General features: G+C 42.3%; 3 protein-coding genes across 13 annotated transcripts; 1 reads left to right on the top strand and 2 right to left on the bottom strand.

Annotated features, from left to right (window-relative positions):
- Positions 1-19230: 19230 nt before the first annotated feature.
- Dpp8 (dipeptidyl peptidase 8) lies at positions 19231-69869 on the bottom strand. Of its 5 annotated transcripts, none has more exons than XM_035443772.1 (21): positions 69734-69869; positions 66806-66939; positions 64519-64791; positions 61706-61818; positions 60565-60738; positions 58467-58635; positions 53063-53173; positions 50725-50853; positions 50033-50094; positions 47313-47413; positions 46341-46518; positions 45395-45554; positions 43247-43326; positions 39343-39495; positions 38967-39102; positions 37042-37187; positions 31297-31443; positions 29979-30131; positions 27660-27802; positions 26915-27026; positions 19231-23502 (listed from the first exon to the last, which is right to left on the bottom strand). In XM_035443772.1, exons 2-21 carry the CDS (start codon positions 66819-66821, stop codon positions 23380-23382), a joined length of 2679 nt encoding a protein of 892 aa, XP_035299663.1. In that variant the 5' UTR covers positions 66822-66939; positions 69734-69869; the 3' UTR covers positions 19231-23379. The 5 variants fall into 5 exon arrangements, with proteins under 5 accessions (XP_035299663.1, XP_027267147.1, XP_035299662.1 ...); XM_027411346.2 differs by lacking the exon at positions 69734-69869 and adding an exon at positions 69366-69507; XM_035443771.1 differs by lacking the exon at positions 69734-69869 and adding an exon at positions 69168-69306.
- Positions 69870-78159: 8290 nt separating this feature from the next.
- Positions 78160-110912, top strand: Hacd3 (3-hydroxyacyl-CoA dehydratase 3). 2 transcript variants are annotated; one of them, XM_027411355.2, is made up of 12 exons: positions 78256-78389; positions 84461-84549; positions 88353-88395; positions 91001-91074; positions 91903-92067; positions 93694-93745; positions 95798-95908; positions 100322-100449; positions 104581-104693; positions 105947-106053; positions 106679-106810; positions 109599-110912. In XM_027411355.2, exons 2-12 carry the CDS (start codon positions 84508-84510, stop codon positions 109673-109675), a joined length of 1044 nt encoding a protein of 347 aa, XP_027267156.1. In that variant the 5' UTR covers positions 78256-78389; positions 84461-84507; the 3' UTR covers positions 109676-110912. The 2 variants fall into 2 exon arrangements, with proteins under 2 accessions (XP_027267155.1, XP_027267156.1); XM_027411354.2 differs by lacking the exon at positions 84461-84549 and having other exon boundaries at positions 78160-78389.
- Positions 110913-111475: 563 nt separating this feature from the next.
- On the bottom strand, positions 111476-135941 carry Ints14 (integrator complex subunit 14). 6 transcript variants are annotated; one of them, XM_027411347.2, is made up of 13 exons: positions 135843-135941; positions 134802-135078; positions 132204-132460; positions 130214-130321; positions 127618-127773; positions 126487-126605; positions 125931-126073; positions 123174-123266; positions 121596-121740; positions 119723-119856; positions 116893-117011; positions 114145-114210; positions 111476-112351 (listed from the first exon to the last, which is right to left on the bottom strand). In XM_027411347.2, the coding sequence occupies exons 3-13, from the start codon at positions 132423-132425 to the stop codon at positions 112100-112102; spliced, it is 1557 nt and encodes a 518-aa protein (XP_027267148.1). In that variant the 5' UTR covers positions 132426-132460; positions 134802-135078; positions 135843-135941; the 3' UTR covers positions 111476-112099. The 6 variants fall into 6 exon arrangements, with proteins under 6 accessions (XP_027267148.1, XP_027267153.1, XP_027267151.1 ...); XM_027411352.2 differs by having other exon boundaries at positions 132204-132443; XM_027411350.2 differs by having other exon boundaries at positions 134802-135019.
- Between the last annotated feature and the right edge of the window lie 640 nt (positions 135942-136581).

Genomic DNA, 136581 nt, shown 5'->3' with positions numbered 1-136581 from the left:
TCACCTCAGGCTCCTTTCTGTTCATCTTTTACCTGAGCCTCTGAATCTTGTCCTTGTCATGACCCTAGCTCTGTTCCAGGCTCGGTGGAGGCCAATTCATTGAGCCCTGTCTTTTTCCACCTCACGTCTTGACCTGAATCCTGCTTAGCTTCTCCACAGGCTGTAACAAACAGCAGACCCACTGAGGACACCACAGTCCCTTGTCCCTCTACCTCTGACATTCCAAGCTGAGGGATTCTCTTGGCTTCCTTCCTTACTCCTCAGTTGCCAATCCAGTCTACTGTGTTTGTCTCTGTGAGAGACAATGAAGACTTGCTTGCTCTCATTTTACACACCTTCATATGAGGAGTACTGGGACTTGGAGGGGGGCTTTCTAAGGACAGGAGGCTTAGGGCAGGCAGCAGGTGCAGGGTTTGCCTGTGGTGTTGGGTCCTCCCCACCTTTTCACTGATTGTGTGGTTCTCATTTTCAGGACCGCCTCTTCTCCATGTTTCTCTAACTGACCTAGCAAGGTCAGGTGCCTCAGTGTCTAAAGCTGGGAAATCAATGGTCAGGCTGGGCTGGGGAGAAGAATCAACACAAAATGGCTACTTAAAATGCCACATTTGAGACTGCAGAGATGGCTCACTGGCTAGAGTGTTTATTGCCTTTGCAGAGGACCTATGTTTGGGTTCCGGCACCCACTCAGGCAGCTCACATCAGCCTGTAACTCTAGCTCCCGGAGGTCTGAGACCTCTGGCCTCTGTGGTATGTGCACCTACTAGCAGATACATAATTACATACAACTTAAAATAATAAAAATGAATCTTAAAAAACAAAACAAACAAACAAACAAAAAACCTATGGGTGGTGGCAGCTCACTCCTTTAATCCCAGCACCTCACAGACAGGGGCAGGTGAATCTCTTTGTAGGCCAGCCTGGTCTACAAAGTGAGTTCTAGGACAGCCAGGACTCTTATACAGAGAAGCATCCTGAAAAAAAAAAAACACAAAGAAAGACAGACAAACAAACAAAACCTCCACCACATTTGAGGCTGGAGCCATGGCTCAGTGGTTAAAGTGCTTACTGCTCTTACAGAGGACCTGGGCTCTGGTCCCAGTACCCACATGGCAGCTCACAACCTTCTGTAACTCCACTTCCAATGGATCTGATGCCCTCTTCTGATCTCTGAGGAAGATGCCACACACATGGTACATATAAATTCATGAAAATACACACATACACATAAAAATGAATTACATTTTTTTTAAAAAGGAAAATGCTATATTCTTCCATTTCTTGTATTTATTGGTGTTCCAATGACTTAGAACCATTTAGTTTCTGGCTCATATGCATGCTGGTTAGCTAGCCCTTACTATGACTGTACTTTCTGGGAGTACTTTTAGGGAGAGATTAAGACTATACTGTCAAACCAATTATGTAGTCAAGATGACCTTGAACCTATGGTCTTCTTGCCTCCACCTCTATAACGTTGGGATAGTAGGAGTGTTCCCCCCATGCCCCATTGATGAGTGCTGGGGAATGAATCCGGGGCTTCACAAATGTTACACAAGTGCTCAGCTAACTGAAGCACAGGCCCACTGTGTCTAATGGAAACTGGCATTGCATTGTCCCATTTCCTGCTCAGCCTCATTTTATTCTAGAATCATCATTAGCATTTCACCTGGCAGATGCTCCTTCCTTCAAAGGTAGTGATCTCTTGGTCCTCAAGGCTTTAATAGGCTCTCATCTTTCTCCTGGTGATGCTGAATGCTGGTCTCCAGCCTGAACCATCTTCCTAGATTTGCACTACCTTCCCAGCAGTTTCCCCATCCTGATCCTCTCTCCAGGCTTCGCTGTCTCAGTTCCTAGCACCAGCATCCTTCCTGTAGCTCAGATCTAATCTTTTGAATTTAAGTACAAATGACGTGTGTGTGTTGTGTGTGTGTGTGTGTGTGTGTGTGTGTGTGTGTGTGTGTGTGTGTTTTGTGTGTGGGGGGTCAGGCCTCATTGTTACAGCACAATGTGAAGGTCAGAGGACAGCTTTGCGGAATGTCCCTTCACCTTTTACATGGGTTCTAGGGATTGACTCCAGGTTGTCAGGCTTGAACACCAGGCACCTTCACTGCTGAGCTTCCTCCATGGTCTTGCAGTCAAGTCTACTCATCTTTGATCCTTCTCCACCTGGTTTCCATTCTGCCTTGCTCACCATCCGCACCTCTCCCCTGGATTGTTGATGTAAACTCACTACCTCATTGCTGCCTTTTTCCCTTTCAGCTCATTGGTCCATACAGCAGCCAATGAGTTCCTGTCAAGATAAGATCATGTCACAGCTCTGCTCAAATCTCACCAGTGGCTTCCATCACAGAGAAAAACCAAAGTCCTGTCTCTGACTCCCCTTTGAAGCTATCTTGTTTGCTTACCCGCTCCCCAACAACACCGAATCCTTCCCCTCCAGCCTCAAGACCTTTGCCCAGGACTGGGGATGTTACACATACACAAGGTCCTAAGAGGAGGAGAAGGAGGAAGAGGAGGAAGAAGAGGAGAAAGAGAAGGAGGAGGAGGAGGGTGAAGATGATGATAAACTTTGCTTAGCCAACACAAGTTGGGGTCTACTTCTCCATACTACATATTGTCAAGAAGCCTTCCAGGAGCTGGTGTTGAGAGATATTCCATCACACTGCAAACCTCGAGTTTGCATTTGCATTGATTAAATAAAATTAACCTTCATTCAGGAGGCTGAGTTAGCAACTTGTTGAAAGTAATCATAGAGCATCTATCAGGAGAAATAGACACAGGAAGTAGTAGGGAGAGATTTGGAGTGGCACAACCTTTTCTGGTTTAGCAAATCGGAAGCAGGGATCTTTTCAGAGATGCCAGCAAGGAGAGAAGGTTAGCTAGTTGTGACCCAACCTCTCTGAGCTAGCAGGTTTTCACCCCAGCCTTTGAATCTTGAGTCTTATTCATAAATAGAATGATAGAGATTTAGTTAAAGCTACCTTTAGCAGCAGTGACAGAGCCAGTGCCTGTGGGAACAGAATTCCCACCAGACTGTACCTGAGTGGCCAGGTTGCTGCTAGAGAAGGAGGCTGGTAACTGTGGAGTTGCAATTGCTGGCTGAAATAGCAGTAGATTAAGGTACAGCCACTGTGTTGAAGTTAAAACAACAAGCTGGGGTTGTAGCTCAGTTATTGGAGAGCTTGTCTAGTCTGCATGAAAACCTGGGTTCAGTCCCTGTACGGAATATTCAAACATACCTGTAATCCCAGCACTTGAGAAGCAGAGGCAAGAAGATCAAAAGTTCATTGTCATCCTCAGCTATATAAGGAGTTCAAGCCCAGGCTGCCATAAACGACACCTTGTCTCAGAAATAAAATAAAATATGTCTTACAATTTTCCCTCCTCTTCCTGTTCTCCTTTGCTTTTGGTTTCTTTTGTTTTAATTTTAAAAATTACATTTATTTATATTAGCGTGTGTGTGTGTGTGTGTGTGTGTGTGTGTGTGTGTGTGTGTGTGTAAGCATGCCACAGAGCACATGTGACAGAGGACAAGTTTCAGAAGTCAGTTTTTTCCTTCTACCTTGTAAGTCCCAAAGTCCACAGCTTGGTGGTAATCACCTTTATCCACTGACCGACCTCATCGGCCCCCTGCTTTGTGCTTGTCCTCATATTAATGCGCTAACATGCTCTCCATTTTACTTAGTCTGAACTCTCACACCCTGCTGTCCATCTGAGCGTCAGAAGGACAGGACTTTTTACTTGCTAGGTTCACTGCTGACCTCTCAGAATGCAGACAAGTTCCAGAGCGTTGAAGACTATTGGGTAAAAGGGGGACAAGATGGTCCTGAGAGGTGTGGGGTGGCAGAGAGGATGGAGGCAGGGCGAAGGATGAAGTGCTCGTGGTAGGGAACTTTGAGCCATGGAGGAAAACTTCAGAGCTGTTGGTTGCTGTGAATGTCTGTCCTGTGTTGGGTCTAGACAGCAAAAGGAGGGTGGATCTAACAGGAGTAGCAAAGTACAAACCTCTGGGGATCCTGGTGCTGCAAGAGCACAGGACGCGTTCTAGCAGGGGCAGTTTGGGCTACTGAGAGATTAAAGAGTACTTTTGGGGAGTACTCATCATTTGGGAGTCAGAAGCAATGGGAGCTCAGTGAGTTCTAGGCCAGCATGATCTACAAAGCAGGCTCCAGGTCAGTCAGGACTGTTACACAGAGAAACCCTGTCTCAAAAAAACAATCAAGAAAAAGAGTATTTGCTGCTGTTCCAAGGACCTGAGTTTGCTTCCCAGCACACAAGTTAGTCAAGCAACTCATAACCGCTTTCAGCTTTAGGGGATTCATCATCCTCTTCTGTCCTCCAAAGGGTACTCTCTCTCACACACACACACACACACAGGATCTTAAGGAGTGTGGGTATCAGAACCACTGTTGTCTGCACATGTACCACAGCTCTAGTTGGGAGCATGGAGCTGAAAAGGGTTCCCTGCCTTCCCCATGTAATGCTTGGGCTAGTGAGTGCAGTTAGGATGCTCTGTGGTGCCAGTGTAGATTAGGAAGCTGGAGTTAGTATACCCAGGGAGGGTTTACAAAAAAAAAAAAAATCTAGGTAAGTAGAACCCAGGAAGTGTGAACTGGCAGTTGGAGCAGGCAATATAGCCAACAGAGAGGCTGGGGCTGGGCGGCCCTGCATCTTCCCAAAGCAGTTGAAGAGTTAGCTGTGGAATGACAGTGTAAACAAACCATCACTGTGTAAAGAGGTAAATTCCACAAGCCACCAAAAAGGTCGGTTAATTTTTCTCTATTCCAATCTCAGCATTGGGGTGCAGCTCAGGAGTGGAGTGTGTGCTTAGCACATGCAGACCCTAGGTTCAACTGCAGCACCCAAAAGTAAAAAAGGGGAAATTAAATGCATTTTGCGTTTAATCCCAGCACGGGAGGCACGGGAGGCACAGGCAGTCGGAGTTTTGTGAGTTCAAGGCCAGACTGGTCTACAGAGCGAGTTCCAGGACAGGCTCCAAAACAATACAGAAACCCTGTCCAAAACCAAAAAACAAACAAACAAACAAACAAAAAAGCAAAACAAAAAACCAAATGCATTAGTTCTCAGACTCAACCTTCCTAACACTGTGACACTTTACACAGTTCCTCCAACCGAAAGATTATTTTCATTGCTACTTCATAACTGCAATTTTGCTACTGTTATGAATTGTAATGTAAATATCTGTTTTCTGATGGTCTTAGGCCACCCTTGTGGAAGGGTCACTACTCTAGGTGGAGAGTAGGTAGGGGAGGAGAGGAGGCTAGGCAAGAGTGACAGGCCTGGGGCAGCCAAACCCAGTGAACTAGGATGTGGTTCTTGTCAGGCCTCTGTAGTCTTGGGGGACTTCTATCCTCTCTCTGGGTTTTGGCTTCATCATTGATGAAGCCACCATAATGGGCTCCATTTTATCTATTTATTCTTTTAAATACTGAAAAAAAATCTCTGATTACTATAATTCATTTTCTTTAACAGTCTAGGAATTTGCAGCCATTGGCTATTCCTGTAGAATTTCTCATGCAATTGGAAATTCAGGAGCCCTGGGGGAGCGGTTTGTGTGGTGACCTTGTAGGTAAAGTACATGTGTATTTTAGATAGCTCCTGTGGCTGGATCACTTTAAAATTAACCTCATTGCTTTTGTTTCAGCAAACTGACTCAGGCCTCTCAGCAAGGCATTATGGCTCCTGATTTTAGTGACTGTTTTCTTTTACAGCAAAGTTATGACCATCAGTAGATGTTAGTTAGTTGACATAGCCTTCACAGCTACTATGGGTTTCCTCCTCTCCATTGTATTCTTAGAACTTCTACTTTGGATCCCACATGAACTTTAATGGCTTTCTAGGGTGACAGGTGCTGGCATAGCCTGTATTATCTACCTGCATCTATAGGAAGCAGGTAGTGTTTTTTCCCCCAATTTTATTTCTTAATCAATAAGACAAAACATTCTATTGTTTTCAAATGGCCTCACAGAAAGCATCCAAGTATGTGAGCAATGTTCTAAAGGCCAGTGAAACTCAATACTATGGAAAGGGGGAATACAAGCACAGAGAAGTTAACTCATTTGCTTAAGGTCACACAGAAGGTACTGGATCCGAGAGACAGAAGGGCAATTCTCAAGGTCAAAGCTCACACTCCTCGTTGCTTACTCCTGCTCTACCTTTTAGGGATTCACCCAGCACTCAGCTTATCTCTCTTTGTAATGGCACTTTTTGTTTACACATCTGCTAGATTGAGAGTTCTTTGAGAAGAAAAAACATCAGATTCTTTAGACAATGCCCAGATCCCTGGATCCATCAGCATGAGCCAATGGATCAGGATTAGCATTCCAGTTTTGCATTGTGACCTTGGAAAAGGCCTATAGCTTCTCTGGGCTTCAATTTTTTTCTATGGAAAAAAATAAAATAAAACCTGTGACTCTGTGCCTAACCAGTATCTTTATTACGCAGAGAAGATCCAATTAAACATGTTGGGGCTGGGACAAGGGCTTAGTGGAAAGAGCACTTGTCACGGGAGCATGAGGAGCAGAACCAGAGCAACAAGCTGGGTTCAGCATGGAGCTAACTGGGTATGTGCTTTGGTGAACATGAGAGACCCTGTAAGGGAACCTGTAGCCACGCCTGCTTAGGGGCTGGCTACAGATCTGCCTAACCACGCCCCCAGAGGCTGGCTACAGGTCTGCCTTACAAGACCCTGTCTCAAACCAGTTGGAAAGACTGACTCCAGTGTTTGTCCTCTGACCTTCACACGTCCACCACGGCACCTACTGGGAACTGACCTTCACACGTCCACCACGGCACCTACTGGGAACTGAGCATACACAGGTCAACAGTTTGTATCCGAGGATGATGTGTCGTCACCTGCTCATTTGGTAAAACGTGTCATTCCTACCAATGGCCTTACAGTTAGAGACACTTGATTCAAAGCAATGAACCATACTAGAAGACCGGCATGTGGGGCAGGAGGGTGGGGACAGCTGGGGTCAAGAAAAATTCTGTCATAATGATGGAAGAAGCCTCTGGAACTCTTGTCTTGCTCATGGCCCAGAACCTGCCACCCTCTCAAGATCCCAGAGGTTGAGTCACAGACCTCCCTGCATCCAGCATCTGTCATTTCCCGGTGGTTGAGCCTTACTTCCAGGTCCTGGATCCAGAGGGCTCCCACTGGCAGCTGTGAAGGGGTGGGGTCAGACCAATGGCAGACAGCCACCTTCAGCTTCACAAATCACCGCCAAGCACCACCTCCTGCTCTCCAGTTTGGCCTCACAGGGGTTCACAGAGTAAGCCTGGAAAACCCATGTTAAATCCGGAACGCCCCAGCTAGGGGAGAAGAGGGGTCCCTCCGAATCACAGCTGCTTGGCACCAGATTCCAAGTGGCCTTCTGTTTCCCATGCTCCCCATCTCCCTCAGGCAAGAAGAAACATCTCCATCCGAGACCTATCCAAAGCCTGCTTTTTGTTCGAAGCAGGAGGAACTCAAGCTCTGAGGAAACTCTAATTTCTTTCTTTCTTTCTTTCTTTCTTTCTTTCTTTCTTTCTTTCTTTCTTTTTTTTTTTTTTTTTTTTTTTTTTTTTTTTTTTTTTTTTGGTTTTTCAACCCTGTGTAGCTTTGGAGCCTATCCTGGCACTCGCTCTGGAGATCATGTTGGCCTCGAACTCACAGAGATCCTCCTGCCTCTGCCTCCTGAGTGCTGGAATTAAAGGCGTGAGCCACCAACGCCCGGTGAAACTCTAATTTCAAGCCAATATTATACCTCCTTGATTTTAAGTTATACCTCTTTCACAAGGTCCTTTCGGTGCTGGGGATGACTCTTGGGCTTTGTACGCCAGGCAAGCTTTCTGTCATTGAGGCACATCCACAAACTATGTTGTAGGTTAAAAAGGCAATTAAAGGCCTGTGATATATGTTGGGTAAAGGGACTTCATCCCAAGACAGAGGACCTGAGTTTGATCCCAGGTTGCTTGTGGGGGGGAAGGATCGAACTTATTCCTGCAAGTTGTCCTCTGAGCACCCCCCCCCATGTGCTCCATGGCATGTGTGTGTAGACACGCACACTCAAAATAAAAGTAGATAGATAAATAGACAAATAAATAAATAAATGTAAAAAGAATAGTTAAGATAAATTGGGTGTGGTGGTGCATGCCTATAATTCCATCAGGGAGGTGGAGGCAGGAGAATCAGAATTTCAAGGTCATCCGTAACAATGCAATAAGTTTACAGGCCACTTTGGAATACATGAGTCTGTGTCGGAAGGAAGGAAGGAAGAAAAAAAATGTCCATGCTATCTAAAGTGATTTACAGTCTCTGTCAAAATACAAATGTTAAGACTGGAGAAGCGGTTTAGCAGTTCAGACACCTGTTGCTCTTCCAGAGAACCTGGGTTCAATTTCCAGCACCCACATGGTAGTTCCCAACCGTCAGTAACTCAGGTCCCAGCAGATCCAGTGCCTTCTTCTGACCTCCAAAGGCACAATGCATGCATATGATGCTGTTGTAAAATATTAGCTAAAGATGTGTTACATTCTTTTATGCTGTGGAATATTTGTTTTATGATGCAAAGATGTGTTGCATTCTTTTATGTTGCATTTGTTTAACTCTGCAAAGCTGTGTTACTTTGCCTGTCTAAAACACCTGATTGGTCCAGTAGCTAGGTGGGGGAGAGAAATAGGCGGGGCTGTCAGTCAGAGAGAATAAATAGGAAAAGAAGAGAGGAGGATTGAGAAAAGGAAGAGAGGATTCTAGGGGCCAGCCACCCAGGCACCCAGGCACCCAGGCACCCAGGCACCCAGGCACCCAGCCAGCACCCAGCCACCCAGCCACAGCCAGCCACACAGCCACACAGCCACACAGCCACACAGCCACACAGCCATACAGCCAGCTAAGGAGTAAGAAGGAAAGAAAGGTGTGTAGAATAGAGAAAATTAAAATCTCAGAGGCAAAAGGTTGACAGGATAATTTAAGAAACGCTGGTTAGAAACAAGCCAAGCTTATGTTGGGCATTTAAAAGAAAGAATAAATCTCTGTGTATTTATTTGGGAACTGGATGGCAGGTCCTCAAAGAGAAAAAAACAAAAAAACAAAACAAAACAAAAAAACCCAACTACATGATGCACAGATACCCATGCAGGCAAATCACTCATACACATAAAATAATAAAATAAACACATCTAAAGAAAAGTTATTCTGGAACAAAACTAAAATTCATATGGAAACACAAAGGACCCTGAAGAGCCAAAGCAGTCCTGAACAAAAGGACACATCTGTAGGCAAGGAATCAGCTGATTCTAAAGCAGCACAGAACCTTGGTCCTTATCTTCTTAATAACATTTTAATTTATTCTTTGAGAATTTGATGCATGTATGCAACGCATTTTAAAATTGTATTTATTTAAGTTATATTTTGTGTGTATGTATGTCTGTACACCATGAGCATGCCTGGTATCCTTGGAGTCTAGAAGAGGACATTGGATCTCCTGGAACTGGATTATAGACAGCTGTAAGCTGCCATGTGGGTACTTGGAATTGAACCTGGGTCCTCTGGAAGACCAATTTGGTGCTCTCAACCCCTGAGCCATCACTCTAGTCCTATACAATGGATTTTGATCATACCCACCCACTAGTCTCCTCAACAGCTCTCAACACATCCCCCTCCTAACTTCATGTTATTTTTTTTTAACCCACTGTCCAATTATTGTTGACCATATGAGGATGGGTATGGAGTCATCCATCAGAGAATGGGCAACTACTATTGGCCACATCCCCAAAGAAAACTGACTCTCCTTTACCCAGCAGCCATCAACTGCCAATTTCTCTTCAGCTAGTGGCTGGGTCTCCCCGGTCCATGCCGGATTTAAGGTGTTTTGTTTGTTTATTTTTAAATGTGTATGGGTGTTTTGCTTGTCTGTAAGTCTGTGTACCTTTAGCATGCTTGGTGCCTGTGAGGGTCAGAAAAAGGTGTCAGATTCCAAGGAACTGGATTTATAGTTATTAGCTATCACGTGGGTGCGGGGAATCAAACCTGTGTTTTCTGGAAGAACAGCAGTGCCCTTAACCCCCATGCTATCTCTCCAGCCTCCAAGCTGGAATTTTCTCCATCCTACCCCCTTTGTTTTTGATACAGGGTTTCTCTGTGTAGCCTTGGCTGTCCTAAAACTAACTATATCTGTAGACCAGGATGGCCTTGAGCTCACAGAGATCTGCCTGCTTCTGTCTTCTGAGAACTGGGATTAAAGTTGTGCATCACCACCTCTTCTCTCTTCTGAGAGCTGGAATTTTAGCTGGCTTGATCTTGGGCGTAGGAGGAGAACTGTGTGAGTTCATGAGTGTGTCCGTATGCCATGTCCAGAAGACCGTGTTTCTCACAGCACTCTGCCATCCTCCAGCTCTTACATTCTTCTGCCCTCTTCCTCAATGTTCCCTGAGACTTAAAGAAAGGGGTTTGATGTGGATGTTTCATTTAGGGATGAGTATCCCGTCTGCACTCTGACCAGTTAGGAGTCTCTGCTCTAACTACTACCCACTGTAAAAAGAAGTCTTTCTGGCCAATGCAGAGAGCAGCACTGTGTGTGTGTGTGTGTGTGTGTGTGTGTGTGTGTGTGTGTGTGTGTGTGTGTGTGTGTGTAAAAGATACTTAGAAGGCAGCTTGAAAACATGACACTTTAGTAAAATAACAACAGTAGATTTCTTCCTAGGGTTTAGGAACATAGGTTTTAGAACATGGTTTTGCTGTGTAGTTTGGACTGATCTTGCACTTTCCTGCTTGTACAGCATGCAGCTTCATCAGCTGAGCCATCCTGAACGCCTGCCACCTTATACTTTGAGGCAGGGTCTTTTATTGAACTGCCTGGCTTCTTATGTGGGCGGTAGGGATTTTAACTCAGGTCTTCATGGTCACACAGCAAGTACTTTACTCATTGAGCCATCTTTCCAGCTCAGTTTTTGGCTTTTTCATTTACCAGGTTTCCCCAGTCACTGAAGAGTGAAAGCCCAGCTGCTCAGGATGGAGGAGGGCTGGAGACCCAGAGCCCTCATTCTCTCTGGTCCACCCAGATGCCTTCACTTTGGCATTGGATCTGCCGAGACATGACTTGGTAGAACATTGGGAGGCAGAGGCAGGTGGAGTTTGAGGAGAGTGTGGTCTATGAAGCAAGTTCCTGGACAGCCAGGGCTACACAGAGAAACCCTGTCTTGAAAAAAGAAAAAAGAAAAAGAGAAAAAAAAGGTTTATTTACTTTTATGTTTTATGTGTATGAGTGGTTTTTGCCTGCATGTATTTCTGTGCAGAATGTGCATGCCTGTGGGGGCTAGAAGAGGGACCCCCCGGAACTAGAGTTAGAGACAGTTGTGAGCTGGGTGCTGGGAATTAAACCCAGATCCTCTGGAAGAGCAGCCAGTACTCTTCACCACAGATCCATATCACCAGCCCCCCCCCCTCTTTCTCTCTCCCCTTCCCCCACAGGCATGGTTGAGGGGCAATCACTTCCCAGTGCAGTCTCAGCTCCTCTGTGAAGCAGTAGATTGGCCACTTTTGAAGAATCAGTGTAAGCCCCTATTCTGCGAACATCTTCAACAGGTTCACCTCAGAGGCTCTTTACTCTTGACTGTACTTTAAGATCACTTGGGGAGTTTATAGAAATTAAACGATGGCAGGACCCTCTTCTTTGTTTTGATGTAATCGATCCCAGGAAGAACTCAGACATCCACGATTTTAAAAGCTCCCCAGGCAACTGTAACAGCAAGCAGGCCAAGGAAAGCACTCCTCTTGGCTTAAAGCCTCAGTAGGACATAATGAGAAAGGATCCCAATGCTCTGTTCTGTTCTGTTGATCTCAGTGTCTGTTCTGCTAACCCTGTGCTATTCTGGTTACTATGGCTATGCTGTGTTGAGATCAGCTTTGTTCTTTTCGTTCAACTGCTTTGTATGTGTGTGTTGCATGCACATATGGGATGTGGGTGTGTGTACCTGTGTGCATTCACACAGAGGCCAGAGTAAAACTATCTCTATCATTCTTTGCCTCATTGATTCCAGATAAGGTTTCTCACTGAACCAGATCTCATCATTTTGGCTAGGCTGGCCAGCCAGAGAGCTCTCAGAATCTGCCTGTTTCTATCTCTAATTCTGGGGTTACAAGTGTGCATTGCCATGCCCAGCTTTTTATGTGGGTTCTAGGGATTTGAACTCAGGTCGTCATGCTCTACAAGTGCTCTTAGCTACTAAATCATCTCAGTGTTTTTAGAGACAAGATCTTTTGTTGGCCTGGAGCTCACCAAGTAGGCTATGCTGGCTTCCACTGAGCCCCAGAAACTAACCTGGTTGAGGCTCCCTGGTGTTGGGGTTACAAATGTACCACTTTGCTGGATTTTTTTACATGGGTTCTGGGGAGCAAAAGTAGGTCCTCATGCTTGCACAGCAAGGCCTATACCTAATGTGTTTAGGATTTTTACCATGAAGGCATAGGTATATTGGATTGTATCAAATACTTTCCAGAGGCTTTTTGCTCGTTTGCTTCTTGTTTTTGAGTCAGGATTTCTCTGCATAGCCCTGGTTGTCTTGGAAATCACTCTGTAGACCAGGCTGGCCTCAAACTCACCAAGATCTGCCTGCCTCTGCCTCCTGAGTGCTGGGATTAAAGATGTGTGATATCACCACCCAGCTCAGCAGCTTTTGAGATGACTGTCTATATTTTTTTCCTAGTGCTGGAGATGGAACTTCTTACCACTGAGCTGTATTTTATAAGGAACTGATTTTCATTCTTCATCCTATTAGATGATTTGTATATATTGAGCCATCCTTGCAACCCTTGGATAAATTCATCTTGATTGTAGTAAAGGATCTTTCTGTGTGCTGTAGGGCTCAAGTTGCTAGAGTTTTATTGCTTTTGCACATACTTTGCATCTGTGTTCTTTAGGATTTTGGTCTAGAGTTCTCTTTTTCTGTTGTCAATAGAGATCCCAGAAATAAATGCATATATCTGCAGCCAACTGGTGACAAAGGCATAAAGGAGTACATCAGAGAAAGGACAGCATTTCCAACAAATCAAAAAAGATCAGCTGGTGAAGCCTTTCTAATACTCTGTACAAAAACCAACTCAAAATAGATCAAAGTTCTTTGTTTGCTTGTTTGTTTTTCAAGACAGGGTTTTGTGTTGTGTGTGTGTGTGTGTTTTTTTTTTTTTTTTTGCAGCTTTGGAGCCTGTGTGGAACTCTCTCTGTAGACCAGGCTGGGCTCAAACTTACAGAGATCCACCTGCCTCTGTCTTCTGAGTGCTGGGATTAAAGGCATGTGCCACCACCACCTGGCCTAGATCAAAAACTGTGAAACAACTAGAATAAATCATGAGGAACCATTGTTCAAGGCTTTGGTATAGAGCTGGGTATGGTGGCACAAGCCTGCAATCTCAGCACTTGGGAGGCTGAGGCAGGAGGACCGTGGGCTGAAAGCCAGTCTGGGTTACACAGTGAGATCCTGTCTCAAAATAAAGCAAAGCAAAACAAGCAACAACAACAACAACAACAACAAAACCCACAACCTCCTTCCTAAAATATAAAAAACCAGGGCTGGAGAGATGGGTCAGCCGTTAACAACACTTGTTGCTCTTGCAGAGGACCAGAATTTGGTTCCCAGTGCCCATATATGACTAACCACCACTGGGACTCCAATCTGATATTCTTCTAAACTCCTTGGGCACTACACACACACACACACACACACACACACACACACACACACACAGAGGCAAAACACGCATTGTATTAGTTACTTTTTCATTGCTATGATACTATCCCATGACCAAAGCAACTTATAGTTGAGTTTATTTTGGGCTTACAGTTTCAGGGTCCATCACCATCACAGGGGGGAGCATGGCAGCAGCCATTCAGACATGGTGGCTAGAGCAGCAGCTGAGAGCTCATATTTCCATCCACAGGCAGGAAGCAGGCAGAGTGAACTCAAATAGCACATGGTTTTTGAAACCTCAAAGCTTGTCCCCAGTGATGTATTTCTTCCACAAGGCCATATGTCCTAAACCTACCCAAACAGTATCACCAACTGAGGACAAAGCACTCAGATGCCTGAGAATATGAAGGCATCTCATTCAAACTACATGTTCATATGCATTCAAGCAAATAAACAAAAATAAATGGCTAATAAATTCATGAAAAGAACTCAGTTTAATTAGCTACCAGGGAAAGGCAAAACTATATACCATCACCCCAATCAAATGGATATCATCAAAACAAACAAACAAAAAAAGGAAAATGCTGATGGCTATGTGGCGAAGAAATGCCAGAATGTAGCCTGGGGTTAAACTCTACTAACTGAACTGCAGTCCACAGTCCTCCAGGACTTATTTTTTATTACTTTCATTTTGCACATGCATGTGCACCTTCGTGTGTGTGTGTGTGTGTGTGTGTGTGTGTGTGTGTGTGTGTGTGTGTGTATGTGCGTATGTGCGCACGTGCTCACACACATGCTTGTGTGAGTGCAAATGCCACAGTTTGTGTATGGAGGCCAGAGGACAACCTTTGGGAGTTGGTTCTGTCCTTCTACCATGTTAGTCCCCAGTTGGAACTCAGGCCACCTGGCTTGGGGGCAAGCACCTTTACCTGCTGAGCCATCTCAGGGGCCCATGTATTTACTATCTGGAAAATTTTGGTAGTAAATATCTAGCAGGTGATTCCTACTTGTCTAACTCCACAGAAGCCCAAGGAGAAGCCAGTTGGCTTAGGAGTGCTACCTTCAGAGTGTGTAATCCAACTAGAGAAAGAAAACCAGTAGGAATAGTATGGCATAAATGAAGCACTAACTCGGAGTTAGCCGTCACTGATCCCACAGTGCTACAGCATGTGCTTTCTGAGCAAGGTCTGCTGAGGAAGGTTTTAGCATTGCCATCTCACACCTAGGAACACAGAGGAAGGATCAGGATATTGTAGAACCATGTCCAAATGCCTAAAACTAGCCAGGAGCAAAGGTGCAGCCAGGCTTGAAAGCTAATGCAGGTGCCATTCTGTGTCTGCCACCTCTCTTGGACAGCAATCCCAAACCCCATATAGGCAAAAGTTCTGATGGAGACCCATGCTATACTGACTGAAAATGGAAAGCCTCAAGAGCCCCCACCTGTGCTGAGGAAGGGAAAATAAAGCTAGGTCAGGTGACACAATTCTTCCCAAGCTCCTCCCACTGCCTCGCACAAGGTCTTGCTATATTGCCCAAGCTTCTTCAAAGTCTTGTTCTCTGGCAGCCTTGGCCTCCTGAGTCGGACCATGGTGCTTATCATACCCATTGGCCTCTTCGTAAATGTGTGTTGTTGCTGCTGCTGCTGTGGAGACAGGTCTTGCTGTGTAGCTAGGCTGTTTTCCAAGTTGCAACCTAACTGCCTCCATCTCCCCAGTGTTGGGAATAAAGGTATGTAACATCATGCCCTGTTCAGATGTTTGATTTTTTTTCTCTCCCCCTTTTCAGGATTTATTTATTTGGGGTTCAAGCTTCAAGCTGAAGATCAGAAAAACAAAGCAGCCAGACACCAGCTCTTATCTCTGCCTTAGACTGAAAGGGCTGATCCACAAGCTCTCCACCAAGCCTCAGACTGCTGCCTCTCGTCAATGTGGCTGGAAAGAATCCTGAGACTGAGATTAAAGGTATGTGCCTGGCTTCTATGGCTTGTGGTTGACTTTGCTTTCTGAAGGATTTATTTATTTTAAAGACAGGATTTTTCTGTGTAGCCCTGGCTGTCCTGGAAAACCCTTTATAGACCAAGGCCTTGAACTCAGAGAACTGCTTCTGCCTACCAAGTGCTGGGATTAAAGGTGTGTGCTACCACCAGGCCCATCTGGATTTACTTATTATTTACTTTTGGTTTTTTGAGACTGGGTTTCTCTGTGTAACCACCCTGACCATCTCTGCAGACTAGGTTGGCCTCAAACTCACAGAGATCTGCTTGCCTCTGCCTTCTTTGATGCTGGGATCAAAGGCATGTGCTACTATACCTGCCTGGATTTATTTTTTGATTCTGTGTTTGTGTGTGGTGCTGTCCATGTGAATGCAGGAAGCTGAGGAGTAAAGAAGAGGGTGTTGCACCCCTGGAGTTGAAGTTACAGCTGAAGTCAGCTGCCTGATGTGGGGTCTCTGTCGTAGCAGTATATACTCTTAACCACTGAGTCAGTTCTCCAGCCCCACCCCCTCCTTTCTTTTGAGGTATAAGATTGGGCTTCGGGTATAGTAGACAAGCACTTTATCACTGAGTCACATTCCCAACCCTCAGCGAGAGTCTTGTCCTTTGCTTTGTTTTCTTTAGAAGGGGTTTTACCATATAGCCTGTCTGGCCTTGTGATAACCCTTCTGCTTCAGCCTACCGAGTGCTGTGATTATGGTTTACCACACTCCCCACCCTCATCAGCCTGATGGTAGTCCTGAACATGAAGTGCAATACAGATTGGCTTGGGAAGTAGGGCAATGCTGGGGTTAAGCCAGAGAGCAAATTAGTTTACTGCTAAGGGATGGTGGATCCTACAGGCACGTTTGTTGGTGGGAGGTGTCGCTGGTCCTGGGAGCACACTCCTTCAGATTTTTCATGGCCTAACATAGGCCTGCCATGTGACTGCAGCTAAATATTTGCCGAATGAATGCCACGCCTCCTTAAAGTTGCCCGGAGTCCTTTTCTTCACCCCCATCAGGCTAGTGGGAGAGCTGATACAAGTACCTAACAAGAGACAAGACCTACCCCAGGGCAGGAGTGGTGAAGGGGATGAGGAGGGATGGACTCAAGTGCAGAGATAATTCAAAGCAGTTAACTGGCAAGGCCAACACCACAGAGCATTAGACTGAATTGCACATGGTAACAGCCCTATGCAAGTGTGTGTATTTATGACCATGTGCTCCTTAGTTAAGCCTACACAGACAACACACTTCACAGAAGGGTTGTGTGGTTTCAAGAACCATCTGGGCAGAGGAACTTCCCTGCAAAGGACCACACCTGCACCTGAGTAGATTGTCAAACACGACTCCCTAACCAGGCTGCTTCTCTAAGGAGGTATATGTGTTTCTGGCACTTGCTTGGCTCCACTATGTCGCTTGTTTGCCTAAACTTCTCTCTCAAGAACTCAAGTCTGGAAGACAGTTTAGAGATGGCATGTTTCAGGAAGAAGCAAACAGCAACCTTGACAATCCCGGTGCCCATATCATTGCTGAAACCTGTATTGGTCAGGGCAACTTGTTTTCTGAATGGCAAAGCCAGGGCAATAGATCTGTGGACAGCCAGGCTGATGAGCACTTAAATCCCAACAATTCCTGAAACCATACCAGTCCCTGAATGAAGCCCTCCTGATTAGAGGATTTTCACACTGCTGCTGCTTTAACTGTCCCTGCTGTGTTCAGTGAGTGTATGGGGTCAGGGCAGACAACAGCAGAAAGGGTTTCTAGGCCAGGTATTTGCTCCAGTAACTGTAGAAGCTGTGGCCACCAGATGACTGTAATACCTCCACCCCATGCAGGCTAGTCAGAAGTCAGTCCAGGTTGAATTAACGATGAGGCAGTTTCTGTTGCGGTACCACAAATAGACTACCCACACATTCAGAAACAAATCTTGGTGGTGGGCCATTGAAGTGGCTCAGTTAAAAGCACATCTGGAGTCTGATCTCCAGAACCCATTTCCAGACCTTCTCTGCCTCCACATGCACACCCACACAATAAACAAATAAATGTAATACCAGTAAGTTTTCTTTAGGGATGGACTGGGCCTAGCCAGTGACTTCTGGCTACAATCTCAACAGATTATTTTGGTGTGTCTCAGTTTACCCTAGTGTCAAATCTTTTATTTTTTCAAGACGGTACTTTTCCAGGACTGTATAGTCCTAACCGGCCTGGAATTCACTATGTAGATCAGGCTGGCCTCAATCTCACAGAACTATGCATGCCTCTTGTCTTCTGAGTGCTTTGATTAGAGGCATTGGTCACCACACTTAGCCTGTAATTGTTTGTGTATGTGTGTGACATGGTGAGAAGTTTAGGAAATGCTAATTATACAATTACTTAACTTTAAAATTTTATTTTATGTGCATTATGTGTATGAATGTTTTGCCTGAATTTATGTGCACCAGGTATGTACTTTTTGCCAGAGAGTGTGACAACAGGACTCTAAAACCTCTGGAACTTAAGTTACAAAATGGTTATTAACTGCTATGTAAATGCTGGGAATTGAACGCAGGTCCTCTGGAAGAGCAGCCAGTGCTCTTAACTTCTGAACTATCCCTCCAACCCCAAGCTACCTTATGTTAAGGTCATTTGTATCTCTTTTATATACAAAAGGCCCTAATACAATTCACCCTATTTGTTCATGATTTGCTTTTTTCATAACTACAGAGAGCCATAGAATACAGACAAACTCTGTTCTAGGACATCAATAAACTCAACTTGCTGTGAAAAATCAGCAAATTGTTGGCTTGGGGATATAGCTCAGAGGCTGAGGACTTGCCTAATGTTCCAGAGGCCCTGGGTTTGCACCACCACTGGGAAAATAAGGATGGCAAAACATTCAAAACTGTCAAAGAAAAAACTACACAGGGCTGGGACTCATATGATGGAAGGAGAGAACTGACTTCTATAAGTTTGTCTTCTGATATCCACACTTGTGCCATGGCACAAATAAGTATAATTTAAAAATTAAAAGCGCCGGGCATTGGTGGCACACGCCTTTAATCCCAGGACTCGGGAGGCAGAAGCAGGTGGATCTCTGTGAGTTCGAGGCCAGCCTGGTCTCCAGAGCGAGTGCCAGGATAGGCTCCAAAGCTACACAGAGAAACCCTGTCTCGAAAAAAAACAATAAATAAATAAATAAATAAATAAATAAAAGCATATACTAAACTCTTAATGTTCAGAACCTGCAGGAACCCCCATCAATTACCAGTGGTATATTACAGAAATGCCCACTTGTTCAGGGGGTATCTGTTACTTCCTGGCTCCAAGCATCCTCTGTCCTGGCATCTGGGCTGAGGGCTCCTGAAAACCTCGGGCAGATACTAAGCAGTGCTCTGCATGCCTCCCACTCAGTGCAGATGGCCAGTATTTGTACTGGAACTCCCACATAATCCTGCACCTCAACCCTAATATCTCCCTTCATTGTGAGCACCTGACCTTGTGTATCAGTCACTTCACAGTCGTGAGTCATCAAAGCAGAGGCTATACAGATGGAGGAGGAGGAAAAGGGGGAAGGAACACTGAAGTCAGTTCATTTCAGCAGCATCTTTATTGCAACCAAGAACCTGTAATAAAATGCAGCAAAACTAAAATGCTTCACATCACACGATTAAAAGCCATGGGGCTGAAAATGAGGAGACCCATATGCTTACTGGAGACATGCAGATCATGTACAGGTCAGCGCTGAAACAGCAGGCACTTTATGTGCTAAAATTAAAGACCCCCCCCCATTCCAATTTTCCTGAAAACAACATCAATTTGTATTAGGGTTACTTAAAACCAAACAGTGTCTACAAGGGACTTCTGGAACAACCATCCAAACTGAGCACCTTCCTTGCACTAGCGGTGGGGAGGGCAGACGAGAGAAGGGGTGGGGCTGGAAGGGCACAGTTGGGGTCGTTTCCAATTCCCTTCCATCTGCCGGGAGAGGACGATCTCACATTACGTGGTTTAGACCAGGCCAAGGCTCTTGTCTCACATCAAGTAGCTGTAAGATGGGCTCCTTGGCCTGTGCAAGCACTCTGTGTCCCTATCTCCCATGACACCAAGGAAGACATTTAGTGTAATGATTTTAGTTAACTTCAGAATGTCACAGACTCATCAGAAGTACTGCTTTGTTAATAAGCATGCTTAGCGTTGTCTTAGGTAAAATGAACCATTTTTATGTGATTTCCTTTAAAATGTTTTATAGGAATATATTAATAAATACTTCTTTAAAAACCCTGCCTTTGTTGGGCAGTGGTGGCCCAAGCCTTTAATCCCGGCAGAGGCAGAGGCAGGCGGATCTCTGTGAGTTTGAGGCCAGCCTGGCCTACAGAGTGAGTGCCGGGATAGGCTCCAAAGCAATACAGAGAAACCCTGTCTTGAAAAACCAAAAAAACTAAAACAAACATAAAAAAAACCCTGCCTTTCTTAATTACATAACTACATCGTGGCAGGGCAAGGGTGGAGCCTGGTTCTGAGTACTAACCGACTGTGGGGTCTTGGGTGTGTTTTTCTCTCTAGAACACAGTCTTTTCCCCTAGTGAAAGAGAACACTGGGTTACGTTAAGGATTTGATCCAGCTGGAAAATTTATGGTTCTGTAACAATGCGGGCTCTGACTGGAATCATCCCACCTGCAGAGAGAACCCTGTGGCAAAGGCAGGAAACACCTGAATGAAAGCACACCCCCCCTTGTGGTTCACAGCTGTAAGGGCCAGACGTGCATCGTGACTGCATCTTCCTGTGTGAGGCTTTGGGAGAGGCAGGAGTAGGAAAACCCATTATCCCCCAGATAAAGAGTTACTTGCTCCTGCTTCTGCAAGAAGAGGTCAACAGTTACCACAGATGAGCAGTTTTCTTGACTACTGTTTTGGGTTCTTAACAATCATCCAACGTAAAAGTCACCCACTCTCTGACTCCAACTCCAATCTTTACCGGACAGTTTCTTAAAGCAGTCTACAGTGACCTGACTAGAAGCACCCAGGACCTGACTAGAAGCAACTGTGTCACAATACATGCTCCTGGTCTCAACCCACACTGATGTAGCTCATGCCTGTGTGAGCAGGTTCAAGACTTTCATTTCTTGAGCTCAGGGTCCTGGATGAACCTCAGAATCCTGCCGCTCTGAATGCTGATAGCTCTACCAGCTGCTGAGTGCACCTGTCACTAAGCCTGTGAAAACCCCACTTAGATGTGTAAGGAGTGCTTTCTGGCTCTCATCAAACTTTGAGTTTCATGGACTCTTGCCTTTCTCATTTACACCCACAGTTAGAGGACAGACAGTTCTAGAGTGGCTTCTGATTGCTCCAACTAGCCTATGTCTTCCACACCACTGTAGCCAAGCAAACCCAGTCAAGCCACCTGTGTGCAAGTGAGCAAAGCACTTTCTCCCTTAGAGAAGTAGGATGACATTTAAATGACATAATTATAAATGCATTCCTGTGACAGCAGGAATGAAGGCAAGAAGAATCTACGATAAGTGAAGTTTTCTAAGGTTTGTTTGCATAAAATAAGAAATGTCTTATTACTAAGCAAAATTAAAGGTGAGAGACTTCAAAAGAGTGGCTGAGAGCTACTTAATGTCACTCCTACTTAGAATGTAAGAAGCAGCCTTTGGAGGCTAGCTGGTGCAGCAATACCACCCTCAACAGTCAAGACAGATACTTAAGTCATGAGGGAAATACTTTGTTGGGGAAGAAAAGTTACCCAAATCAGTTTAATTTAACTTTGAAAAATATAAACAAATTTTGGCACGAGAAAATGTCATAAGCATGAAAGTCAAAATAGACAATAAGAAAAAATGCGGACTCTATCATACAGCATAAATACACAGCCAGCAGATACCAGCCCTCCCTCCCCAAGGACAGAAGCCCATGGTCACCTGTCATTCCCTGGCTTCCTGAGCTGCCCACCTCTGATCCGACTGCTATCATCCTCACTAACACAGACTGCTCTTGGGAAGGGACCGGCTGTGGCAGGGAGAAAGAAACAGAGTAAGTTTTCTTGGAGTGATTTTAAAATTACTATAACTTCCTAAATACTGAAGTTTGTGATTAAAAAGGGTCAAACCCACAGGTGCCTGGCTCCAGTGGGACCCATCTAATACTGGAAGGCCCTAAAGGGCACACACCAACCAGCACTTGAAAGCTCATGTATTCCCTTCATAGTTAAGCAGGAAGGCTAAACCAGGAGAATGCCGATTAAAAAACTGTTGATAGGCCTTCAACACTGAGTGTGCCATGGTTTGTCAGGGATTAGTTTACGGCAAAGAAGTGGTCTGGAAACTTTTCATTTTAAGCTAGCAATATCTAAGTTACATTCAAATAAAAAGTTAGCTGGGTCATGGTAGCACACGCCACCTTTAATCTCAGTACTCAGAGGCAGAGGCAGGAGGATCTCGGTGAGTTCAAGGCCAGCCTGGTCTACAGAGCAAGTTCCAGGACAGGCTCCAAAGCTACACAGAGAAACCCTGTCATGAGAAACCAACCAACCAAACAAACAAAAAATTTGAAGTTTAGATTTGCAAGGTTTCTAAAGTTGAAAAGAAAAATAACATAAAGCTAGAATTATAAAAGTACTCCTCCGAATGCTGACCATGTAGCTGTGCTGGCAAAGCCTGACTTCCTAGTTCTGGTTCCCAGGCACTCAGGGAGTTTACATTTACCTGGGTTTTCTCATGAGTGCTTCTGCAGAACTATTTCTGCTCAGTTCTTAAGCAGAGCCTTGCTGCCTCCTCTCCCCGTCACTCCTTGCACCAGGGTCTCCCCACTCCCACTGTAACCCTTCTACATCCTGGAAACTATGGACCATTTTAGTAATGAAAGGCCAAATGAAAATGGACACCATTACATTTTCAGAATACAAATGAATGTGTACATTTTCTGTTCCTAAAAGGAGAGAAAAAAAAAAAAAAAAAACAAACCTTGCCTGCTAATTTTCAAACTCTTAAATAATTTGATAAATTTTTTTTTTTTGCCTGTAATTGTCAACATCTTGAGACTTGTGATTAAACTCATGCTACATAGTTACTTGCCTTTATGTGAAAGGAAACCCCAGTCCATCAGATCATCAAAGAAAAAGAAGTACTTATACTAGATGCTGTTTAAATTGGTTAAAAACTTGTCAGAGCCCAAGTAAGTATCTTTAGGAGGCCACTAAGTTATCCTTGAAAAATCATTAATGACTGGAAAAGTCATAAGCTTAATAGTAATTAGTTCATGACATGCTGGATACACCCCAAGTGACGAAGCATAAGCTATTCAGTTAGACGTAAGTGCTATCAAATCCATAACTAGTCAGAGATCCTGGAATTGAACCAAACCAATCACTACTATCATCATATTTTAACAAACTCAGAAATATACTGTAAAATCCACTAATTAAGTCCAAGAGGCTTATACTGCTAGTATATGTGAAAATAGGCTAGTGTGAATATGTGGTGCTGATGCCTTGCTTCTTTCAGTATCCTCGTGGTATTGTTGAATCTCTTGAAAATATGTCACTCAGTTCTGTGTACATGGTTAAGGTATTAGATTACTATCCATTAACTGCAGATTTCTGCATGGCACCAAATTTACTTTCAGAAGTAGATCTTACATGGCGGGTACCAAAGTACAATCATCAACTCTGGTTTCTCTATTGACTAACCCTCCTCATTTGGTTAGACAGTGTACACCCGAGTTCTCACAAATCAGAGTTATATCACTTTGAGAGCAGCAATGCGTGATCCAAGGTTCTCCTGAAGGTAGTGCAACAGATGCAGTTCATAATGTTCTCCAGACTCAGGGACTCTGATGCTGTGCCTCTCCTGAGGGTAGATCTTCACAACAAAGAGCAGAGGCAAGAAGACAGAGTTTAGTGATGCTCCTCTTCACAAAACTTTCTGGACACAGTAATGTATTTACACATTGCTTTTTGAGACTGGATCTCATGTAGCCCAGCTCAACTAAAATTCACCCAGTAGCCAAGGATAACTTCAAACTCCAGATCCTCCTGTCTCTAGGGCCCATGTGATAGGATGCTTTCCAGAGATTTCTAACTGGATTATCACTATGGAACACAGTCTCTCTGTGGTACTACATTAATTCATATTATCCCATGGCTCTTCTTATGAGTCTTTATACACCTCACTATAAGGCTTCAGGAGGATTCTTCAGTGGTTCATTGCCTGAGTGTGGTCTGTGGGCTTCAAAGAGTCCTTGGAAACCATTTCAAATGCCATACAAGGTCTAAATTACCTTTAACCCAGCATATGGAAGGTGGGAGGTGGAGGCAGGAGGATCATGAAATTAAGGCCAGCATGACCCTACATAGTGAAATCTTGTTTCAAAAAAACCAAAACAAACAACACATAAAAACTATGTTTAAAAAAATCTGTAGACACAACTGGCCTTGAGTGTGCTTATTCACTGATTTTGTGTGCTGCTCTGACAATGCAGAATTAATGACCTCAAGTGGTGTCCTTGTGAGGCATGTGGTGAGGCATTGTATTTATCCTGGGAGCTATAGTGGTCTGTATCACATAGATGTAGTAAAAAAGAAACATGCCACTATCATTTAAGTGGTAGTAAACGTCAGAATTTTATAAACTAGAACCTTGGGGTAGACATCTTTTTAACCCTTATGCTACATGATGTTTTAACCAGCAGCTCACTCCTCCTCAGCTGCATACTATTAGAGTGTGGGACTACAAAAATATGGGCACGAGGGGCTGTTGAGATGGCTCAGTGGTTAAAGAACACTGGCTGCTTGTTCTTTCGGAGGCCCTGAGCACCCACATGGCAGCTCATAACTGTCTGTAACTACAGTTCCAGAGGATCTGACACCTTCATACAGACATACATGCAAGCAAAACACCAAAGCACATAAAATATGAATAAATAAGCTGGGCATTGGTGGCGCATGCCTTTAATCCCAGCACTCGGGAGGCAGAGGCAGGGGGCATCTGTGAATTTGAGGCCAGCCTAGTCTTGAGTTCCATGACAGGCTCCAAAGCAATACAGAGAAACCCTGTCTCAAAAAATCAAGAAAGAAAGAAAGAAAGAAAGAAAGAAAGAAAGAAAGAAAGAAAGAAAGAAAGAAAGAAAGAAAGAAAGGGGCATGGGGCTTATGACTCTAACCCTAGCACCTGGAAGGCAGAAGCAGTTCAAGGCCAACTGAGACTATATAATGAGTTCCAGGTCAGCCAGGGATACAGTGCGAGACTGTATCACAAAAAAACCCAACCAACCAAACAAAAAAAACCAAACCAACCAAATAACCACCTCACCACAAAAACAAAATAAAACTGTGATACAATAAAGAGTCAACACTGGGAGATGCTAACGTGGTATTTTTCAGGTATCAATTCAAGAGTAAAAATATTTAATGTACAATGGATTAAAGATTTATTTTATGTGTATGAATATTTTGTCTGGGTGTATGTATGTACACCATGCATATGCCTAGTGCTTGAGTCCAGAGGGCAGCATAAGACCCCCTAGAGCAGTGGTTCTCAACCTTCCTAATGCTACGACCCTTTGATACAGTTCCTCATGTTGTGGTGACCCCTCAACCATAAAATAATAATAATAATAATAATAATTATTATTATTATTTCCAGACAGGGTTTCTCTCTGTAACAGTCCTGGCTGTCCTGGTAGACCAGGCTGGCCCCAAATTCACTGAGATCCTCCTGCCTCTGCCTCACAAGCACTGGGATTAAAGGTGTGTCCACCACTGCCTGGCCATAAAATAATTTTTGTTGCTGCTCATAACAGTAATTTTGCTACTGTTACAAATGTAATGTAAATATCTGATATTCAGATATTTACCTCTGTGAAAGGGTCATTTGACCCCCAGATGGGTCATGACCCACAAGTTGAGAACTGCTGCCCTATACCTAGAATTACAGATGGTTCTAAACCATCATGTGGCTGCTGAGAATGGAACCCAGATCCTCTGAAGAGCAACAGGTGCTCTAAACCCTGAACCATGTCTTCATCCCAAGCAAGGTACAATAGATTTTAATGTGACAGAGCATGAAATTTGTATAAACATGGCGTTAGCTTTCTACAAAAGCTTGAAGACTAACTCATTCCTCCCACTTCTTAACATGCACTTAGACCACATTTTCTTCATGTACTTAGATAGATGTCTCTCTATTTCTCCCTGGCTCTGTCTCTGTGTGTGTGCGCGCGCGCGTGTATGGAGACCAGAAGAGGGTGCCAGATCCTCTGTAGCTTGAGTTACAGGCACTTGTAAGCTGTCTCACATGGATTCTGGGAAGTGAACTAAGGTCCTTCCTTTGCAAGAGCAGCAAGAGCTCTTAACCACTGAGCTATCTGTCTAGTCTGTTTTCATATACTTTAGTCAAGACAACATCAGACTGAATGCAGAAACGAGACTTCTTCAAGGGAGTATTAATAAAAATAAAATAATAGCATTTTTCTCAGTAAGTTCTTTTAGAATTATTTTTCCCCAAGATAAATATGATTTGTGTTAACATAATTTATTATTATTCTTTTATGTATTAATTTTTTAAAGATTTATTTATTATATATATAGTGTTCTGCTTGCATGTCTGCCTGCAGGCCAGAAGAGGACACCAGATCTCATTACAGAGGGTCGTGAGTCACCATGTGGTTTCTGGGAATTTAACTCAGGAAGAGCAGCCTGTGCTCTTAACCTCTAAGCCCCAGAATCATATTTTTTTAGAAAGAGGGTAGCTCAGGTTTCCTCTCTATGTGGCCAAAGCTAATCCTGGAATTCTGGTCCTCATGCCTTGACCTCCTGAGTGCTGCGGGGATTACAGGTATTCACCACCACACCCATTTCATCAAAGCTACACAGAGAAACCCTGTCTTGGAAAACACAAAACAAAACAATATAAAACAACCCCCCCCCAAAAAAAACCAAAACAAGATCATGTAATATTTCCTCACCCATTAAATGGGAGAATGGAAGCAAAGGAAGACAGTGAGTGGGTTCAGCAGCCACTTCCAGGTCTACAGGCTAAACAAACACAGACACATATGCCATGTAATTGGATAAGCCCATGTTTTGGTCAGCCTTAAGCAGAATCTTAGTTTTTTATCAACTAAAGACTAGTAACTATGCCTATTACTTTAGTGTTGTTTGGGGAGAGTGCAGACACAGCTGGAAACTTAGCATTACTCCTCATTTTGTAAGATTTCAAAGTAATCTTTCACTATTTACCACCACATTGAATTTGAAAATGTGGAACAACCCACCTGTAAGTCATAGGGCTTTCCAGCCCTCACTAAAAAACTCAGCAATATACTGGTGTGTGCAAAATGAACATTCTCATCCAAGAACCCGTGTAAGAGGAGTAAGCGATTTGGTCTGGAGGAATAAAAATATTAGAAGATTAGGCAAGATAGAAGAAGGGCATTAGGGCTGACCACTTAGCTCCTTTAAACTAACAACAGGTAATGTTTTTGTACTGTTAGAACGAGGACTCATTATTTCCAGTATTAAATCTATAATATAGTAATCAGACACCACATGCAATGAAGAATGAAAAGAAAAGCATGTTCAGCTTCTTAGTATTTACTGCATGTTCCTAGAACATGTTTGTGAAAATAGTGGCTGACACAGACTTCCTTCCACTTTGACACAATTACGGACTTAAATTTCTTTCAGTGTAAGCAACTGCTTCATATATTATTTGTAAAGATAAATAAATAACCATAAATACATTAAAAAAACTTCCAATACAATATCTGAACTAGCTTTTAATTTGGCTCTGAGCAACATCCATTCCACTCTAGCAGTTTAGCAGCTAGTGGCAGAACACTTGTCTATGCAATGGTTTGGGCTCAATCCCCAGTACTGAGGGGGCAGAAAAAAGGATCTTTTTAGTATTTACAAAAGATTAATCTTAGTTTTAGTTTTTAGTATTTAGTTTTTATCATTTGTAAAGTTTTTAAAATACCATTTAAAGTTGAAAGCCTTCATTTTAAAGCATGAACTTACTCTGAGGGGAACTTCTCCGCTTGCATGGCCACAGACCCTAAGTAATAGCCCTGTTCATTCTGATCTGGGTGGCCCATATAACGTTCCGTGTATCCTGTATCATAGAAGATCCACAGAGTGACTGGGGCCCCAGCAATAGCAACCTGCGTATGACAACATGGACAGTCAGCTGTATCCCAGAAAAGAGTGCTAGTAGACAGAACTTACAACAGCAAATGTATAAGCTAAAATTATCCTTGCAAGGCTTTAGTCCCTATTACTGGGCACATATCTCAGACATGCAGAAACCTGAAATCAGGTGCCAAGGTCACAAATCTGATACTCTGTGAGTCGGTAAGCTTCATGTCCCAAAGCCATAACCCGCACTAACTCCTAAACCAGGGACAGTTGAAATACGAACTGTAAGTCTCTGTATCCAAAGCAGGTACTGAATGAAAGTGTGAAAACCAACTCCCACTGGGAAACAGGTGTGACAACTGCCAACTTCATATAAAAAAAAAGCTCCTACTGTTTCACATTTTCCTCTTCCTTTTTTTTTCTCTCTCAAAACGGTTTCTCTGTGTAACAGTCCTGGCTGTACTGGAACTCACTTTGTAGAGCAGGCTGGCTTCAAAGTCATTGAGATCCGCCTGCCTCTGCCTCCCAGGCATGCCCCACCAATGCCCAGCCAGCTTTTTTTTTTTTCTTTTCAACACAGAATTTAAACAATTGGACTATACTTAAGTAAAACTGGCCTCATTTAAGGCTCCTATGTAGTTTCATATGTAGATATTCTAACTAACTTTATTTTAAAGACAGTGTTTCATTATGTAGGCCAGGCTGGCCTCAAGCTGGCAACCCTTCTGTTTCTCTGACCCAGGTCCTAGGCCTACAGGTGTGTGCTGCCAAGCCTGGCTACTTTGTTTCTAAAGATTACTTCTCATAAACAGGGCATGCTAATATACACCTGTAATCCCAGCACTTAGAAGGTAGAGGCAGGAGGAGCCAAAGTTCAGGATCATTTTCAGCCACACCAGAAGAGCCAGCAGAACACATGAAACCTTGTCTCAAAACAATCCCCCTCAACAAAAGATTAAAGAATTTCTCATTTTAAAATAAAATCATATTACTGACATAAAAATTACTGTTCTTAAGTTTGGCCTGGTGTACCCCTTTAGTCCAGCACTTGGGAGGTAGAGGCAGAAGCAGGCGGATCTCTGAGTTTGAGACCAGTCTGGTTTACAAAGTGAGTTCCAGGACAGCCAGGGCTGTTACATAGAGATACCTTGTCTTGAAAAAGCAGAGAAAAAAAAAATTTTACTGCTCTCAATTCACTTTTTTGCTAATTTTTCTCTTATTTACACTTAGCTATTTAGCTATCCGTCTGTGCATGTGTGGTCACACATATAAGGTCAGAGTTTGTTCTTCCACTGTGTTGGGGCACTGAATTTAGTTCATTAGGCTTGCTGGCAGATACTTTACCTGCTGAGCTACCTCACTAGACCCTTTTTTTTAAACATTAAATAAATTATATTTTTATTTATCTTGTGCGTGCACAAGTATGTGTGACTTTGTGAGGGTGTACATGTGCCATGGCATGGCTGTAGAGGTAGGAGGACAACTTTAGGGAGGCTCTTTCATTCCACCACTTGAGTCCTAGGAATCAAACTCAGGCTGTCAGGCTTGGCAGCAGGCTTACCTGAAGACACATCTCATCTATCCATTCACCCCTGCTTTCTGAGTAACTGTCATCTTTATATTTTTCTTTAGTCTAAGAAAATGGTCTAAGAATTTGAAGAATTATAAGCATGTAAATACTCAGTTCACTCAGTGAGCTGGGTTTGTAGCTTGCTAGTAGAGCATATGCCTCAGTATACAAGAGGTCCTGGGTTCAAACCCCACTATTATCAAAAAATTAAATTAAAGAAAAATTCAGTTCATTCAACATGATTTTTTTGAAGTGCTGGAGATCCAGATCAGGGCCATGAACTGGGTGCAGAAATATTGAGGATTCACTTGTGGTACACACTGCTCACTGTTATTATGCCAGGGCATAGGGCAAAGTTGTAGTTTAGTAATCCAGGAAGTATATATATGTTTCACTAATCATAACTACCAATCTTTGGCATATATAAGTAGTTATAAACTGGTGCCCAAGCTGACAGCTGTTTTAAAAGCTATTTAACACTGCAGATACGTTTCCCATGCTGTGAAACACATAAACCCAACATTCTACAATATTGACAACACCTGGCCCTTCAGAAAAATCATTTCCATGTGTCTTCAATTAACAGAGAATTCTGCCCAATTACAAAAACAAATACAATAGTAGCCACATACCCTGAAGATATCCGATCTCTGCATTAATGCCATCAGGGAAAGATAGCCTCCATAAGACCAGCCATGGATGCCCACACGATCCAAGTCAATGAAGTCATACTGAGACGCTAGGTACTGGAGTCCTTCCACTTGATCATCAATTTCTATTTGACCCTGTCAAAAATGGGGGATAGTCACTGGTTTTCACACATACTAGTCTTAGAGAATTCTTTCAAAGCTGCTTCGTGTTTTACTAAAAATTCCTGAAGGATTTTATTTTTTTTTTAGATTAGAATTTATTAACAACTGATATTCTATTTTCCCTCAAGAAATTTTTAAAAAATTCATTTATAGGTAAGGGCCTGCGGCTTCTGTTGCTACCCTGTTGGGAGTTTAGTTTCCACATAGTCATCAAGTTCTTTCCTGTCACTGTCCATACTGTCCCTAGCTGCAGGGTGTCTCCCACTCCATTTGTTCTGTTGTCTGCTAAGAGGCCAGCAACTTCCTTGTAACAAGCCTTCCTCTATCCAAAGACAAAAATTCAGCCCCTTTAAGATTTTACTTCTCCTTTTAGCACTTAGTGCAGCAAAGCAAAGGCCTGAACTTCCTTTCTTCCAGCACGATACTTCTAGCAAAGCTCTGGATGTCCTAATTCTTACCAGTACCACCCAAGGTATCACTTGGCCTGCCAGTGCACACAGTTTCACTTCACTGAGCCAAAACCAAAAAATAAAACAACAACAAAAAAACTTACATGAGAATACAACATAAGGCCAAAGAACTGGCTGTGGGAGACCATCCCATGTCTTACTCAGCATGTCCAACACACTGGCAGCCACAGGGACTGCCTTACTGTGCAAAAGGAACATCGGACTGTCATCATTTCCCAAAGCAGCAGAAAGGACCTGGGGCATCTCTAAAAGGTAGCATTTAAAGCTTCCTGCAGAGAGAAAGAGGCTTGTCACAAGGAAGGAACTACCCAGTCGGTTTCCCTCTTCACAGAGGACAGAACAAATCTCAGTTATTCCGCAGTAGTATATGGGACTCTGCAAACCAAACAGGGCTGCCTTATGGCTAAGATCAAAACAGAAACTGCCTTTGTTTGTGTCAAAACAAAAATGCCTTTCGGGCATTTTTATGCAAAAGTAGCGGTACCTCAGCTCCTGGGAGATATACAGGTAAGACAGGAGTGAGCCTAATGTAAACCAAACTGTACCTTTTATCCCACTGCTCAGTTCTAGCACATTCTCCTTCACTGTCACTCAGGACCTCCCCCAACTCAAATAAAGTGTAAGAAAATGAAAACATATGAAAAAGAAAGTGTTCTATGCTCACACACCATTTTATATTTAAAGGCGCCTTCAAATTTAAGACCTCGGTGACAGGATCCCCTGTTGTCTATCACCACAACCACATAACCGAGGGAGGCCAGGGTGTTCAGGCGGAAATACTTGACTCCTTTAAATCGATTGTTCACCAGCTGTACCTGGAAAAGAAACATATCTTCAGTGAATTATGTGGCAGCACACAAAACATGAGATGGAAAGACACTGCAAACGTTAGAAAGCTGAATGTACTTACTATTATCTTGTCTTTAAAATGTTAAGTATGAAGCGATACATTTTTAAATTTACTCAAGTGTGTATGCTGCTCCATGCTTAGTTTCACTCTCAAACCCTCACAGCAAATACATCACAACTGCAGAGTTCATTCTAGCTCAGATAATTAAGATTTAAGTAAGGTAAGAGAGTAAGCTGTTCAATTATATACTCCGAAGAAGAGTTATGCCACTCAAGTAACAGTGAAAATGGCAAATTAAGAATATCTTCAAGTCCCCATCTGGAGTTGTTGCTGAGTGACAGTGGGAAGATGTGGTTGTTTTTGTTTGTTTGTTTGTTTTTCAAGACAAGTTTTCTTTGTATAACAGCTCTGGCTGTCCTGGAACTTGCTCTGTAGACCAGGCTGGCCTCAAACTAACAGCCTCTGCCTCCTGAGTGCTGGGATGAAAGGCATACAACACCACAGCCTGGCAAGATGGATCATTTTAATGAACACTGTGATCAGCCTAGTTATCTTTTGCCTGTTAGACATATTAGTGTGAAAGTATCATAATTTTAAAATTATTTTATCGCCCTCAAGACTACATACACTTCAGAGTGACCAAGAACATAAATGCATCTTGGTGCTTAATTAGAAATGGAATTGTTTCTAGTGAAAAGATGATTCAGTCACATCCAGCATGTTCATGTTTCATTTAGCTCAGGGCACTCATGAAATGGTGGTCCCATGGGATCACGATGGAGTTGAGAACCTCCTGTCATCTAATGACAGCACAGCTGGCATGACACGCACATTACTCCTGTGCTTGGGAGAATGACATGTAACCCAGCTACTGCACTGCCAGGGTTATGAAAGAGAGCACATGTAATTATGCACTTGAACAATGGCTGGTAAAAGATTACTAGGTTACTGGTGTATGTGTGTGTTTTGTTTTGGTTCTGGTTTTTTGAGACAGGGTTTCTCTGTGTAGCTTTTAGAGCCTGTCTTGGAACTAGCTTTTGTATATCAGGCTGGTCTTGAACTCACAGAGGTCCAACTGCCTGTGCCTCCCCAGTGCTGGGATTAAAGGTGTGAGCCACCACCTCCCAGCTGGTATATGTGTTTGTATATGTGTGTATCTGGCAAAATGTGGGGATTGAACCTAGGGCCCCACACATGCTAGGCAATCACCACTTTGCTACATCCTCAGCTTCCCCTTTACTTCTATTTTTACAGACAGAGTTGCTAAGTTGCCATGGCTGGACTTGAATTCACTGAGTAGATGAGTCAGGTTTTGAACTTTGAATCCTCCTGTCTCTATCTCCATCTCCCCCTAAGCTGGGATTGCAGGTGTGTACCACTGGGTCCCATTTATGATATTTTAATCATTGTTTGAAGTGTCTTCCTGCTAATGATAATGGAAAGAGTTTAGGGCCAGGTGGTGGTGGCGGTACACACTTTTTAACCCCAGCACTCGGGAAACGGGGGCAGAGAAATCGCTGAGCTCAAGGCCTGTGGTGGAATATTATTTTAAGATGCGTTACATTTGTCGGGTGGTGGTGGTGGCGCACACCTTTAATCCCAGCACTGGGGAGGCAGAGGCAGGTCTATGAGTTCAAAATCATCCTGGTCTATAAGAGCTAGTTCCAGGATAGCCTTCAAAGCCTGTCTCAACCCCCCCCCCCTTCCACACACACAAAAGAAGTGTTACATTTGTTTATGCTGTGGAACATTTGTTTTAATGATGCAAAGATGCCTGCCTAAAACACCTGATTGGTCTAATAAAGAACTGAATGGTCAAGAGCAAGGCAGGAGAAATGATAGGTGGGGCTGCCAGGCAGAGAGAATATAGGAAGAGAAATCTGGGAGGGGCAAGATCTAGGAGTGAGAAGAGGAATGGATGACATTAGGCGCCTGCCACCCAGCTACACAGCAAGCCACAGAATAAGAAGTAAAGAAAGGTATATAGGATAAAAATAAAAGTCCAAAGGCAAAAGGCAGATAGGATAATTTAAGTTAAGAAAAGCTGGCTAGAAACAAGGCAAGCTAAGGCCAGAAATTTATAAGAACGAATAAGCCTCCATCTATATGTATCTGGGAGCTGAGTAGTGGGCCCCCAAAAAGTAAAAAACTATAGAGGCCAGCCTGGTCTACAAACATGTTCTAGGATTAGCTAGGTGACACAAAGAAACCCTGTCTTGAAAACCAAAACAAAACAAAAAGATTTTTAGGGTTATTTGTGTAGCTCAGTCATGGCCTGGATAATTAGTATGCAGAAAGTCCTGGGCTCAGTGCCCAGGATCATACACACAAGATTCACATATAAAAACAATATGGTTCCACTGCAGCAGCCTTACCCATCTCCATGTGTGTTGCACATCAGCACTGTGTGAAGAAGTCCCATCAAGTGTGCCAGCTAGGTCTGTATAAGCATCTACTCTATGCTCATACAATGATAAAGTAGCCTACTGACATTTCCCAGAAAGTTTCTGAGCTGTAAAGCAACAAGTGATTGTAATCGGCAGTGCTGGACACTAAGATAGATATTGAAAAGAGGCTCTGATAAAAATGGGAGGGAGCCAAGCATAGTGGCACACACCTTTAATCCCAGCATTTGGGAGGCAGAGGCAGGAGGATCTCTGTGAGTTTGAGGCCATCCTGGTCTATAAATCAAGTTCCAGGCCAGCCAGAGCTACACATTGAGGCCTTATCTCAAAATAAACAAACAAACAAACAAACAAACAAATAAAGGAGTGAGGGATGGAGAAATGGCTCAGTGGGTAAAAGGCCTGCTGTGCAAGACTGGTGACCTGAGTTTGATTTTTTGGAACCCATTAAAGGTAAAGAGAAAACTGCATAAAGCTGTTCTCTGACCTCCACATGCACTGTGGTGCCCACTCCCTGTGTATCATGCACACACACATATTCATACAAAATAACGAGAGGGGGTGGGAAGGTTGGGTGCACTGAGGCCTGTAGTCTCAGCCACTGAGGAGGCTAAGGCAAGAAGACCACTTGAACCTAGGAGTTCTGACTAGCCTGGGTAATAAAGTGAGACCTCTTCTCACAAATTAAAAACAAAGCAGGGAAACTTTTTATTAAAGCAGCCAGGCCATTTCCTTGCCCACCATACCATGTGAGGCTCTGCTTTAACCAAGGCACGGAACTGGAGCTCCCTGGTAACTGAGGAGTCTGTGTCTTCTCTCCTACACACAGCTGCTACCATGTATCTGTATTCTGTGAAATGTCCATTCAAATCTCTGGTTATTTATTTATTTATTTATTTGTTTGTTTATTTATTTATTTTGGTTTTTCGAGACAGGGTTTCTCTGTGTAGCTTTGGAGCCTATCCTGGCACTCGCTCTGGAGACCAGGCTGGCCTCGAACTCACAGAGATCCACCTGTCTCTGCCTCCTGAGTGCTGGGGTTAAAGGCATGCGCCACCAATGCCTGGCTTGATTTTTTAAAAACTCAGTTATTAGCACATGATGGGAGATGTCCTTCTATATATGTTTCTCTTATTGGTTGATGAATAAAACACTGTTTGGCCAATAGAGGCAGGAATATATGTGGGGCTAGAAGATGAGAAGAATTCTGGGAAAGGTAGGCAAAGTGAGACGGAGAGGGACACCATGTAGAGACCAGGAAGACAGGATGTGACAGGCATTCTCTGGTAAGATAAGGCCATGTAGAAATACATAGATTAGTAGTTATGGATTAATAATTAGGAGAGAGCTAGCCAATAAGAAGCCCTAGTCATCAACCAACAGTTTAATAATTATTTTAAGTCTTTGTGTGTTCATTTGGGGCTAAAGTGGTGGGACCTGGCAGAAGAGAAAAACTCTATCAAGAAGCACATATAAGCAGCATTAATTGGACTTGGAGTTATCAATAACAAAGAAGAGGATAGGAGGTTGTGAAAGAGATAGGGTGGGAGCACTAGGACAGACAGACAGAATCAGCAGTGGATGGATATGCCCAAAATGCATTGTATAAATGTGTCAGGTTTTAAAGAAAAAAAAAATTACTAAACAATGCAGTTGTCAAGTAAAAGTTTTTCTTTTCTTTTTGCTTTTTCGAGACAGGGTTTCTCTGTATAACTTTGGAGACTGTCCTGGAACTTGCTCTGTAGACCAGGCTGGCCTTGAATTCACAGAAGATCCATCTGCTTTTGCCTCCCAAATGCTGGGATTAAAGGCGTGCACCACCACTGCCTGGCTTAGATTCAGTTTTTAATTCTTTAAAAAAAATCTATTATTACAACTGTGGGGTATGCATGTATATACTGCTTATCTATGAATGCATCTGTGGGGGAGGGGACAGTTTTAGGGCTTGTTCTTATTACACTGTGGCTCAGGTAATCTAACTTGGACTGTCAGGTTTGCATGTGTGGCAAACTCATTTACCTGTTGAGTCTCCTTGCTGATTTCTAAAAGTCTCTCTCTCTCTCTCTCTCTCTCTCTCTCTCTCTCTCTCTCTCTCTCATCTCACTATGTAGACCAGTAGACCAGACTGGAGATCTACCAGCCAATACCTCCAGAGTGGTGCTGGGATCAAAGGTATGTGCCACCATACCCGGCCTAGTTTTTCTATTAAAATGCTGGAAAGAGGGCTGCAGAGATGGCTCAGAGGTTAAGAGCACTGACTGCTCTTCCAGAGGTCCTGAGTTCAATTCCCAGCAACCACCTGGTGGCTCACAACCACCCATAATGAGATCTGGTGCCCTCTTCTGGTGTGCAGATATACATGGAAGCAGAATGTTGTATACATAACAAATAAATAAAATTAAAAAAAAAAAAAAAAAAGCTGGAAAGAGCCAAGCATGTTAAGTGGTGAGAGAGAGAAAGGGAAGGAGCAGACCCCACCCTGCCTGTCTGTGCTCTCTGTGTCTAACATCATTGCAACAGTTGCCAAACTGGCCTTCCTGCTTCTAGTCTTACCCTCTATATATCTTCAGGCATAAACAATAGTATTTTCAAAATGTAAATGAGGTTATGACTGTTGCCTGGATCCTTCCTACTTCTATCATTAGCCTTCACCAAAAACATTTAAAAGCCAACCCCCACTTTGGCACTGGGGGTTGAATCTAACATCCCAAATGCCAGGCCAGTGTTCTCCAGTAAGCTGAGGGCTAGCCCAAGGTGGCCTCTGTGGCCTTTATGATCTTAGATTATGTGGGCCTTGGGTGATCTGAGTCTACTGCTCCCCTCCCACTGTGAGCTAAGTCCCATCCTGCACCAACAGTATCAAGGGTTCTTACTCCAGGACCTTGTTTATTGTTCCTTCTGCCCTGGAAGAAGGCTGAACAGCACCAATTTCTTCTCAGTGTGTATAACATAGGACCTCTGTTACTATTTTGGGAATGAATGAATACAAATGTAAGTTACTAGAGATTTGATATTCTCTTCTGAACTCGGCAGGCATTAGGCAGGCACATAGTGCAGACATACATGCAGACAAAAATACTCATACACATAAAATAAAAATCACCTAAAATATATATATACATGTATGTATACATATTTACATGCGTTTATATACTCACCTGGGGACCACCATATATGAAGAGCACAGTGGGATATTTCTTTCCAGGTTGTAGGTCATGAGGCTTATATAACATCCCATACAGTGTAAATCCAGTAGTACTTTCAAAAGAAAATATTTCTGGAGGGGTATAGTCAGGAAGAGGACCTGTGGGTAGCAACAGAGCTTGTAAAGAAGTTCTCAGAGGCACTCTGCAATCTGAAGTTAAAGAAGAAAGTATTGAAACGCAGCTCTTCTCCCCAACAACCACCATCCTTCTTTCAGGTTAATCAGTTTATTGTTTATCTAAGCAATAAACAGGCATTTTTAAACAAAATGAATGAATACCAAATTGTTTTTTTTTTTTTCAAATTCAGACACATTGAATCTTGAATAACCTTTGGAGTCTAGGAAGTGTTTATATGCAGAACTAACCAAATATGTTGTGCTAAGTTCAGTCGTCACTTTTTGGTAGTTAAACCATACACCTGATCAGAAACAGGCAGGCATGCATTTCAAAAAAGTTGTGGGTAGGGAACAAGAACCTTATATTTAACGTAGTTATTTTAGCCTGTTTATAGCAGGTGCTCATCAAAATACACTTGTTTCTGATCAATTTAGCCACCACCACCCGGCTACATTTTCTTTTAAAATTTATTTTTTTAATTATTTATTTACTATTATTAATAATAAATATTCTCTCCTGGCCTCTATGGCACACATGTGGTACCCACACTCACGTGGCACCCACACTCACATGGCACCCCCACACACACACACACTCATTCACATAAATAAAAATTTAAAGAAAGATGGTGATAGGTAATCTTATCAGTTGTGAAAATGAACCTCTGGGCATGTATGTGAGGGATTTTATAGATTAGGTTAATTGAGGAAGACCCACTCTAACTGTGGATGGTATGTTTCAGGCTGGGGTCCCTAACAGAATAAAAAGGAGAAGGGGAATTGAGCAACAGAATCCATCTCTCTCTGCTTTCTGACTGGATGCAATGTGACTTCCTTCATTTTAGACTGTACAGTATACTGTGAGTCAAAACAAACCTTTTCATAAGTTGCATTTGTCAGTTCAACTTATAAGTTAACTAATACAGAAAACAAGCATTAAAAAATAGATCTCGACGGGCGTTGGTGGTGCACGCCTTTACTCCCAGCACTTGGGAGGCAGAGGCAGGTGGATCTCTGTGAGTTCGAGACCAGCCTGGTCTACAAGAGCTAGTTCCAGGACAGCCTCCAAAGCCACAGAGAAACCCTGTCTCAAAAAACAAAACAAAACAAAACAAAACAAATAGATCTCATGCCTGAAGTACTAGCACTTTTGAGGCCAAGGCAGGCTAGCTTGTGTTCCATAGTCAAGCCTGGACTACAGAATGAGAGCCTGTCTTTCTACAGTGCTCTTTGCTCTCACAGTGAGCAAGTGTGCTGGCCACTATTAAGATGGCTATGCAAAGACTTTGAAACTTAAAGCAGTCAACGGGTTATTCCCTAAAGGGTCATTCTCTATGCTCAAGGGGTCTTACTAAGTTTAGAATACATTATCCTTTTTGTTTTGCTTTGTTTCTATGAGACAGAGTTTCTCTGTGTAACTCTGTCTTGGAACTCACTCTGTAGATCAGGTTGGCCTTGAACTCACAGAGATCCACCTGCCTATGCCTCCCATGTGTTGGGATTAAAGGCATGCACCACCACCTCCAGGCTCTTAATCTGCTTTTTAAAAAGGCTTTCTAGACATGCTCCTGCTTAGATGAGAGGAAACCCAACTCATTCAGCAGTTTATAGAACAGGAAGTGAGGTCCACCTGAAGCTCAGCAGCTCAGGGACAGGCAAGGCTGAGCAATGAGAAGACAGCCTAAGAGACAGACACAGGACACCAGCACAGTGCATTCTGGTACAAATCTTAGGTAAACCTGGGTTCAGGGAAAGGAGTACCTGCTGAATCCAAAATGGTGGCCCAAAATTCCTTTGTTTTATGAACTGGGTCATCTTCAGGACTTGAGAGTTTGTAGAGGGACACACAGTGTGGATTCTTCTGGTTGCTATACTTACTTATGAAGAAGTCACAATGCTAGAGAAAAGAGAGACAATAACAGCTTTCCATAAGAGAGGCAAGGAAGGCTACCCATGGTTACACACACCAATGCTAGGGCAAGAGGACAATGGGAGTTTGACAGCTGATGCAAACACATAGTGCTTTTCCTAGACAAGGCTTCTGTGGGCCAATGTCACTGTGGGCCAATGTCACTGCTTTTCACAGTACTCAAAGGGAATTTCTATGACAGGATCCCTCCCAACCGGGACAAAGTACCTGGCTGAGGCAGCAGGAGTGTGAGTAGCCTCGGTCAGTCAGCCTAACCACTTCGCCAGGGTTTGCATAACTGGTCACATACAGGTGATGCTCCAAGGGAGAGTCCTTGGTGCCTTCAAAGTATACCAGCTTTCTGACTTCATCAATCCAGATCTGCAAAAATCACAGCACAAATCAGTATCAGCCAAGTGCTGACAAGGCCAGCAACACACAGACAGTCCCATGTTGTTCACAATCACCGGATTCCTCTGACCTGGGCTTCTTTTGTCTTTACTTTGCTACAGATGACAATGTAATTGGTTTTGTTGATGGCTAAAACCAGATCTTGCCCAGAAGGTAAAAGGCTGAATCACACATGATTGGGATAATGTCCTGATCAGATTGCATTGTGTACTTCCCTTAAAATATGGGGATTATTTCCTTACAACAATAATAATAATTCCTCAGGGGGAAATATCCTACATCGTACCTCATTTTGCTCCTTGGAAGAGATTAACTATCTCTCTCTTGCAGCCAGTGCAGTGTTAGCTTAGTACTTTTTTAGATCTTTTATACAAATTTGCAAAAGCGTTTTATCTATCAGGTTGAAAAATAACTGAAATCAACTAGCTTCAGTGACAGTGTAGTTTATAAATAAGCAAGGGTAAGATTTATTTTAAGCATTGATACTGGATATGATACAGTGTCCCCAGCCCTGGATAAGTTCTTTTAAGTTACTATCTAGAACTGAATTCACTTAATATTCTTGCCAAATTATAGTAATATAAATGTTTTTCTTTCATTGCTACTTTAAAAATATTCTACTAGCCTATTGAAAATTTTCTATAATTCCAAATGTCTTATAGAGAGAAAAGATAAATTCTAAAGTATTATAAATCTCTCTTTCTCTCTCTCTCTCTCTCTCTCTCTCTCTCTCTCTCTCACACACACACACACACACATACACACACACCTTTCATTATTAACTCTCTAAAGTAGATTCATCCATTCCTAAATGAATACAGTTGCTCTGGGAAACAAACATTCAAGAATCCCCATAGGCATGTATTATCTCTCCAGAAGGTCAGGCTGATTTTACAGCAGAAGCAGCAGGGACTCAGGCCTTTCTACACTGACTTGACAGCTGATGCAAAGACACAGTGCTTTTCACCCCCATCTGCAAGGTTCTTTACTTTGTTTCATGTAAGCACTTATTTTCAATAGGATTAGAGTCTCCAGGAATGCTTGCTGAACAGATTGCTGGGTCCTACCACCAGTTTCTGAGGAGGACTGGGTTGAGCTGAATCTGCATTTCTAGCATGATCCTACACGATTTGCATGTTCCACCCATGGTCTGGGACCACACTGAATATCCCCCTCAACAGTAAGAGTTACATGAGCTTAAGCCTGAGAGCTTTATGCAGTTGTTGCTGTGAGAAGTCTGAGTAGAACAGAATGACTCGTAAAAGTCGAGGTAAAAAGGCAACATAAATACAAACAAACAAACAAACAAAGCAAAGATACAGGAAAGAAGAGGAATAATTTGAGAGGAACAAACATCACAAAATTTAACGTGGCTCAAAAAACTCATGCCCACATGGGTGAACAGAAGTCATTAAGGTTGCCCAAATAAGGGCCTTTCTGCTTATGTGATTTTGGGATTTATGTCAGTATCATATAGTAAGTAGCTCTTAACTCCAACCACTACAATTCATGGAATTACAAAAACATTGTTTTGTTTTGTATATATGTCTGCCTGCATGTGTGCCACAGCATGCATCTGGCACACAGAGGACCATATGAGGGAGCCACATCTCTCCTTGTACTATGTAGGTTCTAGGAATGTAGCTCTGGCTGTGAGACTCGGCAGCAAGCAACGGTACCTGCTGAGACATTTTGACGGCTTAGGAAAATCACATGAATGTGATTTTTATTATTAGAACCTAGAATTCCACAATGAGATTTCTTCCCTCAGGCATTAGCCAGAGGTAAAACAAACAAACACACAAACAGTATTTGGATATGTAACCTGACAACTATGTGAGACCCTAGTGAACTCAGACTTAAAAGGCTGCCCACAGTAAGACTTTATTTTCATGTGCAGTTTTAGACTCCAGGAGGCAGGCACTGAGGCCTGTGCTGAGTAGCACATCTCCATGGGGGTGTCTTACCCACACTAGTCTAAGGATTTTACAAACAAAAAAAATAGGGGACCAGAATTTGTGTGTGTTTGTGTGTATGTACATGTTCATGTGTGTGTGCTCATACATGTTGAGGTGTGTGTTCACAAGTGTAAGAATGTATGCTCACTGTGTGTGTATGTTCAGTTAGAGGTGGGTGTTAGGCAGGCCTGTATCATGCAGGCCCTGGAGAGCAGATCGCAGGTACTGTGCTTGTACCGTAGCTGCGTCCCCAAACTGAGCCATCTCCTCTTTATTCCACTTCTTCAATCACCTCAGAGGCCATCAGTATTTCTAAAGATGTCAGAACATGTAATATTTCCAAAAATTTGATAAAATCATACTCAGGCCACTACTAGATCCTGGTGGCACACATCCATTGAACTGTATGAGCCAGAAGGAAGGAATTTCTAGAGATCGGATGAAACCAACTGAAAGTAAAGGCAAAGGGCCTTTCAGTCAAGGCCTGCCCGCCTGCTCTACAAAGTGAAGCTCAAGGCCAACCTGGGCAACTTTGCAAGACAGACCCAGTCACAAGATAAACAGACAAAAGTAGCTGGGATGTGGCTTAACACTAGAGCACTCGCCCAGCATTGCAGGCTGAATTTGATCCCAGTTTTGGCCAAAAACTTCACAATCAAAGGTTCTCAATGAATTGTTACAGAAAGCCACATGCTCAGAGCAAAGCTCTTCCCTGTTAATCTTAGTTCAAAAAACTTAAATCTGTGACATAAGACAAAAACAAGTGAATGAAAGAAAATTTCTACCCTCAAGAATGCTAAATATAATTCCCTATGTCCCTATGTAAAAACATGAACAGTTTATTAAACCTAAAAATTTTCAGGTTATACACTAACTCAAAACTTTTTAAATCCCTAAACATACAAATTGTTTCTTTACTAAATGGCAATAATATATTTGAAAATGGAGATCTTGGGCTGGAGTGACGGCTCAGTGGTTAAGGGCACTGGCTGCTCTTCCATGGTTCAATTCTCAGCAGTCATACGGACTCACAACTGTCTACACTGTCAGTTCTAGGGGATCTGACACCCTCTTCCAGCCTCCATGGACACTAGGCAGGCATGTGGTGCACAGACATGCATGCAGGCAGAACAATCCTACACAAAAAAATAAAAAAATAACGGAAAATGGTAGTCTTTAGTAACTGGATTCATCTTATCTTATACCTATAAAATAAGTGAGCTTGGGCTGGAGAGATGGCTCAGTGGTTAAGAGCACTGGCTATTCTTCCAGAGGACTCAATTCCCAGCACCCACATGGCAGCTTACAACTGTCTGTAACTCCAGTTCCAGGAGATCTAACACCTTCACACCAATGCACATAAAATAAATTTAAATAAACTAGTTTAAAAAAATAAGTGAGCTTTATAATTTTTTAATTTTTTAAAAAATTTATTTTAATTTTTTTTAAAGACAGCGCCTTACAATATAGCCCTGAGTGGCCTAAAACTTGGTAGGTAGACCAAGCTGGCCTCAATCTTACAGAGATCCACCTGCTTCTGCTTCCCAAGTGCTAGAAGTAAAGCTGTGTATCACCATACTCTGATTAAACTGAGATTCTTCTTTTCTAACAACTTGTATATTCTTCTAGGCCCTAACTTAATATTGTAAAACACTGGGGTCCTACATACTTATATACATACATATATTGTATTATTCATTTTTTTCTGCACTCTATACAGAGCAGAGGCTGACCAAACACATCAGTGGAATAAAGAGTCATACATTAGATCCATGCCGGCCAAGAACTTCCCATTCACCACTGGTAATTGCTATTTCTTCTTTGATAGGACACTTGAAATCACCTGAAGATGAATACAATCAACATTTAGTACTTTATTCCAGATCATAAACAAATGAAACAATATAGAAAAGTTTTCTAAACTGTCTATTCCAAAAAGCTACAATGAAACAAAAACAAAAACATCAAGGTTAGGTTTGCCATAATGAAAATGTCTTGGAACTAGATAAAGACAACAGTTGATAATATTGTACTAAATGGTATTGAGTGACAAAAACTTACGTTCAATTCTAATACAGCATGTATGTGTTTGAGAAACAAAGAACACAAATGGAAGATACCACTTTACATCTATAAGGGTGGCTATTAAAAAAAAAAAAAACCAACACCTGGGTATAGTGACACACCTTTAACCCCAGCACCTGGAAGGCAGAGACAGGTAGATCTTGGTGAGTGCAAGGCCAGCCTGGTCTACAGAGTGATTTCTAGGACAGCCAGAGCTATACAGTGAGACTCTGTCTTCAGAAAAACCAAGGAAAAATAAACAAACAAATTCACAAGTCAGAGAAATAAAACATAAACATATAAAAGCAAGAAAACAGAAAATAACAAGTATTGTCAAGGATATAAAGAACTAAAACTTGGGGCTGGAGAGATGGCTCAGGGGTTAAGAGCACTGACTGTTCTTCCAGATGTCCTGAGTTCAATTCCCAGCAACCACCTGGTGGCTCACAACCATCTATAGTGGCATCTGATGCCCTCTTCTGGCATAAAGTCGATAGAGCACAAATATACATAAAATAAATAAATCTTTCTTTCTTTCTTGTTTTTTTTTTTTTTTTTTGAGACAGGGTTTCTCTGTCACTTTGGAGGCTGTCCTGGAACTAGCTTTTGTAGACCAGGCTGGTCTCGAACTCACAGAGATCCTCCTGCCTCCCAAGTGCTGGGATTAAAGGCATACGCCACCACTGCCTGGCCATAAAATAAATAAATCTTAATGGAAAAAAAACACTGTACAAACAAATGTGACATATACTACAATAGAATATAGTCTTAAAATATTTATTTTTATTGTATGTGTATGTGTGAATGCCTGCATGTATGTATTCACATGCATGTCTGAAGACAGAAGGCAGCATTGGATCCTCTGGAAATGGAGTTATGGGTGGTTGGAAGCTGCCATGTGGGTGCTGGGAAGAGAATCTGGGCTCTCTGCAAGAGCAGCAAATCCTCTTAACCATTGAGCTATCTCTCTAGTATCCCTATATAAATTTTATTTTGCAAAGTTTTTAAAACCTAGTGGGGTGGTGTAAGCTTCCCATTCTAGCACTTGAAAGGCAGAGGCAGATAGATCTCTGCCAATCTGAGGACAGTTAGGTTTGCATAATTAGTTCTAGGCTAGCTGGAGCTACATAGTGAGACCATGTCTACAAAAACAGTTATTTAAATAAAAAAAAAAAATAACGTGGGTTCATTTTTTTTGTACATGTGCTGATGAACCAAGTGCATGTAGGTTCATTTTAAACAAATTAAAAATTGTAATCAAGGGCTGGAGAGATGGCTCAGAGGTTAAGCGCACCGATTGCTCTTCCAGAGGTCCTGAGTTCAATTCCCAGCAACCACATGGTGGCTCACAACCATCCGTTATGAGATCTGGTGCCCTCTTCTGATGTGCAGATATACATGGAAGCAGAATGTTGTATACATAATAAATAAATGAAATCTTTAAAAAAATTGTAATCAAGGCAAAAGTGTCATAAAAATTGGTATTCTAATCACTTAAAAATTACCCACTATTAATAGCTTAATATGTATTCATTGAGGATTTGCTCAGCTTTTCACATGAATAAATTTGTATTTCAGTTAATATAATGGCATAAATCTTATACACCAAAAAAAAAGTTCTGGTGCTTATAAAGACTATAATGAAAACATTATGGCTGTGGGAGTGGGAGAAGATCCCTGTCATCAGGCCTGATACCCTGAGTTTGATCCTTGGAACTTACACAGTGGAAGGACAGAAAAGAGTCCCACAAGCTGTCCCCTAACTGCACATGATTGCTCTGTGATCAATTATACAAAACAAATAAAATACAAAAACATTAAGTACACAAATAAGAAAGGCTTCTTACTTGGGGCAGGTAGTCCACCGCTGGATCGTTTATATTTGCTCTCCTTTAAAATGGATATGATTTTATACAAATGACGGAAACCTGTTTTGCATTCAGAGGCAAAAATAAACTCTATTTCATCTTCATGAGTTTGAGGGAAAACATGAAAGATATCGTGGATCTGTAAAATGAACAGCTTAATTTTACTATATGCATTAATAAATATACCACACAGGTCACCAAATGAGAGAAGAAAGAATTACTTGAAATACAGACAGTAATAGGTTTTGTCTGGGCCTTTTACATTTATTTTACTCTTGACAAAGATTTCACACACTCAGAGTAAGTGTTTCCAAATGGAAGAAAGCAAAAGAACAACATGGCCAAGGCTGCTGCTTCCCAGCTCTGGGATATCTGGAGCACATGAAGCTTGTGCAACGGCATAAATCTTATACACAAGCAAGGAGGAACAACATGCTTTACTTTTGTTTTCCAAAGAGAAGTATTCTAACAGTTGAAGGAAAACAGATGTTCATCTGTTTTGGGTGAATCACAGGAAGCCTACTTTCAACTACAGAGAGACAGAAAAATGTTTTTCTTTTATATCTAATTTTTATGTTAAAATGGAAAATGCAAAACTCAATTAAAAACTAGTATATTTGATATAGTTTGCTAACTTAAAAGGATGTTTCTAAACACAACTCTTGGAAGCACAGAGGCTGGAGCTGAGGCTATGGGCTCTCTACCGGGTGTGTGCAGGGCCATAGCTGCAGTTATTAGTGAGCTGCCACTTCAGTGGTATCTACTTTCTGCTGTATACTCTCCATTCTGGGACCATCATTCCAGCTTGAAGTGTTCACTGTTCCTTTGAATTTAAGGATGCATTTCATTAGCTTGTTAAAGACCTTCACCTGCCTGAGTATCCTGAGAAAATACACAGCCATGTCCAAGAAAAAGAAATGCATACATTTATCCAGATGTCTGTTGTTTCTTCATAGATGATCAGTGGTGTCACAGAGTCAGGCACTGACTCTATGAGTCTCTGTCTGTCCATGGCATCATCTTCCACTGGGATGAATAACTCAGGGGAGATCAGAACTATCTGTAGGTGAGTCTGGGAACGATCTAGTAGGATGGACCAGGCACTGTTCAAAGGAACAAGAAGAAATCAAGAATGAAGCAAGATCTTGGAAATGAATAACCTTCTGTTCTCTCCCTTGTTACCTATCAATTTTATTTTATATATATTTTTTTAGTTTTTCAAGACAGGGTTTCTCTGTGTAGCCTTGGCTGTCCTGGAACTCTTCTGTAGAACAGTCTGGCCTTGAACTCAGACAGCCACCTGCTTCTACCTCCCAAGTGCTAGGATTAAAGGCATGCACCACCACTACCTGACTTATTTTTCTTTTTTCTTTCCTAAAGACTTATTTATTATGTATACATTGTTCTGCCTGCATGTATGCTTGCAGGCCAGAAGAGGGCACCAGATCTCATTACAGGTGTTTGTGAGCCACCATGTGGTTGCTGGGAATTGAACTCAGGACCTCTTGAAGAGCAGCCAGTGTTCTCTTAACCTCTAAGCCATCTCTCTAGCCCTTATTTTTCTTTTTAAAGACAGGGTTTCACTATGTGACCCTTGGCTTCCCTGGAACTCACCATGGAGATCAGGCTGGCCTTGAACTCACAGAGATCTATCTGCCTCTGCTTGCTGAAAGCTAGGATTAAAGGCAAGAGACACCACACCCAACAATTATTCCTATAATCACAATATAATGTGCTTATAGGACTGCAAATCTGTACATTCATGGAGTTCAGGGAAAAGGCCTGTGAGGAAATAATAGAATGCCAATTTACTTGGGAAGGCAAAGCCTACAGCAAAGACATTTAGAGTTCTGTATCCTAAATTAGTGGTAAGAAAGTGACAATTTAACATACGCACTATTTTCCCTCTGGAGTCCATCCAGCTCTGGCAATATATTCGACTCCTTCAAACAGAATCTCAAAAGGTTGAACCAGTTCTTTATCTATGACATCTATAATCTAATAAGAAGAAAAGGGAATGGTTACTACAGAAGACAAGAGAAAATAACACACTAATCTACTTAAATTATCTTTTCAGACAAGGGTACTTAAAAGGGCACAAAGTTGACAGTGAAGCCAGCAGTCAGTCAGGGGTTTCCTGTGTTGGTACTTTCTATACCCAGGACAATTCTAGAACAAGCACAGACATGATTTCAAAGTCTTCCTTTATACTAACAAAACCCTTGATAATGAATGACAGGCTCAAATTTTGCTCACTTCAGGTCTAGAATCTAGGAAAAGTAACACCCCTTAAGTCCCTCTACTTCAGTCTAAAATATATTTGTGTAATATCTGAAAAAAAAAAAGACTTGATAGGCATTTTTTTTCCTTTAAACGTTTAGTAAACACAACTCAAAAAAAAAAGTAATTAAAAAAAGTGGAGTAGGGCAGTAATGGTGCACGCCTTTAGTCTCAGGGCTCAGGAAGCAGAGGCAGGCAGATAACGGTTAGTTCAAAGCCAGCATGGTCTACAGAGCAAGTTTTAGGACAGCCAGAGCTGTTACACAGAGAAATCCTGTCTCAAAAAACAAACAAAAAATTGGTCCATAGTAGGGCAGTGGTGGTGCACACCTTTTGTCCTAGGACTTGGGAGGCAGAAGCAGGCAGCTCTCAATGAGTTTGAGGCCAGTCTGGTCTACAGAGCAAGTTCCAGGACAGCCAGGACTACACAAAGAAACCCTGTCTTGAAGCCAGCCCCCACCCCCGAAAAGAGATTTGAATAGGTAGCCCTTCAAAGATAAACACAGGAAACATTAGCCATGGTGAAATGCAAATCAAACGGCAATGCACTACTGCTTATAAAAGGATGACTGTGACAAACAACAGGGGCAGTAACAAGTGTTAGAATGATGTAGAAAAACTAGAAACCTCATATACTGCTTGTGGGAATATAATTTTCAAAGCAGCCTGGCAGCTCCATAAAAGATTAAACAGAGCATTATCACATGACCCAGCCATTTTCCCAGGTATACCTCAGAGAAACAAAAGCATAAACCCTTACAAACACTTGCATATACATGTTCCTAGCAGTCTCTCTCCAACTCCTTCTTTTGACTCTCTCTCAAATGATACAGTCCCACTATAAGTGAAAGCTGATCTTAAACTTGTGATGCTCCTGCCTCAGCCTCCCGTGTACAGACATTGTTGCGGTAACAGGAATATGTCACTGTCTAGCTTCATGACAGCTTTCCTGTTTTGTTTTTGTTTTTTGTTTTTTTCAATACAGGGTTTCTCCCTGTAACCACTCTGGCTGTATTGGAACTCACTTTGTAGATCAGAATGGCCTCGGACTCACAGAGATCCACTTGCCTCTGTATCTCAACTGCTGGGATTAAAGGTGTGAGCCAGCACTGCCTAGCAACAGCTTTCCTTTTATGAGGAAAAAAAAAATGGTAGCAACCCATTTGATGAACAGGTATAAAATGTGGTATATCGCACAAAGAAATAATATTCAGCAATAAAAAGAAATAAAGGGGGCTGGAGAGATGGCTCAATCAGTAAAGTACTTGCCTGACAAGCATGAAGATTTGAGTTTGGATTTCCAGTACCCTGGTAAATGGCAGGCATAGTAGTACTGTGCTGTTTCAACACTGGGGAGGCAGAAATAGGAGGAACCCTGTAGCTTTCTGGCTAGCCAGCCAGTCTAGCCAATCAGCGAGTTCCAGGTGCAGTGAGACTATCTCAAAAAATAAAATGAAGACTGGAGAGATGGCAGTGGTGGTGCACACCTTTAATCCCAGCACTTGGAAAGGGAGAGGCAGGCAGATCTCTGTGAGTTCGAGGCCAGCCTGATCTACAGAGTGAGTTCCAGGACAGCCAGGGCTACATAAAGAAATCCTGCCCCCCAAAACTAAACACTCAATCCCCCTGGGGTGGGGGGAAGAATACTTATTTTTAGGTATGTGTACGCATGCATTTATATGTGGGTATGTTCACATGAATGTAGATACCTATGGAAATCAGAAGAGGACATCAGATCCTCTGGAGATAGAGTTATAGATGGTAGCAAGCCTCCTGACAGGTATGGAATTTGGGTCTTCCACAAGAACAGTATATGCTCTTAACAGTTGAGCCATCTCTCCAGCTGCCCTCAAATCTGCATTTTAACTAATTTTGTGAGCATGTCCAAATGGAAAGCAGGAGTACAAGAGAAATAGGGGTTATTCAATCCACCACAGATGTGATATACACCCAACACAGAAGGTAAACCACTGTTTTACATTTTGCAAAGAGCACAAAGTATTTGCATATGTGCAGAGGCCAGATGACTTGTTTACTCCTCAGAATTTTTTTGGAGACACAGTCTCTCATTGGTCTAGAGTTCAATAAGTAGGCTAGGCTGGCAGGCCAGAGTATTAGCACAGCTTTTCATGTAGGTTCTGGGGATTTAACACAGGTTCTTATATATCCCTCCCTGAAGGCCTCATATGAGTGCTTTCAAGGAAGAAAACTAGGTCAACCTGTAAATTATGAACCACAAATATCTCATCAACTTCAACAAGTAGACAAATAAAATGCATCAAAGTGCCTCCTAAACCAGCTAGCCAAAGCACAGAGTGTTCAGTGCCTCACACTTACCCCTCCTTCAGCATCAACAAGTATCTCTGACATCTTGAAAGTGACCTTTGGGTTTGCTGTGCCTTTAGAAAAAAACATGAATGAATAATAATGTTCATAATTACTCCAACCAACTTCTTCTGATAGGTGTCCTTCAGATTTTAGTTAAGTTAGGAATACTGTATATAATTGGGGCTTTATTGTGCAAAAGTCTTAGAACCTATCTCAAATTCATGAGTAGCAAACAGGAAAGAGGCTAAAACTAGAAAGAGTCAGTATAAAAAAAAAAGGAAGTTATCTACTATTTTTGTATCGAAATGTTGCAAACAGCAAAGTGGGCAAAAACAAACAAAGAAAAACCCAGAACAAAAGTCTGTTAAAAGTCTTTGACAGGGAGGGATACTTTCTTGCTGATTTCCCAGTTTTGTAGGCACACCCACCTCCAAAAACAATTAAAGATTCAAAAGCTATACTTAATGAACAAATAATCTTTATGAAGGCTGTTAATGATCAAGCTGACTATACATTTGAATGACTGCAGATTTCATTTTTTGTTTTTGAGACAAGATCTCATCTAGTATCTCAGGCTGGCCTGGAACTCCTAACAACCCTCCTACTGCCACAGGCTTCCAAGCACTGGGACTACAAGCATGAGCCACCCCACCACACCTAGAGGGAAAAAATGAATAAATAAGAACAGTGGAATACAGTACCTGTTTTAGGATAGCGGAATGAATCTGCCCTTCTTGTTTCCAACATGGGGGATGTAACATGAATAATTTCGACCTCAGATTCATCATTTTCTTCATAGAGAATTCTAAGAATTTTACCACCACTAGGAGCTTAAAAGGAATTTAGGTATTGAAAATTTAGAATAATTATTACAGAATACTCATCATTCACTAGTCCCTTTAAAACTAGGTGTTTTACTGAAGGAATAATTTAGGCATACGACAGACCACTATTATGAATTAGTGGTACTAGAGACTGAATTCAGATCTTTGAACATGATAGATAGGCTAGTATCTGCCAGGCTGTGCTACCTTCAAAACAGAAAATTTTAACTACATTTATTTATTCACTCTGTGTGTGTATGTATGTAGGCCTTATTAGTGGCTTACAGCTAAAAGTCTGAATAGTTCTTTAATGGAACATGAAAAATATTTATTTAGAAGTCATATTTGAGATTTGGACATTTTAAAATGTAAATGTTTTGCCACAATTATACAGAACAAGACTGTGACATAAATCATTCAACACAACTAAAGTCTTTAGCATCTTCTAGAAAATGTTGTAACGTTAATTAAATAATCTCTTCTTAAGGTGGGATGCATGTGGAAGTCAGAGGACAAGTTTTTTGTTGTTGTTGTTTTTTCGAGACAGGGTTTCTCTGTGTAGCTTTGGAGCCTATCCTGGAACTCGCTCTGTAGACCAGGCTGGCCTCAAACTCACAGAGATCCACCTGCCTGCCTCTGCCTCCCGAGTACTGGGATTAATGGTGTGCACCACCAATGCCTAACCCAGAGGACAAGTTTTGAGAGTCAGTTCCCTCCTTACACCATGTGAGTCCCAGGGAACTGAAGTCAGGTCATTGGGCAGCAGCAAGTGCCTTTACCTGCTGAGCCAGCCTGCGGGACCCTGTGCTACCTATGCATGAAAACTTCCGCATCTTTACAACTGCAGGGCGACTTCAAAGTCCCTTCTACTAGGACTTAAAGTTTATCCTTTTAGCAGGGAAATAATATGTGCATGTGTTTAAATATATATATAGTACACACACACACACACACACACACACACACACACACACACACACACGGGAAATATTTTGAAGGATTTTGACATAATCAAACATAGTATTTCCTATAAAGTGCTAAGAGTTTGAATGGTTGTATTGAATGGTTTCTGACAAAATCTTATTCTGTATAATTATGGGAAAATGTCTACATTTTAAAATAAAAGTCCAACTCTATGACATGGATTAAAATAGATATTTTTCATTGTCCTCTAAAGAAATGTTCAGATCCTGGTGGCACATGCCTTTAATCCCAACTCTTGGGAGGCAGAGGCAGGTGGATCTCTGTAAGTTGGAGGCCAGTCTGGTCTACAGAGCGAGTACCAGGATAGGCTCCAAAGCTACACAGAGAAACCCTGTCTCCAAACACCAAAAAAAAAACCAAAAACCAAAAAACAAAAACCAACTGCTGCTCTTCCAGAGGACCCAGCTGGGTCTCCAGCACCCGTGTAGCATCTCACGACCAACTGTGACTCCACTTCCTAGGATCTATAACTTCTTCTGACCATTGCAGGCCCACACCCACACCACACATGGTACACTTACATACATGCAGGCAAGCACACACACACAAAATTAAGAGTAAATAAATCTTAAAAAATAAAAAGGAGCTGGGCAGTGGTGGCACATGCCTTTAATCCCAGAACTTGGGAGGCAGAGGCAGGTGGATCTCTGTGAGTTCAATGCTAGCCTGGTCTACAGAGTGACTTCTGGGACTGGCTCCATAGCTACTGAGAAACTCTGTCAAAAAAAATAAATAAATAAAAATAAAAAGTAAAAAAAGAATTAAAGTACATAACACCTAAGAAATACTGCTTCATAAATTGTGTTTCCAATTTTGTCTATTAAATACATGAACACTTCACATGATTGTGAGTTTCTCACTGGACTGTGGTTAGACAGGGTGGGCTGATCCTTTAAGCTTCTCAGTTACTGGTTCACACATACTCATCTGTTCATGTCATTAGTGGGGACCTTATCATAATGCTGCTTGACCTTACATAGGCCAGCTTTCTAGATGAAAACTGGCAAGCAGAACCTGAGGTGCTGAGACAGAAGGTAACCGTTTCTACCAGAATTCATGTGTGTGTGTTGGGGGGAGGGGGGGATAAAGACTATCTTTTCTGAATAGCTACTAGTACAGTCTAATTTTCATCACTTTTTCATTTACTATCCCAGCTTTACAGTCGGTACAGTCAGCCAAATGACAGTCAAAACCTTTAATACTTCAAGTGACCTGTGACACACTTGCTTACTTCTTTCAGCTTGTGGACACCACCAGTAGCCTGAGTATCTATCAAATTCTTCTTGAAGAACAAAGGTAGCAACTCCAGCTGATCTGGGATCCTCTTCCATGTTGGCTAGCTCTGTACAAACAAAACAGGCAAAAATTATCCCTCAAACTTTTTTTTTCTTAACAATAGGACAAAACAAAATGATTCCATCACTTCTAAAGAAAGGTAGCTTGATGGGGGATGTCCTTCTGTATGCTGTGAATATATGTTTCTCTTATTAATTGATGAATAAAACTGTTTCAGCCAAAGGACAGGCAGGATGTAACCAGGCAGGAAGTACAGGCAGGGAGACCAGACTAGGAGAATTCTGGGAAGAGGATCGCAGAGAGCGAGTCTCCAGGGAGAAGCCATGTAGCTACTGGGAAGGTAGGATGCTTAGGCATTACCAGTAAGCCATGACCACGTGGAGATACACAGATTAATAGAAATGAGTTAATAATTGAGAGAGAGCTAGCCAATAAGAAGCCTGAGCAACCAACCTAACAGTTTATAATTAATATAAGCCTCTGTATGTATATTTGGGACTGAAAGGCCTCGGGACCTGGCAGGACAAAAACTCCCATCTACAATAGCTGATTGTAGTAGTCAACCATGGAGCCAAAGAGATTGAATTCAAATCTGGGCCTCACCATCTATCTACCTATTGTATGACCTTGTGCAAATTGTCTCATTCCATGGTTGCATGTCAGTGGTAGAACTCAGCATATGCTTGGCTCTAGTACCCTTAGCACCAATAACTACCTAAACAAATAAATCACAGAGACACTATTATGTAAGATTTTATATCATGTTTACAATATAATTTGAATGTGGCTTGTTTTTTGAAAATCATCTATGTTTTGACATTTGTCAGTACTTAAGTTCTTGTTTGTTAAGTAATAGTCCATCAATTCTATGGGTTCTTTTCTTAAGACAGTGGGTAGTTTGAATAATAATGGACCCCAGTCAGTGGAACTATTTGGAAAGATTAGGAGGTGTGGTCTTATTAGAGGTGTGTCACTGGGGGTGGGCTTTAAGGCTTCAAAAAGCCCATTCCAGGCCCAGTCCCTCTCTGCCTGCAACTTGTAGATCCGATGTGAGCTCTCAGCTACTGCTCCAGCACCATACCTGACTGCCTTGCCTGCCCCCACACTTCCAGCCATGTTAACCATGCACTCATCCCCTGTAACCGTAAACAAGTTCCCAATTAAATGTTTCCTTTTCTAAGTTGCCTTAGTCATAGTATTTCATCACAGCTATAGAAGAGTAACTAAGACAGGCAGGGTCTTGCTATATGACAGGCCATGGCTGGCCTAGAACTCACTATGTAGACCAAGCTAGCCTTCATCTCAGAGACTGGCCTGCCTCTGCCTCCTGAGTGCTGGGATTAAAGGTGTAGGCCACATGTTGGGTCACGCTGTGGATCTTTCATCCATTCTTCTGCTGACATATGGGCTGTTTTTGGTTACTGTGAATAAAGATAATGTGAACATTTATTTTTTTTTAAAAAATAATTTATTCTTACTTTATGTGCATTGGTGTCTTGCCTGCATGTATGTCTATATGAGGGTGTCAGATCTTGGAGTTACAGTTGTGAAATACCATGTGGGTGCTGGGAATTGAACTCAGGACCTCTGGAAGAACAGCCAGTGCTCTTAACCTCTGAGCCATCTCTCCAGCCCCCCCCCAACATTTATTCTTACACATGTGCATTCATTTCTTTTGAGCAAATATCTTGGAGTCAAGTGGCTGGTTAGTGGAGTGAGTTTACCTTTGTGGGGATGCATTTCTATTATTTTACACTCTTACCAACAGTTGATATTCTCAATCTTTCTCACTTTTGCTTGTTTACTTGGTGAGCAGTAATATATCAGTATGGTTTTATTTTCTTTTTAACGACAGGGTTTTGCTATACTGCCCAGGCTAGTCTTAAACTCCAAGTAATCCTCCTATTTCATTCTCCTAAATGCTTGGATTATAGGCATATATTACTGTGCCTTGCACAGGTAAGATTTAATTTTCTTTTCTCTTTGTTTTTGTTTTGCAAGATTGGGTTTCTCTGTGTAGCCCTGGTCGTCCTTGAACTCACTCTGTAGACCAGGCTGGCTTTGATCTGCCTGCCTCTGCCTCCCCAGTGATGGGATTAAAGACATGTGCCATTACACCCAGCTTTAATTTACCATTTTTGATCATTGTGTGAAATGAAAGTGCAATAAGAACCAATACTCCTGAGTCAAGTATTTGGAATTCAGAAGCTTCATATAGTGCACATCTACGATGTATTATGTAACATCACCAGCAGCACAACTGGATAAACTGTAATCTAATAACCCAACGTTCCAGCAGCAAACTGAAGGGAAGGCACTCTGAGCAGGGCAAACGTTATAAATACTCTCAAGCCTGTTCAGGTCAGGTTTTGCTACCAGCGAGTTTTTGCTACCAGTACCAAGTTAATGATGACAGCGTGTTTAGAACTTTCTGAAACATGGAATTAGTAAAAGAGCTAAGAGTGCTGCTGGGTTTCTTGGATCCTTTAACTACAGCAAACTACACTGCCAACTTTCTATCTATTCTGTTGCCCTTTAGATGTGAGGACAGGTACCATTGCTTTGTGTCTCTGCCATTTATTACAAGTTACTAACTGGATAACTGGTATCACCTTGTCTTCTCAACAGAGGGTAACTGGGGGCCATAAGCAGTTCTTTTAAATTCCTCCATCATATTGAGCAGAGAATAAACACACATGCACCCTGACAGATCAAACTCACTTTCTAAGGTGGGCTTTCATCACAACCTACTATGACTAACATATTGGCTGACCATGTTCCCTTCCTCCATCCCTTTCTATCTAAAAGGACAGTTCACAGCCTTCACTATGTTTCAACCACAATTCTGAACACTGCACAAAAAATAATTAACTCATTAAGGCTTCCTGAAAATCCTGTGATTATACTCAGTTTATTCACATTTTTACATATATAGAACCAAGAGATACATTAATTAATTTGATGAGGTCAGAATTAATGAATGGTAAATCAAACTCAGATAACCTGGTTCTGTATTATTTCATATTCTCTGCCTACGCTCTTAACCACTACACTAATACGAGAAATAATAAATACACCACACATCTACATGAATAGTAAAGAAAAGAGTAAAAAAAACTATAACATCCTCCAGAACTTTCTACTTTAAATTTTGCCAATCTTCACAAATTCCCTGTAGAAAACAATTTTATGAAAGAAAGAAAGCCAGGCATAGAGGTGCACACCTTTAATACCAGAACACTTGGGAAGTAGAAGTAGGCAGATTTTTAGAGTTCAAGGCCAGCCTGGTCTACATAGTGAGTTCTGGGACAACTAGGGCTACAAAGATAAAAAGAAAGTCTGTCTCAAAAAGAAAAAAAAAAAAAGATTTTAAAATGCTTTATTTCTGACAGTTTTTGAGAGAACTTTGTAGTCCCAGTTTCAAATATAGTAAGTAGTATATAGTGTTTAGTGTTTGTTGACAGGATGAAAAAGGGCTTAAATTTTCAACAGACTTGTGACTCCAGTGATGGCAGTTGCCAAGTTTTGGTGTCATGGCCTGTAGTTTCTAAAACCCTTTATGTCTTGTACAACCACAACCACCCGGCTTGACTGCTGAAGTCTCCCCATTGAACCCCACCAGTACTGGACAACTGAGTGCTTCAACTCCTCACAAAGGCCATAGCACCTTTCAGAATAAGACCTTTCTTGCACAGCTCCCTTTCTGGAACACTTTGCTAAAATGCAGACATTACTTAAGGTCAGTCACATTGAGCTAGGGGAAGTCTCCCCAACCACTGCTTCTCTCTCTTTTTGTAAAAATGATTTAATTGTTTTCTTTTTTTTGAAAGATTTATTTATTTATTATGTATACAGTGTTCTGCCTACATGTATGCCCGCTGGCCAGAAGAGCGCACCAGGTCTCATTACAGATGGTTATGAGCCACCATGTGGTTGCTGGGAATTGAACTCAGGACCTCTGGAAGAACAGTCAGTGCTCTTATCCTCTGAGCCATCTCTCCAGCCCCACTGCTTCTCTTGATCCTCAATAGTACTCCACATTTGGCCTACTCTGTATTGCTAATTTCCATTTAGCTGCTTGATGGCCAGCATCACCTTATTCAATATGTACCCTTGCCACAGTTCTTCTTTTATTTTTTTAAATATACTTTTAAAAAATTTATTTATTTTTATTTTATGTGCACTGGTGTTTTGCCATGGGTGCTGGGTCTCCTGGAACTGGAATTACAGACAGTTGTGAGCCACCTTGTGGGTGCTGGGAATTGAACCCAGGTCCTCTGGAAGAGCAGTTAGTGCTCTTAACCACTGAGCCATCTCTCCAGCCTGACATAGTTCTTCTTAAAGGTCGGTTCCCTTAAGATCCTGTTCAAATATCACAAGCTGCAAATGCTTAAGTCTCTTTACATAAAACACCATAGTGTTTCTGCAGAACCCAAGTGCATCCTTAAGCAGACTTTAATGAGATTACTTAATTACACTGTAGACAATGTAAACAGTTATTACACTACATTGCTTGGAGAATGACCAATAATAATGTCACAAAACGTCTGCATGTGTCCATTACAGATACAGCTATCACAGGCCTAACTGCACATAATATACGATAATGAGATGTATAGTGAATGACCCAACAATGCCAGAGACGGTGAGGATGGAGAAAATGGTGGGAAGCTGCAGGAAGGCCTTATTTACATGTGAACTCAGTCCAACAATCAATCTGTGAAACTTTTTCTTGAGACAAAGTTTCTCTGTGTAACCCTGGCTGTTCTGGAACTCACTCTGTAGACCAACCTGGCCTCCCTCACTAAGATCCTCCCGCCTCTGCCTCCCAGGTGCTGGAATTAAAGGCACCACTATGCCTGGCTTTATGTTTTTTGAGACAGCATTGAACTTGTATTCCTATTGCTTCAGACTCTGTTTGTCATCAACAAAGCCTACTTAAAAATTTCCACAATGCACATGGCTCTTCCACATTCTCTTGTTTCCTATTATAACAGTAGCTAAACAGGCTTTTCAAAATGGGGAGATTGTTTTTCAGGCAGTTTCTGATGATGTATAACTGGTTTTCCTGTTTATCCATCAAACAAGTCTCATTTTCTGGGCTAAAAGAACAAGCATAGCAGAGATGCACTGTGATGATTGAAAATGGCTGAGAAGAGAGTGGCATTATCTAAGGGGTGTGGACCATGTATTCTCTGTCCTCCATACCTTTCCATTTTTAAACACCTGAACTTAAAAATAAAGACCACCCAGATTGCTTTAATTTCAAAATGGATGTAAAATGAAAACCACTTCCCACACACGTACCAGCAAAGCCAGGCTGCAGAGCTCTGCCTTACCATTGTGCACATAGGTGATCCTCCGTTCTTCCCTGGTTACCAGGTTCGATATCCAGATATCGTTGCTGTGGATGAAAGCTATCCAGTCTGGATCAGCAGGGCATAATTTTGGATCCATCCGTATATTGGGACAACTAGTTTCCACTAAATTGGGTCGTAAAGGTTGTTGCTAGAAAAATAAACAACATTTTAAGGTAAGCTATCAGGTTGACAAATACAAATTTCTTTTCTAGCTTTTTTTTCCTGGAAGATGGATGGAATTTCTAACAAAATGTCCATAACAGCTGCATCCCAGAAAAAAATATACTTTCAATTGGTTTAACTTATTAAGGACTCTTTTTTAAAATAATGAATGGAAAAGTTAGGGGTAATAGATAATAAACACTATATTACACACCAAGACAATGTAACAGTATTTCGTGAAGTTTGCTGCTCAGACTATTTAATGAAGTAATTATTTATCTGTTGTACAGGGTTTCTTTGTGTAGCCTTGGCTGTCCTGAAACTCACTCTGTAGACCATGCTGGCCTCAAACTCATCTGCCTGCCTCTGCCTTCCAAGTGTTGGGATTAAAGGTGTGTTCCACCACCACCATCACCACCTCCTTGCTTGAACTTTTTTTTTCTTTTTTGAGAGCAGTTAAGAGCACTGGCTGTTCTTCCAGAGGTCCTGAGTTCAATTCCGAGCAACCACATGGTGGCTCACAACCATCTGTAATGAGATATTGCTCCCTCTTCTGGCCTGCAGGCATACATGCAGGCAGAACACTGTATACATAATAATAAATCTTTTTTTAAAATGTAACAAGGCATAGTAAAATGACTCAGCAGGTAAAGGCTCTTGCTGCTAAGACCAACAACCTGAATTCAATCCCTTGGTCCTACATGGTGGAGTAAGATAACGGTACTGCAAGTTGTCCTGTGATCTACATATACCCTGTGGCATACATACACTCAGGAGGCAGAGGCTCTATGGATTTGAGGTCAGCCTGGTCTACAGTCAATGCTACACAGAGAAACCCTGTCTCAAAAAACAAAACAAAACAAAACAAAAACACAAAACAAAACAAAAAAATTAGCTTTTCAGGGAAACCAAAAAATAAAAGATCTTGTGAGAATATCTTCCAAAATCTCCCTTAGCACATAGAGAAAATGGAAATTAATGCCATTTTCTCTATTGCCCAACACAGAAAAGATTTTGAGCATTTTAAAAATTGTATCTTGGGGCTGAAGAACCTATACTGCTCTTGCTCGTTCAATTCCCAGCATGTGTGTCAGACAGCTCACAACTACCTGCAACTCCAGCTTCAGGAAATGTACCCTCCAGCCCCTAAGAACACCTGCACTCCCATTCTCCCTCCCCCAGATATATGTACTGAAAATCTATTAACATTTCTAAAATTTTATTTTTATCATTTTTAATTATATGTGTGTCTGCCTATGTGCATGTGAGTGCAGGTACCTGCAGAAGCCAGGGGATTCCCTGTGGCTGGAGTTACAGGCAGCTCTGAGCTGCCTGAGTGGGTCCTGGCAACTAAACTGCCATTTCTACAGTGCCCATCTGTTTTCCTTTGTTTGTTTAAGATTTTATTTATTTATTTATTTATTGCTTTGTTTTTCAAGACAGGATTTATCTGTAGCTTTCAGAGGCTGCCTGGAACTCACTCTATAGATCAGGTTAGCCTCAAACTCACAGAGATCCGCCTGCCTCTGCCCTCCGAGTGTTGAAATTAAAGGCGTGAGCCACCACCACCCAGCAAAATTATCAACTCTTTTTTTTTTTTAATTTTATATATTTATTATATAATACAGTGTTTTGCCTGCATGCCAGAAGAGGACACCAGATCTCATTATAGATGGTTATGAGCCAACATGTGGTTGCTGGGAATTGAACTCAGGACTTCTGGAAGAAGAGCCAACACTCTTAACCTCTCAGTCCTCTCTCCAGGCCGAAATTATCAACTCTTAAAAATTAACATTAATTTCTTAACTGGTGGGTAAACTGACCCTTTTGGTTTATTTGTTAATTTCCTTTCTGATTTGGGTACAAATTCTCTTTAGGACACCAAAAGAGTTAACACATAATAACTGTAATTTACCGTAAATCCGTGTGGGCCTCCATCTTTGATATGATAAATTCCACTACCAGCTTGAAACAGGAATGTCCCGCTTCCTGGGTGATAATCATAAGCTGCGATTCCCACGGTTCCGATTCGCTTCCTTTCTCTGAGGAGCTCTTCCTCTCGAGAATACATCCCATAGTCTAGTGTCGCCTACAACAAAAGGAAAGTCACCCATTCTAGTCTTCCAAGAACTAGTCTTTGTAATTTGCTGAAATTCTAGCATCTCTTCAGTGCTTAAGTCTGTACTGAGTGACTCAGAAATTGCCAGCTACTCTAAGCAGATTAATCTCAGAAACTCTCATGAAATTTTGAGTAAAGAACCATTTAATCACTATTGCACACATTAGAAAACAAGAATAAAATCCATCATCTCAGTAGTGAAGGCCCTCTATAGTCTAACCATGATCCAGTAGCTTTGTATACAGTTAGTGTAGAGCAGGGATCTCCCTAGCTGCCTTGATAGGAACTGAACACAGTCGTTGAGCATATGCTGGGCAAGCCAAGAGAACAGTGTGTGTGGTGGGGTACTAGCCAGCCTCAAACTTCTTGATCTTCTGACCTTTCGACCTCCACACTTTCCAAGTACTAGGATTATAGGCTAGGGCAAGTTCCAGAAAGTACAGGCAAGAGGATTGCCAGAAGTTCAAGGCCAGTCTGGTTTACATAGTAAGCTTCAAGACTAGTCAGGAATACACAATGAGACCTTGCCTCAAAAATAAATAAAATAGGGCTGGAGAGATGGCTCAGTGTTTAAGAACATTTCTTGTTCTTTCAGAGGACCTGAGTTTGATTCCTGGCACCCACATTAGATGGCTCACAACTATTTGTTAACTCCAGTTCCAGGGGATCCAATACTCTCTTCTGCCACCTATAGGTACCAGTCCTGCACATACATACTTGTAGGCAAACATCTTTGCAAACTAAAATATTTAAAATAAATACTAAATACCAAAAACTTGAATTGTAATATTCTATATCAGCCATGTAAAAGTAATGAAATATTTTAATACCTTTTCATTCACATTTACTTAAAATATAAAGCCCTAGATGAATTCTTGCCCTGAAATAAATGAAGAAATATATACCAAATCATAGAAACAAGAATAATTGTCCCAACCTGAAAAAGGTCCAAAAGAGGCTTCCAAGAAAGCATTAAGACTGCTGCTCTGTTGATGGTTTTAGGGATTTCAGAATAAAATAGTGTATTTTCTCTGTTCTCACCAGACATGGCTATAAGGGGAAAAACAAACAAAGATCCAACACATAATACTATTTTGTAATACTGTCCTTATTACAACAATCACAAATATATAATACCTTCTACATATTACAATGTTTTCTATTCTACTGGAACCAAAATGATGTTATTAAGTAGAGTGTGCACATGCCTTATGCCTTGGAAATTTTCTTGAATGAAAACAATGTTTCAAGCTGGGCATGGTAGCAAACACCTGTAATTTCAGAGCTCAGGAGGTAGAGGCCTGAGAATCTGAAGTTTGAGGTCAACCTGGGATAACTGAAACCTTGTCTCCAAAAAGAAAAAAATGTAAGGAAAAGAACAACAAGCTCACCAAAGATTCTGTGGTGTCAGGGCACATGTCTACAATTTCAGCTCTCAGGAATAGCAGGATTATGAGTTAGAGTCCAATTTGGGCAGATGGACAAACAAAACTAAGAAGTAAACATAAAAACAACTCCCCAAAGTGTCACAGGAAAAGTGCTTCACCCTGATAATAAAACTTTAAGATTTTTATTTGTGCCAGGTAATGGCGGCACTTGCCTTTAATCTCAGTACTTGGGAGACAGAGGCAGGCAGATCTCAGTGAGTTCAAGGCCAGCTTGGTCTACAGAGCGAGTACCAGATTGTTTCACAGAGAAACCCTGTCTCGAGAAAACAGAAAACAAAACAAACAAAAAGATTTTTTGTGTATGAGCATGTGCACACACACTCATGCATAAATGTGTACCACATATGTGTAGATGCTCAACGAGATCCCTGGAGCTGAGTTTCAGGAGGGCGTGAGGCACCTGATGATGTGGATATTATGAACTGAACCTGAGTTCTACAGAACAGCAGCAAGTACTCCTAACCTTACCTAACTCAGATAATTGAGCCATCTCTCCAGCCTTGATATTCAGATCCTAGTTCATGTAAAGACAAAACTTATTAAAGCATGTAGGACAACATAAGAGTTAAGACAACCCATTTTTTATTTTGTTAGTTTTGGTAAATAACAGATGAGATTTCAGATTAGAAATTCTCTTCTTTCTTAACTTTATTTTCTTAATTATCTAAATTGTACATAGAAACAAAAAAGTTCAACTTAATTCCAGTTTTACTTCATTATAAAGTTCTATGATTGGAGGCTGGAGAGATGGCTCAGCGGTTAAGAGCACTGACTGCTCTTCCAGAGGTACTAAGTTCAATTCCCAGCAACCACATGGTGGCTCACAACCACCTGGAATGAGATTTGGTGTCCTCTGCTAGCCTGCAGATAGAAGACTATACACATAATAAATAAATAAATAAATAAATAAATAAATAAATAAAATCTTAAAAAAAGAAAAAAAGTTCTATGATTGTAACAATGTCTTTGGAGTTTCAAAGTATATACTAGCTGGGTGGTGGTGGTGTACACCTTTAATCCCAGCACTCGGGAGGCAGAGGCAGGTGGATATCTGTGAGTTTAAGGCCAACCTGGTCTACAGAGTGAGTTCCAGGACACCCAAGACTGTTAAACAGAGAAAATCAAAAACAAAAAAAACCAAAAGAACCATAACGGGGATTGGTGTGGTGGCACATGCCTTTAATCCCAGCACTTGGGAGGGGGAGGCAGATTTCTTCAGTTCAAAGCCTGACAGTGAGACTGCACAGTGAAACCCTGACAACAACAACAATAACAAAAGTACAATAACAAAAGTAACAATAACAACCGATACAGTGATGTTTCACTGTAATTTCAGTATGTGGGAGGTGGAGGAGGGAGGGTCACGAGTTCAAGGCCAGCATCTCTTACACAGTGAGTCAGAGATCTTGCAAAAACAATGATTACAGAAATACAAATTCTACAGCCTTTTTATAGGAGACATTAAGCAGTATCAATAAAAATTCAGAATATACACTTTGTCCAAGCAATCCCACTTTCTGACTTAACACAGTGATAGTTACTGCCTTGACTTTTCATTAAAAGTCTATGATTAGCCAGCCGTATGTGCTCGCTCGCTGTCTCTCTCTCTCTCTCTCTCTCTCTCTCTCTCTCACACACACACACACAAATAAACTTAATAAAAATTTTAAAAGGAAAGAAAATTAGGAGCTGGGCATAATGACACACATCTATAACCACAACATACAAGAGGCAAAAGTTGGGGGGGGCAAATGTTCAAGGAGGCTATGGTGTAACTCAGTGGTGGAATGTGTTCTTAACATGCACATGGCTTTGGGTTCAATCTCCAGCACAAAAAAGGAAACACATTAAACTAGTAGACAAATATATTTAATTCAGACAGGTCTTAAGCATGGAATACATGGACTCAGGAAGAAGAGACCAAGACTTGGTTGAAAACAATGAAATCTGCAGCTGCTAAGGATGGGAGCAGGACCAAGGCTTTACAGTTTGTCCTCATGTGACCATTTTCAAGGAAAGGCATTTCAAACTAGCTTTAGGAAGAATCAATTCTCGGCTTAACTTTGACTTTGTCAAAAAGATCATGGGTCAATTACCTGCTGCCTGCAAGTAAAAATATAGCTAATGAGATTAATCAAAATTAATACAGCCACTGAACAGAAGTTCTTCAAATTAAAAGTGAGTTTTTTTTCTTTAAAGGAAACAAGCCACATATTTGCTTACTACTGAAATAGAGTCTGAATTACAGTTAGTCCTGACTTGAGGAAATGCCTTCTTTCAGAAAGTGTAACTTCATACTCACCAAGATAGTAGACCCTGTCTGAGTGAGGGCTATCTGGATCTGTCCTCTTCACAAACATAAAGTCATGAGGTGCCTTAGCCATCATGTAGCCATGATATTTTCTGGTATCAGCAAGCAGCTTTTTAAGCTGACTCCAAGAATATCGTTCGACATAAAACGGCTCCAGTTTAGGTCGATCCTGTGATTCAATAGTTCCTTCCTCACACTCTGCAGTTTCAAATATCTCAACACCCAGCTGTTCTGTTTCCATTGCTGCTGCCATGTTGCATTTTCCTGGAAAAACAAGCCACAAGAAGCCGTTCAGAGGGCTGTCTTCTATTTTATTATCACAATGACAGGTACGGAAAAACCAAATAAATAAATAAGTCGTTCAACACAGCTGCTTTGAAACCTAATAAGAAAAGCAATAGCAGTGTCCTCCACCCCCACCTCTGTGCTCAGTTTCAAAAAGATTTTTTTTTTTAATTGAGGTCATGTTAATTTCACAGTGACTATAAATCCCTCCAGGGAACTTTTTATAAAAGGTTCTCCTTGGGTATCTCTTGCCAAAATTCCTTTTCCTTTCCCACACTAGAAGGAAACAGGCCACATGCCAGTTGGCTGCTACAGTCTACCCCAGAGCATGTCAATACAGAAGCTATGTGCCAAGGGAGGTTAAGTGTTTTAGCATTTTAAAAAGTAACACTTCTAACAAATGCTGATAGATGTTTCTAAAATGTAACAAATTAGCATAGTAACATTGTTACAAAACAACTTATAACTTAACTAGGGCAGTAACCTAAGAAAATATATTGTTTTCTTTTACAGACAAGGACTCCACAAACAACTAAACACTTACAAATTGATACATTCTGAACCTTCTGCTCCTCTGTACACACTATATCAAATACTTGTGGTACTTAAATTTTACTGATGATTCATGATTAGTCTTCCTGATTATGTAAGGTCTATTATCATTCAAAAAAGAAAAATATATTATCTTTAAGTAGCTTTAATTAGTTGAAGTAGTTAATGAAGAGAGCATATGGTATTCCCATCAGCATTTTATAAGTGAACCCAATTACCAATTCAATACCATAATTATTTAATAGCTTTGAGAACTGATTGTACTTATTTTACAAATCCAGAAGATACACTTTCCCCCTTCATCTTTCTGATATTTAAACTAACATGAGCAAAGTATGAGAGAAAAATAACCAAAATAAAAATGCTATCATAAAACCATGTAGAGATGAAGCTCAGTTGTGGGTTCAATCCCAGTTCCACAAAAGAAAACAAACTACATATGTAACCACATTTCACATAATCAACTCCTCTTCCAACAATCAATACATGGCTGTGTATTTAATATGATGTCTTTCTTTTAAAGCTAAGCTTTGCAGGTTAACATCAATTCATGCAGAAGTTATCTGCAACTAGCAAGATACCAGAAGGTGTGGGCTGTCAGTCCACCTAACTTGCATTACTGGTATGCAAAGGTGTTGAATTGTGCACAGGGAACACTGTATCATTTCCCTTGTTACAGTGCATGATACTGTCACTTCAAGTAGAACAATGACAAAGTAGAGTAGTCCAAATACTGTTACATCAGGTATAGTTGTAACACTCTCATCACTGAGCATCCAAGGTTCCACTGACTAAAATCTGGTAGTGAATTAGGCTTTTAGATCAACTGGGACACAAGTGGCAGTATGTGAAAGTGGCAGTTGTTGGCCTACCTGAAAGCTAGTGGAGGCCCACTGTCAATCAAATATGTCAAAAGACCTAGTTTTCTGATGGAGCAATGGACTAAAATTAAAAGAATCTATACTAATCTGACTCAGTTCTCTTATGTGTATAATTCCATTTCCACTCCATCCCTTGCAAGTATAAGACCAAATAACAGAAGAGAGCAGCTCAGAACAGACTTGCAAAGCCTTATTGCTCAGCAGGAGTAATTACCAACTTTAGAATCCTTCTTTCTAAAAACTTACATCAGTCTCTATTTAAAAACTAGGAATTTCTGAATGGACTGTGCTATTTGTCTTCACACATGTATCATTCAAATGACATTCTGCCAGTCTGTTCAGAGTAAATATTTATTTGGCCCTTTCTACAACAAATATTGTGCAATTTGCACAAATGTGCAACTAACTTCCAGAATTCCCCGACATTCTATATACAAACACATTCTCAAAATATGTGGCCTGAATTTTTTCAAACAGGGTCCTGTCCATTTTCCCAGCACAGTAAATATACCACACTGCCCCACCAACCTCTTCACCTATGGACCTTCCCTGGTGCCTACCTGATTGTATTTTCATCTGCTCAGATCTCTACTTTCAAAGAGATCATTGTCACTTGGCCCAACTTTAAGCACAGATCTCTCCGTTCATCCTGATCTCTTCTCACAGGAATCTTTCCTTTTCTCACCATCCAATCCTGCTTACCAGATAAGAGATTGTTGATCATTAAAATGGACCATACATGGCCAACAAATAAGCCTAAAAATCCCAAAATGGTATTAACTGATAGACTTCCTTTTAGTGTAATATGTAATAGCTGAATTATTTTGCATCTCCAACTTATCAAAATCCAAGGCAGGTCTTGAATTCTCAGTCCTCCTTCTTTAGCCTCTTGAGTGCTACAATTACAGGCCTTTGCTAACAATTCCAGCCCTAAAATTACTTTTTCCAGAAATGTATGGCTCAAATTGAAGCTTTAAGTCCTAAGAACAATGTAAATCTTGAGGCCAAGACACAGTAAAGAGATAAATTATAGAAGGGCTTGAAAAATTGCAAAAGTGGGCTGGAGATGGCTTAGTGCTTATAAGCAAGTAGTGATATTGGAGAGGCCCCAAGTTCGGTTCCCTGCACCTACTTTTGGCTGCTCACAATCACCTCTAAGACCAGTTGTCAGGGGAATCCAACACCTTTAGTCTCTAGAGGAACTGCACTTATATGTACATACCCTCACACATACACATAATTGAAAATAAAGTTGACAATAAATTGAAAATAAAATAGATGAGATGCCAATTGTAAAGCTTTGAAAGCGGCAGATTCAGTTTATTTCTAGGGCCAGGGAATTGGTTTAAAAGGTAAAAGCGCTGGGTGGTGGTGGCAAATGCCTTTACTCCTAGCTTGGGAGGCAGAGGCAGGCAGATCTATGTGAGTTCAAGGCCAGCCTGGTCTACAGAGCGAGTGCCAGGACAGGCTCCAAAGCTACACAGAGAAACCCTGTCTTGAAAAACCAGGGGTGGGGGGTGGGGTAAAAGCACGTGAGGCAGAGCCTAAGGATCTCCTGAAAGCCAGGAAAGTGTTGGCCCACCTGTAAAACCAGTACCCCTAATGCGACAAGGGAGGCATAGAAAGGATTGGCTGAAGTTGGAGGGTCAGCTAGTCTGGAGTATGCTGCAATTGAGATTCTGTCTCAGCAAAGTGTAGTTTGGGAGAAATGACTCCCAAAAGTTATCCTCGGATTTCCACATGATTCACAAGACATGTGCGTGTAGAGCCGCAAGCACACACAACACAAAGATATAATTTATTTCTATGTGCCTATGTTCCTTTTACATGATGTCTTATTGAGCTGGTGAGAGAATTCAGTACAATAAAAGATGTCCATTATAGGCAGAAAGGGAACCTGAATTTAATCATCTAAATTGTGTTCATTTGTCTGTTTAGAAGACAGGGTATCACTCTGTAGCCAAGGGTGGCCTTGAACTCAAGATCCTCTTGCCTCAGCCACCCAAATGCCGGGGTTACAGGTGTACACCACCATAACCAGCTAGAATTTTTGACAAGGTAAAGAATGTCTTATTCATTTTTAAGTGCATTCCATTTTTGCTTTCTTTTCTCTCCATATTACTGAGAATAAGTGAGATGGGTAGCTTTTCTGGAAAAATAATCACTAAACCGGTTGATTATCTAGTTTAGAAAATAAAAATTGTGTGTGTGATTACATCTTATTTGTTATCAGTTTAGACTCCAAGCTCCCTATTATTCCCTCACATGGGTGACAGAAAATTGAGAAAAGCTATGTGGCAACAGGAGGGTAAAAAAAGTTAAGACAGCAGCAACAGGCTAAGATTCAAGACACCTCAAAGCGCAAAGCCCCTCACTCTGAGAATGGGATGTTGGGTTAAAAAGAGCTTTGTGATTCTTGGGGTGTGGTCCACTGAAATGGCATCCCATAGTTTTTACGGTAAGGGCCAATTAGACGTCCAAGCTCTGCACACCTCACTGGAGCCTAACCATTTCACTCTTTGGCGTCTACAACTGAGAAAGTTTATCAAGGCAAAGAGCTTGACAGCTATGGATGAAGGAGGAGGAAAGGTGTGGTAGGGGATGTGTCGAGGAAGGACATTAGGAACACCAAGGCTTAGAGTGTAAGCAAGCTGGACAGGAAGGGCAGGACCCTGGTGCGAATGGATGGGTGGAACAGAATGGCAGCGAGACAGTGAGCGCGGAGGAATGGATCTAGAGTGAAGCAGGAGGGAGGAAGGAACACCGGCTGGGGAAAAGCAGCGAGTCCGAAGGAAAATCCCATCCGCCACTGGCGGACCTCAGGCGAACCCCTTCGCCTTCGCAGACTTCCGTTTCCTCCTCCGTAAGCCCGGACCGTCCCCGGCATCCCAACCCGAGCCAGGCTCTATCAAGATAACGGACGTGCGAGTCCGAGCGGGCAGCAGCCAGCGTTCAGGGGCGCCTAGCGAACGTTGGCGGCCTCGCAATCCGAGTGCGCTTCCTCTTCCGGCCAGCGGGACCCAGCCACCCGCTCTGCCCCACGGAAGCGGCCCGAGGGCGGGCGGCCGGAGCACCGCGGCCTCGCGGGCGCAGGGGAGGGAGAGCGGGCGGATACTGCACCTTCCCCCCGGGCCCGCCCGGACCGTCCCGACGCGCTATGGAGCGGGCCTACGCCGCTTCATGCCGCGCCGCCTCTGCTCCCGTCCGGGCCACAGCAGCTTCCTCGGCGGCGGCACCGGCGGCACCCAGGCGGCGGACGAAGGGGCTTAAAGGCGGCGGCGACCGAGACGGCGGCAGAGGCCTCGGCACTTCCGGTTCCTGGAGCCCCGCCCTCCGACGGGGGAAGGCTAGAGGCCGGACCAAGAAGGATGACGCTCGCCACTGCGCGTGATGGGGCCCAACAGCGCCACCGAGCGCTCGGAGGAGGTGCGCCAAGTAGAATGCCTGACTGGAGGGAAAACTCAGAAAAGGTGCAGGCAGGTACTTACTGAAAATCCTAAGAATCAACAAGCATTCACCCCAGCACACAATCAGTATGTCTATATTTTCTACTCAAAGTAGACAGACTCCCTGTTCACGGGCTGAAGACATGACTGGGCAGGTAGAGGCACTTGCTACCAACTCTTGAGTTCAGTCTCTGGGACCCACAAGATTTCAGAAGGAGAAAACCGGCTCCTTCAGGCCTCATGTTCTCTGTCCGTCCGTCTGTCCGTCTGTCCGTCTGTCCGTCCGTCCCTCCCTCCCTCCCTCCCTTCCTCCCTCCTCCCCCATTTGCATTAAAGCAGGAAGTCAAAAAAGCAAAATCCCTGCCTTTTTGAGATGACAGAAGCAGAGAGGCTATGACTTTGGAAACATCAGCATTACACAGTAATGATGAAAAAAGAAAAAAAAGAAAAACCCTGAATTTGGATAGAGAATTTTGTCCTTAATGTAAAAGATCTTCAATAGGCTGTCCAGTATTTATTTTATTTTATTTTGGGGCCAGGGTCCACCCCGTAAAATAGGTACAACAACATGTCACTTAGTTGCAATGAAAGAACAATGTTTATGACACTGATACATTAGAAATGGAGAAATAAGGCCCAAGGGTAACTGTTATAGTCAGAGGCAGATCAAGAGAGCTTTCCTAATCCACACTATAAGTTAGATAAGGGAAAGTAGTGTAAGGATAGCTGGGAAAGTAGTAGGAGGAGACCAGATCGGAAGAGAAACTAAGTCACCACCCCCGACTCCACCCCACTCCCCACCCCCCCACCCCCGTTTCTGTTACTATTGTGTGTGGGAGTGGTGTGTCATTGGGATTATTGTAATGGCATTAATGATCCGAAGGCAGCATGTCCCATTGCACAGTGTGTACTGACCCACTGTAAGGTTAAATGAGTCTCCACTCAAGTTTTTTGATGTTGAGCTCCCTGAAAGAAAGGACAGTGTTTTTTCTCTAAGTATCCCTTAGGAAATTTCTGACCTCAGAGCAGGTTTTAAGACTTTAAACACACACCCAACTCATTATCAAAATACTATGAGCTATCTTGTACTTCCTTCACACTCATGGGTTCTCTACTATGTGCAGGCACCATTCTAAATCCTGGACCTGCAAAAAGCGAGGAAAAGGGACAAATTTCCTGACTTTTGTGCAGTTTGCATCCTCATAGTGAATTAGAAGACAGGCCTGGTAGTACAGGCTGACAATCTCAACACTCAGAAAGTTGAGACAGGAGGATTCTAAGCTCAAGACCTGTGTGGGTGACAGAGAGAGAGAGAGAGAGAGAGAGAGAGAGAGAGAGAGAGAGAGAGAGAAAGAGAGAGAGATAAACTCAGAGTTTTTAGGTTTCAATTTATTTTCTCTCTTCTATACCATGGTTAACAGGAACAAACAAACCCTCACTTGGCTAGGAATGTAGCTCAGTGGTAGAAAGTGTGCTTAGCAGCAGGGTGTGGTGGCTTGCACCTGTAGCTCAACACTTGGGAAACTAGGCAGGCATAGTTCTGTGAATATGAGGCTACAGTGAGGCAGAGGGCATCCTGGTTTATATAGTGAGTTCTAGACCAGAAAAGCCTGCTGCAGAGTGAGACCCTGTCTCAAGCTCCTCTTCCTCTCCTCTTCATGTAATCGTGTAAACAACCCTCAAATTCTAATGAAGCTGTAGGGCATTGTCTTTTAATACAACATCTTGGCAACATCACCTGCACCCACACAGCTAAAGAGAAAAGGGCCTACCCAGCGCTTATCTGGGTCTTAGTAGGAGAGGGTAGGAGGTTTGTGGGGAGTTCCTGGCAGTTTCCTCTGGGAAACTGCTCACAAGATACTTATCCCCCCTGCAGTTTTCTATGGCCTATATGGCTTTCTTTCTCCCTTTCCAAGAATGTAAAAAGTGTTTAATACAGTCTAGAATTGGCTGTTCAGGGATGGGGTGTCCCATAGCTCACATATCCCTTTCATTTCGGCATTGTCTTTTACAGTGTGCAGGTCAAGAACCCCGAGAAGCAGTGGACATGGTATCCCACACCTTTAGTTGAAGCACTCAGGAGGCAGAGGCAGAGGCAGATGGATCTAGGTGAAGCTGGCCTGCTCTACAAACTGAATTACAGGACAGCTGGGGCTACACAGAGAAACCCTGTCTCAAAAAACAAACAAGCAAAAAACAAATACAAAACAAAAAACCCCAAACAAACCACAGCCTGAGAAGATGCCTGACACCTTTGTGCACCCTTCATCTGAACATGTGAGTGAGAGGCCAAGTCTAAAAGTATCTCATTGTCTGCTGGCCAAACAAATCAGGCCTTGCCAAGTCTTGTTATGTGTGTTGACAAAGCTTAGCTGGCTTTATGCTGCCCTGGAAATCTTGTCACTGAACAGGAAAAGACAAGTTACCTAGAACATTAAGCGTGAATGAGAGCGCAGCAGGGAAGGAGGGCTGAAGAGCTGGCTCAGCAGTTATGAACATTTAATGCTTTTGCAGAGGACCTGGGTTGGGTTACAGTGGCTCCAGTGACTCTAGTTCCAGGGCCTCTGATGCCCTCTTCTGGCCTCCATGGGCACGAGGGACTCACAGAGTGCATATACATACATGCAGATAAACTTATACTTACAAAATACGAATAAGTAAATCTTCTGAAAAGTCTTTAAAGATAGTACAACAGAACTGGTACAGGCCCACCCCTGTGCAGACTGAAGCAAACCACCACCTAGAGGGAAAGTGTGAGCCGTCAGAATTGAGAGTTCTTTCTGTGGGATCTGGGCTACATCTGGAGCCAGGGCCTGTTTGATGTATTAGGTCTATAGTCTAGACTCTGACAACCTTTCATCCTGGGCCTCTACCAGTGACCAGTATTAAGGAGCCAGACTCCTGTAGTGAGACAGACCTGGCTTCACATTCATGCTCTTGTCTCTCTAACAGAGAAGTCAACCCTTTCTCGGTTTTCTCTGCCTCAACTGTGAAATGAGAACAGTAACACAGCTCAGATGGACATCACCGAGTGAAATGATACACTGAGAGAATTAGAAATGCTTGTGCACAATAGGCATTCCATGTGTCTTCTGATTTATTAATGAAAGTGATATGAGTGATACAGTAAAAGCCTTTCCTCTGAGAAGGTGGAAATCACAAAGCCATTCCTGGAGCCTGAATCATCCTCCTCGGAAGGTCCTTCTGGATCTTGAACTCGTGTGTGTGTACACATTCTATCTATTATATATATGTATATACCTACTTGTCTTCTATCATTCATCTGTTATCTGCCCACCTATCTACTATCATCTACCTATTGAACTGTCTGCTTATCATCTATTTATATTATTAGTGTCTAAAACCCAAACTCACAGAATCAAGGAATTGGAAATGATTTAAGAAATTATTCTATTTCCTTCTTGTTTTCTGTTTTGTTTTACTTTGGTTCTGGGGATTGAATGAGAGGTTTCACACTTGCCTGCCAAGCATACTACCATCAAACCATGTCTCTAGCCCTGATATTGACTTCTTTATTGCCTAGAGAAGGAAAGTGATCTGCTTAAAGTCACAAAGTCACTTATTGGCACTTTTCAGGTAGAAGTCCCCAAATTAACAAACGAGGTGCAATGATCTCAGGAGCTGTAGATTTAAGTTAGCTGGTAAAGTGGTTGCCATGCAAGCCTGGTGACCTGAGTTTGATCCCAAGTACCTACATAAAAAGAGACAAGCTTCATGTAGTCCCAGCACTGAGGAGACAGAGGTAGGAGAATCCCTTGGCTTCCTTTCCAGACAGGTTGACTGAGTCAGCAAGTTTCAGGTTCACTGGGAGATTCTGTCTCAAAATTAATTAACTGTTAATTAATTAATTTGGTGGAGAGCAATTGAGGAAGAGGCCCAATGTCTATCTCTGGCTTTCATATGCATACATATACATGTGCATGCACACTAAACACATGTTGCATACACAGTCACATGAACACACACATACTATACTGATCTCTTCCTAGATGTAGAACTTGACCAAGGACAATGCAATTAAAAAATAAAAAAACCTTAGGAACCGAGAGTCATGCCATTAGGCCTGCATGTAATCTTTCCAGCGACAAGCATTAGTCTCCCAATTTGACTACAGTCTAAACACAACTTCCAGACATAAGGAAAAGACATTAAATGATTTTGCTAATCTGCCCCTTGTTTTGTATTTACATTTTACATGTGAGCAGAGAAACATTTTCAAGCCATGTGTATTTCATTTTCTTAGTTTTTCTATAGCTCAACTCCCAAGTGCTAGGATTAAAGGCATGTGTCACCACCACCCAGCTACCATACATCTTTTTATACCTTATAGCTGGTGTGTGTGTGTGTGTGTGTGTGTGTGTGTGTGTGTTTGTGTGTATACATGTTCATACAGGTATGTGTATGTAGGTATATGGTGAAATGTTTTCTCCTGTCCCTAGTCCACCAGGCATTCGGTTTCCTTCTCCCCCCAAACGGATTACTTTCATGTATATACTTAATGTTTTAAGATATGCAAACAGATACAACCATTATACTCTGTATTTTACTCCTACTATTGCTGTACTCTTTATGCACGAATATTTGCTAACTGTCTCTGGCAGTCATATATGCAGCTAAGAGAACCAGAATTATCAGGTGAGGAGGAGAGAATATGAGGTAAAGCTCACATCCCACATGCAAGGCTGGTGTGGATGGAGGCCCTTAGCTCAGGTGGGGACAGCTCTGTGATTTCCTTTTAACTATAATTGATAAGTTGATCTTTTTGGTGAAGACTGGTTGCAGTACTCACCTTTTTGGCACTGTTGGGAGGTTGTAGGTATATGACCTGATTGTTCCCCACTAGATACCTGGGTTAATCCAGTCAGAGTCTCTCCCTTTGTGGTTTAGATGGACAGACCTGCTTTTGGTTATGGATAACTGGTTAGATGGTTCCTGCATAGGTGAGGCCCCAATGGCCTAATTCAGCAGCTCCCTCAGACCCTTCTTTTTTCTTCAGACATGGTCTCATGCATCCCAGGCTAGTCTCAAATTCCAAATGTGGCCTTGAACTCTTAATCCTCCTGCCTTCACCTCCCTAGTGCTATCTTCACCAACTCCCTTTCTTTTTTTCTTTTCTTTCTTTTTTTCTTTTCTTTCTTTTTTTATTTTGAGACAGGGTTTCTCTGTGTAGCTTTGGAGCCTATCCTGGCACTCGCTCTGGAGACCAGGCTAGCCTCGAATTCACAGAGATCCGCCTGCCTCTGCCTCCCAAGTGGTGGGATTAAAGGCATGTGCCACCAACGCCCGGCTCCACCAACTCCCTTTCTTAAAGTCCTTTAAGCATCAGAAGAGTATGTAAAAAGGTGAGCATCAAGGCCAGTCAGGATCTCTTGCCAACATCAGGAAACTAGGTTTAGGCCCTGGCATAGCCTTCATCAGCACCAAGTACAAAATAAAAGCTTCCTGCAGTGGTAATGACTGATATCTGAGAAGGGAGACATGGCCCTGGGCCAAACAGCGATGGGAAGACTATTTCTGGAGGACACTCAGATAGTCTTGTTATCACAAAACCTTTATCCCCTCCCTTCCTCAGCTTGGCACTGCATTCATATTCCCCCTCACACTATCCTACCTCCTTGAACTTTATAGCTGCTCTGGATGATATTTCTCCTCTATTTCCTTTTCCTTTTCCTTTTTTTTTTTTTTTTTTGTTTGCTCAGGATGGCCTTGAACTCAGTATGTAACCAAGGATGACTTTGAACTTCTGAACATCCCAACTGCCAACATTACAAGTGTTCACCACTATTCTTGATTTATGTGGTGCTAGGGATCAAATTCAGGGCTTTATGTATGCTAGGCAAAGCCTCTACAGAAGTTACAGTCCTCTCTACTAAGCTCTGTGTCTGTCTGTCTGTCTGTCTGTCTGTCTGTCTGTCTGTCTGTCTGTCTCTATTGAATTCCCTGAAGAGATGGGTCCAGGCCGGGCATCTCTGTGAGTTCGAGACCACCCTGGTCTACAAGAGCTAGCTACAAGAGCTAGTTCCAGGACAGCCTCCAAAGCCACAGAGAAACCCTGTCTCAAAAAACAAAACAAAACAAACAACAACAACAAAAAAACAGAAACAGATGACTGTACTTCAGGGAGCTGGGGTTGCAGCAGAGTGCCTGTCTCATGGGTCCTTGGAATTGAGCCTCAGCACTGCTGAGATGTAGATGGAGATATACGAGGGAGGAAGATGATGATGGTAAGAAGACAGAGAGGAGGAGGGGGAGAAAAATTGAAGAGCAATAAATCCAAGTCTTATCTAATGGACAAAGAAATTCTGGCCCAGAGGTTATGTTTTAGTATGTGGTGGCCAGCCCAGGATGACTCTGTGCCTTCCATCCATCCTAGCTTACGAAGTAGCCAAAACAAAATGCATTTCATGTTTAATAACTTTTACCTTATAGGAAGAGGTCAGCAAATAAGTCTCAGTTTTCAAATATGCTAGACTATAAGGATTTTTGTATTTCATTTACATCTGTCAAAATTGCCAAACTTATTGAATATACCAAAAAAATGTAGCAGTGGGATTTCCAAACATTGCCAGTTATTGGAACTCTGTAAAACTGCTCATCAGTGTTTGTTAAAACTAACCAGTTACCTTGTGACCTAGTAATTCCCATGCACTTGAGAAGTGGATCTCTGTGAGTTGGAGACCAGCCTGGTCTACAGATGGAGTTCCATAACAGCCAGGCTGGGCTACACACACACACACACACACACACACACACACACACACACACGAGTGCTGGGATTAAAGGCATGCACCACTGCCGACCAGCTGCAATACCTTAAAGTTCAAGGCTCACAGGGTTACTGTTGCCCTTATCTTCTACCTGGCAGATTGAATCAACTGCCAACTGGTTTGCCAATTACCAATTCCTTGGCACAGAGAGATTGCCTTTCTGGGCATGTATTTTATTATGACCCTCTAGTTTAATAAACTTTCTTGGCTCCTGTGTGTCTGTGGGATGCAACCAAAGTACGTCTATGAAGCAAACAAAGAGTTTCCTAATTTAATCTTTGCACTTTTCTACCTCTCTCCTTCATTCCCCAGATCGCTCCACTTTTGCACCTGTGCCTTCCCCGTGCTCCCACTATCCCATTGCTGATTCTGGCAATTCCTCCTCACCTCTCACACTTGGGCTCTCAAGGGTGTCACATCACATATCTGATCATGGTTCTGTTCTGACCTCCTACCTTGGTGAGTTCAGCACATTTGCATATTAACTTCTGTATGTTTTGTGTTATGCACTCACTGAGCTAAATGGTTCCTGGGAACACAGCTCAGCTGGGAAAGCAGCATTTCTGTGACAACAGATGGAGAGTTGGGGAGATGACAGTTGAACAGGTAAAATGCTTGCCACACAAGCACTAGGACCTGAACTTACTCCTCAGCACCTAAAAGAGCCTGTCAAGGTGGATGCTGAGACAGGTAGATTCTTGGTATGAGCTGATGAGCCAGTCTAGCCTACGTGGCAAGCTCTGGACCAATAAGAGACACTGTCTCAAAAAAATGTGCATCATGTAATCCCACCCTGGAAGCAGGAAGATCAGTTTACAGCAATCCTCCTTTACAGAGTTTGGAAGAAAGTCTGGGTTATAAGAGACCCTCCCTGGAAACAAAGACAACTTGGACTTTCCTGAGAAATTACCACCTTGGGTTGCCCTCTAACCTACACATGTGCGCTCGAACATGAGACATTCAAGACATCCATTGGTGTTTTTAGTTCAGGCTTTTTTCTTTTGCCTCCCCCCACCCCCCATAGATTAACTATGTAGCTCTAGGTACAAAGATCCGCCTGCTTCTGACTCAAAAGTGCTGTGATTAGAGGTGTGAGACACCAAGCCTGGTCCCAGGTTTCCTGTTCACTGCCCAGCAAACAGAATAGCCATTTGTTAGTTATTTATATTAACTAGTAAATAAAAAAAAAATCAATCCTTAGCTTCGCTAGGCACGTTCTGAGCGTTTAACAGCATTGACTAGTGGCCCTCGTACTGGAGAGCACAGAGAGCAAGCCATCAAGCATTGCTGACAGGTGTTTGTTTGACTAAGACCTAGCTAGGGGGTCAGTACTGTCTGTGTGTGGCTTTGAGGCTCAGAGAGGGAGTGCGCTCTCTCAAGAACCGCCGAGTACACCTGTAATAACTTGGAAGGGTTCCCTGAACACAAGCCTCTTCCTACGCCGATCCGCCCTTTCATTTGTAGATTAGAGCCTCTCACTTTCACGCTCTTGTGCAAGAACCCTCTCCGAAGCGCCTTAGGCGGTAAGCGCAGAGCCAGGAAGCCTCAGATCCCAAGGCCGCAGCGCCGGCCGCGAATCACGTGGCGCCGGCCCCTTGCGCTCCCGCCTCCGTCCCGCCCCGCGCCCGCACCCCCGGCTCGCACCGCCTCCCCTTCACTGCGCAAGCGCGGGCCGCGAGCGTGGGGCATCTCGAGACAGCCAGGCTGCGGGCTGCGGAGCGTGGAGGTTTGCGGCCTGCGTTCGGCCAGCTCCAGCGGCTCACAGGCCGAAGTACCGAGGCGCAGCAAAGCCGAGCCTCCCCGCTCCTCCGACTGCGTGGGCCATGGAGACTCAGGTGCTGACGCCGCACGTCTACTGGGCTCAGCGACACCGTGAGCTGTATCTGCGCGTGGAGCTGAGTGACGTGCAGGTAAAGGCCAGGCTGCGGGCTGCGCGCGGGATCGCGGCCCCGGTACCCGCCGCCGGCGGTCTCGGTTGTATGCGCTCCTGCAGCGCGCCAGTGGGAGCCGCGAGTGGGGTGCCCGGCCACCCTCAGGGCTGCAGGTGCCGGCGTGGGTTCTGCGCGTGGCCCCCGGCTCCCCCTTTGTTCCTGGCAGGTGTCCTGGGGAGCCGCAGCCGGGTCCTGGAGGCATGGCCGCCGGCTCGTGGGTTGTCCGAGGACCTCTGAGACATGGGATGAGCTCTGCGGGTCTGAGGTGCGGCGTGACAGTGGCCTGCTGGGCCGTGACTGGACGTCAGCACTGGCCTCTGAGGTCCATCCAGGGCGGCCCACTGACGTTCTCAAGGCCCGCCGCTGAGCTGGGGTGGGGGGAGGCAACCCCCCAACCGTTCAGTGATGGAAGTCTACCCCCACCCCCAGGAAATGATTTCCATCCTCTCTCTAAGGCTGTGAAGCTCAGCTCTGCCGAGTTGCATAAAGAAATGATCTTGTTACATTAAGCATAATTCTCATCTCATTTGCCTATTAATGTGAGCAAATCAAATCCCTGGGAACTTCCCTGCCTCTAACCAGATCATCCAGTATTCTGGTCTTCATGGAGCTAGTGGTTTGGGTCTGGAATGTTCTTTCTACAGTCATCCTTACTCCCTCATCTCCTTGACATCCAGGGTATTCTAACGTCCTTCGTTCCACCGACTGCCTCTTCTCTCAGAATTAGAGACATTTGTGTGGATTCATCAATCGGTCCGGCATATTTTCTTTCGGAGTCTAGGTACTGGGTGTCCCAGTTGAGTCTAATCTTTGCTTCTGGAATGTAAATTGTTTTCCTTTGTGAACGATGAAGATAATACTGGCCAGAATGTCTGAGTAATCAGTAACATTACGTGGCATGCCATTTAATGTGTTTAGCCAACCTGAGCTATAGTTTTCTATAATGGGATGAATAATTTTCTGTGCTATTTTTCTCTTACTCTGCCACGGGAATCTTTGCTAAAATTGAAAAAAATTATTATTATTATTATTATTATTATTATTATTATTATTATTTTGGTTTTTCGAGACCAGGATAGGCTTTGGAGCCTATCCTGGCACTCACTCTGGAGACCAGGCTGGCCTCGAACTCACAGAGATCCTTCTGCCTCCCGAGTACTGGGATTAAGGCGTGCGCCATCAATGCCCGGCTTAAAAAATTAACTTTTTATATTTTGGTGACATAATGCTATGTAGCTCTGGCTGACCAGAAACTTATGTAGACCAGACTGGTCTTGAACTCAGAGATTCACCAGCCGCTGCCTCCTGAGTGCCGGGATTAAAGGCGTGCACCACTATGCCCAGAGATATGTTGAAATGTGTTAATAGTGAAATCTCTGAATGTGGAGGGAAAGGTAAAAATTTCTTTTGGAGAGCAAAGTCCTTTTGAAGAAATTTTGGGAAGACTAAGTCTCTCATCTTACATGGAAGTTTTATCTTTCTGGGGCTCTGCATCTGCTATTCTGAGGCACTAATTAATTATTTTTTAAAACAGCATGTCAATACTGTGTGTAAGATATTATAGATTTATGGAGATGAGTCAGACAAGCTCCATTTTCCCAGGGCACAGGCAACTTTCCCAGTGCATTCCATCTACAAGGAAGCATATTACAAAAAAAAAAAAAAAAACCAGAAAGGTCTGTTCATGAATATGCGATTTGTCTGTGGTCATGTTGGGGGTTGGTGTTGAAACAGGCCTCTGGCATTAAAGGTCTTTGCCTCTCTTTCATTGGGTTGGAGATGACTTCCAGAAATGAGATGGTTTGCTCTCTACTTGTAACTGGGAAAACTTTCCTGAGAGCCTACCTGTAGCTAAAGCCAAGTTCATTGTAACTACACTCTTCAGATCTGGGGGTGATAGTGTCTGTTAAGAGGGTGTTAAAAACGGATTATAGGATTTCAGCATTGGTATGTGGGAATGCAAATGGAAGAGGGAGCTCACTGTAGCCTACATGTTGTGGGTAAACAGGCAGATCTGAAAAACAAACAAACACACACACACAACAATGAGGAGAGACCAACACAAGAAGTAAACTTTTGAGAAATATTCACTTTGGCCAACAGAGGATGATATTTGTTTTTTATTTTTTATTTTTATTTTTTGGTGGTGGTGTGACCAGGTTTTTGTGTTTATACAGAATTCTGCATTAGGCTTTGCCTCACTTTGTTAAGGTTTCAGAGTATTCTTCCCAGAAGTTGTTATTCTGTGAGATAGTAATGTCCAATAAGAGAATAGCCTGGTCTCGCTGTGAATTTAGTGACTGTCAAGAGCTGTCTCTGTTTGTTTTCTTGATTAATCTACCGAGGCTGTGTTGAAATGAGCTCTAACTCAGGGTTTGGCTCAAGATGAAGTAATTCATTTGCTCAGTATAAACCATTTAAGGATACCCACTCTTGCTGGTCCTTAAGGTAGGTTCTGGACTCTTGGACAGCTAATACCTCTTTGCCTCTTATGGCAATTCAGACAGCAGATGAGTGAATTTCAAAGGGTTGAAAACTATGTACTAGTGTGTAGTGATCAGTTCTGCCCCCTTCCCTCCTAGGACATAGTACACAGTCCAGTTGTCACATTAGTCTTTGGAGTTGCAGAGTTAGTGACTGATGAGAACTCACTACTTTTGTTTTTCGAGACAGAGTTTCTCTGTGTGGCTTTGGAGGCTGTCCTGGAACTCACTCTGTAGACCAGACTGGTCTCGAACTCACAGAGATCCGCCTGCCTCTGCCTCCCGAGTGCTGGGATTAAAGGCGTGTACCACTACCCCCACCCCCTGCTACAAATTGCTTTTAAACCCAATTCAAACATCAAAAGGGCCCTCCCTTCGAATTAGATATTATTCACATTTATCAAATTAAGAGGATGAGGCTAGTAAACGGAAGAAAAGGGGCCCAATTTCACACTTTCAATGACTTCTCTATCAGACAATGACAAAAATGGTGTCTTTCAACTGAAACCTTGCTAAATGAACACATGCTTTAGCAACTATGGTGGCTGAGACAGACCTGCCCATTAATCTGCCCTGTGGAAGCAGATTAATGGGCAGGTGGAAGCACTATTCTGAAGTCACCATTCCTCTACTACCTCCTTATCGTCCATCACTCATGTCAAGCACAATGTCACTGTGAAGTTGTGTTTCTGTTCACAATTCCCATACACAAAAGGAGTGGGTTCTAAACTGGGCGGTGGTGGTCAAGGCTGTATGACATGCTATAAGAGGCAAAGAGGTATTAGCTGTCTAAGAGTCCAGAACCTACCTTAAGGACCAGCAAGAGTGGGTATCCTTAAATGGCTTATACTGAGCAAATGAATTACTTCATCTTGAGCCAAGCCCTGAGTCAGAGCTCATTTCAACACAGCCTCGGTAGATTAATCAAGAAAACAAACAGAGGCAGCTCTCGACAGTCACTAAATTCACAGCGAGACCAGGCTATTCTCTTATTGGACATTACTATCTCACAGAATAACAACTTCTGGGAAGAATACTCTGAAACCTTAACAAAGTGAGGCAAAGCCTAATACAGAATTCTGTATAAACACAAAAACCTGGTCACACCACCACCAAAACCAAAAACAAACAAACAAAAAAACAAACCAAACAACGTTCTCTGTTGGCCAAAGTGAATTTGAGACCAGGCTGGTCTATAAGAGCTAGTTCCAGGACAGCCTCCAAAGCCACAGAGAAACAGTGTCTTGAAAACACCCCACGCCCCCAACCAAAACAAGTGATTTGTAAACTGGGCCATGGTGTTGCATACCATTAATCCCAGCACTTGGAGGCAGAAGCAGGTGGGTCTCTGTGAGTTGGAGGCTAGCCTGGTCTACAGAGAGAGTTCCACGACAGCCAGGGCTGTTACACAGAAAAACCCTGTCTTGAAAAATTAAAAAAGAAAAAAGTGATTTGTCCCACCCAAGCAGGTGGGGTTATATGACTGTGATACTAATCTTAGACAGACACGCAGAGCAGTAAAGCAGAATGTTATCTATTAGCAGACCAGTCCACACATGAAACCTTATCATTTGGCCAAGATGGGTTTACATGTTACTTGGCAAAGAGTGGACTATTCAGAAAATTGGATTAGAAGAACTATTAATCCAAATGGGAGAAAGATACAATTCCTATCTGTGTCATTCACAAAAATCATTTTCAAGTGGGTTAATGAACTGACTGTGTAAAGTGCAGCTGCTGAAGAGAACCGGGGAAATTGTAGTATTAGACACAGAAGAACATCTTAAGAAACAAAAACGTAAACCCTGAAGGAAAAGCTTGGTGAAGATACTTGCTGAAAATACACTAGCAAGTGATTAGTATCTTGCCTAAAAGAGCAGAGTAAGACAACAGATGTGTTCTCTAGCAGAAAAAAAGAGCAGATAATAAAAGCAGGTCAAAGATTGGCCAGGAAGCCTGAAATAATCAGGGGCAGTATGACGGGATGGTATTTTTTCACATGAGATTGGGAAATACAGAGAGCGTCTGACATTATCAGCTGATGCTGTGGATGTTTGGGAGAGAGACATTACACGTTTTTGGAGGGAGTGGATGGCTGTGGTGGCACCCTCCTTTAATCCCAGAATTTGGGAGGCAGAGGCAGGTGCATACCTGTGAGTCTGAGATCAGCCTGGCCCACATAGCAAGTTCCAGGTTAACCAGGGCTACATAGTGAGACCTTGTCTCAAATTAAGAGGAAAAATTGCACGTGTGTGTGTGTGTGTGTGTGTGTGTGTGTGTGTGTGTGTGTGTGTGTGTGTAAGTTTGAGACACAGTGTATGTGTGGAGGTCAGAGGACAGCTTGCATAGTCAGCTCTCTCCTTCCATCATTTGGGTCCAGGGGCCCGAACTTACGCAGTAAGGCTTGGCTATAAGCTTCTTTGCTCACTGAGACGTCATTCTGGCCCATTTTTGTTGTTGTTTTGTGAGTCCTCAGTGAGTCATTTTTAATATAGTGTGAGTATTAATTGGTAAAAATTAATTTGGTTGAGTTGAAGATGTACTTAAGTAATTACAATTGTACCAGTGTCTGTTTTATTTTCTTTTAAACCACAAATAGAGCAGAATGCCAATGGATATTAGTTATGGATGGCAATGTTTGTTATAATTTTCAGTGTTTGGTTAATGGCTTGAAATACTTAACAATAAAATTCAGAAACTCCAAACTGTTCATAATCACAAAACAAAAATACTCATAAAGGGGCAAACTTGGTCATTTGATTGATTCAGGTACAAGGAGGCCATGCACTAGGTACTTGGTAGAAACAGGTAATATAAAGCTGGTACCTGCAGGTTGAGGTGAGTGGACAGGGGACAACTTACAAAGTAAAACACTGGATAAGTGCTATGGAGTAAATACACAGTGCTGAAATGGTAGGGGCATTTTTAAATAAAGCAGTTAGGGAAGGCTTCATGGAGGGAATGATGTTTGAGTCAAGAGAAATTGGAAGGATAAAATGAGTTATGCAGGAGGCATGGAGGTAGGATTGGGTTTGTAGTTCAGAGGAAGAATGTGTTCTTTGAATGCTTGCAAGACCATGAGATTGATCCTCCTCATGCACAGAAGTGGACAAAGCAGTTCAACCTGGGGAAAAAAAAGAAGCCCATGGATATAACAGTCTGATAGTGCATGGACTTAAAGAGAGGCCTGGGGCTTAGAGGGTTCTGGGGGAACAGAAAGGAATTAGTATGTGTAGGGTGTTGTAAGGAAAAGAGGGAGAGGGGGTTGGAGGGTTTAAAGATGTAGGTCATGTAAAGTCTTGTTGCCATGGCAAGGGGCTTGGATTTCATTGTGAGAGCAATGGGAACTATTGAAGAGTTTTGAGCAGAAGGATGACTCCCTTGGATCTGTATTTTGAAAATTACTCAGGGGCTTGCTGGTAGAGTACTTGACTGCCATGCAGCAAGGGCCCGTATTTGTATCACAGCACTTTGTATGTTTGTATGTTGGGGGTTCTCTGCATCTGCTGTGTGGATTATAATGGGACAGATGTGAAATTACAAGGACATTCCCCTTCTTTTACACAGGGTGGCATGTAACCCAGGCTGGCCTTGGACTGGCTCCGTAGCTGAGGATGACCTTATGCTTCTTTGCCTCTTGGAACTGGTGTTGGGATGTAAGCTTAGAAGGAAGAACCTGAAGAAGTTTGTAATTCACGAGGACTACTGTAGCTTCATCAGTCAAGGAATACCTCCAAGGAGATAACATTTGAGCAGAAACCTTTATGTTAAAAAGCCATACAAGAGCCAGCTGTGAGGGTGCACACCTTTAAACCCAGCAGTTGGGAAGCAGAGGCAGGTGGATCTTCTGGGTTTGAGGTCTACAGAGGGAGTTCCAGGACAGCCAGGACCGCACAGAGAAACCCTGTCTCACAATAAAAAACACCCCTCCAACCAAACCAAACAAAGAACAAACCAAACAAAAACCCATAAAAGGAGGCCGGAGGCTTAGTGGTTAAGAGCACTGGCTGCTTTTATAGAGGACTGAGGTTAAATTTCCAGCACTGACATGGCAGCTGTCCTAGTTAGAGTTACTATTACTATGATGAAACACTGTGACCAAAAGCAAGTTGGGGAGGAAAGGGTTTATTAGCTTATACTTCAGCATTGCTGCTCATGACTGAAGGAAATGAGTACAGGAACTCAAACAGGGCAGGATCCAGGAGGTGGAAACTGATGCAGAGGCCTCGGAGGAATGCTGCTCACTGACTTGCTCCACACGTCTTTCTCAGCCTGCTTTCTTATAAAACCCAGGATCACCAGCCCAGGGATGGCACCATGTACAATGAACCAGGCCCTCCCCATCAATCAATTTTTAAAAAAATGCTTTATAGCTGATCTTATGGAGGCATTTTCCCAATTGAGGTTCCCTCCTCTCAGATAACTCTAGCTTGTGTCAAGTTGACATAAAATTAGCCAGCACTGCAGCTCACAAACTGTGACTTCAGTTCCAAGGGATACCATGTCTACTTGTGGCCTTTGCAGACACTAGAAATGAGCATCATGGATACACACATGCATGCAGGCAAAACATCCATATACATAACCTTGTTCTTTGTTTTTTGTTTTATTGAGAGGGTTTCTCTGTGTAGCTTTAGCTATGTAGACCAGGCTGGTCTCGAACTCACAGAGATCCACCTGCCTCTGCCCCCCAAGTGCTGGGATTAAAGGCGTGCACCACCAACACCTAGCAAATTTTTAAACAAAGAAGCCACGCAAGGACTGGGTATGTCATGCAGTAGTAAAGTGCCTGCCCAGCATATGCAAGGTCCTGGATTCTATTCCTGGCACTGAAAAAAGAAAAAAATGAGCCTGTGGCACTGTGGGATTATTACACAGAGAGAAAAGTTTTTGGGAAATCCTTCCATGGAAAGCAGTAGCTAGTAAACTCAGGACACCCTCTCAAGACATGGAAGTAAAGCTGGAGAGTCTGGACCAAGTCATTTTTGGTGAAGACATGAAGTATCTCAGATTCCACCTGTAGGGGTCCTCATGTCTGTGACTTCCTGCAGAACTGCTTCCTTGTTGCAGCTTCAGGCCTGCTGCATTAACTCTTCCGCATAGGTTCTCAGCACACACAGGCAAAGCTAAATACCACTGATGTGAATGAGAAGGGAAGCCCTCTGTGTAAAGGCTCGCTTAGCAGAAAGCTCATGAACTCTTTGCACTGTGTCAGAGGTTATGAAGATAGCTGCGATACTTTACTTTCACTTCCTTGAACAATTACTGAGGCCTTAGGGATAGAGAGCCAAATATGATAGGTCCCTGCTGTCAGCAAGGCAAGTCTAGAGGATCAGAGAAGCTACGAAACAATAACTCAAAACCGTGTTGAAAGTGCTGTAGCAAAGGTGAATGCAGGAAAGAAGCTGTTAGAGGTCAGGGGAAGAAAGAGGCGTTAAAGCTGATGCCCTGCAGGCATAGACACTTAGATATTTTAAGAGGAGGAAGCCTTTTATCCCAGCACTCAGGAGGCAGAGGCAGGAGCTCTCTGTGAGCTGGAGGACAGCCTGGTCTACAGAGAGAGTTCCAGGACAGCCAGAGCTACACAGAGAAACCCTGTCTCAAAAAACCAAAAGAGGAGGAAGAAAACAATGTGGTCGTGAGTGCTGACTACTGTCAACGCCCTATGTGTGATCTTCCAGTTTAATTCTCAGAATAGTCTTGAAGTTGTGTGTGTGTGTGTGTGTGTGTGTGTGTGTGTGTGTGTGTGTGAGAGAGAGAGAGAGAGAGAGAGAGTGAGTAGGGCATATGTTTGGAGGTCAGGAGACAACCCAAGGAGTTGGTTTTCTCTTTCTACCATGTGGGCTCTGGGGATGAAACTCAGGTCTTGGCTGTTAAGTACCCTTACCATAGCCCATGAGAAGTCTTTTTTTTTTTTTTTTTCTTCTGAGACAGGGTGTTTCTGTGTAGTCCTGGCTGTCTTGGAAGAGATTATACATTTAGTCCAGTTTTCCTTTTGGGATAAATATTTCTTTTTTCTCCTCTTTTTTGGAAACATAATACTAGAAGATGAGGGCCCCAATTCCCAACATAGCTCCTACAAGTGAGTTCTTGGGAGTGGGTCTGAAATTAGGATAGAAATTGTTGATTTTGTATAATTCCAATGAGTCAATGTGTCCTCAGCGTTTGGGGTCTGTGTACTAAGCAGATACTCTGGTTTAAGCTGGGATCTTATGTTGGGCTTGTGCCTTCAGATTTTCTGGAGATTGGAGTACTGGGTACTGAGGGTGGTTGGGAGAGTGGTCAGGGCACAGGAATACACTTGGAAAGTTGTATCTTGGTGCCCTGGTGTGTAACTTCCTGCAGTCCAGTCTTAGATGAGGTTCTTTGGTTGTGTCTGTCCTCTTGTCTCAGAGATTGCCCAGATTGCAGCTCCTCTGTGTGCTGTTTTTACTTCCACCCACGTGGTTGTTCACTAAAGTCTGACACTCACTCAGCTTTTACTCACCCCCTTTTCGAGGTTGTTCACTAAAGTCTGACACTCACTCAGCTTTTACTCACCCCCTTTTTCTTGTTGCTCGTGGTTCTGCACAAAGCATGTAGGTACCCATTGATCTGGTACCTGCTCTCTAGCTCCTCTCTGCCTTGGTGTTTTTCTTTGATGAGTGATGGAGTGCAGATAGCTGAGAGTCAAACAGAAAAATAGATGTATCGGTTATGATACTCGGATGGCACCACTTCTCATATAGCCACCTTGAGTTGTTGGTAGGAATTATCTACTGGAAAAAAAGCTTTAGTTTTACCTTCAACTGTTGCAGGTGTTCATTAAGTACTTTCTGGGGTAAATGCAAAATCTGGAAAATTTTGAGCCTGATCGTCCTTTTCAGTTAGAAGTTAAGGGAATGTGGAGCCTGAGGCTGTTAGAACCACAACAGTGTGTTTCATGTTTGTTGACTCTGTTGTGAGCCCAGCCCTGTTGTAATTGTTGTCTTCTTCATTTTGGTACAAGGCTCCCACCTTGGTGAATGTGTTCCCAACTACTCTGTTCCCATTGTGTTTGTTCTCTTCTCAACTCAAATAACCCTTAAATTCGGGTTCATTCTCTCAGTCTTGTTCTTTCTCACCGGAAGTGACTCATCTGTTCCACTGGGTGATCAGGGATGCAGCCTCAGAGATCTGTCTGTTCCCCCATCCACCTTACATAGCCCCTTGCCTGCCTAGCCATCATCATAATGTCCTGATACACAACCTGATGATTCTTCGGAGTTAGAGCAGTTCAGAGTCCTCGGAGGAGGCTGCAGTCAGCTAGGTACCCTTAGACACAGAAATCTGCAGAGATGTGAACAGACCCCCCCCCCCCTTAGTGGGCAGACACAAGAGTAGGAGGTCAGTCTCCAGGAGGAGGAGGGGAGGAAGTTTCTGCTGTATTGTGATTTCTCCACATTAAAATGTCTCTTGTGTCTCTGGTCTCTTTTCACAGAACCCTGCCATCAGCATCACGGAAAATGTGCTGCATTTCAAAGGTTAGTATCTGGGTGATGACTGTAGCCCTCTGCATAGACCACAAGGCATGATGGTCATTTCTTTTTTAAAATTAAAAAAAAAATATTGTTTATTTATTTATTTGGTTTTTCAAGACAGGGTTTCTCTATGGCTTTGGAGGCTGACCTGGAACTAGCTCTTGTAGACCAGGCTGGTCTGGAACTCACAGAGATCTGCCTGCCTCTGCCTCCCGAGTGCTGGGATTAAAGGCGTGTGTTACCATACTTTGCAGACATATTTATATTTTTAAAACTGTGTGTGTATGTATGTCTTTGACCACGTAGGCCAGATGAATGTGTCAAATCCCCTGAAACTGGAGTTACATATGGTTGTGAACAGACACATGGGTGCTAGGAACTGAACTCTGCTCCTCTGCAAGAGAAGCAAGAGCTATTTATAACTGCTAAGTTGTTTCTCCAGCCCCAATATTTGTTTTTAAAAATGAGAGTATTTGGATCATCTAGATGGCTCCCTTATAATCAAGTATTGCCACACATCAGTGACTGCATCTGTGACCCAAGCTGAGATAGAACCATTGACACAGTGCACAGACATGCATTCAGGCAACACTCATAAACATAAAAGAAGTATTTAAAGTTTATTTGAAAAAAAACATTATAATGCAAACAAAGACAGACAACTTTATTTATTACACGTGTGCTGAGGAATGTGGGGATCAATCCCAGGGCCTCCCACATCCTGAGCTGATGCTCTGTTGCTGCTGAACAGTAGAACATGGCTTTTCTATTTCTTTTAAAGGTTTGTTTGTTTGTTGTTTGTTTTGGTTTTTCAAGACAGAGTTTCTCTGAGAACTTTGGAGGCTGTCCTGGAACTAGCTCTTGTAGTCCAGGCTGGTCTCGAACTCACAGAGATCCTCCTGCCTCTGCCTCCAGAGTGCTGGGACTAAAGGCCTAGCTAAAGGTTTTTTGAGACGTGGTCTTGCTATGTAGTTCAGGATATCCTTGAACTCTAGATCTTCTTGTCCCAGCCTCCTGAGTGCTGGATTATTGGCCTGAAAATCTCTTGCTGTTCTGATGGTCTCTGAATCCAAGGATCTAGCCCATGTTTTCTCTGTAGCTCCTGAGCAGGCTTCCTGTTGTCCCCAAGACAATGGGCGTGTTCATTGTGTTGAAGGGCAGCCAGTGGGTGGGTCTTCCTACTCTCTTGTCATTCTCGTTTTTTTTCAGAGTTGGTGTCTTTCCTTTAGAGATGGCATGACATGTAGCCCAGGCTGGCTACAAACTTGCTATGTAGTTGGGTATGACTGTGAACTTCTGATCCTACTGTCTACCTCTCAAGGGATGTGACTACATATACGAACCTCCATGCCTGGCTTCCAGGGGTTATTTGAAAGTGGAATTTCCATTTTACCTCAGTTCCACCCACCCTGGTATACTTTCATAAAGCCAATCTGGCTTTGTTGTTTTTCAAGATAGAGTTGTGGTGGTAGCACAGGCTTTAGGGTTCAGCCTTTGAGCTGTTCTTCTGTAATAACCACTCAGCAAGTGTTAGGCCAGAGGAGGGAAGAGAAACCTGGAGGGAACCTAGTGAAAACTAGTAGAGAGCAGAAGGGGAAGGGTGTCCTATGGGAGTTGCTGGGTCTAACGGTCACCGGCACCTGCTTGATTTGGGAAAAGATTATGTCCTGGCTCAGGGATGGAGTGGCCACCTCAGGGACTGTTCCTTCAGTTCTGCCCATTCTCTGCTCTGTTGCATTTGGGACTGCTAAAGGACAGGTCAGCTTCTGCCTTTGTTTTATGTCCCTAGTTGGAGGGTTTTTAGATCAGGGCCGTCTTTGAGATAGTTTAGCATTTCCACATACCTGTAATTCTCTCATTCATCTCTCTTCTCCCTGTCTCCCTGTCTCCCCCATCTCTGACTCTGTCTTTCTCTCTGTCCTGGGACTTGAACCCAGGACCTAGTGCATGCTGGCATATACTCATGGACTCCACATCCCAGTCCTGTGGCCTGCCTTAACACTGTCAGCATGGCACACATACCTGACTTTTTTTCTGCTCAGGATTTAGAATCAAAGTAAATGTGAAAGTTAAATTTTATCTATGTGTCCCCTTGGGCCTTCCCTGTTGTTTTCCTTTCTTCTTTCTAGCTTCTTCCTTCTTTCCTCCTCCTTTTTTTTTTTTTTTTCTGTTATTGTACCTGGTATTCTTCAGACTGTATTAAGGTAGCATAAGTAGTCCAAAACAGACTGCAAGTAAACATACAGAATTCAAGTTTGCCCATGGTTTGGCTTATTCATCTGTGGAGTTGCCCTGTCCTCATGCTTGCATGTTCCCATACTTTTGATGGAAGTGTTAACTTTTTTTTTTTTAATTTTGTGTGTGCTGATGTTTTGCCTTCATGTATGTCTGTGTGAGAGTTTCAAATCTTGGAGTTACAAACAGTTGTGAGCTGCCATGAAAGTGTTGGGAATTGAACACTGGTCCTCTGGAAGAGCAGTCAGTGCTCTTAACCACTGAGCCATCTCTCCAGCCCATTGCCTTCTTTTTCAAAGCAATGTAGCTGGTTGATTTTTGGGTGTCCTTGCTCTGCTCAAATTCACAAAAACCCACATTCTTTTCTTTGCAGCCCAGGGACATGGTGCCAAAGGAGACAATGTCTATGAATTTCACCTGGAGTTCTTAGACCTCGTGAAGCCAGAGGTATGCTTTCTGTTTTCTCATAGCCTTTCCATTTAGGAAATGCATAGTAGTAGTTAGTGAAACAAAGGGCAGGTTCTGAGGATGAAGAGCAAAGGGGAGTGATACCATTCCATTTGGAACAGAACTCTGGCTTTAGCTGCAGAGGAATGGGAACCCTGGGGGGTGAGGGGCAGGTCTGAGCAGCATCTGGTTTGGGCCATTATTTGTGATGTGAACTTCCATTTTTCTCATGTGTTAATAGATGAAGGCTCAGGTGAAATCTCTGGATCCCTCCCAGGTCTGGTGTTCTCTTATTTTAGTGATGGCAGGGGAGAGTAGGGTGACAGGTGGTTGAAGTCCTCATCATGAGGCTCTCATGAGATTCAGTCACTCTGGCAGTAAGGAACATAGTAAGCAGAAAGGATGAAGGAAGGTAGCTGGTCTTGAAAAAAAAATGCTGGGAGTATAAAAGCAGTTTCTTTTAGCCCCAGGAAGCTGATGATTCTGGATTCAGATTTCTTGCTTGGGGGCTTGTGTTCATGGATCTACTTGTGCAGGGCCTTGTTCTGAAAGAGCTCAAATAGTCAGCCCTGGCATAGGGCCTGAGAACATGTCATGGGCCTGCCATGGAGACAGTGAAAAGCTAGAACAGAATGAGAGAAAGACACTGCTGCTCTTACCAGCTGTTCCCTGCAGCAGCCCTTGGTCTAGAATACTCCCCATGTATCAGACCTTGCAGAAGCAGAGCAGGAAGAGGAGGAAGCACCATGCAGCTTCTCCGTGGAGCCATACCAACATGGTGCAGTCAGTGCATGGAAAAGGAGTTCTCACACTCACTGTCTCTCCTAGCCAGTGCACAGGCTGACCCAGAGGCAGGTGAACATCACAGTCCAGAAGAAGGTGAGTCAGTGGTGGGAGAGGCTCACCAAGCAGGAGAAGCGCCCACTGTTTTTGGCCCCTGACTTTGATCGCTGGCTGGATGAATCTGATGCAGAAATGGAGCTGAGAGCCAAGGTGAGTAAGCATGCTAGCCCTTGTTGCTGAAGATGGAAGTCGTGAGGGTTTGATAGAATGGACCCACATTACACATTGACGTGGAGGCCTGGCAACATGACTGTAGAGTACTCATCATGTCAGTGTGGTAGGCTGCTTCACTTAGGGTTCATATGGTGTTTACCCCAGAGCCAGGCTAAAGAGATGGTTTCTGCGGAGAGAGGTAAAATACCATTCTTATCACTTGTCAAAGATACACAGAATCAAAAGGCAGAGCACTGCTGGCCAAGGCAGTGCTTACCAGGGTCCTCTCCCCGTTCTTCACTACTCTTTGGAAGAAGTCACTATGTGGATCACACACCCTTTCAGAGTAGGGAGAAGTTTCCATATCATTTGTTTGAAAATTTTCTATGTGAAAAAATTTCCTGTTCTCTCCCATTTCTTTATTCAGTCATTTCCATTATTTTATGCTTAGGATTATAATCTAACACTGTTTTCATTGATCAAATCATTCCAGCTGTGGCCATCGAAGACCCTTTCATTTCACCCATTGTAGGATATTTTTTTTTCTTTTCTTTTCTCTTCACTCTTTCTTACTTTCTGGCATTCTATAACCTACCCCAGGTATAGCTTATATATATCCTTTGTTTCAGTCCTAGAATAACCATTTCTTTAAGGAGCTGTCTTTTTTCTTTTTTTCTTTTTTTTTTTTTCACTTTATGTATATTGGTATTTTGTCTGCATGTAGGTCTGTGCCCACAGAGTCCAGAAGAGGGCATCAGATCCCCTGGAACTGGAGTTACAAATGGTTTTGAGTCACTGTGTGTGTACTGGAAATCTAACCCAGGTCCTTTGAAAGAGTAGCCTTTGCTCGTAACTACTGAGTCATCTCTCTAATCCAAGCTGTGTTATTTTTTGAGAGTGATATTAACAGCCAGATCAATTGACAGTGAGGAAATACAGGTGTGCATACTCACACATACATATACTTAGAAATACAACTTTTGCTGTATATTAAGCTAAACATAAGTTTACACTGAAGCTGGACAGTGGTTAAGAACAAGAGCGCTTGCAGAGGATCTGAGTTCTGTTCCCAGCGCCCACATCAGATAGCTAACAACCCCCTGTAACCCCAGCTCCAGGGGATCTGGTGCCCTCTTCTGGCCTCCTCTGGTGCGCGCGCGCGCGCGCGCACACACACACACACACACACACACACACACACACACACACACATACACACAGAGAGAGAGAGAGAGAGAGAGAGAGAGAGAGAGAGAGAGAAAGAGAGGTACATATGTATATATATACTTAAAAGTAAATAAATAAAATCTTAAAAGAAAAGAAGTCTGAAACAGCACTTCCTGCCTTCAGCTACTGTTCCTTTGGTGCTCTAACAAGTCTACAAAGGGTGTCCTTTGTAGCTGTAAGAGTACACGATTGCCCCAGGCAGTCTGGAAACTAGCCAATTAGCCATTGGTTGAGTAAATATCCTATCCTGAAAGCTGTGATTTGGAACAGTCTCCTCAGCAGAGCATAGAGCACAGTGGAGGAGGTGGCCTGATATGTCAGAATTCTTTGCCAGCACCTGGCCTTTTGTAAGCATACAAGAATTCTAACTTGTATTCTTGGATGTTTAAATTCTAGGAGGAAGAACGCCTAAATAAACTCAGACTAGAAAGTGAAGGCTCCCCTGAAAGTAAGTGCCTGAAAGTGGCTACCAATTAACTTGTGATGGATTTGGGGGTGGTAGGGATGGCAGGCGAGTGGGGAATTCACCCTAATGAATGCTTGGGTGAGTCTGTTTAGTTTTTAGCTATGAACACACACTAAAGCCTCACCTTTAAAGATGTTTCCTTTCTGTTTGGGACTAACCTTGTCTGAGTAAACCAAGGCTAATGTAGCAGACAAGAACCTTGGTCTCCTGGTCCAATGGACTAGGGGCAGATGGCACCCAAACCTATATCCTGGTGTCTCCTCTCACTTGAAGTCTGAAGGGCTGTGCCATAGATGCTTGTGGTTATCACCTCTCAAAATGGAAAGTGTTTGCATGAGTGTCTATGTACCATGTGCATTTAGGGTGCTCGAGGGAGCCAGAAGAAGGGATTGTATCTCCTGGAGTTACAGATAGTTGTGATCTTCGATGTGGGTGCTGAGAACCAAACCAGGGTCTTCTACAATAGTAGCAAGTAGTCTCAACCACTGAGCTGGCTCTCTAGCCCCTATTCAGAGTTGTTGTTGTTATTATAGTTGTTATTGTTGATATAAGGTCTCACTTTGTAGTCCTGGCTGGCCTAGAATTCTATAGGTAGATCAGGCTGGTCTGCCTGCCTCTGCCTTCCGAGTGCTGGGATTAAAGGCATATGCCACCATGCCACCCTGCCTGGCTATTCAGAATCTTAGAAAAAAAATCATTGTATCTAACCAAATGTTTAATAGAAAGAAGGTCTATACGTGTTTTGGTGATGGTGCAGCAGCTGCCTGTTACACATGCTGCCTGGAAAAGCACCAAAGCAGCTCTAGGTGGGGTCTGGGTGAGTTAACTGTAGGCACCATCCTCAAGAACTGGTGCTCTAATGGTAGGCTCATATAGGACTATGGGAAATTGCTTGTGAGCAACAGAACGAGACGAGGCTCAGTGTTCATCCTAATCAAACATTTGCAAGGGCATTATTTGGCATGCCATAAGTAAGGAACCGTTTAGAGAAGTGGTTTCCAAATTGTGTTCTGTGGTACCTCAAGGGTTCCCAGAAATGCTTTGGAGGAGTAGATAGGTCTTTCCAGAAGCTCTGCTTTAATTGACACAGATCTTGTGTTTTATACATTAAGGTTCTGAGTGTGCATGTGTGTTGGGTGCTTTAAGTGAGTTTTAAAAAAGATTTGAGTGGCCACTAATTTAGAGAAATAATCTTCAAAGAGTAAAAAAATAGTCTCTAAAGAGGATTTGTGGAGGCAAAGAACAATATAAGAAGCCACCTTGAGTGGGTGAGGTGGTGGTAAACTGCCTTTAATCCCAGCACTCGGGAGACAGAGGCAGGTGGGTGTCTGTAAGTTCAAGACCAGCCTGGTCTACAAAGTGAGTTCTAGGACATCTAGGGCTACACAGAGAAACCCTGCCTCAAAAAACAAAACAAAACAAACAAATAAAAAAAGAAGCCACCTGATGAAGATTTTGCTGCTGTCCTCTGATCCCCTACACTTGAGCCATGGTGCATGCACCCAACTCCCTAACAATAACAACAATTTTTTAAAAAAGATTTTATTTATTTATTTATTCATTTATTTATTCATTTATTTATTCATTTATTTATTTATTTATTTATTTATTATGTATACAGTCTTCTGCCTGCATGCCAGCAGAGGGCACCAGATCTCATTTAAGGTGGTTGTGAGTCACCTTGTGGTTGCTGGGAATTGAACTCAGGACCTCTGTAAGAACAGTCAGTGCTCTTAACCGCTGAGCCATCTCTCCAGCCCTGTTGTTTTGTTTTTTTGTTTGTTTTAATTTTTGAGACAAGTTGGTGCTTTTCTCCTGAGCTGGCCAAGTCTACGAAAGGAGGCTGGTGAACATACATGTTGGCAGGCAATGATCAATATATTTTCTTTATGGGAGAGGGAGCCCAGGCTAGGAAGACATAGGCCAGATATTTGTGTGGTAGCTTAGAACCACCCAGGTGAAAGAAAGGGTTGGAGTTCCAGAGCTTCTCTCTGGGTTGTATTGAGTATCTCACTTCCCTACTTTGCTTTTCAGCCCTTACAAGCTTGAAGAAAGGGTACCTGTTCATGTATAACCTTGTGCAGCTTCTGGGCTTCTCCTGGATCTTTGTCAACCTGACAGTGCGGTTTTTTATTTTAGGAAAAGGTAAGTATGAAATTTTTGAGGTAGCTGTCTCTGCCTTTGACAGAACAGTCACCTTGCTCTTCCTACCCTTCCCCATGAGCCCATAGCACTCATTTCCCAGTTCCTGGTGAGACAGACTGGCTGGAGCAGCCCTAAAGACTTCACTTCTGCAGATGTGCTCTATGGAAACGAGCTAGAGACAAAGTTTCTTCAGATGTGATATACATGGCATTAAGTTAGAAACTCCCCACATGTCTTTATCAGTGAGGAATTTCTGTGGAATATTCACTAGTGTGATATTGTGAAGCATATAGACAGTTAACAATAGCATGGAACAACACTTATGAGAGGCTAAAATTAATGCATAGATTATTTTTTCTTGTTTGATCATAACCATATAAAAGAGGAAGTAACCAGACCAGCTTGCAAACTGGTACACTCAAAAAGATTAGAATGCACTTTTCTAATAACTTGAATGTAGATGTTTAAAAGTTCAATTTCTTTTGTAAAGTAGGTATGGGGAAAATATAACTATAATAGAAAATGTAAACTGTTTGAAAAGAAAAATGAGTTCTTTTAGAGCATCCTTCTGTTTGGCCCTGGGTTTTCCATCTGCAGTTCATGACAGCTGAGCTGTTTACCTGGGGAGTCTATTGAAAGAGGAGGAACTGTGAGTTGTTTTTACAGCCCCCAACACTGGGCTTTGCACACACAGTGACAGGCTAGAAAGGCCACATGCCCAAGGGCTTACAGTTGCCTGTGACTGGAGGCCTCTGTGTGATCACACCAGAGAATGAAGGAGTCTCAGATCTCTCGTTATTAGGATGACTTTATCAGAAGCCACAGGGATGGAAAGCAGGGACCTTTAGATACATAAATGCTTGCCTTGTTAATCCTAAGATGGTGGGTGAATTCTGAGTGTTCTTGGTAAGTCTCCTGGTTATAGGGCTGGCAAGATGGCTCAGAAGGTAAGGGTGCTTGCTGGCTGCCAATCCTGAAAATCTAGCTCTATTACCCACAAGGTGGGAGGAGAGAATTGACCTTGGAAATTGTTCTCTGACAATCACATGCATGCCATGGCATGTGTGCAGCAATACACACATACATGCATGCTAAATGTCATAAATAGTATGTTTGCTTGTTTGTTTGTTTCAAGACAGGATTTCTCTAAGTAGCCCTCCCTGGCTGTCCTGTAACTCACTCTGTAAATGAGGCTGTCCTCAAACTCAGAGATCTATAATGGTGCTTTTTCATTGGGACTGACTGCCAGCTAGCCCACAAATAATGACACAGAAGCTTATTATTATGAAAGCTTGGTCTTAGTTTAGGCTTTTTTCCAACTAGCTCTTTTTTGTTGTTGTTTTTTCAAACAGGGTTTCTCTGCTTTGTAGACCAGGCTGACCTCGAACTCACAGAGATCCTCCTGCCTCTGCCTCCACAGTGCTGGGATTAAAGGTGTGTGCCACTACTGCCTGACCCCAACTAGCTCTTCTAACTTAAATTAACATGTTCTTATTTATCTACATCTGCCACATGGCTCGGTTACCTCTGCTCCGTACTGTGTGTCTCATCTCTTAAGTGTCTCCCTGACATCCCACTGATGTAATCTGCTCACCTAGATTTCTCCTCCTCTTCCTCTCTCTCCCCAGAAATCCCGCCTATTCTCTCCTGCCCTCCCATTGGCCATTTAGGTCTTTATTACACCAATCACAACAATACATTTTCACACAGTATACAAATATTCCACAACATAGATCCACCTGTTATGCCCAAGTCACATGGATTCCCAAAGACCACCAGGGAGACAGACCCACTGAACTACAAAAGCAAGGTTTCTTGTTCATCCAACCATGACAGGGACCTCATCTGGTTAGCTCATACAGCAGCCACCAGAGGAAGTGGAGTTCCCTGTCTACTGCTAGGTTCTTAAAGGAAAAAATCATAGGATTACATCAGTAGGTACAGGTTGGTTTCTGATCGGTTGACATTTGGGAACAATTAGGGGAATTTTTTAAAGTGATATTTTGGCATGAAATATCTGTGTACCAGGTATTCTCATTGGTCAGTGCTGAGAGGGAACATTCTGTGGTTTCTGTGGGTTTGTTACTTGCAGGTGGCCTGTTGTTCATAGATACCAATAGTTTTTAGAATTGTATCCTGGAGACTGCAGGGGAGTTTTTGCTCTTCCCTGGAGTTTCTTTTGTGGCCAAACAGTTCCCAGGAACCAAGTATCTAGGAGGCTGGGGGTGGGGGATCTGGAGTTTCTTTGTGTTCAGTTTTGGCCCTATCCTCTGGGAGGCCAGGGGATCTGGAGATTTTGTGTGTGTGTGTGTCATGTGCTGAGTCAGAGGCCTACATGTCTTTTCTGTAGCTTGTCATGGTTGCTAAAGCAGGGGGCCAAGTGAGGGTCTGGTCCCTTCGTGCCTGCCTCTGCCTCCTGAGTGGTGGGATTAAAGGCAATGCACCACCACCATCCACTGTCATGAAGAATTTTAAGACAGCTGGATATAAAGTGATTCAGTCCAAAGGCTATCAAGTTGCCAGATGTGGTAGAACAGGCCTATTGGATCACTGGTGATCAATTCTCAACTATAGTTTGCTTTTCTGTGGACCCTCTTAACTGAGTATTAGTTACGAATACATGGATAATTATCGTTTCTGCCAGTGGATTGATTTCTCCCTTCCTTCTTGTTGTGTTTTGTTTTTGTTTTTATTTTTCAGGACAAGATTTCTCTGTGTATTCTTGGCTGTCCTGTAACTACTCACTCTGTAGACCAGACTGGCCTCAAATTCAGAGATACTCTCTAGTGCTGGGATTAAAAGTGTGCTCCACCATTGCCTGGTTCTTTCTTTTCTTTTTTGTTGTTGGGGTTTGGTTTTGGTAAATGGGCAATAGGAGGGCAGGAGAGGATAGGCAGGATTTCTGGGGGAGAGAAGGGAAGAGGAGGAGAAATCTAGGTGAGCAGATTACACCAGTGGGATGTCAGGGAGACACTGAAGAGGTCGGGCATATAGTACACAGGAGAGGTAACTGAGCCATGTGGCAGATGTAGATGAATAAGAACAGGTTAATTTAATTGGAGGTATTTGTTGTTGTTGCGGTGATTTAGGGGTGCTATTTGTATTCAGTAGGTGGAGGCCAGGAATCCCCCACTTTCTGCAATATGCAGTACAAAGTATGGTCCCACCTAGAATATCAGTGGTGCTTGGCTTAGAAGTGCTGCAAGGAAGAATACAGAAGCAGCATGTCCAGGAGGCCTGAAGACAGGCCTCCCAAGAAGTGCTGCCCATGTGTGAGCCTCATGCAAGCACTAGTGGCCATTTTGAATTTTTATCAAATAATTTACTCGAAAGGTCTGTACTCTGAGAATTTAGACCGTTTATAGAGAAATGCACTTAGAAATGTTTCGGAGGACAACCTTGTATTAATAAGGCCTTTAAGACCACTATTTCCTTTTAATTAGGATAGATTCTCAGGATGCTAAGACTTATTAACCCTAAAGCTACAAACACAGTTAAGGCTTTTGAAATCTAATTTTATTTTTAGGGATTGGAGAAATGACTCAGTAGTTAAGAGCACTGACTGTTCTTCCAGAGGACCTGGGTTTGATTCCCAGCAGCCACACAGCAGCTCACAACTGTCTGTAAGTTCAGCTCCAGGTGATCAAATGCCCTCTTCTGGTCTCCTTTGGTACCAGACATACATTTAGGCCAAACTACCACATTAAAAGTATGGTAATAATAACTAATAATTAACTTTAAGACTTCATTTTTAAAAACGTGTGTGTGTGTGTGTGTGTGTGTGTGTGTGTGTGTGTGTGCATGTACGAATACGTGCATGTGAATGTAGGTGCCCTTGGAGGCATGAAGAGAGATGGATCTCCTGGAGTTGAGTTATAAGTGGTTGTGAACTTCCCGACATGGGTGCTGGTTACCAAACTCAGGTACCTCTATAAGAGCAATATGCGCTTCTAACTGCTGAACCATGGCTATAGCCTTCCTGAAGCCTAATTTTAGTGAATAATTTTACCTCTGCACCTATGTGTAATTGAATTTTTCATTGCCCATATAATATAGATGATAATTAGCTTTGAATTAGAAGAGGTGACGGTCTAAGAAGAATGACCATTTTTTCTTGTACATTGCTTTCTTTTTTCAATAGGTAGTAACAGAATGAAAGTGAGGCATGTTGTTTTCTTTGTTATTTTAACCAGGAGAAGGGGACATGGGGTCTTTGTGTTCACCTTCTAGAGATAAAGGAAGCTCTTTCTTCTGGGAGTCTTGAAGCCTGTCCTGGCTTAGGCTAGAAGCATGAAACGACTCCATGTCTGTTTTCTCTCCCAAGTTCTTTTCCTGTAAGGCATGCTCTAGTTTGACAACTGCCTCTGCTAGGACTCACGGTGGACTGACCAGTCATGTATGCTTGTGCCCTAGAGTCCTTCTACGACACGTTCCACACCGTGGCTGACATGATGTATTTCTGCCAGATGCTGGCGCTAGTGGAAACTCTCAATGCTGCGATTGGTGTCACGAGTTCCCCAGTGCTGCCTACTCTCATCCAGGTATAGAAGATTTGAATGTGAGAGTGAGGAAGGAAAGGTTTCAGTATGTATCTAGTAGATAGGTCATAATTTGCTGTTTCAGTTATTAAACATACTTCCTTATTTACATAGAATGTCACTATTTTATTTCAGCATCTAGGGAAATTTAATTTTTTTTTTTCTTAAAGTCAGGGTCTCTCTAGTCCTGGCTGTCCTAAAATTTACTATGTAGACCAGTCTGTCCTTGAACTCAGAGATCTCAGGAAGCAGGGAGGAGTTTCCTTGTTGCTCTTTGAGGAAAGACTGAAGAATCAGGCCCAGTACTTAGTTGAAGTGGTTTGATGGAAAACATTTTCTGTGTAAAGTAATCATGATCACTAGACTTCACAAAAAAACACTGAAGAGAATTCTTTTTGAGGAAACTTGGCAGGTTAGGTATTGGACAAACGTGCATGCTGCTAATGTAGACACAGGAAGGAAATGCCTTTGAGATGAAACCACTGAAAAACAAAGTGACTGGGCATGCTGAGCTGGGCTGCATATCCACAGAACTCACAACCTGAGTTTTAAGTATCACAAGGTATAGGGAATGTGAAGTAGAGGAGGGAGAGTCTTCCCTCATACAGCAGCGACTCCAGGGAGCCATTCATGAAGGTGAAATAAAAAGCTTGCCCTCTCCCCCAGTCTTGTCAGTAAAAACCTTCGATCTGAAGTGTTGGCCCTTCCAAAGGAAGGGCATGTGCTGTTTGTGAGCTGGCATGGTGGCACAAGCCTGTAAACCCAGTACTCAGGTGATTAAGACGGGAGGGTTTGAGTGCTGGGCTAGTCTAGGGTGGTAGGAGGTGAGATCTGTCCCAACAAAACGAAAGACCCACAAGGATCTGTGATAGAAATTCTTGTCTCCTTGCTATTTGCATGATCCTCGGGTTATATACGTTAATGTGATCCTCAACTGCTGCTACCCTCAGATTCCTAAAGAGGCAAATAGACCTCTTCTGTTGAAATTACCTTTGGGAACCTGGAGAGACAGCTCAGTGGTTAAGAACATCTTGTAGAGGATCTGAGTTTGGTTCTCAGTACCTGGTTGCCCAGCTACTTTTTATTCCAGCTCCTGGGGATCTTGTGCCTGTGGCCTCTGAGAGCACCTGCATTCATATATACATTATTAAAAATAAAATGAATCTTTAAAAGAATCTTTGTCAAGCCTCAAAGAATCTACAGAATTTGTTTTCAAAAAAATTGAGAGGTTTTCAAACAAAGATTATAAAACCGAAGAAACAAGACATTGTGGGCAAGAAACAGCAGACTGTAGGACATAGCCAGAGGAACTGCAGCTATGAGAGTTAGCATTGCAGAATAGAAATTCATGTGGCCAAGCATATCTTTAATCCCAGCACTTGGGAGGCAGAGGCAGGTGGATCTCGGAGTTCGAGGCCAGCCTGGTCTACAGAACTAGTTCTAGGACATCTAAGGCTACACAAGGAAACTCTGTCTTGGGGGAAAAAAAGGTAAAAAGAAAATATTCATATATAAGGAGAATTTGGCTTGGAGCAAGAAAGTAAAAGGGAAGCAGATTTGAAAAGAAGGGAAATAAAAATTCTATTAATGAAAATATAGTGATCAATGGTTACCGTTTAAAAATTTTAGGAGTATATTAGACTTAGCTGAAGAGAAAATTAGTGAACAACTTGCAATACAGGAGGAACAGAGAACACAAAGTATACAAACATAGTTTTCTTCAATTGTAAAACTCAATATTCTAAGGATGTTCTCATACTTACTGACATATTAAGTTCAGTTCCAATAAAGAATGTTTTGAAATGTGCTAAGAAAATTGTAAAGCTTTGTAAAAAGGCGAAACTTAGCATTGCTTATAATAAGTACAAGTGCAGGCAACCTAGATGCTTGTTGATAGCTAAATGGAAAAGGAAAACATGGTGTATTATTCAGTCTCACAGCTAAGGAAAATCCCCCCAAGACAGAGTTTTTCTGTATATCCCTGGCTGTGCTGGGATTAAAGGTGTGTGCACCACTGCCTGGCATACTAAGGGAAATTTTGATACATGCTACATCAGGGTTGGATCCTGAGTACACTGTGCTAAATGAAATAAGTCAGTCAGTGAAAGACAAATGCTGTATCATTTTCCTTACATGATGTATTTAGAATAGTAAAAAATCAGAGACAGAAAGTAGAATGGTGGTTTCAAAAGGTTGGGTGAATGGAGGGTCATTGTTGAGTTATAGTGTCAGTTTTTTTTTTTTAAAGATTTTATTTATTTATTATGTATACAACATTCTGCTTCCATGTATATTTCCACATCAGAAGAGGGCACCAGATCTCATTACGGATGGCTGTGAGCCACCATGTGGTTGCTGGGAATTGAACTCAGGACCTCTGGAAGAGCAGTCAGTGCTCTTAACCTCTGAGCCATCTCTCCAGCCCCTATAGTGTCAGTTTTACAAGATGAAAAAGTTCTGGAGATGGACTGTGGCGATATTTGTACAACATGATAAATGCATTTGATAACACTGAACTATATGTGGTTACCATAAGGCTAAGTGTGGTGGTACGTGGCTTTAGTCTCAGCACTCAGGAGGCAGTGTCAGGTAGATCTCTGTGAGTTCCAGGCCAGCCAGGACTACATAGCATAACATTGCCTCAAAAATAAATAAATAAATAAATAAATAAATAAATAATAGTTAAGTGTATGTTATCATGACTTAAAGAAATGAGATGATGGTTGGGTGTGGTGGCACATTCTTGTACTTCAGCTACTCTAAAGAGTTTGGGAGCTACAAAAGCAAGTTACAGAGTAATACATATAGCATGAATTCTAAAGAGCTGAACGATAGGCTCAGGAGGGTGGAAGAGATGGCTCAGTAGTCAGTAGTCAGCTCTTTCAGGGTACCTGAGTTTGGTTTCCAGTACCCATGTCAGATGGCTTATAGCCATCTGTAACCCTAGCTCTAGAATATTCAATTCTGCCTCTGGCTGCCACAGGCACCCACATAGAAGTCTCTCTCTCTCTCTCTCTCTCTCTCTCTCTCTCTCTCTCTCTCTCTCTCTCTCACACACACACACACACACACACACACACACACACAATCTTAAAATATTTCCATGAAATAGCCTATTATGTAACACATATACACAAGCAGTAGGCTGTATAGACAAGCGGAACGATGAGCATAGGACAACATTACATATAATACACAGTTATCGGGTTTGTAACTCTCTGTTCCTAACTGTGGGTTGTGTAGGCACCAATATTCATTGGCAGTATCCTTTATATTGTGTTTGTGTGTGTGCTTTTGGTACTGGAGAAACGGAGAATAACTCGATGTTCTAAGGATCTACTAAATGTGCTTTGGAAGTATTAAGTTACACAGAGCAGAATTTAGCTAAAGAAATGCTCCTGGTTCTCTTATCAGGAATCGCATGATTTTGCCAGGCAGGCAAGATGACCCTGGATTAATAGCTATCTGGTAAAACAGCCCTGATTTGTCTGGAGACAACTCTGACAGTATTTTACATTGGAAATCTTCCTATTTGTTCAAACAACATACTTTGGGATTTCTGTTTCTGTGAGACATTTTTAATTGCTCAAAGTGTAACTTGGATTCCTGAAATATAAGCTGAGGGGTTTCTGCTCAGGACTGGTTCCCTTTTGTGCATTAGCCAGAACCAGTTTTACACTGTTATTAAAGGGTTTCCCTTTATTAATTTCTTTTTTTCCCTTTATTAATTTCTAAGTGGTGGAGTGATTTCTCACTGGAAAGGCATAATCTATACCACTTTAATGTGCACATTATATAGATGATATATTTATATACACAGAGAAGTACTTATTTATCTACAAAGACTGGTTTGGATAATTTTTCTAATACTCTAACAAGGGACCATGAAATGGCTCAATGAGTAAAAGCTCAAGCCTAACAAATCATGTAGTAAGAGAAAACTGACTGCTGCAAGCATACTCATTTCCACCCACATACACACACAAAATAAAACATTAAAAAATGTTTAAAAGGGCCCTTTTGTAGTTACATGTATGCATACACTGTGGATATGCAGACAGATATATAGGTATATGCACACACAGATACACACAATATTTAAATTTTCTCTCTCTTTTGGGTCTCTTTTAATAGTTTCTTGGAAGAAATTTTATTCTGTTTATCATCTTCGGCACCATGGAAGAAATGCAAAACAAAGCTGTGGTTTTCTTTGTGTTTTATTCATGGAGCACAATTGAAATTTTCAGGTGGGTAGAAATGGTTGCCCCTCTCTGGAGTGGATGTTGTTGCTTTGGCTGGAAGTTTCATTTGGCTTGGGACTAGGATTATACATGTAAGAACTCTAGCTACATCAGTGAGCTCTGCTTTAATTAGAGCCCAATCTAAAAACTACAACTTCAAGGTCTTACTGTTGTGTTGGAAAGACCCAAGGCCCATCCATGAGGGAAATACTTGAAAAGGTTGGAGGGGCACAAGGTTGAAGCAGCAATCCAGGTGGATGGGGTTAGTTAAGAGAGCCTTCCTGAGGTATGGTAAGCTCTTACTCGAGAGTACTCAAGTCTTGAGTTTAGCTCAGCTATTTTTTTTTTTTCACTCTGAAATGTCAGTAAAAAATAAATACCCTTTTGAAAAATTGATTCAATGTCCAGTATTATAGTAGTTCCAGAACTCAAAGGCTGATTCAAAAACAAAATGAAATCTATCCAGTTGTGTGTGTTCCTTTTTAAACCACACCATTCAGTGTCTGCTTTCCTCATTGAGTTATATGCAGTAAGGCTTTTGCAGATTGCTTCCTCAGCGCTAGGTTTGTGTAGTGAGTTTGAGAGTTCATGGTGCAGTGGAAAGGGGCAGTGGTGTTTGAACCATGTGTTACCTGTGCCTGGGTCTGTACCCTCAGGCATGCTGGATGCAAAGGATTGAAACAGATTTAAGAACCTTGATTTTAAACATTTTCTATTTAGGAAAGGATGAATTTCTTGTGATGTTTCTTTTATTTATTTATTTTCAGACAGGGTCTTATTACATAGATGAGGCCATCCTTGAACTCAGAGATCTGCTTGCTGCTACCTCCTCTGAGCTGGGACTAAAGGCATGCACTATAATGACTAGTGTTAGATGTCTCTTTAAAATTGGGCATTTCTGATTCTAGATTAGAGGTTTTGTATAATTTTTTAGAACCATTCATTTATCCAGAGGCAGAGTTTGGCACTGGGAATATAGTTAAGAACTAGGAATAAAGCCAATTAGGTTCTAAGCATCCAGCATGTAGCTGAACAAAGAGGGTTCCTTGAAGAGTAAACTGAGCTGCCAGTAGAGCTCACATCCTTTGTGGAGTTGGAATGGAGTCTGATGGGAGTTTGTGAATAGCTAACCCAGGACTGTAATTCTGTTGTGAAGCCACATGCTGCAGGAAGCAAACTCTTTGGTCTTTGTGAATGCTTGTCTAGGGTCCAATTCAGAACCTACAGTGGCCCTTATCACTGAACTCTATTCTCCATAGGTACCCCTTCTACATGCTTTCCTGCATCGACATGGACTGGAAGGTGCTCACGTGGCTCCGTTACACTGTGTGGATTCCCCTATACCCGCTGGGATGCTTGTCAGAAGGTATTTTTAGAAACTTTAGGTCTCATAGTGTAGCTCCCAGGGGTGCCCAAGGGGCTAAAAGGCTGGTTTTTCTGCTTCTGCCAACCCTGGCCTACTCAGGGTGATGTTAAGACTGTACAGGGATTTCTTTCTGATGACCTCTTTCCACACTTTTCGAACTGTTCCGGAGACATAAGGTTTAGAAACAAGATGCTCAAGTGCTGCAAGCTCTTTATTTACACGCTATTCTGGTACTCCAACATGAGGTCTTACTAGTAACTTCAGTTTATCTCGACAAAGCTCTAGTAAGTGGATCTGGCAGGCAGGATTCCCCCTTCTACCTCTCTCTCTCTCTCTCTCTCTCTCTCTCTCTCTCTCTCTCTCTCTCTCTCTCTCTCTCTCTCTCTCTCTCTCTCTCCCTTCCTCCCTCCCTCCCTCCCTCCCTCTCTCTTTCTCTGTCGGTGAGGAAATAAGCTCAGTGCTAGGGCTGTTCTCATCAGTTTCTATCTACAGCTTTGAGGCAATGTAAGAGAGAGGTCAAGGGAGGAGGAAACTAGTCATGATGCCTCAGGCTGGAACTGAGGCCTGAGCTGCTGGAGGCTGTTGCTTCATGCACCTGCTGTTCTCACTGTCTGTCTGTTTCCAGCTGTGGCAGTGATCCAGTCCATTCCAGTATTCAACGAATCAGGAAGGTTCAGTTTTACTTTGCCATCTCCAGTGAAGATGAAAGTCAAATTTTCCTTCTTTCTTCAGGTTTATCTTGTAATGTTGTTCTTGGGTAAGTACTGGCTATGTATACACATTTCTGCCATGTTTTAGACAGGATAGCTAAGCAGTTCAGTTTTCAGCATCCTTGTTACAATTCTACTCTGAAGGAGCGGTGGGGGAAGGTTTTCTTGTGAAAACAGACTTGGTAGGAGAGGATGCTGCATGTGGAGATGTTTTCTCTCAGGTCTACAGTAGCTGAACTGTGACTGCTCTTGGGAGTCTGTCCTAGAAATGGATAGTGGGTTAACAGAACAGGTTTTGTCTTGATGGGTGGCCAAGGAGCTCCTCTAGAACAGTAGAAGACCATAGCTATACTGCCTATATTTTGACCTTCTTGGGGGCTGAGGCAGGGTTGCTTGAGCACAGGAATTTGAGACCAGTCTCAATAAAATATTGAAATAGAGCCCCCATCACATTTACTTCAGTAGCACATTAATTCCTCATCCACAAAGAACCGAGCAGTAGTGACGCACACTTTCAATCCTAGCACTTGGAGGCAGAGGTAGGAGGATCTCTGAGTTTGAGGCTGTGAGTGAATTCCAGGACAGCCAGGGATACACAGAAAAATCCTGTCTCTTGGAGGGGGAGAAAACAGAAAAGCAAACAAAAAGAGAGGTGAAAACATAGTTGGTGGCAAAGGAAGGAGGTGTAGTTATGGTCTCTGAGGTTCTTGGAAAGCTTCCTACTAATCATAACCACCTACTTAGTAGTTTACATTTGTATAAAACACAAATTTTATACAAAGTTTAAGGGGCTGGAGAGATGGCTCAGAGGTTAAGAGTACTGGCTGTTCTTCCAGAGGTCCTGAGTTCAATTCCCAGAAACCTCATGGTGGCTCACAATACACCTTCTCAAATAAAGGTGTACATGCAGATAGAGCACTCATATATAAAATAAATAAATCTTAAAAAAGCAACAAATATTAAAAAGAAAACTTTAATTCTTTGAAAGCCATCATAACTTTAAATGGATTCCCTTTAAACGTCTGTTTAGATTATGTGTATACCTGCTGTCTTAGTTAGGGTTTCTATTGCTGTGAAAGGACACCGTTATTGTCATGATGGGTAGCATGGCAGTGTATAGGCAGATGTGGTGTTGGAGGAGCTGAGAGTCCTACGTCTTGCAGGCAACAGGAAGTCAACTGAAAGTCACATTGAGGGAAGCTTGAGCAAAAGAGACCTCAAAGCCTGCTTCTATAGTGACACACTTCCTCCAACAAGGCCATACCCTCTCCAACAAAGCCACACCTCCTAATAGTGCCACTCCCTATGAGATTAGAGGGTCAACTACATTCAAACTACCACACCTATATTTGACTTAGTAGACTTAAATGAGTGTAGCAGTCTACGCTGCTGGTAACAGCAGGTTCAGCCACTGGCAGTGTATTAGTTCTCTTTGTGTGTAACAGATTATCAAGACTTAGCATCTGAAAAGCAAGTATTTTATCAGTTTCTGAGAGCCAGGAAGTGGCCGAGGAGGTGCTTTTGGTTCCAGGTCTCATAGATTTTGAGTCTCAGAGGCCTGCTGGGGCTGTAGCTTCCATAGATTAGACCCTTTTTATAGGCCAGAACATTAGTTCTGAGCTTATTCTTGTGGCTGCTCCTGACATGTCTTTACTGAGTGAGAGGAGGTGATTAGAGAGACAACCAGAAGCCACAGCACCTTCTGTAACCTAATAGTAGAAATGCATGCCATTATCCAGACTGGCAAGATATGAAATACCTGGAGGAGAGGGATCATAACGATCATCTTAGAGGCTGCCACCCTGAACAGCAAAATGAGCAGTACAAAAAGAGGTTAGAAAACCTAGTCATCTCTGTCACTTAGTGAGACCCATATGCCTTAGGATGCCCCCGGGATCTATTAAAAAAAGAGTTGGGAGTCCTGTGTGGTGACTCACATTTGTAATCACAGCAGCAGGGAGACCCAGGCAGCAGGACTGCCTCAAATTCAAGGCTAGTCTGGGTAACAGAGTAAGAATCTTCTCCAAGAAAAGGTAGAAACATTTTAATACATACTGACCCTATTATCTTTGCTTTGTTTTACTGTTGCTTAATTTGCAAGATATGTGTATATTCTTCTTCAAAATGAAGTAAATCCAAAACTCACAATTTCAGGGCTCAACCAGGTAGTGTATGTTCATAGGTCAAGGAATTTTTTATACACCATTCTTTCACAGTCAGTCTGTGAAGTGTTTTTATCCCTGTTGTACAAATGAGGAAACTGAAGTGAGGCTAGGCTGCAGAACTGACTCACTGGTCAAGTAGAACTGAAACTTGACTGTGAAATCCTGTTTCCTCACTTCCTGCATTGTACTTCTAGACTGCTGCTTACTAAACGTGTTCTTGAATAGCCTTGAAGTTTTTTGATTTGGGCACTTCATTAAATACATAAGGGGAAAAACAGGCAAAAAAGCAAACAAAGCCAACCCTTGAACTTAATCATTTATGTAGGGGTAAGCTGTACTGACGAACATATCAATATTAAAATGCCTCAAAAAATGATAGGCAGTCAGCTGAACAGATTATAGGTATGAGATTATAGGTATAAAGTATGATAAAAAGCCCAGAAGTTGTTCACGATACAGGATTTATCCTTGTCTAACCCTGAATGACAGAGCTGAGGAATGACACTGAGTGCCTGAGAAGGGTTGGGACACCTCAGTGCAGTACTGCTGGTGGGTTCTTAGGATGTATCTGAGCAATAAATTTAGTGCTGTGGGGCATGGGAAACAAACTACAGATACCTCTACTTCTAGTTACAATGACATTCCTAATCAGTGTTTTCTCTTTTTGCAGGGTTATATATTAATTTTCGTCACCTTTATAAACAGCGCAGGCGGCGGTATGGACAAAAAAAGAAAAAGCTCCACTAAAGAGAAATTTGGTAGCTTCGTGCCGGTTTGAGCTCAATCTATGATTCTTACTGTTTTACCTTCTTGTACTGTTGTAAAAGTTATTATTATTATTATTATTATTTTTAAGTAAGGCTATCTCCTTTCCCCAGTAACATTCCTGAATTTGCTGTATTCTATTTTGGTGTTGTACTTGCATGACATGGGTTTCTGATATCTGACAACAGTTCATTCCTGTGTAATGACAGTGAGACTGACCCCACCTTCTCCTGTCAGCCTGCTATTCCCCACAGTACTGTCCATCTTTACAGTTAGGACTTGGTCTTTCTGCTATTGCTTGTGAAAAACAAAAAACAAGACTACATTTCTCCATTGAAGATTGTCAATGACCCAGGCAGGACCTTATTATATCCAAGGGGTTACTTGTGTAGGAGGTAGAACTGACTTTTTGAAAATCAGGTAAACTTATTGATTAAACATTTTTGAGTCAGAGTAGGGCTGGAGAACACTTTGTATTTGATGTCTTTTGGCCTAAAGACATTCATTATGACAGCACTTATCAACATGAGCATCAAAGAGGCAGAGTGATTTAAAGAAAGAATCAGAACTTGGGAACCCCATGAATACTTCATTCCTAGCTAAATCAGAACTATCTGCAACACTGGAGAAAGAGGGAGCATTACTTGCAAAACACTGACATTTTAAGTTCCAAATGTGAATGAATGGCTGCAAGGTCAGAAAGGGACATAGATTTGGGAACTAGACAGGAACCAGCTGTTATAATGGAGCCTATGGCAAACACACATTAGTAGGTCAGACACACCTACAAGCTGTCTTGCTCTATAAACACAGAATCAGTCTACAACTCTTGGACTAGGTCAGTCCATTTACTTGTGTATTTCTCTGAGTAATTGGTGAGACTACTTTTTTGAACTTCAAACTCCTGTGTTTTTTTGTTTTTGTTTTTTAAATCTGTGTGCAGTAGGAACTTGCTGGGAAATTAACTGGATGTCTGCAGGAAACCCCCCAAAAGGGGAACTGAACAAAATCTAGACGTTAGGGTTGTCCATCGTATAAGACAGTGTCATCCTCTCTACATTCCATGTAAACCAAGTGATGACATAACACTATAACAAGAGCTTAAGGGGTACCAGTGTCTAGATCTGCCACTCCCAGTGTTCTTGGGGAAAGGAGACTTGTGTTGTCTCAATAAGCACAAAGTAGATTGGCATTAAACTGGCTGGTTTGACACACCCCATCTCATCGAAGAGTATTTTCCAGGTCTGCAGCTTCTGTCAACGTTTGTTGGTATTGCCTTCTGGTGTTCCTTCCACTGACTGTGGAGTGAGGGGCAGGTCAGCTTTACAGTCCACTGTGCACATCCTTGTGCAAAATCCCATGTTCTAGTTGCTGTTAGCATCCCCTTTGTTGCTATCTGAGAAAGTGAAAGATTGTGTATTTCTATTAAAACATTTACAGTCAAAATCCTAACAATTTGCCCTTAAAGATTATTTAATGGTTTTCAAATGAATAAAGTCTTTGTGTAGGCAAAGTATTGCATAGTACTTCAGCCTGCTAAACCATAAGTGGTGACTCTGGTTGAAACCTGAGGTAGTGCTGAAGGCAGTCACAAAGCAGCCTGACTCTTCTATCAGTGCTCCCTCAGAACCACTGGCCAGAACCTGGCTAAGGTGTAAATCCTAATTGCCGACAGAAACTAGGAAGTTAATATGGAACCCAAGAAATGTCAAGAATTGGGAATCTTGACATTTTGGAAGCTGAATTATATTCAAGGGCTAAGATAGAGCAAAACAACATATGTTCCTAAATGAAATCATTTTATAGAAAAATCATTTAATTTTCATTTAAAAACATGAACAGGAGTGGTTTTACACAGATGTAGTTACTGTCTAAAAATTTGTACCTCAAGATACAGCAGAAGCACCTGAGCATTGCCACTGTATTTTAACAAGTTCTAAGAAAAAATTTGAAACTCAGTGTCAGGTTTGTACTTAGGCAAGTTCAAGATGCTGATTTCTCATCCTAAGCACAGTAGTTTAAGAATGTCCTTAATTTATAATTGACATAAACCTGTAAAAAAGCTGCTTTCTGGATTCGGGAAGGCCCTTGCTGGGCAGGCTTCCTGAGTATGACAGTGGAGTTCTGTCCTCATCTGTCCAAGCTTCTCAGGAGCTGTGCTCAACATGGAACAAAAGCTGTTTCTGGACATAATGACTGAGCCCATACAGCTAATGTTAAAGTCCCAGACAACCACCATTCTGATCTTTCTCAGACTGAAGTAGAGACATTCAAATTGGCAATGCTGTTTCTGAGACAGCACAAGGTCCTTGGGTGGCTATCTGGAGCTGAATGAGTGGGAAAGTTTTTAACTCTAAACCATTTTCAGACAAAATAAACAGAGAAGGAAAGCTCCAGAGGTCATCGTCACATTCGTTCAGTGCTGCTCCCTGAGAAGTCTGTATGCAGGGGTGTGATGTTGTGGTCATAGGCAGCATACTCAGAGGTGCCAGTGCTGGCCAGCTTGAGCTGCTGGGCAGCATGGGTGAGCTGGAATGCGGCATCTGGGTGGGCTGTGTCAGGCAGCAGGGTGCACTCCCTCTCGAGCATGTCCGCCACTCCTTTAAGCAGGTCCAGGAAACCAAAGGCTAAGGCAGCTTTTCGTAACCTGTTCAGCTCCTGAAACAGATGGACAGTTCTCTTCATACAATTTCCAAGCACTCTGCTTAAAGTCCGTTCTTTTTGACCCTCAACGTAAGAAGCATTTCTCTACACAAGAACGAGGGACAACAGTGTGATGCGTAACTGACAAGTAGTGTCTGCAGTGTGCTCAGCAGTTAGAAAGTCAGCAAGCTGATCACAGTTATGCGCAGTTATGCCAAACAGAGAAAGCACCTTGCATACAGCGTTCATGCTGACTCTGGGGACTAGTTTCAGTTTGTTAATCAGGCATGAAAAAGGCTTGTTCCTAGCCTCTGCCTCAAAGCCTGGTACCTCTCTGATGTGGTCTTGGGAATGTGACAGTGAACACAATTGCAGAGGACAGACCCAGAGAAACACAAAGCACTCCATTGACCAGTAGGGCATGTTGTGGGCAAGCTGGATAGCTGCTCTGGTCTCAGAGGCCTTGTTTACACAGGGAGGAGACCCTCCCTTCCTCATCTACTTGAGGAACTGAAGCAGCTAGTTCTCAGACATGGTCCTGGTTATACTGTATCTGGGAAAATGAATGATTACCTTGATATGAAAACATGCCTTTTTGAACAGAACACCAGTCGGCATGTATACAAACTAGAGATGGGCTGCAGCTGAGCACAGAGGTCAAGGGCCTACGTGGATTACAGCTTTTGGGGGTCTGGCTGGCTGAGAAGCTTTCTGTTTGAACTCTGATTAAAACTGTATTTTGTCCAATGTCCCCAGATTGCTAGTAAAAGTGTTTAAAGACAATAGTGATACAGGTAGTAAGATGATACCCAGACAAGGTAGGTTTGTTCTCCAGAAGAGATGTTCATCTAAGGCTACATGTCACACTTTATATTTATTTATTTGGTTTTGGTTTTTTGAGACAGGGTTTCTCTGTGTAACAGCCCTGGCTGTCCTGGAACTCACTTTGTAGACCACTTTGTAGAACTCACAGAGATCCACTTGCCTCTGCCTCCTGAGTGTTGGAATTAAAGGCATGCACCACCATGCTTGGCTTTATTTACATTTTTAATGTGTATAGGTGTTTTGGTTACATGCCTGGTGGCTCAGAGGGTGTCAGATCCTCTGTAACCAGAGTTACAAATGGTAATGAGCTACTGGGAGTTGAACCTAGGTCCTCTAGAATAGAAAGTGCTGTTTAACTTCTGAACCATCTCTCCAGCCCCTATATACTGTATTTTAAAATTAACAGGCTAGGGCCCATTTCACATTGCTCTTAATCTAGTTTAGCCAGGCTCCAAAAGGACAAGGGGTAAATGAATCTGGCTAGATCTCTGTGAGTTACAGGTCAGCCTGATCTACACAGCAAGCTATCTAGAGACCCTGTGAGTCTAAATGTCCCCACTCCTTGTCACTTTAGTCCCTCCTGCAGTGGGGCTCTGGATTAGCTAGGAATGATTACAAAGCACATCCATTTTCTAACACGGTGTTGGTTGGTCATTCCTTGGAGGTGTCTGTTGAGCAATAAGAATATTCTGGGAAAGTTCATAAGAATCACATGTGATGCTTGCTTGGGTTAGCCCTAATATCCACCAAGCAGTGGTAAGGACATGATCCACAGGTTCCTTCAAGCTGCTTGCCTGAGCCACTCACAGCAGCCTTCTACTGCACAGGACTGGGCCATTTAAGCACTTCAACTGGATTGTGAGGGAGGCACAGATCAGCCACTTCTGATTTCACAGATTCGAAAACTGATGCAGTAGTACCTCACTGAAACTTTGTGGTGCACATTCGTACCCCCTTTTCTACTATAGTTCTGACAGTCTCACCTTATAGAATGTCTGTGTTTTTTCAGGGAGCTTCCTTGCATTTCTTAAGATCTTCTGTACATCTGTCTATGAGGCATAAAAATAATTCAACATTAGAATTCTGTGACTTTGAAGAAAAAAAATCACCCCAGTAGCTTTAAGTATTTAGAGACATGGAAATAAGAAGACTTAATGTCAACATGAATATTCCTTCTGAGATGATGTTAGTATTCTGCTCAACAATGGCAAAAACACCTTCCTCCTTTAAAAGGCTTGATGGTATTAAATCAATCCTCATAGAAATAGACCCAGTACACCCACATATCTGTGGTTAGACCACTGGTGGGAAAGAATAACTGCTGTTGAGATAACTGAATGAGTGCAAAAAAATGAAGTTGGACTCTTAGCTCACAGGACATTAAAAAAAAAGAAAAAAATCAGCTCAAGATGGGACTGGAGAGATGGCTCAGTGGTTAAGTACACAGGCTTCTTGTCTAGAACTAGGTGATGCCAATGATCACCTAACAATATAAACACTGCTGAACTTATGCATTTTTAAATGGTTGAAATGGTAAATTTAATGTGTATTTTACTAAAACAAGAAAACAAATGAACTAACAAACAAAAATCCAGGGCTAAAATAGAGCAATTCAGTCAAAGTTCGGAGTCTCCTGAGCAGGAAGTGCTTGGCTGGGGTCAGGGATAGACAAGGAACGAACACAGAGAAGAGGCCACAGCCCACTTACTCAAGGCAGGAGCCAATGCAGCCAACCAACAGAAGCTCCTTGTCAGCCTGAATGCCTCTTCTCAGTTCACTAAGGCTAGAGTAACTTTAACAAGAGAAAAGGGTGCCCAAAGGAAAAGGGGGTTTCCTAACTGACTGTTACAAATAGAAATAAGTGACCATGTCAGTGGGAGGAGAAAAGTCCTCAGTGCCTTGCCTGAATGCAGCATTCCTAGATAGTCATTATAACTCCCTATGGAGCTGGGCATCGGTGGCTCACATCTTTAATCCAGGCAGGTAGAGGCAGGCGGATCTCTGGGAGTTCAAGGCCAGCCTGGTCTACAGAGCAAGTTCCGGGACAGGCTCCAAAGCCACAGAGAAACCCTGTCTCGAAAAAACAACAAACAAAAAAACCTCCAAGAAAAACCAAAACAAAACAAAAAACCTCCCTATGGAACTGACTTGTGAATTATAATGTAATATGGCTAGAGCCCCCTGGGAGGGCACAATCATTAAGGAAACTGAGGGACCCCTGGCCTTTCTCTGGTCTGTTTTGCCTCTTGGCCACAAGCAATTTTGCTCCTCCATCAATTTCTGCCATGATGATGTCCCAAACCCATGAGCCCAAACAACCTTTTTCTGTTTATAAACTGAACACACACACACACAAACACACACACATCATCCCATTTGTATTTTACTGCAGGTATAGAAGAAATAACCAAAAGATTTAGGCCTTTTTGAACACTGCTGTAGGTAACTTTCCCTTGAGAAGTCCCAACCACACTTGGATCTATCTGACATTTTGTAACTCTTAGAGAAGCCCACACTCAAGTTTAGGCCTGTCTTTCCTCTATGCACACCCCTTTCTTGTAACTCTCAAGTCTACACTAAAATTGTTAAACCCTAGCTCTGCTTCATTTAAAACATAACAGCTAGATGTGGTAGTAAAGGCCTTTGATCCCAGCACTCAGGAGGCAGAGGCTGGGATATCTTTATGAGTTTAAGGCCAGCCTAGTTTCCATAGCCAGTTCAGGACAGCTAAGGCTATGAGGAGTAAGATCCTGTCTCACCCCGCACCCCAAGAAAAACCCCACTGCCTTAGCATGTGAAGACTTTTAAACTAAAATCCAGTGACGGCCCCAGAGGCCGCACCCTTAACTGAAGATGTATTAGCAGTTGCTCACTATCTGGAGAGGGAGAATCAGTTTTCTTAAGGGCATGGCCCTGGTAGGTTACTCATGCTTTGCTACATGACTCTACACCCATGTGTGATGTGAGCACCAATTGGATCTGGTAGGTTGTTTTTTAAAAAATTAAAAAAAAAAATGAATTTAGAAAGGGGATTTGTTGGGGAGGTTCTGGGAGGAGTTGGAAGGGAAAGGGGTGGAAGTGATCAAAATACATTATACTGATACACAAAATTCTCAAAACATAATTTTTAAAAACCCAGTGCTGGCAAATTAGGTATGATGGCTTATGTCTGTAATCCCAGCACTGAGGAAGTGATGCAGGAGGATTATCTGTTCAAGGCCAGCCTAGACTATATAGTGAGTTTGGGCCAGCCTGGACTGTATGAGACTGTTGAAAAAATACAGAATACAAAACAAATAAAAGTAAAATCCAGTGCTGGGAAAATACACTTCTCTGGAAATGTTGCCATGCTTCCTGTTATTAGACAAGAAAAACCACACAAGCCATTTACCACTTTTTTGACCATGGTAGCAGGAAGTCCAGAACCAAAGTCCTCAAATACAATTACAATTTTGCCTCTGGTTCCAGGCACAAATGTTTCCATTCTTTCTCTGGTTTTGTTATTGCTCTTAACTTTGTAAAAAAGTGATTTTGTTATATATGTGTCTCACTGTAATCCATCTCATATCCTTTTGGGAAATAAGGACAGTCATTAGAAGTAAATGAATTACATAGTATCAAAGGAGAGGAAAATCAAACACCTAAATGAATTACATAGTATCGAAGGAGAGGAAAATCAAACGCCCCTGCTGCCCCCAGCAGAGAGCAATCAATGTAAGCACTGTCATTACCTGCAGGCCACTGGGTTTGATCCAGACAGTCACATTCTGGGCATAACTGCGTTTGTTTTTGGGCTGCAGGGGGAATGGGCTCTTGTTGTCATCCTCCCCATAAGGGTTTTCTTTAGCATCTTAAAGAAAAAGACAATTTTGAAAATGACATCTGGCAAACACAATTACATTTCCATTTAGGCAATTAGCTTTTTGAATCACTCCATCATTATTCAAGTAATTCAACATTAACTTCAGTTATGTTGGAGAACCTGTTCTCAATAGGTAAGTCACTGAACTAGGAGAATAGACTATTAACAGCGACCTGGCTAAGTGAAAGCCAGCTTAATGTCCTTAAAGAAATTAACTTCACATTAGCTTTATACATAAAAGCGAAAGAGGGCAAAACAAGTACACACACTGGGAAAATTTACTTTAAAGTTACATCACATATGCAGTTCTAACTCACTCTGTAGATCAGGGTGGTCTTGAACACAGAGATCCACCTGACTCTGCCTCCCCAGTGCTGGGATTAAAGGTATGTGCTTTTAATTTTAAATTTAAGTAGTCTCATGTGACTAGTGGCTATGGAGTCACACAACATATAGTTGAGGCAGGAAAAAAGCCCGAGTTGTGGTGTAAGACCTTGTTTCAAAACACTAACACACACAAAGATATTTTTGACAGCCAAATTCCTTAAAGCCACTGCAGTTTTGTAGTATGCAGATCAATGGGATTTGAGAATTTGGTTCTGCTTCCCGAGTCAATGGAAATGCCACAAATCTACAAAACACACTTAATATCTAGATGTTTCCTTTGCCTTTTTGTTACCATGGTTTGGGCTGGACAGAGCAGGAAATCTTTCCTACCAGTTCTGGAAGCTTAAGTATTTGTCCAAATACTCATGCTGAAAGCTCAAATTAGACCAGTTTGTCAAACTGAGCCCAATCCCTCCCCACTCCAAGGCAAGGTTTCTCTGTGGAGCCCTGGCTGTCCCCAAACTTGCTCCAAAGATCAGGCTGACCTTGAATTCAGTGATCTGCCTGTTTCTACCCTACCCCCCACCAGTGCTAGGATTAAAGGTGTGGGCTACCATGCCCAGCTGAACTCCAAATTCTTTTTAAAATTTTCTCCTATATTACATCTCAACCACAGTTTCCCCTCTCTCCTCTCCTCCCATCACCCCTCCATCCCCTGCCCCATCTCCCCTCTCTTCTAGATCCACTCCTTCTCTGTTTCCCTTCTGAAAAGAACAGGCCTCCCAGGTTTATCAACCAACATGGAATAAGACTTGTCATCTCCCCACATATTTGGTCATTAATCAAAATACCTTGCAGGTGAGGTGACTCACACCTGCTAACATAGCACTCAGGAGACTAAAGTAGGACTGCTGTGAGCTGAAGGCTAGTCTGGGCTGAGCGGACTCAACCTCAAACCAACCAGCCAACTAACCAACAACCTAATACTGGATCAGAATATCTCCATCAACTCTCTTCACTCTACCAAAAGCACTGCTCCAACTTTTCACATGCATTTCCATTAATACTTATCAATATATAAAACCCTGTAAGTCAGGCCAAGGCCTCCTAGTCCTGTCCAACTCAACATCCTTATTTCCAACTCCCTGTCCTCATTCATGACCATTGCCTGCCTTGCACAGAGTGCTCTCCTGCCCCTATTTATTCATCACCCACAGCAAGATCTCTATATGTACCACATACTGTGCTATATAACACATATTGTGCCTAGAGAAGGAATACACAGAATAACTATTTATCTGTACAATAGTCATTTCAGAGAAGGCCTATGCGGCTCTAGCCACAGCCAATCTCTAACCTACCATCTGCTCCTTCTGTGGTGCTCAAAGTGCTACAGCTTCTTCCCTTCCAACAGGCATTTAACAGCCCCTTCTTTCTTTATCTTAAAAACCTCAGCCAGTGTGCTTCTGCCCCATGAAGATCTCCCGAGTCACAAACAGCTGACCTGACCTCATGCTCTCTATTATAGAGTCCACTTCCCAACAGACTTTGAAAACTCCAGCTATCTCTTTTACCCACATGGCACAGAACAGATAGATGTCTATGACATGGAAATGGAATCAACAGGGTCAAGGGTAAGTACAGAGTTGGGAGGCTGAGGACAAAGGCTTCAAACAAAAGGAACAGCAAAATCAGAAGGAGCAACAGTGTACGTAATGGGAAGTAGGAGACAATAGTCTCTGTACATAAACTGAGCTTGATGCTGACACTGCAGCCAAGAACTGGAAATATAGCATGCAAATATGAGGGACACCAGTTGAGACTTAAGGGGCAGATCTGGGAGTCTGAACACACTATAGCTGAAGAAAGAACCAAGAAAGAGCACAAACAACAGAAGAAAACAAAGGACATTTTGGAAACCGAGGCAAGAGGAAGACAAGGTGACAAGAAGTAGAAAAGCTGTCAGAGAAAAGCCAGACAAAAATCATTAGCAACACCTCTGAAGTCAAAGCAAAAGTGTTTCCAGAAGGAAAAGGACTCCACAGTCTAAGAGTGATTGATTGTACAAAGGAAAAGCATGGAGTTTTCCACTCTGAGCAGCTAACAAAACTGCTTATCAATATAAATACTGTCAATATAAATATATATTATGTTCAATATAAAATAGTCAACATAAATATAAATGAAGATACTTTAGTCAACATAAACATTTGTTTGAGCTGAGAAAGGGGGGGGTTGCAAGCCTCAAACATTTTGAGGTCCTCTATGTATGCATCCAGCATCCGAGAGCTCAGGCATTCCAACAACACACAAAGACATTCAGAACAGCAGAGACAACAAGTCAAAGAAATAGCATTTGGTCTGGATTATACCTGAAATGGGACCCAACTGTGCCATTTTCCCCAGCCACGGGAGAGGTTCTGGGCCAGGCTCAAAGAGAGACATCATGAGGTTTGATTTCTTCTTGCTGTCAGCTTGTGAGTAGAGCATTCCATGCCATTCAGGACTAGTTGGAGAGAAGATGGAAGAGCAAAATGTCAAGCCTAGGACTGTCAAGTTAAAGAAATCTAGGTTCTCCTTTTCTGGAGACACAAAGTTAAGGTTTTTTGTTTTGTTTTTTACATGCATTGGTGTTTTGCTTGAATATATGTCTGTGAGAGTGTTGGGTCCCCTAAAACTGAAGTTCCAGACAGTTGTGAGCTGCCATGTGGGTGCTGGGAATTGAACCCTGGTCCTCTGGAAGAGCAGTTAGTGCTCTTACCCACTGAGCCATCTCTCTAGCCCCAGATTTAAGTTTTTAAGTCAGGCATATTACTCTTACCAAAGCCAAATCTTTTTGTTTGTTTTTTGAGACAGAGTTTCTCTGTAGCTCTGGCTGTCCTGGAACTCGCTCTGTAGACGAGGCTAGCCTCAAACTCAAAGAGATTGACCTGCCTCTGCCTCCTGAGTGCTGGGATCAAAGGTGTGCACCACCAATGCTCGGCACCAAAGCCAAATCTTAAACCCCCAAAATGCACATAGTATTTGCAATTCCCTGAGATACATATTAGTCAGACAAAACTGTGTACTTTGAAAGCAGTTTAAAAAGAAAAAACTTGGAAAGCACAGGGAATAGTAGTCTAGGTGCAGAGGAGTAAAAGCTGAGGCCTATACAGGTCCTTCCAGCTACCTCCTGAAGTCACAGCAGTGACACCAAAGGCAACATTTCCAACACAGTTAGGAAATACTCTGGCCTCCAGCTCTGAAAGGGCCCTAGGTGATTCTCATATTCAGGATCAACAGTAGCTTGGGTGCTAAGAAATAGATCAGGTAGCTATTAAGGGCACCTGTTGTACTAGCTGAGGACCAGGGTTTGGTTCTGAGCACCCATGTTTGGTAGCTCACAACCCCTGTAACTCCAGTTTCAGTCTCTGGCCTCCATGGGCACTTACACTCAGCTATTCACACACACATGCACACATACACAATTAAAAATAAATCTAAGAAAGAAAATATCCGTATTCTTCTTTTTGGAATTTTCACTCAAGCAGAGATAGAGACATGCTTCCTGTGATTATTCTTAACCTTTTTATCTTTTGTTTTTGTCACTCCAGGGCCAGAAGGCTACCTCCTCTTTTCCAACAATAGGTGATACAGGAAGGGAAGCAGAAAGCTGTGCACATTTCATGACTACAGAGAATATGAAAGCTAGTTCTTTCCTTATAGAGAAAGAATTCAACAGAGTGTCTGCATGAGTTCTGGATTAAGCATGCAGGTTAAGAACTCTGGTTCTTCAGTTTTTTATCTTTGTGACCTTGAGCAATTTCCTGTCTCCTCAACCCACAAAGTATTAGGATGACATTCATTAACAGGAGGAATGCCTGGGACATGGCAAATACTCAATGTTAGCAGTATCTTCCTCCCCATTTAGTTCTATCTTCCCATTTTATAGATGAGGAACCTGAGTCCTGAGGTATTAAAGTAAGTTAACAGACTCCTATAACCAAAACCCAGGCAAGCCAGACAGGATTTATCTGAATAAAAAAATTAAGAGGAAAACAGAGAAAGTATATATCATAAAACCAATGTAATTGCAAGGGTTGTCCACACTTTTCTGGATGATAAAGGAGAAGGTAACAGAGAGGAAGGGTATGACCAGGAGAGGAAAAGGTGACCAAGATCTTCCATTTCTTTCATTAATGTCTGTGAAACATTTTACCTTGTAGTTCCCTTTGAGTCAACCAAATACAAATGAAATCTTCCTACCCTAGTTGTACAATTGCCACCATTCCTTCTACTTTCAGGCTACCATGGAGCAGTACACAGAAGTTGGGTATTTTGCCAGCAATTTGATTGGCTGAGTTTTCATCTTCATTGTCATCAGTGATGCCAGTACCCACCTCATCACCTTCTGTAAAACAGGGGAGCGACAGATTAGCTACAAAACTCTAAACTCTTGACTTGAAGGGAAAAATACATGGAAATGTAAAGGAATAACAAGTTAGAAAACCACAGTTTTCCAATAAATGTCCATATAAAAACTTTTCAAATAATATACTAATCCCATGTATATGAAACATACAGAACAGGCAACCTACAGAGAAAAGGGGTATCAGGATCTATGATTAATAGGGTCTCTTTGGTGGATGACTGGAAGGTTCAGAAATGGATGGTGATGATGGCTATACAAACTCTGTAAATTCACTTTAAAAAGACACTACTTCGGCCAGGTGTGGTGGTGCATACCTCTAATCCCAGCACTTGGGAGGCAGAGACAGGCAAATCTCTGTAAATTTGGGACCAGCCTGGTCTACAAAATGAGTTCTAGGACAGTCAGGGTTGTCACATAGAGAAACCCTGTCTTAAAAACAAGACACTACTTATGTTTTTTCTTTTAAAAAAATACACATGTACATACCCATGTATGCAGATGCGTGTGCATATGTGCAATGTGTAGAGGCCAGAGGATAGTGTTACGTGTGATTTTCAGAAATGCAACCACTCTGAGCAGGTTTTAATTTGCTTGGAGCTCACCAACCAGGCTATGGAGGCTGGCAATGAACCTCAGAGCTCCTCCTGTCTCTTGCCTCCTTAGCATTGGAATTAGAAGCTTTTGCCACCCTATCTGGATTTTTCTCTTTAAAACATTATTGATTTGTTTGTTTATTTATTGAGACTGACCTTCCCCAGGGTAGCTGACCTGCACATTTGTACCTACTCAGCTTTTTTACATAGGAGACTGAATTCAGATCTCCATGCTTGCAAGGCAAGTACTTTATCAACTACACTATGAGTTCATATTGAGAACATACGATTCAGGAGGTGGAAATTTGACTTGCTACATATATTTCTTGAAGAAAACTGGTAAATATAAGAACACAGAAAATGAACATTTCAAAAAACTCAGGGTTGGCATATTTCAGAGGGATGCTGAATTTGGGGACATGACTTTACAGTTCTTAGTGAGGCACAATCTGCAATGAAGCCTCACAATGGGAGTCATGACACATTCAATAACATTCGTATTGTATTTCTGACACAGTTGGCAGTAGCAGAAAAAAGCAGGTCTGTTCTTTCCCCCTTCTCTCCCAGTTCCTATTAGGAAAGCCCTGGATAGGGATCCCAGAGCTGTCTGTCACTTCTAAAGAGGCCCTTCACCATGAGTCCACAAACCAGTGTGCAATGTAATCTGTCAAAAGTTTCTAGTGTAAGGCAGCAAGTTATCTAGTTCATTTCTTTTCCTTTAAATTCTGTACAATGGGCCAGCTTATCATCTAACACTGAAGAATGGCTTTAGAGAACATGATGTTTCATGTGAACCAAAGGTATGAGAGGAAAACTCACCTTTGTTAAGTGCTATGGGCAAGACCAAATGCCTGGACAAAACTGGAGGGCTGGAAATATCAGCTATATCAATAAAGCCCACTATTTCCAAATCTGTAAGGGAGGAATCAACACAGAATTACTCACAAGAGGGCAACTACACTGTTGTCTATGTGTTAGAGTCTATAAACACTGTTTTAAGGCAAAGATTTCAAATATGAAACCTTGGAAAACTTTTAAACTTTTGAGGATCATGAATAATTTCCATTTTAAGTAGCTCAAGCAATAATGACTCTTTTATTTAATGAATTCAAGTTTTAAAACAAAACTAGGTAAACTTTATTTTTTGAGTCTAGGACCTTAACCAGGGCAAAAGCTTAAAGGTCAAATTCCTCTGTATAATCAAGGGTAGTGCATCACAAGGGGTGGAAAATTAAGCACCTACAACACCCTTATTCAGCCTTTGGAAAATAAAGCCATCACTTTAAGAACTTTCCTTTGGTGTGGGGAGATTGGCCTTGTGGTTATAAGTGCCTGAGCATGAAGATTCCAGTTAGAATCCCCAGCACTTCCACAAAACTAAAATAAAAACAAACAAACCCAGGGCATAACTGATGTGCCTGTACCGCCAGGATTGGGGGATGTTGACAGAGGGATTCTGGGAGAATGCTGGCCAGCCAACAGAACCAATGAAATGGGAGCTTCTAGTTTAGTGAGACCCTGTTTCAAGGCAATTATGCAGGGAATGCTATCGAATGTCTTCCTCTGGCCTCTATATACGCCTGCATGAGTACATGTACCTGCATGGATACATATACCACATCCACACCCCAAAAGAACATTTCCTTGAGAAAGAAATCTATTCTATACAAAATCAATGTGATAAAGAGTCTTCCCTTTACAGCAGTTATACCACAGCCCCAAATATTTCCTGAAAACCTAAAACAAACGTTTGTGGTGGTATACGCCTTTAGCCTTAGTACCCAGGAAACAGAAATCTGTGAGTTTAAAAGGTCGGCCTGGTTTATGTGGTGACTTCTAGGCCAGTCAGAACTACTTAGTGAGACCCTGTCTCAAAACTAAAAAAACAAAGTTAACAGAATTTATTTGTTTTGTTTTTCAAGACAGGGTTTTTGTAGCCCTGGCTGCCCTGAAACTTACTCTGTAGACCAGGCTGGTCTCAAACTCAAGAGATCTGCCTGCTTCTGCTTCCCAATGCTAGGATTAAAGACATGGGCCACCACTTTGCAGAGCCCCCGCTGAGGACCCTGCCCGGGGAGTGGTGGGTGGATGCGGTGAGGGGTAGGTTGGGGGTGGGGGAGGAGGGATAAGGGTGAGGGGAGGGAGAGGGAGAAGGGACTTACATGTGAAACAAGCTTGTTCCCTAACTAGAACTAATAAATAAATTAAAACAACAACAACAACCAAAAAACCATGGGCCACCACCACCACCGGCTAAACTAAATTTTTAATAAAATGTTTGACTATATGAGTAATTAACACCAAACTTTGAAAACCCTAAAAAGTATAAAGAAAATACTCTCACTATTCTTCATAGAAGGAAGAAACCTCTAACAGTATTCATTGAGTTGATTTTCAATTTTTCTTCTATCTACAGCACAGCCATATTAGCAAAAGCAATCTTAAAATCGTGCCAAGTAATCACTACTCTTCTAATACACCAGGATATGTACTTCCCTGGAGACCAGCTGTCAGCACCTCCCTACTTAGGCATCAAACAGTACAGCTTTCACTTGAATAGAAAAGGGCATACAACAAACACTTTAGTAATTTAGGTAGAAATTACACAAGTATCTTAAGAATAAAAGTTTATATTGGAAAGAAAAGAAATATTCAAATAAAGGGCAGGAAGGGAGTAGAATTTAATTGGTTTAGGGGGAACAAAACATTAGATGTGGTTTAATATACTCTATCACAATTAACCCACATGGGTATTTTAGGTCCAGACAGCCAAATGCTAAAGGCACAAAAGCAAAAAGGCTGTTCACAGGCTTTCATTCTAAAATTTCTACACCCCAAACAACAAACATTCATTTACTACACACTTATTTTTAATCATTTATTGACTGGTCAATTACCCATTGAATATATAGTAAATGTCAAACTATATTAGACCAGGTATACACAAGACTGACAGTGGTAATCTCCATCCCTAAGAGCTTTGCCATGTACTCCCCATCAAGAAGTCCTCCAACCAATGGGAGGCAATTCTCTTTCCTGCTTGCCATTTTTCACAATTCAAGGTTATTAAATTCAGCTAAGCATAGCATCAACAAACATGTACTAATCAAAGCAGTAGGATGCAAGAGCATTTTGTTTTAGTTGTAATACAAGAAGCAGGGCTGGAATGGTTCAGTCTATCAGCACAAAGAGCTTAGTGACTGACTGGCTCATTCCCCACACCTAGTCAATAAGGACTGGAAGAAGCAACTTCCAGGGTCACAGCAAAAGTCATAGTGCCAAGTCTAGAAGCCAAGTCTTCATATACCTTAGTTATGATACTAATTAATCTCATTATTTTTACTAAGAATCATCTCAGGTGTCTAAAATAGCTCAGCTGGTATAACACTAGACCAAAGAAACACCTTATCATTTTAAGTCAATCTGGCCTTTATTTGTAACTCCAGTAATATGTAGTTATAGTGACCAGAGATTGGAGATTAACTCAAGATCTCACCATAAAAGACAATAACCTGCCACCTCTCAGGTAAGATAAAGATAACAGGACAATTAAGAAGGAGGTTTCAAAAAAGTTACCTGTGTTAATGACTTTGGGGATAGGATCAATTTCTTCATCTGTAACAAAAGGCTCTGGCCTGGGGAAGACTTGTACGTCAGCTGTTAGATGGCCACACTTGACAACAGCATGGAAAGGCGTGTATGCCAGGTCTATCAGCTTTCTAGAATGTTATAGGAACAGTGCTATGACACATATATAAGAAATCTTTAAAGATTTAGGTTTTGTTATTCTTTCCCATTGACTCTAAGACTAAACCTGAGTAATTGTGACACAGAATACAAGCTAACATCTGTAATAAGATTTCAATTTCAGAAAGGCCCAAACAATTTAACCCTTGAAACTGCTGAGCCATTATAAGGAAGTCAGTTTTGCAGGCATTATAGACTTAGTCATGCCTAATTGAAAAACTAGTGAACTTTTACACTACTACTTCTAATAATTTTATCTGAGAAACTGGCCTCTGAGGAAAATTAAATCACACAATCAGCAATAATAAAACAGATATTCTTCCTGGCTGTCACACTATAGTCTGGATTAAATATGAAGGCGAAAAGGCTTTACACATATACTCACCCAAACATAGACTGTACATTTTTCAAACACAAGGGGCCATCAATAGTAAAAATTTGCCCTTCACCGTTGTTTAAGTCTATGAGTCGTTCAAGGCATTCTAAGGAATCAGTGCTCTGAAGCTGCAAAGCAAAAGAGATGACCCCTTTAACATGGTACAAATTACCAACCACTCAATACACCAAGGCTAGCTAACACCATCATGACAACAGCAGGAAATGACTTAACAGAAAGTGACAAAGACTAAAATAACTAAAATTTGACTCAAAGATACAAAAAAGTAATGTAATAAATGATAGCAGTAGCACCACTTCAGACAGGAGAATCATAAAACACTCCAGAGAAGCCTAGCTAGCCTCTCCAGTAAGCTGTTTCAACGGGTGAAAACCATCTTTTGTTTTGTTTTGTTTTTCGAGACAGGGTTTCTCTGTTTAGCTTTGCAGCCTATCCTGGCACTCGCTCTGGAGACCAGGCTGGCCTCGAACTCAGAGATCCGCCTGCCTCTGCCTCCCAAGTGCTGGGATTAAAGGTGTGTGCCACCAATGACAGCTGAAAACCATCATTTTTATAGGTTTCGTTTCTCTCTTTTGAGACAGGGTTTCACTATGTAGCCCTGGCTGGCCTGGAACTTGCTATGAATACTGGGCTGGCTTCAAACTCAGAGATCCATTTGCCTCTCATTTATATTTTATAATAGAAAAAAAAATGAAATGGAGAAAAGTTAAATAGCTTCCTCAAATGGCAAAACTAGAAGTCTAGCATTTAATAAAACATGTCTGAGACTAACATTATTTTACCCAGAAAATTAAAGCACATATACTCTTTCAACATTTCTGCTGGAATGGATATGAGAATTCCTGGATAAAAGACATAACCAACACCCCCTAAACTCCCTGAATTGTCCAGAACCTACCAGCAAGGAGAAAGACAACCCCAGCTCTGTTTCCAAGTTGGGTACCTCTGAATGTCAATGAGCATTTGACATGTAGTCTTTTTAAATTATGACCAGTCTCAGTTGAAACTAGTGGAGACGATGTTATGGTATATATAATATAGCATTCATCAAATGTATCAACTAAGAGATCAATTCCTAAAATTTAATCAAATCAAAAAGAGCTGAGTAAAATATATTACCTCCTCCAAGTTTGCCATGCACATGACATATAACTTAGACGGGAAGGGAAAGGGGAGTGGGAATCTGTTGCTCTCACTTCTTTGATTCTGAGTAGCTAAGGAATGTCGAAGTGACCCTCTGCCAATGCCAAGACAGCCATCAGTCACCAGAACAACCTGTTTGTAAAGACAGAAGATGTGTACCTTAAATGTTATATTTATTGTTTGCATCCTTTTAAATTATTTCTGATTAAAGTATACACTTAAAGCAGCTCTACTGTTGCTAGAAAGAAGCATGGGGAGGCTCTGTGGGATGACAGAAACATTCTATGTTTTATACATGTATAAAGTATCTTTTATTCTTTGAGAAGTTCAGATATATAAGTGTATTTTGATCACATCCACTCTCTCACTCTCCTCCATTTCTCCCCAGACTACCCCCAAACATTCTCAATGTCATTTCCTTTTTCTCTTCTCTATGATTTTAAAAATCACCTGTTGACATTCTGAGTGAGGTAACCCAATACAGAAAGACAAACATGATATGTACTCACTCATATGTGGATTTTAGATATATAGTAAGGGATTACCATCCTACAATCCACACTGCCAGAGATACTAGTAAACAAAGGAGACCCTAAAAGAGACAAACTTTGTCCCTTGGAGAAAGGGAAAGGGTCACCATCCCCTGAGCAAATTGAGAACATGGGAAGAGGGGGGAGGAAGCTACGAGAGTGAGAAGGGAAGAAAAGGAAGGATGCAGAGGTCATGAGGAAGCAGAAATTTTGAGTCAGATGTAGATTAGAAGAAAGGACATATGACAGGTAGGATTTTAGTTGGGAGGGTGGTAGAGGAGGAAGGGAGGGAGAAGGGAACTGGGATCGTCATGTAATTCAATCTTGTTTGTAATTCAAATATATATAAAAATAAATAAATAAATAAATAAAATCACCTGTTGAGTACAATTAGTGCTACCTTTATTCATGGAGCATAGCAACCTACGAGGAGCCACACCTCCAAGGAAAAATTACTTTCCTTCCCTTGATAGTCATCAACTGCCAATATCTCCTCAGCTATGGATAGGACCTCAAGAACCCCTCCTTGGTACACCACCACTGTCCGGCTTATTTTTTTTTCCCAAAGTTTGACTTGGGATATAATTTTCATGCAGCAAACCTGTTTTGAGAAGTTTTAGTACATTTTCTGACCACTGCATTTAATTATGTAAGCTTCCCCACAATCTAGAGAACAGGCAGTTCTACCACCCTGTACATCCTCTTCTATGTGTTTTCAATCAACTCTTCACTGCCAAGAACTTTAATAACTTTTAGTTATTTTTCATTATTTTTTAATTTTATGTGTATGAGTGTTTTGCCTGTACACATGTCTGTGTATCATGTATGTACCTGGTGCCCAAGGAAGGCAGAAGAGGGCATCAGATCCCCAGAGACTAGAGTTACAGATGGTTAGGAGCTGCCATGATGGTGCTGGGAATCAAATCTGGGTCCTCTCTGAGCAGCAATGCTCGTATTCATTGAGTCACCCCCCCCCCCCCCACACACACTTTAGTTATTTTGTCTGTACATCTGTACCATGTGTATGCCTCATGCCCTTGGATACTCTGGGATTGGGGTTACAGATAGTTATGAGCAGCCATATGGATTGCTGGGAATTGAACCCAGGTGTGCTGGAAGAGCAGATAGTGCTCTTAACTGCTGAACCATCTCTCTCCAATCCTCCTTGTTTTGTTTTTTAAGACAAGGCCTGACTTGGTAGCATGGGCTAGTCTTGAATTGGCAATCTTCCAGCCTTAGCTTCCTGAACACTAGAATTATAGGTGTGTCCTATGTGCCTGGCTTTACACATTTACTGTGAATTAAAAAATAAAATACTAACTATGCAATTGATATTACTGAGGAATCTTGAACTGACCCTCTAATAGAAAGTCATACATCATATACTAGGGCAGACTGACTCAGAGGCTATAACCTGACCATTGTCTAGTTTTGTAAATAAAGCAACACATCCATGCTTATTCACTTATTATGCTATGGCTGCTATCATATTATAACTACAGAGTTGAGTGAGTGTTGCAGAAATCTGCAAAGCCTAAACACAGAAAAACTGCAGACTGCTATAATTTTCCTGTTAGCAGTATTTGCTTTCTCCTTTAAATATGCTACTACTTCTCAAAGTATCTGTTTACACCAGACATCTAATTAATTCTCTTTCCATACAATTTAGATTTGAGACAGAAGTTTGCTGAATAAATACTACACTGAAGTAATGAAAAAGACTAGATTGTACTGATGTTTACAATTCTACCACTCAAAAGTACTATTACCCTTTCCAGGGAGTGCAGTTCTTATACTCTACTATGAAAGTTAATTTACTTTGCTTTCCTTGAGGCATAATTTCGCTGCTTCATGAGAACATTAGCACAATGTGGATTAGATTAGTGTGATGAATTAGGGTGACTCAGAGCCTTTTTCAAATAACAATGGTATAAAGTACAGTTTCTAGAATGATGAAGCTATGTCATCTGCTGATGAAAAGAGCTAAAGAAAATCAAAGCAGTTGATGCTTTTAACTTAAAGTGATGAGAAAGAATCGTTACCTGGCAAGGAATTGCTCCACCCCATTCTTGCTGGACAATATTGCAAACACCAACTAATGCAGACTCCAAGCAGGTTTTGTCATAATCATCCATGTTACTCAGTGCTTCCTTGTAGAATAAAACATACAAGTGCTTACTGTTCTTTGTAGTTTGTTATTGGAAAACACAAATTGTTCAAAGTATATATGCTACACAGGGTACACTAAGCCTCTGAGAGCCCCAAAGCACAAGTTCCTTAAAGAAAAACAGTGAGACAGATTTTTCTCAGCTGTAAAGAATAATTAAATTAGCTTTCTTTATTCCACCCTCTTACTAGGTGAAAGTGGGCAGTCCCAAGCCTGTGTCTAAGTGGATTTGAAGGAAAATACTGAAGACAAGAACTAAAACACATCACAAAATGACAACTGTATCAAACATTAACCACATTTTATTTTATTTTTTTTGGTTTTGGTTTTTTTGAGACAAGGTTTTTCTGTGTGGCCCTGGCTGTCCTGGAATTCGCTCTGTAGACCAGGCTGGCTTCGAAGTCAGCAATTCACCTGCCTCTGCCTCTTGAGTACTAGGATTAAAGGTGTGCGCCACCACCGCCCAGCTATTAATTACATCTTAAAACACCATTTCCAGTACTTATGTACTTTTGATCATCGTGCTACTACTTCTTTTAAACAAGGAAATCAAGGTACAGAACAATTAAGTAATTTTCTCATGATGAGAAGTGGCAGAGCCTGCATCTGAATCCAAGCAGCCTGATTTCAGGGTTCCAGATCTTAATTACGACTTCTCAATTCCATACATAGCAATTCTCTAAATTTCAGAACTTCTGAATATCAGAATCCTTAAGCTTAATCACTTGTAAGAAATCAGGTGATGCACACCTGTAATACCAGTACTCAAGAGGCTGAGGAAGACTGAGAATTGGAGGTCTGCCTGGGTTATACAAAAGACCCTGTTTCAAATTTTCAAATCCCCCCAAAGTAATCCAGTGATTTATAAGTAAAATAGAATAAAATAAAATGGAAGTAAAATAAAATAAAAGTAAAATAGAATAAAATAAAATAACAAAAATGTTCTCCTTACATATATATTCTTAAAATATTTATCTTGTGTGTTTGTATATATGCATGTGCACCATGTACATGCAGGAGCCCTCAGCGGTCAAAAGAGGTGTCAAATTTCCTGCAACTAGAGTTACAGACAGTTGTGAGTTGCAAGATCAGTAAGTGCTACTAAGCACTCTTAACTGCTTAGCCATTTCTCCAGCCCTCTTTCAATATACATACATACATACATACATACATACATACATACATATTACTTTTTTCAATTGAAACTAAATTGATCCCTGCTTCCTAACTTGCCTAACTATCATTTAAACTATTCAGTTTAATTCTACAAATACTGACTATGGTAAGCACTTCTGGAAATATTAATGATTTAAAGATGTCAGAACGTAAATTATTTAGCATACAACAGAAAAGTCTTGAAGATAATAGTTTACTGGCCAAGGACTAAAAAGTGTACCTTGGGCCTGGCGGTGGTGGCACATACCTTTAATCCCAGCACTCAGGAAGCAGAGGCAGTCAGATCTCTGTGAGTTCAAGGCCAGCCTGGTCTACAGAGAGAGTTCAGGACAGCCAAGGCTACACAGAGAAACCCTGTCTCAAAAAACAAACGACAACAACAAAAAGACAAAGAAGTGTATTTTGGTATCAGTAACTCAAAGTCATTTGTCAAAGAGTAAATATAATACATGTAATTTTGAATTTTTATAATAATGATTTAAAGAAACGAGGATGGACTACTTTTCAGTTCCTTAAGCTTTATGGGAAGGCAGAAAGAGATGAAGTTTAGACATACGATGCTGAACTTTAGCACACAGAGCACTATCCTCAAATTCCAGTAAACCAAGAGAGGAAAATAAAGCACATTTCTATCTCATGGATCTGCCAGAGGAAAGCTAATTGTATCTACAATAACTGATTTCCTGTACCTGTAAGGTGTTGTAATCTCTTGTGAAGGGGACCATCAGTTCCCAAAGTGATGAGAAAACCACCAGTGCTGTAAATTCAAGCTTGTAGTTTGTAGCCATGTGTTCAAATAGCATCGTCAAGCCATGGGCAGCCAGGTGCTTCCGCTGGTATTCCTCAGACCCCTCCACAGACACAGGTCGGGTCATGGAAAGCGACACATCCATTACCACCACAGTGGGCATGATGGGACAGAGAGGCAGCTACAACCAGAGAAATGCTGTGGAAACAAATAGTCTTGCGTATCTTGGGGAAGGATATTGTTTCTTTTTCTATCTTTGGTTTTTTTTTTTTTTTTTTTTTTTGTTCTTTGAGACAAGAGACAAGGTTTCTCTGTGACTTTGGAGGCTGTCCTGGAACTAGCTCTTGTAGACCAGGCTGGTCTTGAACTCACAGAGATCCACCTGCCTCTGCCTCCTGAGTGCTGAGATTAAAGGCGTGCGCCACACCGCCCAGCTACGGGAAGGATATATTTTTTTTTTTCAATACAATTTTAACCAATTTCCTAGAAATATGTGGAGGTTAGCTCCAAAAAATTAAAGGAGGAGATCAAGAAGACTAGTTCACTGTGAGGGCCTCTCCTAGACACACCCACTAAGCAGCCATAAATCAAGGACATTAAATGCAGCAATAAATTAATCTCAGGTGGTCCCTGACTCCACACTTTTCAGTTTTACACGACTTAATACAATAAATACTCCTACATCAACTCCTTAATTTATTAAAGAACACATCTAGCCATCATATGCTATGTACTACCGACAACTGACTGCTCTTTTTTGCTACTATCTTCATAAATACTGTAGCATTTAGTGCAAGTATTTAATTCCCTTGTGGCTTGGTACCTTGGTTTTAAGAAAAGAAAAATTAAAGAATTTGTATGAAAGTTAAAATTTCCTCATGTAACTGTGTAAAAGAGTAAAAATACAGCAAATGAACAAAGGAAGAGCTCTTTAAGATGGTGGAATGAGATCAGTATGAATAAAATGTCTCTGTTCTCAAGAATAAAGTTTCCAGACACACAGATTTGCTCATATGGATAGAGACTGCTGACCCTCTATTAATGTGCAGACAAAATAAAATGGTACAGAGCTATAAAAAATGACACAGATTTAGGAAATATTTATGTATAAAGAATGAGTCTTTTTAAAAAAGCAGTTTATAATACATGTGTGTGAGTGCCTGCATGCATGTGTACACTGTATGTGAATTCATAAAAATCACATTGTAAGCCAGGCATAGTGGCATTAACCCAGGCTTTAATCTAAGCACCTGAGAGGTAGATTTGTGAGTTCAAGGCCAGTTTGGATTACATAGTGAGTTCTAAGACAGCCAGGGCTATATAGTAAGACTGTGTCTCAAACAATAAAAACTTAAAATTACATTGTAAGCCACAGTTGTACATGCCTATAATCCCAGCCCTCAGGAGGTGGAGAGAGGAGGATCAGAATTCTAAGGTCATTATTAGCTACTAAGGTGTTTGAGCCCAGTCTGAGCTAAATGAAATCCTGTCTCAAAAGACTAAAATAAGAAAAAATCACATTGTATATATTACACACAATTAGGCAGACTCAACAGTTTCAAAATTTAGTGTTCACCAATTTAACAGCAGGGTGGCTTCCTGTTAGGTAGATGCCCAACTATAAGTGTGTGACATTCTGGAATTACTTTTGTAAGTAGATGTTGGAAAATCAGCACATACTGGGTCTTGGAAACAATGTTATATGTAAGGGTTAAGGACTCAGATCAAACAGGAAAAGCCTTTTTACCACATAATGGCCATAGATACATCTCAAATATTGTAACATCTCATGTATCCAATACCAATAAAGTTAATCCAGAGAAAAGAATTACTTTTTCAGACTCTCCTAGGCATCCAAAATGTTAAGACAGTCTGAAAGAAAATTAAAAGAGAAGTTCATTTATTTCTATTTAGTGTATGTATCTGTGTGAGTGTAAGTGATGTAGGAGCAGGTGCCAGTAGAGTCTAGAGGAGGGGGTTGAATTCCCTGGAGCTGGAGTTACAGGTGGTTGTGAGCCACCTAATGTGGTTGCTGAGAACTGAACTCAGGTCCTCCAGAAGTGCTCTTAACCCACCAGCCACTCTAGCCCCTGCTCTCTCTGCCTCATTAAACAATGTGTGTAAACACATTCACCCTTTGGGAGATGGCATGGCCTCACCACCCAGCAAATTACTGCACTGTTTTGCTACATACTAGCATTTTTCTAAGCTCATGCTACAAAAATCTTTTCTGAGAAAAAGCTCCAAGAAATGAGTTCAGAACTGTATGGATGAGCTACCGGCTTACTAACGTCTACTCAGAGCTACACTTGACACATAGTAGATGCCCAACAAATATCTGACCACAACTAATGAACTACCCCTAATCACAACATATAACATTAATTCCTTAGCAAAATACATTATAATTTTTAGCAGAGCACCAGTGATTCCTTTACTTTGTTGAGGTATAGTTTATCCAGCTCTTGTGGTCACATTTATGCATGGAGGCTTCTTATGCTTTTTAAAAGTTGAAGATCATGGAGAATACTGCCCTCACCTCTCAAGAGAATGGGAAATGGTTTACTTGGATCAGGTATCAACAAGCACTTCCAGTCCATGAAACCTGCTGTTAGCACTGCAATGGGTGACCTTCTCTGAAGACACCTGAGAAGCTGACTCTTTCTCCTGTCTGATGCACTTCTGTCAGGTCCCAAGTGCAATTCCTCAGCCTCGGCCAACTTGTGCCAATCCAATTTTGTACTCAGGTTGCAAGCACTGTGATAAACGAAAGAACGGAAGGTTCCTGAAGGCTGGTTCTCTCAAATGGTCTGGGCCTAGTTAAAAATAAAAAAAAAAAATTAAATCTCTGCCCAGTAGCCTAGTATTTTGAGACAACACGATGTATTTCTCACTTGGAATTGACTATGATCTTCAAGTTTCCCATCTGTAACATTTTACAGACAAAGTTTCGGATAAGGGTTTTCTTTCTCCTGGACAGTCTACTCTGGATGACACACCCTCGTCATCTGACTGCTTTAAAAGCCACCAACTATATTTATAGTTCTTCCTTGAAGGGGATAATTAGCCCGTTCACAGCAATTTGATTCTCAGGAGTCTCCCTCCCAAAACGTGATTCCACTTCAGTTTCTAAATGCACACACTTCGGTTTTCCTGTCACCCTGACTTCCCTATGAGTCGCTCTGAGTTCTCTGAATGAATGGCCTGAAATACAGCCTCCTTCATTTGGGTTGCAACTGGAGAATGGACTTTTACCTTTAAAACGAGCCCAAAACATTTGTTGGGGAAAGAGGAAACGGAACTCTCAGGAGCCAGAGACGGAAGTCTGTCAGGGGAAGAGGGAACACGGGAGGCCTGGCCCGGCGCGAAAGCCCGCTGTTTATAGAGCGGCGCTGAAGACCCGGGCCACACGGAAGGGAGGCCGGGAGCAGGCCCTGGAGCCAGCGCCCAGAGACTGCTACCCCGCGCAGGCGGCAGCGAAGGCCCGTCGCCCGCCCGCGGCTGTTTCTCCTTCACCCTTCCCCAGGACCTCTAACCAACAACGAAACACAACCCTCACCGAGCTGCCTCTCGGACTTACCCGGAGCCCATCTCCAGCCTCTCCTCCCTCCGCTTAAACCTTCCGACCGCGCACCGGAACTTAAGGGCAGCGCCACACAGGGAACCCGGAGCCGGCGGACAGCTGGGCGGGGCTTCCAGACCGCGGGAGCGGGGCTGTAGCGCGGCCAGGACGCTAAGAGGCGCGCCTTTCCCGCCTCTTGCCCACAGAACCCAATTTCCGCTGAGGTTGAGCCTTGCAGGTTTCTGGCCCTTCTCTCCTCTTACCCCATTCTCTGTGTGCCCCCCCCCCCCCCGTTTACCTCCACCTCGCTTTCTCAGTAGATCCCTCCTAGCCAGTCTCTGACACTCTCTGTCTTTACTTGTTCTTCCGAATTCTCAAGCACCTCCCCTGCACAGTAGACAGAATGCTCTTCCTACTCTTACAGACTGTAATTCCCGGCTGAGAACTCGGGCTGTAAGCACCTGGTAGACAGGCTTTGAAAGGTAGAGTGGTTTGGTCTTAGTGTGGTAAAGTCGAAGTGACAAATACTGACCTGCTCCCAGGGCTAGGTTGTAGGGCTCACAGGGATTTGTAGACAACCAGTTTTCCAGGGGCACTTGTTGAAATGTAGTCTTCTGTACCCTGTGAACTGAACTGGAATTTCATGGTTTGTTCACTAAATTCCCAAGTTGTTTTTTTTCTTCTACAGAGAGAAGGGTAAGTAGTAAGTACAGAAAAAGTGGAAAGAAAGGGAGAGGGCCCATTTCCCTTTTCCATT

The sequence above is a fragment of the Cricetulus griseus genome, chromosome 4 (assembly GCF_003668045.3).
Source record: "Cricetulus griseus strain 17A/GY chromosome 4, alternate assembly CriGri-PICRH-1.0, whole genome shotgun sequence".
Lineage (NCBI taxonomy): Eukaryota > Metazoa > Chordata > Mammalia > Rodentia > Cricetidae > Cricetulus > Cricetulus griseus.
Note: the sequence above shows the minus strand (reverse complement) of the source record. Positions and strands in the feature narration are given on the sequence as shown.

Bases quoted from the DNA above. Each gene is read 5' to 3' on its own strand.
- Hacd3 (XM_027411354.2), top strand. From the start codon at position 78,303: ATGGAGACTCAGGTGCTGACGCCGCACGTCTACTGGGCTCAGCGACAC. The intron at 92,068-93,693 runs GTGAGTAAGCAT...TTTAAATTCTAG, and splicing joins AAATGGAGCTGAGAGCCAAG to GAGGAAGAACGCCTAAATAA. The intron at 95,909-100,321 runs GTAAGTATGAAA...CTTGTGCCCTAG, and splicing joins GTTTTTTATTTTAGGAAAAG to AGTCCTTCTACGACACGTTC.
- Dpp8 (XM_035443772.1), bottom strand. The intron at 50,854-53,062 runs GTAAGCAAGTGT...ATTCCTTTTAAG, and splicing joins GTGTCCACAAGCTGAAAGAA to CTCCTAGTGGTGGTAAAATT. The intron at 45,555-46,340 runs GTATGCATTTCT...TTCATTTTACAG, and splicing joins CAACAGACATCTGGATAAAT to ATCCACGATATCTTTCATGT.
- Ints14 (XM_027411347.2), bottom strand. From the start codon at position 132,425: ATGCCCACTGTGGTGGTAATGGATGTGTCGCTTTCCATGACCCGACCT. The intron at 127,774-130,213 runs GTAACGATTCTT...CTTTACAAACAG, and splicing joins GTGGAGCAATTCCTTGCCAG to GTTGTTCTGGTGACTGATGG. The intron at 112,352-114,144 runs GTGAGACTGTCA...CATCTGTTTCAG, and splicing joins AAACACAGACATTCTATAAG to GAGCTGAACAGGTTACGAAA.